We start from the raw sequence: 136,087 nt of genomic DNA, 5'->3' as shown, positions 1-136,087 counted from the left end.
GTCTGGAAAAGCTCTGGACAGAGAAGGATACTGTATGATGCCGGCCAGCAGCCAGTAGTCATGGCGACGGTGCCAGATCTCGTTTGTTTTCTTGGTAACCGTGGCGGCCCGCTCTTCGTTCTGCCACAAAGAGTGAAGCTCTGGAGGAAAAGAAAGAGAGAGAGACCATATTGATTATTGCAGGAAGTCAGCCTCTTTACAACGGTTAACTGGAATCAATCTAATGAATCTAAACACTGAAGCACTGTTGGCCCCGCCCACTCTCTCGTTATTCTCGTCCCACCTAAAGGTCGTGAACCACTGCTGAATGCTCGACCCTGAACTGGAGTCCAAAATAACCGGAGGCTATTTTTAAAGTCGAACTACCTGTGAATCCTCCGTCTGCGATGTTGAACATGAAGCGGCTCTTCGCCTTCTTCTTCTCCTCGCTGACTCCGCTGGCCGTGGCGGCGGCGGCGGCCGGCGTGGCGCCCTCCTTGCTGCTGTCGCCGTTCTGCAGTTTGGCCGTCTCCTCCGGCTTGGACGCATCCTTCTCGTCCTTGAGCTCTGCAGCGGGAGGATGAGGAGGTGAACTTCCAGAGCTCAGACTCGCAGAGAGAGGAATGACGGAGGGAGGAGTCGCTACCTTTCTTCTCCTCTGCAGGAGGAGTCGTGTCCATCTTCTCCGGCTTCTCCTCTTTCTTCTCTTCTGCAGCAGCAAGAGGAGCAAAACCATTACTCACCACATCTGTTTATTGACCTTTTAACCACTTTTTCAATCACATATTGAGGTTAAATTTCAAGATTGCAACTAAAAAGTAATGTTCTCCTGAAAAATCTTGTAATAAAAAAGTTCCACTCTGAAGGGGAAACGGATTCAAGTCGTCAACTAACCAGTCAACATTAAAACAACACTCTGTTCTTAAGAAACACCTTCAAGAAAACTAATCTCATGTTTTGTAGCAGAATAAAATAAACTCTGGTGATGCAGGAGGAATAGTGAGAGTCTGGATTTTACCTTTGACCTCCGAGTCCTCGGCTTTGACCTCTGACCCCTCGGTCTTGGCCTCTGAGGGCGACTTGGTGTCCTCTCCTCCTTCGGGACTCTTCTTGTCGCTCTCCCCCTCCTTGGCCTCCTTGTCCTCCGCCTCGCCCTCCTTCTCCTTCTCCTTCTCCTTGGCGCTCTCCGCCTCGCCGTTGCTCGGCTTGTCCGTCTCCATCGGCTCCTCGCTGCTGTTCTTCTTCTCCTGCTGCTCCGCCTCCGTCGGACTCTTCTCGTCGTCGTCCGGGATGGCGATCACCTGCGCAGGAATGGACCAGGAGATTAAAATGACCCGTTTCAACTTCTTCTCTTTCAACCCGTCTCTCTTGAACTCTTTGTATATTCACCTCGTTGTTGGCTTTGGGATCTTTCCCGTTTTTCTCCGCCTCGCTTTCCTTCTTCAGATCCTTCTCGCCATCCTTCAAGGCCTCGTCGCTCTTCGAGGCGTCATCAACTACAAAAAGATGAGTCCGTGTCTTACACACTGCAAACCAAACTGTGGTTCTTCCAACACTTTTTCACTTAATGTAAATCCTCTTCTCTGTCCTGATCTTCAACGCGGCCGGTCGTTTCCTACCTGGAGCGGGAGTGTTGGGCTGTGTGTCGGCCGGCGTGCCCGTGGACGGGGTTTTCCCCGGAGAGTCGGGCTGAGCGGCGGCGGCGGCGGCAGCGGCTCGTTTGGTCTCCTCCAGCTCGGCCATCCAGGGCATCGACCACTGACCGTTCACGTGCTCGAACTCCTGAACCTGCGGCACAACGAGACGGCGACCAGTTTAAGACACCGTCACGCGTTTCCTGGAATCGAGGCGAGGTCGGAAGCTGGCCGAGAGTTCTCTCTTTTACCTTTTTGCGAATAAGTGACATCACGCCGATGCGAGTGAGGACGTGTTGCCGTGACAACCCTTCTCTGGGGACGCCGTCGGCGAAGGTCTCGGCGCCGTCGGCTCCGGGCTCACAGAGGTGACGCATGAAGAGCGAGACGTACGCCCTGGAGAGACGAGACGACTCAGATTTTAGGTTTTTTCACAAAGCCACGATTAAACTGTGACTTTAAAAGAGTACAGTCTGTAACAGCAAATAACGGCAAAGACAAGGAGGTAGAACCTGTGATTAAATGATTAGATCGAAGAGAATTAACAGAGCTCAGAGAGAAATGGGTGAAAAATAATGAGAAGAAACAAAAGGAAAAATGTAATAAAAAGGAAAAAACAGAAGTAAGGAGGGAGAAATAAAGCAAAGAGAAGTAAATCACAGTAAAGAGAACAAGGGAGACGGTGAAATAGATAAACAGAGAGAGGGGAGGGTGTATTTGGTCCAAGCATTTATAAAAAGCTGCCACTGATTGTTCTAATATAAACCATTTTCTGTGGTTCCTACTTGAATTCCTTCTCAGATTTCCCTCGCAGGTCTCGGACCAGCCACTGGGTTGTGAAGGCGTCCTGCGGAGGCATCCCATAACGCATCACTGCGTTCAGGAAGGCCTTCCTCTGCCGAGAGTTGAAGCCCAACACCTGGGAAACAGCGGGGGAGGTCGGACGTGAGCGTTGGTACAACACAGAGACCAGAGAGAGCGAGCGTCCGGACGAGCAGCTCACCTCGATGTTTCCTCCCACCCTGGCCAGCAGGGGGGGCAGCGGCTTGTCTTTGTCATTCCTCAGGCCCTTCCTGTTCGGCCTGCGAGAGTTGGCTGCAGAGGGGAAACAGCTGTGGTCAATCTAAAACCCTCCAACTCAACACATCTGCTGCAAAAACACAGTACTGTGCCTCATGGTGAGTTTTACAGATGTGAAAGCATCAAATTTAAAGGATAAAATAACATTTACAAAACAAGAACTGAACTTTTTTTCGAGCAGAAGCTGCTTAAACCCTGCATTATCAAATCAGCTCTACACACAGTCACCAAAAAAACATTTCTTACCTTCTGTTCTCTCGTCAAAGTCCTCATCTCCCTCCTCAGACGCCACTGAATAATCTGACTGGCCGTCCGACTGGTCATCCTGCCAATCAGCTGCGAGACAAAAATGAAACAATCCTTTAAAGAACAATACCGGCACTTGGACTAATCTTTTTTTTTGAAAATGTGCATCATCTGTCTGATTTCACTAAAAGCTCACCTCGGTCTTCTTGTGAGCCGTCGTTGTAGTTGACCTGTTTGCGGATGCGTTTGCCTTTCCCCAGGTTCCGGGCCAGATCCTCCTGCTGCTGCTCGTAGTGGTGACGCAGCAGCTTTTCCCAATAGTCCGGATCCACGCTCTCCTCCTGCTTGATGATCTCCCGCTGCACCTCCTCCTCCTGAGAGAGACGGAGACGGAGGGACACGATGAGACGCCGACGTCTCGCCGAGATCCCCCTCCAGGCCGCCGGCCGCCGCCACTCACCTCCTCCTCCTCGTCCTTCACGACGTACTGGGCCACCTTGAAGGAGCTGAGGTACTCGTTCATGCTCTGCAGCTCCGTGTCGTCCGTGGCGTCCTGGTTTCTGTCCAGCAGTCGGTCGATGGCCTTGTCATCGTAGTGAATGATGCTGCTGTCCTCCTCTTTGTTCTCACCTGAAGACGCGCAAACATTAGCATCCGTCGCTCACTCCGTGCTCTTTATCTGATGTTTTCCACTTTTTAAAAATCACCTTCTCCTTCGTCTTTGAAGAGCTCCTCCGTTCCAAACTTGAGGATGTCGTCCAGCTCCTGCTTGGACATGGAGCCGGTCTTAGACCCTAAACCCGGTCGGACCACCAAGTGCGTCAGCATCATCTTCTTCTTGGCGACCTGCACAGAGAAAAGATGGCGGAGGAGACCGATCAGATCACTGTGAAACTTTCCAACCACGTTCCTTCCATTGAAAATGTCTGCTGACCTGAGTAATCCTCTCCTCCACCGAGGCTTTGGTGACGAAGCGATAGATCATCACCTTCTTGTTCTGACCGATTCGATGGGCTCTGCTGAAAGCCTGCACGAGGAGGAATAAGCTGCTTTACACGCCACGTTTTTTGACACCTTGATGCGGATAAAGATGAGCATGGAGAAGCGTCGTACCTGGATGTCGTTGTGAGGATTCCAGTCAGAGTCGTAGATGATGACGGTGTCGGCGGTGGCCAGGTTGATACCCAGACCTCCGGCCCTCGTCGACAGCAGGAAGGCGAACTGCTGAGCGCCGGGAGCTGAGGAGAAAGAAAGATCACCGAGAGTGAGCCAAAAAGGTCAGAACTTTTAACTGTACAGAACTTTCTACAGATATGAAGAAACAGATACGACAGTTTTCTTTATATCTCTAGAAAACTTGTGAACACTAAAAATTAGCAGCCATGTTGCTTCTGATGAGAATTCCAGATGGCTGGGAGGAGGTTTTATTTAAAAGCAACAAAATAACATTTCCAATAACTTCAGCTGAAGAGAAGCTGAGTAACATTAGTGACTCAGAGTGCGCCGTCAGGCGGGCATTAATTCAAAAAGTAAAGAAACCTCAAAATCTCTTAGCAACACAATCTGCTGTAAAACGATATAAATAGCAAGTGAGGTTCGATTCCTGGTCCGCATCTCTGCTCTCACCGTTGAAGCGGTCGATGGCCTCCTGCCTCATCCCTCCTGTGATTCCTCCATCGATCCTCTCATACTTGTAACCCTCATTCTCCAGGAAGTCCTCCAGCAGATCCAACATTTTGGTCATCTGCAGAAAAACAGAAACCGTTCAGTAAAAAGAAGAAAGAAAAACAAAACACACCCTCAAATCACTGTAACTCACCTGAGAGAAAATCAGCACCCTGTGTCCTCCGTCCTTCAGCTTCCTCATCATCTTCTGTAGTAACAGCAGTTTCCCAGCAGACTTTGTGAGAGCCTGTCCGTCGTACATGCCGTTGGGCATCTTCGGGGCTTCCTGTTTAGAGCAAACAGTCACATGTAAAGAGTTTGTGCATTAATACATCTTGAACGAAGATGGGAAAAAGTCAAACTAAAGTCCGGCTCTTGGGAGCGCGCCGGGTCGTACCATTGCGGCTGCGGGGAAGAGGTAGGGGTGGTTGCAGCACTTCTTCAGATCCATGACGACGTTGAGCAGTGAAACCTGGTTTCCTCCTCCTTTGGTGTTCAGAGCCTCAAAGTTTTTCGTCAGGATGAACTTGTAGTATTTCCTGTGAAGAGACGACAAACATTAAGCTTCGTCTTTCCTTTTCATGTTTTTTTTACTCAGAGTGTTGAATTGCTGCTGCTGACTAAAAACATTAAAAAAAATAAATGAAGCCCGTGGACTGACTTCTGCATGGGGCTGAGCTCCACTCGGACGATGAGCTCGGTCTTGGAGGGCATGTGCTTGAAGACGTCGGCCTTCAGCCTCCTGAGCATGTGCGGACCCAGCATGTCGTGCAGCTTCTTGATCTGATCTTCTTTCGCGATGTCGGCAAACTCCTCCAGGAAAACCTCCAGTTTGCTGCAGGCACAGACACAAACGGGTCAAACCTCATGGAAAAGCAAGGCATCGATCGGGCCGGGCTTTTTAAACAGATAAATGACAAGGAGATGGAGATTACAGATCAAGTGTAAAGTGCGTGTTGCTTCATCGGTGCAAAAACTCAGAAAAACTTTCAGCTGTAATGTGCCAATGCTTCCGCATTTTGATACAACTAAATGAAGAAGGCAGGAAGCTCCTGCAGCTTTGTGACTGGCCGCGTCGTGACGGCGGTGCGTGCACGGACTTACTTGAACCTCTCGGGAGTGAGGAAGTTGAGCAGGTGGAAAAGCTCCTCCAGGTTGTTCTGCAGAGGAGTTCCTGTCAGCAGCAGCTTGTGCTGCAGAGGGTAGTTGTTCAACACCCGGAAAAACTGCAGCGGGAGATACAGAAAGTCACATTCACAACGGTCCCAGGGCGAGTGAGCTTCTCACGATGAGGGCGTTACTTTAAAATAGAAAATATTTTGCAGCTACAGCAAAAAAGATGCATCTAGAAAAGAGATATTTGCATGTGTTTGCACCTTTGATTGGTTGTTTTTCAGCCTGTGGGCCTCGTCCACCACCAGACAGGCCCAGTCTATTGAGCCCAGGATGGCCATGTCGATGGTGATCAGCTCGTACGAGGTCAGCAGAACGTGGAACTTGATGGACGAATCTTTCTGTGGGAGGACATGAACACGACTCAAGTTTTCCGGATGTTTCATACAGTGCGACAACTCAACATAAGCTGCTTTTAAAAAGTTGCTAAAGGAAAAAGAAAAACTATAGTAGTGCAGTGAAAAAGGCTGATAAAGTTTGGCATTTCTACAGATTAAGAAAAATTAATGCCAGAAGCCCTGCGAAGAAAGCAAACATTATGATCGCTACAGTATTTAATAGAGACAGCGCTCTGTTTTTTTACAATCAGGTTTCATTAACCAGTAAAAACGCAAAACTGTTGACAATTCTGAGTAGTTCAACATTTTGGAGACGTTAAAATTTCAGTAGAATACTTATAATAATGTGGTCTGTTTATCAATAAGCATCATTTATTAACAAAGAGCGTTGATCATAGTGTGTTTTAAGTGTTTATTTGTTTTTTTTCCTCCCTCTCACCTTCATCCTGGAGGCCTTCTTCCCCCCTCGGATGGCGTTGTCCTCGAAGGAGAACTCGTTCTCCCTGATGACGGCTCTGCTGTCTTTGTCTCCCACGTACGTCACCACGTACATGTCGGGCGCCCACATCTCGAACTCGCGCTCCCAGTTGATGATGGTGGAGAGCGGGGCGCTCACCAGGAACGGCCCCTTGGAGTGACCCTGCAGGCGGAGACAGAGGCGTCAGTCTAAACACACACTGGTCACACATCTCAGGTTTACTTTGAGCAAAATAACATTTTATGTGAAAGTGCATGATCGGGCAGATTAAAGATTAAAAAAACTAAAAAAAATGAGTGGTTTAGGACTGGGGTGGTCTGGCTGTGGAAGCAGGAAGTGCACTATGGCCTCCCGCCTGTAGGTGGCAGCAGCTGCACACTCGACGGGTGTCTGAATGTTTACTCTTTGGGAACCAACTTAATGTCGTCAGATTTCACCTGACTTATACAAAATGGCTGGATGGGTCCTGACCAATGGGACTACAGATGGATGCACAGCCACACAGATGTGACAACAACCGCACTAAAATCAGCAGGTTTAATCAACTTTTACCCAAAAATTCAATTAATTCAATCAAAATTAAGCCTGTGAGAAACTTTAAAGCAGGGATTTGTCTGTTTTGAGCACTGAACTAACGTTTCCAAACAAACCGGTTCAGACAGAGTGTGTGTTTACAGTCTCTCACCTCTTTATACAGCGAGTAGAGGAAGACGGCCGTCTGCACCGTCTTTCCCAGACCCATCTCGTCGGCCAGGATGGTGTCCGTGCCCTGAGCCCAGGAGAATCGCAGCCAGTTGAGGCCCTCCAGCTGGTAGGGGTGCAGCGTCCCCCCGGTGCTGTCCAGGTAGTCCGGCTGCCGGTCGAACTTGATCGTCGGCTGCAGACAAAAATCAGAAGGTCTGTTACAAAACCCAGAGAAAAACTATTCTGACCAAATTTATGAATTGGTCAGAATAGTTTTGCTTAAGTCAGTCAGGGATTACACTTATTTACAAAACAGTTTATGCTGACTTAAATGAAGCAGCTGTAAGACGATCTGTAGCGCACTGTGCTAGAATATACATTTTGGGAAAAAAATTTGCATTTTGTACTAATTTAAAGAGAAATGTTCGATGGTTTTCCCTCTGGTGCGCGAAGAGGACGAGCCCGATGTGGACAGAAGGACGTACAGCTGGTGTCACTTTGGACGCCTGCTTTTTATAATGCCATCCGTCTTCTATTTCACTACATACACATTAAAAAACATGACGAGAAACTGTTTTCAGCACGAGGAAACGTGCTGTTTGTATATCGACCAGCTGTTTCTCCAGCTTGCTCTGACCTGTTTCACCACAAGATGGTTTATTGAGTCGCTCTGCAGCACAGCTTGAGGAATAGTTAGAATATTGGCTGCTACGTAGAGGCTTAGTAAAGCATAAACAGGTAAATAATCTGGACACAGTTTGCTCTTCAGAACTTTTAAAATGAATTAAAATGTCTTTGATTGAGAGACTGTCTATTCAGTTCTTAATTTTAAACGGAGGGAAGGTGAATGAAGCCTTAACTGGTGAAATCAAAGCAATCAGCAAGATAAATCCAGGAAAGTAAACAAAATTTACTTGAAAATAATTCGTAATCCTATCATTTTTGCTTTTTTTTTGTTGTTGTTGTTGTTTGTTGCTGCACTTCCCCTCAGAGGAAGTTTGATCTTGAGATATTTTTTACATCTGGCTCCTGAAATGTTTTGTGGACATAAAAGAAGTTGAAGAGCTTGACAATGCATCAGGATAATATGATGAATATCTTCTATGAACTACGATCAAAGAAATGGACCTGGACTTACATCTACGACCGGGTTCTCTGGAGGCCTGTCCGGCCGCTTCACCCGACCTTTCACCTTCATCTTCTTCCCGGGTCTCCCCTCCTCGCCCATCATCAGCTCCCTGAAACACACACACGGTTAAACCCGTCCCCTGCAGCTCGCTCTGGCTGTTGCGCTTGAACTTAAGCTCACCTGTGGTTCCAATACTGGAGCTTGTAGGTGTCAAACTCAGGGATGTCCATGTCCTCGGCCTCCCAGGTCGCCTGGTCGTACGCCAGCTCTCGCCACTTAATCAGGTAGTGAACGTTATTTTTTCGGTCCACACTGTAAAAAAAGGTTGTATATTTGAGGATACTTCTTATCACACTTGCACATATTTTGAATAAAAGAATTCTCATATAGTTTAAACTTGACTTCTTCTCTCTCAGCAGCGCTGTTCACTGACCTGTGGTTGAGGATGCGGTGGATCATCAGCCACTCGAACTTGATGCCAAAGCGGAGGTATTTCTCCTCCAGCTGGGCGTACATGGGGTCCTTGTTCTTCCTCTTCACGCTCTTGTCCTCTTCCCCATCTCCGAAGTCGATGGGCGGCGGCTCGTCCATGTCGTTCTTTCTCTGGTAGTTCCTGAACATCACCTGGCAGTGCAGCTCCAGCTGCGAAGAGCCGGGAGGAAAACAGAAAGACGTCATTTATGGAGAAGATACAGAAACAGAAGGTGGTTTTTTTTTTTCATGCTTCCAAAACAAATGCGTGAACCAGCTCGCGCTCACCTGGAGCTCTGTGACCCAGGAGCAGTGCCAGTAGGACATGTTGGACCATTTGGCGAAGAACTCCCTCTCGGGGCGGCCGGCCAGCGGCGCGGGATCCGGGGCGTCGGCGGGGAGGTCTGGAGGGCGGGGCACCGGCGTGGGGGGAGGGGGGTCGCCCCATCGCCACGTCAAGATCCTCTGGACCTTCCCCTTCATGGGCGGACACTGGAAGGAAGGAGCGCGGGGGTCGTTTCATTTATTCACCTTGATCACCAGTGATCATTAACTGAACGGCGGCCCACCGTGGCATCCACTCACCGTGCAGCGGGGGCAGATCCACTCTCCGTTGGGGATCTCGGGGAGCGGCGGGTTGAGGCAGTGAATGTGGTACGACGAGGGACACGAGTCGCAGCACAGCAGCTCGCCTCCGTCTTTGCAAACCCGGCAGAACTCCATGTGGTGGTCATCCTCCTCCATCTCGCCTGCCTCGCCGTTGTCCTCTTCTGCGTCGGAGGCTTCTTCTCTGGCCTCCCACTGGATGCCCTCCTTCTCCTGAGAGAGGCGGAGACGTGTTGATGACCATTTGTGACTATATTCTGAATGCGTTTCAGATGGTTTTAGACATTTTCTTGTCTAATATCATGCTTCACATTGATACACATATCTGGCTTTCAAAAGGTGCAGCTGCTTGCTTACACAGTGCGGGCAGCTCCAGGTGCCCTCCGGTGCTTTCTCCATGTCGGGGTCCAAGCAGACCATGTGGTACGCTCTGGGACAGGTGTCGCACAGAATGATCTCCCCGCCCTGCTGGCAAACCTCACAGTAGTCCTGGTGGTCCGTCTCGTAGCCGTCGCCATCTTCTGCTTCTGTCGGCGAGGAAGAGAAACAAATAGTTTCAACCAAAACGCCTCCCGACCGCTTCGCCCTCAACACCCGAGTTTGATGCCGTTATTTCTCAGAGGAAATCCCACACCATGAGTCACCCTTTCCCCTCAAATACAACAACACCAACAAGCTATTATTTAGAAAAACAAAAATCAACCATCAGATCAGAAAAAGATAAAAAAAAAAAACAGATGCAGGAATAAGTCATTGTTGCAAACAGCAATTCAAGAATCAGTAATTTTATTCAGCCTATAAAGAAAACCCTTTTCTCCTCCTCACATCTGTAGAACAGTTGTGAAAACTTCAATCTCTGAACTTGTTTCAGTCCAACAGAAAACTACAGAAAAAAAACCAACTCTTTCACTTTCTATTCTCTCAGGCAAACCAAAACAGCCGAGCGGATTTCTCCAGTGAAGACTGACCGGTTTTATCCTCCGACGAAAATCCGTGTGTGACGTTGTCGGAGCAGAGCTTCGATCTTGTGACAACAGCTACGGAGGAGGCAACAACCCCCACGAAGATGTCGTCCTACTAAATATAACACTCTCCGCTGACTCAGCCACAGTGACTAATAAGAGTGTGTTTGAGCTTCTATAGGGTTTTTTTTTTTTTGTTTACTCCCTGAACTTCATGTCTTACTGTGATATTGTGTATGTTTCCATACATCGTGCTCATGGAACATGTTTCTAATTGTATGTATTAGTGAAACTCTATTGTGGTGCTTCTTAATAGATACTTTAATGTATTTCTATTTTTTGAGCTTTCGTGTGTTTAAACGTCCGATTTGTGAATGGCATCGTATTCACTTCACATCTGTTTTTGTATTTTGCGCATTCATCCATATATTGCACAGTTGAATGCGCTTGTAGTGTAAAAAAAGTTGTATTCGTGCCTGTTTGTGTGTTTCTCTCACGGTGTCAATGCTTTGCACACTGAACGCAGTCATTAACATTCACCGCTCGACACTTAACCTGCAATCTTCAATATGTCGTGTGCATCGGTGGCTATTAACGGCTCAACAGGTGGAGCAGCGGCTCTGACTCACCGAGGAAAGCATCGCCGAATCAGGTGAAGAGGTCCAGCTCTTCTGTGCCGCACAACAAGTATGAGACGAGTTGGGAAAACTCGCACGGCTAAAGTAGTGGCAGAGTGTGGCGCTGATGTGCGGATTGTTGCGTGAACGCACACAATCAGATCTGTATTTTAGTGTGTGTGCATTAGGATCTGATGGGCCTTCTGTTTTCATAAGCTAATTTCACAGATATCCGTATAAAGCTTTAGGTTTTTCTCTCCTGGCAGCCTCATTCTGTCAGGCTGCGTGCCGTTTGGCCTCACTCTGCTGCGGTAGATATTAAGTGTTCATGCACCAGCACCGCAGTATTGCTCATTGATTTCAAACATCGCATGAAAGAAACATCACAGCATCCAAACAAGTAGACACGACTCTATGAGCAGGAGCGAAAAATCCACTTGTAGAAAGGACTGAGTCGCCGTTAAGGCCTGATTGAGAGGCTCTTCACTCTAAAGTTTAATCAAGACGCTCAATATTTTTCTTTGATGAAGTTTCGATTGAACATTTCACTGACTGTAATTGAATACTGTAGAAAAGGTTTCAATTTGAGGTTAAAACATTGAACGCTTTGTGTGAGAAATATCCAAAAAACTTGTCTGAGCTGGTGTGGAGAGCTTCTCTACCACTCATCAGGCCTCGAGTTCAAGAGAAGCAGCAGATTAAAAACAACAAAAACACCAGAAAGTACAACAAGTGCAGAAACTTTCAGCAACAACCAAAAACAGACCGCTGAAACCCCGAGGAACACTGCCTCACTTTGTTCTGCATGTTTGCACGTTGGATAAGAGGACGAGCCAATTTACCCTTCTTCTTCTTGGGTTTGTTCTTGGACGGCTTCTTTTTGCTGCGGCTGCTGCGGCTGTTGGAGCCCTCGGACACAGAGACACTGTTCATGCTGCCGTCCTCGAAGTCGCTGTCCACGTCGGGCTCGTCCTCTTCGCTCTGCGCGCACCAGAGGGAAGGTTTAGCTCAGCGTTTCACGCCTTAACACAAGTGTATTGTGCGGACAGCGAGTAAGACGGCCGTACCGATGAGCGTTTCCTTTTGCTGTTGAAGCCTCCCAGTTTGATTTTGAGAGGAGCCACTTTTTTTGTCTTGGCGTTATTCTTTTTCTCTTGTGGTTTCGGAGCTGGTTTGGGCTTCTTACGAGCGTTGGGACCTGAAAGCAGACATTAGGACATTAGATTAAAACTGAATACATGTGGAAAACTGGGAAGGCTTCGGGTTTGTGAGGCACGGCAGACGCGATAACATGTAAGTTTAGAGTTGAAATGTACCTTTGCCTTCCTTGGTCTTGGCTTTGCGGAGTGGTGGTGGTGCAGGTGCCTGCTGGGGCTCGGGTGGAGCCAGCAGAGAGGCGGCCGGCGTGACCTCCGCCACCATGTTGTCGACGGCGGCTGGCACGTTGGCCGTGGCGAGGGCGGCGTTCGCCGCGGCGGCTCCCCTCAGGGGATTGTTGGTGCTGAACTCGCGCCACTTGGCGCCCAGAACCATCATCATCTTGGACACGGCGATCTTGGGGTTCTTGGCTGCGATGAGAGGCCTGAGGAGAGAATACGAGCAGGCCGTGTTCTAATGGCGAGAGCATGAACAGGTAACCTGCGGCACCTTGTGAGAAGCCTGCCGCGACCATAATTAGCGTGTTCACGTACCTGACGAACTGGCTGAAGGCCTTGTAGTTGGTCAGGGATCGGTAGTCTTCCTCACTGAAGATGTGATCGATGTCCTCCATGCCCCAATCGTCCAGCAGCTGAGAAGACGACTTCGGCTCCTCCAGGAGAAAAACAACAATCGCCGTTAATATGGCGGCGGCAGCAGCTTGAATTGTTGATATTCGAGGTGCTAAAACACCTGAATTCACAACTCTCTGGCTAAAAATTGAGAAGAAATGTCAATAGTCAAGATGGTTTTAAAATCAAGTATTGTTGAACAATCCTTGGCTCGTACAAACAGTTCAAAACAAACAATTCATTTAAACTTATTTTCAAACTGCCGTATCTCATAAGAAGACCCCCGACTGAAACTCAACACTCTGAAATGGATGCAGTGGATAAAATATGTTTGATTGAGGACTCTCAGCGCAGCCATGAAGGGTTTTCCACTGATTTCACCCTGTTACCAGTTACTGAAGAAGGTTAAACTCTCAAATCGGACAAATTTTATATTTTTTTCCCCAGTTTGTGCAGAACAGCTTTTTGTCTTAACCCTCTGATACAGGAAGGCACAGGTTGGAGAATGATTATCCACACATTTTAAAGGAGTTAAATAATCTACAGGCCACTTTAAGCTTCCACTCAGCCGAAACAAAGTTAATCTTGTCACCAATTAACCTCAAGTGCACATTTTTGGACCTTAACCTTAAATGCATTGATATTCAGATTAATATCAACATTTATAAGGAGCTGTATCATTTGAACCTGATCTAATCTAATGAGAGGTGCACTGAAAATGATTAAAAGCGCTGAGGCATCAGTAATTCTCTGATGAATTAGAGACTTAAGTGATGAAGTGTCCCTGTGATGGACTGCCCATCTGTCCTCAGTAAACCCCGTTTCACCCACACTCCGCTTGGACGGAGATGGAGTCTGGAGAAGCTGGTCTGACATGTCAAAACAGGCAGAACTAAATATGAGGTATATTATTCTAACAATCTCCCCTCCCTCTTTTTTTTTTTTTTTGTTAGGTGAGATGTTCCTGCTGGGAGATTGAAATGTCCACACGCAGTCAGAGTGATCAACGCATCGGAGCAAATCCGTGACAATAAGAGCCAAACGGCAGAGTGCCACCGTCACCTGGAGGCATTATTTCACCTCTTCTTATTCAGTATTACTCCGCCAAACAGTGGAACAACGGCCACTCTGAAATAACTCATCCACCGAGCCACATTTGAATGGCTGAGAGCTTCGAGTGGCCACTGAAGAGGCTCTAAAATTAGCATCCAACGAGCCAGAGAATGCTTCAATAACTGATGCCGACCGCTGCGGGGAGTGACGCCGGATCGCTCAATGATGTAGCTGCTAATTCAGTGCCTGTGAGGTTGATTGGTTAGTTCACAGGAAACCCTGAAGACGGCGACTGTTAATGAAATGTCAGTGAGGAACAGCTGGTGGTCCAAGATTTTTAATGGTAAAGAATTGCCACTCTGGAACGTCTGTCTGTCAGGATTTTGGGAACACTTTTTTTTTTTTCCTGAAAGGTCAGAAATGTAAAAATAGCCAAACTAGTGAGTAATTCATCCTGAAACCTGAAGTCTGTGCTGAGACAGTAAGAAATCTGGTAATTCTCACCATTTGGAAAGTACCAAGAGATTCAGAGGCTGGTCAGCTTCTGCTTCCTTTATCATCACAATAAACTTGATATTTTTCAGTTCTGGTCAGCTCACTGGGAAGAGTTTACTTTGTAAACTACATAAAACTAAACTGTTGATCCATTCATCCAGAACGTTTTACATAACTGCAACTGCCACGTCTAAAACCTGATCTGCGAAGAACCTGGAGGCTTAATTCTCTGAATTGTCCAAGAACATTTATTTAATGGGGAATAAAAGTGATTAATGAGGAATTGCTAAAAGTCTGACATTCTGATTGCAGCCTGCTCAGTGTGAAGAAATTCACCTAGAAACAGTCTAAAAGCAATATCCTTCTTTGGTTTGCGGGCAGTGGGTATGAAGGACGTTCTATTATTAAAAAAAAAAAAAAAAATCATGGTTAAAACAACCAACTGATCTTTCATTCAAAATGATCCACAGATTAATTGACAGGAAATCTCAATGACACACAGACTGAAGGAGCTCACTTCAGATGAGCTGCAATCATTCTGGTTTTTATAAAACCATTATAATAAAAGTCTCAAAACCCCTTTGAAGGTGAGCGCAGGGTTTGGCTTGAGCCATCGCCACTGTGATAAAGACACCCGGTTTCCTGCCCCATTTCCTGCCTATTTGCCGCCCTGCCTCGCTCCTCATCTGCTTCCACAACTGGACCCGAGTCCGCTCTGCCGATGAATCAAAATGTGTTTATCTAACCAAAAAGAAAAGAGGGTCAAGTGCGCAGTGCAGTGCTGCGCCAGGCAGAGTTGCTATGGTAACAGCATATATGCCTTGCACACCCATCCCAGACACACACACACACACGCGCGCGCGCGCGCACACACACACACACACACACGCACACACACTCACACCCCCTCCTTGCATAAGTGTCATTAACTACAAGGCCCCCTATTGGCCGGCGTGCTGCGAGTCCACCAGACGCAGTTCTTTGTTTAACCATCTCTGGTATCACATCCACCAAAAAACACCAGTGCGGCACACCTGCATCCAACCCTGCGCCTGTGCAGGCTTTTCAAACAACGCTGACCCATTTACTTCAGCTTACATTTCACACCAAAAACTGATTATTACGCTTCGCTTTACAGATTTGAACCTACTTTCCTGTTCAATTATGCTGCAGTTTAAGCAGCATTCGGGGAGACGCTCGGTTAGCAGACTCCAAATTGCTGAGCGCTATAATCCGCCAACACTTTGAAGAGGAATACTATCAACCAATCTTCAGCAGTAACCGTTAGTCCCTGGTTACTATTACAAAATGAATCATTCAGGTACAGTAGCTTAAGTTTCAGCTGATTTGTTAAATTTGGTGCAAATTAAAAACTGAAGTCTGCCATCGCTCTGTTCTGCTCAATGAAAGCACTTTTAGCTTCGCCATTACTGCCGTCTCCAGCGAAGGGCAGCTCAGTGACAAAATCTCTAAACTCCTGTTCACTGGAGGACAAACCAACTCAGACAGGGAAAAAGAAAGAAGTTCCTCTGAGAGCAACATTAGCATGTATCCATAAAGGCTGGTGTCAGCATTATCAGCCTTAAATAGCATCAGCTCTTCTCCAAATGAGAATTATCTGCAGTCCGTGTTGACATTTCATCTTGACTGACAAGTGCTAACCTTTAGTAACTCACACATTACTAACCACAGACATCTGAACAACACTTTGTAGGAGCAGCTCTTCAAAATGCAAAACATTTTATCTTTTTTGCTCCAAGAAACATTATATTTCAATGTTTCTCACATGTCTCATGTCCCAAAGCTGTTTTCACATCTTTTCAACACAAGGAATTCATAGAAAGCCCTTGCATTTTCTCTCCATGCCAGTTATTTGGTAAAATAAGTTCATACAACTACAGACGGGGCTCAGACTTCTCTTCTATATTATGATAAACAAGCATATGTGGTGGTAACAGCTGGAAAACAGTCAAAGTTGTCTTCACACACTTTTGCGAGACTACAACGTAATCGCAGCCTGACAGTCATGACAACCCAAAACATCCATCCTTCGAATGCGCTGCTGCTTTACTTCTTACCGAAGAGTCGTCATCGTCGTCGTCGTCGTCCTCCTCCGGTTCGGGCTCCTTCTTTTTCGAGGAGCTCCTCTCGGCCCCGGCGCTGCTTCTCTTCTTCTCTTTCCCGCTGCTCCCCCTCTTTTTCTTCTTCCGTCCTGGAGTGTAGTCGCTTCCTTCGCTGTCGGAGCGCTGGGCATGGCCGCCGTCTTCAGCCTCTTCCACGCCGCCAATGTCCATGGGCTCTGGGGAACTGATGGCGAGCTCCTGGAACGACAAAAGCAAGAACGTTGGTCGGCAAAACAGAGGAGAAGACATTCGAGGAACAATCTGAGAAACTCGTTTTTCCTCACCTCTCTGCGTGACCGCCTCTTGCTGCCTTTGCTCTCTCGACTCTTCTTGGCCTTCTTCTTCTTCTTCACCTTCGGAGTCTCATTCTCGGAGATCTCCTCTTCCTCATCGTCTATAAATCAGATCGGCAAAGACATTTCCTGGTCACGGCACACAAACAAGAGACACTGGAAGATAACACTGCTAAATGACGAGCTGTGTATAGAGAGTGCATATCGGAGGACATGTGCATAACCAGTTAAGTGAATCATGGAGTCGGTTACTCCAGTGTTGTCCGATTCAGGCCCTGAAAGGACGTTCTGCATGATTTACATCAGTGGATCTCGGATTTGAGCTGAACTCTGGTGAACACACCTACTTTTATCAACACACAGCAGCGTGGTTTTCCAATAAATGGACATGTGTTTCTCAGAGCCACAGAAAATGAATAAATTGTCTCTTATGGATTTCTGACATCTCGCCTCGGGACGTCCCAGGCTAACGCCATCTTGATTCTGGATTTAATGGTCATTATCAGATTGGCTCTTTTTGTTTTGGGTTTAGGTTTAAGTTTCGACGGGATCATTTACCTCCTGCTAGACTGTGACCGCATTTGCTCTGGGTTAAAAGGCTTAATAGTAATTACAGCTAAGGCCCTGAGACTCATGACTAGTCCAGTATAAACTGGCTGTCTGAGGAAGTGTGTCCGTTTACAGCTTGCTCTTAGGGGGGTGATTTTGAAGAGTTTTGCTCGCGAGGTTAAAACAGTAATTTCCAGCTGATTAGTCGTTGTGATTTACTGGCCTCCTGCAGGCCTGACGGCAGGATCTGCCCGACGCCCCCCCTCCCTGCCACTCACAGCATATTAATGGAATTGACTTTGGTACAGAAGTAAATGGCAAGTCGCCATTAAGATGCACCAGGTAAGGAAGGTTTAATGTGATGAGTTTTTTAGGTCATATAGAGGAGAGTGAGCTGCGTTGGGAGTGTTGCACGCAGAGCTGATGAAACTGTACTACAGATCTACGGGCTCAGATCAGCAGGTTCGAGATGAGAAACAGATCCTGGAGCGTGGAGAAGGTAAAACTAAACAAACACTTGTAAAACTTAGGTGCTAATGTGACACTAGCATTTGTGCATCTCCAGGTAATCAGATTACATAATGATACACTGTTTAAAATATCTGTACCACTGAAATCACTGTATCAAGTCACTATAATCTAAGAAGTCAATAAATCTTTAACTTAGTGTATTAGTGATTGTTTTATTTGTAAGACAACAATATCACCTGTCAAAGCCAAATTATTTTTTCTCAACTGGGAACTTTCCTTGTTATTAGTTACTTGAACATAATTATATCAGGAAATAAAGTTTATTTTCTTTTGTTCAGATATGAGACGGTTTCTTTCAACAATGAGAAACAAATCTGTTAGCGGCCAAAAGATAATTAAGTTCTTGTCACTATTATACAAAATAGATTTAAAATCCTGATTTTACTGAAAGGATCCCATTGAGACAGCATGGTCATGAGAAACAAGGACATACAGACAAAGACTGGAGAATTTACAAGTACTTCCTTTGTAAAAGAATATTCTTGAGCTGAATATAAACTATTCCACATCGAAGTTTCCAGTTTGAAACTTCACCCAGATAAAGTTTAGATGAAATTTGAATCTGTGATTAACTAATAAGGTTAACTTTATTCCTAGCTTTTGGTACATCTTTGCTCCTTTAGCAAAATAAACTAAACCCAAAATATTGCAGTAAAGCTTTATAGCAATACATCTCACACTGGAATGGGATGCATTTGTAGGATGTGCACACTGAAAATGTCAAACAGCTTTTATCCAGCTGCCACTATCCAGACTTAGTCCCTGATTTCTTCCCTTTTCTGTCCATTAAACAAGAGACTCGTTGCTTCAACAAGAGTCTTTCAAAACATCAGCTGGACCTAAGAAAAGGGTGACACACGTATCTTCTATCATTAACCTTTAACCGGCTTTTTCAAATCAATTTCAAGTGTCAAGTGTGACAGTCACACTGCACCAGATAGCACGGGGTCGTCGTCCACGGCAGTTCAGCTTCACTAGTAACTAAAAATAAAACTTGATTCAATGAAAACTGCCAAAACTTCTGCAGAGATCAGTTAACGTTGCACCTGTAATAAAAGATCAATAACATAACTGATAAACAGTGAGAAAGAAAACCATATTCTCAATTTTCTCAAGAGGAAAACAAAGAAAAAAATCCAACTCAGTCCACATGAATTACATTCTGGGGTCAATAGTCACATCTTAAGTGATTTTGTTTGAGATTGGGGTGAAACTAAGCATTCTCAGACTTCCTGACAGAAGCTGGATACCATAATAGATGGTAATTCTACACTTTGCAGGTTTGCATTCAATAACATTCTTTATCAATGGATGAATCTGAAAAATGACAGAAATAAATTGGTGATAAAACAACTCATCAATAACAGAATTGCTTTTTACTTTCCTTCTCTCAGTCTGTGCATGTGGAGCTGCATGATTTCACGCTTTAAGATTAAAAACACTATTAGCTGACAGTTCGGCTTCTGCTGAAATTATATATCATGTGTACATCGTCACAGGCAAGATTAATGACAGACATGAAACAGCTGAATAATCAAATGCTGTTTTGGGGTCAATTTCAAAACTTGAGGCCCTTCTTTTAATTGAGATTCAAGTGGAACAGCTCAAGAGCAGAATTCTACACAGCTATATTTACATAAATCTATATGGTAAACATGTTTATTAACTTAGATTACAGGAGTGGACGAGATTTCATTCACGCAACATACAAGTCTGGAAGATTAACTTGTATTGCTCTGGGCCGAATTTCAACATTTGAGTTTGTTCTTACACTTATTACTGAGCTTATCAACAGAAGACGACAGTTTAGCATGCACAATCAATAGTCTGCAACATGAAATGTATTGATTAAAGCTATATGGGAGGTTGACTGAATAGAAAGGTTTTCTATTTTTTAAGTTAACATTTACTCAAGTTGAACCGTAAATCATGCTAAATAAACAAAGTGATGGGGTTAGTTTGTCTTGTATGAGAAATTCAATAAACTACAAGACAAGATGATGCAGACAACACATGTATTGTCTGCAGGTCAGCTGATCAGCTACAAATATTCATGCAGTAGGTTTGATTCTCGTTACATGATGGAGATGATCGAAAATAAACCGGTTGGTGATTCTGTGAGGAACATACTATTTGCTAGCAGTCTTGCTGGCCCCTTCTCTTGTGTCTGCCTGCGTCCATGTCAGTATCCAGTTGCAGTTATCTAACGCTATGAAATGTACATTAACAGAAGTGTTCAGAAGAACAATAAAGTCCATTTATTCTGACGATCACAATGGTTTCCCGCCCAAATCGACTTTTCTTTATGCAGCATCGTTCGACAAAGTAGTAAAATCGGAAGGCATTTGGGGAGTTTGACGCCTATTTAAGATCGATTTTAGCACTTGAAGCTAACTTGCAGGACTATTTGTTCTCGGGGCTTGCAGTGTGCACGCCGGCCGTGCTCGTCGGGAGAATTAAACAAACAGTAAACAAAGCGATCTTCTGCCGCACTGTCCCGCGAATCATAGCGGGACTTTTGGCGACATTAAAACGCTTAGATGTGGCAGAAGCTGAAGCTGTGATGTGCTGTTTTATTTTTTACTTTTTCCCGCACTCAAACCGGAGGCGCCGGCCATGAGGAGGCGAGTGCTCCTGAACGTCATACGCCAGCTTTCAAGCTAACTGGCTGCCTCCATCTTGTCATCGACACGTAAAAAAAATACCGGTAGCTGGCTAACGCTAGGCCCCGGGAACATGCCGGTCAGTCGGCGTGCCTACACGATAATGCCTCCTTCCGCTACTTCTACCCCTCGATTGAAAATTAAGGGTAAAATATTTGATTATTTCCACCGGTGTAGCATTAGTGAAAGCGGCTAATGTTGTTGCTAATGTTAGCTACCCGGTAGTTAGCATCGGTTAGCTTAGCATGTTGCTAACAGTACATGATTGATGTGAACGTCAAAAACATCTGCTCATGCTAGCACATAAGCAGCGTGAACGTTTAGCAATTTAGGCTAACAAATGAGCCCGGGCTTACCGTGCACCAGCCGGTCCTCCGGGGCTCCATAGTCGTCCCTGTCATCCTCGCTCGCAGACATAGCGGCCGACAGGAAAACTTTCTATTTAGTTAGCTAGCACTTTAGCTAACTAAATAAAGTTACCAGCCGGTGGTAGTGATCCAGAGTTGTGACCCAGTCTTGCTCGAATCTGTCCAGGTCGTGTTGTGTAGTTACGAGGACAAGAGGGAGGAGGGCAGGCGGCCAGGTTTGAACAAGAAGAAATAGAAAAAGAAGTGAATATCCAGCGGTGGAAGCACAAACATTCACCGCATGCGTTCCCTCCTCCTCCACCAACAATAAACCGCAAACTTTACCCGGCTTTTCCCCTCACTCCATCCCTGCTGACACGCCACCTTTAGCCCCTGTCTATCGTTAGTTTCCCCGTCCCATTAGCATGCGTGCTAGCAGGGGGGGAGCTCGGCTCAGGCTGGAGGAGAAAAGAAACTAAACAAATCTCACCCTCCTCATTTAAACCCTTTAACTTAACAAGCAACACAAAGCGGCAGCTTTTCTACACAACCTCAGCCCCGCGGAATGAAACACTAACAATAAAACTGGAGGATACTCACAACTTGAATCCAACTCAGTTTATGTTGGAGGCAGATACTTGAAGGCAGTTTCTTTTCTGTCAAGGTAAACGGCGGAATTTAAATTTTTCTAATTATTATTATTTTTTTAATATATATAATTGTGGCAGCGTGTGCGCACGACGACGCCGTCTCCTCTTTCTCTTCCTCGCACACTACACACACACGCACACACACACACACACAAAGAGATCAGGGGGCAGGCATCCCATAATAATACCCCCCCTCCTCCCTCCCTCCTCCACACATACACACACTTCGCTCACCCCTCCCCCACTCTGCATAGTTACCTTGCAACGTACAGACCATAATAGTCAACTCACCCCTCCATCCTCCCCTCCCTCTCTTACAGTCTTCCCCATTCCTCCAAACACACACACATACACACACACACACACACACACACACACCTACCTCCACCCCTCCCTTAGCAACCAGGGTTGCCATAGATACGCCTATCCCTCCTCCCACCCCCGTGCACGGCATCCCATAATAGTAATGAGCGTAGTCACTGACATCCCACAATAAGCATAACTCCAAAAAAGAGAGAGATAGGAGGAGAGAGGAGGGAGGGGGAGGAGGGGGGAGTCGTCACATGGCAACTGTGTGTGCCACATGACTGCTGCTTAACTTGAGCGTGCATGTTTGCATGTATGCGCGAGTGAGCGCCACTGTTCTCTATATGAGTCCTGTGGCTGTGAAACACCGTGCACTGGACGCACCAGCAAAAAGGCCTGAGTGTGAGTGTGTGTGTGTTTGTAAGGGGGGGGCGGCAAGGGGAGCAACTTTACAAGCACCCTGGGGTCACTGAGAGTCAAGGCGCACACCTGGTGTCACCCCCATGTGTGCCGGGATGTGAGTGTCCCGCACTTGCACCTGAGCCGAGGTGAAAATGGAGTTAAAAAAAAAAAAAAAAAAAAAAAAAAATCCAGCTCGGAGGTTGAAAAGTCAACGGGAGCGACGCCGCGGAGGTCACCGGGGTCAGGGCGGAGTGGAAACCTCCCCGTCGTCCGCAGGCTCCGTTTCTGCAAACTCACAACTAGCCGGGGCCCAGAAGTGCGAGTGGAGGCCTCCGAGCCGACAGCTGTGCCGAGCCGTCTGCACACACACACACACACACACACATACACACTCACACACACATGCACACGCTGGCTCGCTCCACAGGCTGCTTGGGAAACACACTGCAGTCAATGGTGGGAAAAACGTCTGGGTCCTAGACAGCTTTTTCCCACCATTCACTGACTGTCTGCAGCAGAGCTGCGAGGAAAAAGACCTGCAGCACGGTTCCTATCAGAGCAGCTTCTCAGGGAATCAGCTGCAGGCTGATGGGAGGTGGGAGCGGGGGGCCGGGGGGGGTCTGTGAAGGTTCGGATCAAGTTTTTGTAGAGTTGAGGATGAGTCTGCTGGAGTTACCCTCAAATCTGGAAGATGTTGTTGCCGAAAGTTTTGTAGCATCACTCCTCAATATGTTGTGTGTGTTTTGTAAACGGTACATGTGGTTCACGGTCTCGCCTCACAGCGATAAGGTCTTGGGTTCAAATCCCAGCCAGGCCTCTGTGTGTGGAAGTTTTAAGTTATCCACATGAGTGGTTTTCCTTTGGTTCTCTGGTTTCCTCCTACAATCCCATAACGAGCATGTGAAGTTTTTTGGCGACTGAATTGTCCATAGCTGGGTCGGTTCCAGTTGACACAGAGAATGGATGAACTGCATGATGTCCATGGACAGCTGTCGACATGCGAGGACAATGACATGAAAATGTAAACAAGCTTCCCCGGCCCTACAACGCTGCCCTCTTCATTGGAGCCCCACAAACTTTTTCTTCTGCATTTCACCTCCGTTTCAATCTGTCAACAACTTGTTCGGCTGTTGCACCAGCGTCGCATTGATCGCTGCATCTTTTCCTGTTGCATATTGATTGGTTGGTGAGTGTCTGGTGGGGGGAGCCGCGCATGGAAGTGAGTCCACCATGGTGGAATTTTCGGCATTATTGCAGGCTGTTGGTGGTCACAAGACTTTGACTTTCGGCAACTAATTAACTAACGGGTTTTTTTTTTTTTTACTACTGAAACATGCAAATTATGAGTTTTCGTCATCCAATAGTTTAAACTGCACATTTTTCAATGACTTTACAATAATATTGCTAAATTCTTGATGATCTATGAAGTTGCACAAGTTTCTCAAGACAAGTTAAAGGAAAAACGGCCATCTGTGGATTAGCCAGCAGCAGATTTAGCTAAAATGGACATTTAGAGAACTGAATATTAGGGTTGTGGGATCTGAGAGCTGAAGGCAGGAGAGACCATGAGCAGATCTGCAAGCCATCACAGGGGGAAAAAAAACCAGAGAGACAATCACTGATTAACCTGAACTCACTCTGGAGTGTCAAGTACAATATAATGCAAATTCCACAGTGAAAAGCCACCATGTCTAACTTTAACTAGACTCTGTAGATTGATACGTTGGTTAGGTAGTATTTAAGAAGTACACAGTGTCTTTGGATCGAAGGTCGAATGCCAAGCAGGTGCAGGAAATCTCTTTACAACAAGGAGAACATGCAAACTTCACACAGAAAAGCTCCAAACCGGAGACCAGACTGCTCACTGCTGATCTTGAATGGTGTCCAGTTTGGGTTTAGGGGTTAGAGTTGGAGAATAATTCTAAATTGCCCCTGTAAGTCCAACACCAAGCCTTTAAGCTCTGGCTTTATTTCATGAGAAAGATTTTGCAACAAATATAAATGCCATTGCATCATTTTACTTCTTGAGAAATCAAAGCCGTTTTGAAGTAATTTCTATCTGTGGAGGATTAATGAATCTCACCACATGTTTTTTATTGTCAGCATATTGTTGCAGGCTTGCAGCAGTCCATCTCCTTGGCTTTTAACCTGTTTCAAGCTGTCCCCCCCGTCTGCATCTGTCAGTTTTCACCGGAGGCCTCTTTCCCTCCTTCTTCTTTCTGACTCAGCACACCTTCATTCTGACCCGGGCTTTTCCTTTGTCCCCTATGTTTCCCTTCACTTGCTTTATTCTTTGCAAACAAAGAGCGACTTAAAAAAAAACACACAACTTCTCTGGCTTTCTTTTCCATTTCTGCGGCTTTTTTTTTTCCTTTTTTTTTTTGCTTTGCTTCCCCTCCCCCACTCGCTTCTCTTTTCTTGACTATGGACACAGTGTTCATGTGTGCATTTTGAGAGGAGGTGGAGGGAAGGGTGGGTGGGGGGTGAAGTGTGGGGGGGGGGGGGGTACATCCCATAATCACCAATCAGAAAGATACAGGGGGCAGTTGTCATAGAAACCTTCGTGCACGGCTCTGACGCCCCTCCCCCCACCGCCACACTCAGAATTGCATATCTCATAATGATAATAATATGATTTCTGAGGCAAAAAGGAAAAAAAAATGGAGGAGGGAGGGGCTATGCACAGACCATAATAGTGCTCCTGTGCCGCTGGTCGCCATGGAGATAAGCACAGAGGTGGTGGTGGTGGAATAAGAAGGGGGGGGGGGCGGGGGTGGAGGGTTACAAGCTGGGTCAGATTACCATGTAAGTCAAAATGCATACCATAATACTTTTCTTGACTGCAGCGCAGACACCAGCTCCGCTGCACCCATCCTGCCCCGCGGTCCACCACTGCGAACTCTCTCCAGATAACAAAGTGCAAATGGATTTGATCAGCCCCAACATGTCTGCCGTGCGAGATAACGCAGCAGCGGGAAGGTGACAGACGGAGGAATCAAAATAAAGAGAAAAAATGAGATTGATGCACTCGGGCTGTTTGGATGTGCCGGTGGCGGCGAGGAATTGATCGGCCAAATCACCTCTGCAGAACTCAACCTGTGTGCGGAATAATGACGGAAAACTCATCAAAAAGCACACTCTCTTATTGGCTGGTCATATTGAGAGGCGACTGATGGTCTGATGACTTTGAAATTTGTAATAAAAAAAAAAGAGTTATGTTTCAAAATCCAATGGAAGTGTGATGATGTTCTCCATAAGACAGCATTTAACAAAAAAAAGAGAGAGAGAACGTTACCAAAATAGGTTTTTAAAATATGATTACAACAGAAAGCTGCAAAATTCAAAACATGAGTAAAGCCAACAAGTCCCTCACGGTGCAAACACACCCATGAAAATGCTTCATTCAACAGTTTGTTCTGCAGGATCCTGAGGGAGTTTATTCTGGTGGGAATGAGCGATTTAATCAGGTGTCCAGTTTTCCTTCTTTTTTTCCGACTGAGAATTTATTGGAAAAATCTCTTTAAAATATGAAAAAGTGCAGAGGACGTCTAAAAACACTGATGCAACCATGAAACCTGCAGCAGTCCTCCAATAGTGCAAACGAGTCACAGAGCAGAAGGTTACAGCTATTCTGACTGAAACGTTTAACAGACACATGGTATAATGAAAGATTGTTTGGAACTATGGTGTTTCATTAGGGACTACTTTATTTATGTATTTCTTCTGGACTCTAAAGCATCAGGATGACGAACTGCATTGAAATCATCCTGCCACCTCCCTTTGGAGGCTCTTTTTTTTTTTTTTGCAATTTCTTTGAAATTTGGAGGGAATGTGGGTGCAGTCATTATTTTTTGTCTTGCACTTCTATACATTTCCGTGCTCTTTGACATGTGGGCATTAACATCCAAGCGGACGTCCATACAACATCACAGTAAATCGCCAAGTTTGTGCACTGCGAAAAGATTCTGGATTCTTAACCACCAGGGCTTTGAGGCTGTTCATGAACTTGCGTACACACCATCGGACATAGCTGACTGACATACTACAACTATAATAATAACATTCTGGGCTTTTTTTTTTCTTTCTCATGTCTCATTTTCTTTTCACAGTGCGGACTCTATTGCACATGCCTGTCTTGCTGGTCTGTCTTTTTTTGTGTTGTTATCTTAACTCTAATTTGATTTTATATCATATATCTGTCAAAATGAAGGGTCTTGTTTTTTTTTTATTAACTTGTGGTGAAAATCTTGCCTCTGTGGTGTTGAAGAGACAAATAATGATCAAATTATTTTTTTTGACATTGGACATCATTTGCCTTTTTTTTTTTTTTTTCCTACTCACCTGGTCCATGGGCCTCTCTTCCAAGTCGAAGCATGTGAGCCTAAATCCTGCTCTGACAGATCATATTACATGTTTTGGGGTATTTTTAAATCTATTCTAATCAATAAACCTCTCCCATATACTGTAAATCCTCATAAAAGTCCTCATACATAACGGACTGGGTTTGACTGCAGGATTTTGACTTTGGATCTGAAGCTCAGGAGGATAGCGTGAAGTGGTTTGGGGTGGTAAACAAGGCGAACGGCTGCATATGAGCGTGCCGACGGCTGCGCCGCTGCCTCAGTCATTTACATTACAGGGGACAGGGGGTGTATTGTGCTCTCTGCGCTGCTCAGATAGTTTGCCAGTGAAGCTTTTTTTGATGAATTCCCAGCTGCCAATCCTGGCTCGGCGGCTTTGTGCTCGCCTTCCCGCCCGGGTCTTCTTCTACGTGAGCCGCCGTGCACCTGGAGACAGATACAGTTCCTCTGATATACGTAGTCTGCGCACGTCGAGTTGGGATGTGGTGGTGGTGGTGGGGGCCAAGACACACAAAAAGCAGGCCTAGGCCAGACCATAGTACCCCCTCCCCCCACCTGACGACACAGACATCCCATAATAAGCATCCCCCCCCCTCCCCCCTCCACCTACCCACTTCCTCCTCCTCTTTTCTTCGGCGCCCGGCCTGCCACTCCATAATAATCACATGGCTAATTCGCCTTCTCTCTCACTCTGTCTCAACCCCTCTCCTCCCCCCTCCTCCTCCTCCAACACCACCGCCACCATCATCATCATCATCCTCCTCATCATCATCATCCTCATCATCACTTCCTGTCTCATAGGTTCCTCAAGCATGCAGTACAGTATGTCTCTCTGAACAACAACCACTTAAAGAGGCTCAAAATACCCAGCCTGCCTATCTGTGACGTCTTCATCGCACTTCATCAAAGCCGGGGTTTCTCTCTCTCTCGCTCTCTCTCCTCCCCCTCATCTTCCTCCCTTCCTCCCACTATATATCATCACAAATAAAAACACTTATACTTCAGTTTATTTGGTTCGAACAACAGAAGGAAAGTCCATCAAGATCAAACCGTGACTTGAAAAAAAACAGGAGTGAGTCAGTTTTGTTGGTAGGTCATTACAGGAGCCTGGAGAGGATTAGTCAGTGACTCGATTTCCATCAGCAGAACAAGTTATCTGAGGATTCTGAGAGTTAAAACAACAGGAAAAAAAAACATCCGCAGGTGCACACAGGATCATTTGTGCTGAATTAGCTCATGAGGATATTGATGTCTTGTCAGTCGATCTTGAAGACATTCGTTTCAAAGACTTGTAATTTGAATGTTTTCTTGTAAAAACGGATTGAACTGCTTAATGTCTGGGTTCAGTACAGGTACCAGTGTAATTATTCCCACTGATGTCATCTGCACATGAACCGCAAGTCGATTTTCAAAGAAATTCATTACTGTAAGAACCTTAAAAGTTAAAAACGTGACCTTGTTTCATATTGCTTGGTCTTGGTTTAGTCTAAGATTTCCTATAATTTCGTGTGCTTTTGCTTTCAAAATGTGAGTCTCTTTGTCAGTTTTCCCTCTTTATATTCCAGAAAATAAACACTTTATAATGAGTATTATATGATCACTATGCCATGCCCCCCTAACACACAAAATAATAGTGATGTCTGCCAAAGTGCTCGCGCTCCATTGGGAGCGATGCTCAGCTCACTGTCTTGGTCAAGGACACCTTGAGACATGAATGGGTAGAGATGGTGATCAAACGGACCTGGTTCCTAAGGAATTGTTTGGCTGAAAGACTCTCAGAACTCTGAACTAAATAACTGTAAAAGTATATTTTTATTGACACTTGTGGGCTCTGGCGATGATCTCCTATGCTGTGATCACTTATGTTTGACTCAATACATTAAAATATGTAAGTGACAATCTGTCACTGATCACATGTACTGGTGCACTCTTTAAATACTAGTCTTTACTTGTGATGGCAACGCTTGAGCTTGTTTTAAACAATTAAGCCAATCGTAACAGCGTACACAAAGCTGTAACAGAGTGCTGCAGTCTAATGAATGATGAATTAAGTTCTGATGAAGTTTCGTTCCATTGCGTGGAAGGAACATGCTCTATAATCTGGATGTAAATGCTTGAAAGAATCTGATGACATTCGTGCTGCTTTAAGGCTGCTACTGCATTACAGATACTTTAGAAACAGGCAAGTGTGAGGAATGTCTTTCATGTCGGTGTCAGGTGAGATGACTGAGTTCAGGATTAATGGAGTGTTACTCTTTGATCAACCTGTCATTTCGTGGCTCCGTAACTGTTCAGGCATCTTCAGCGGTCAATAGTTTCATCGGCGATGAAAGCAACAAGCTCACGGAAACGTCAGTGACTGTAACTTAGTTACCGCATTTAAGAGTCCAACGTCAGCTCGTATCCGCCGCTGCTGCCAGGTGCTTGATTTTATTGGAAGAGCTCTTACGGTACTTTGGAGAATCTCTGCTTCTTTTTTGTTTTCTAACTGGTGAGTCTATCTACACATCTGTGATTTAATGTTTTTTACACATGCTGCATTGAAAAAAAAAATGCATCCATTAATTTGGAAAGCCACCAGCTTACACCATGCCTCACGTGTGTGGCTCATCAAGTGATGATTCCAGAAAAAAACATTCACTGATTATCAAATCGCACCCGATAAGCAGAGCACATGTGCAGTAAATACGCTAAGACCCAATTATGTATTTGCGGCCGCATCTAAATGTCAAAGTCGTGGAACAAGGACGTGCAGAGCGGTACATACTGATGACTGCACAGATCAATAACAGAGAGGCTGATGGGAAGCATGGATGTGTGAAAAGTGGGCGCTGCTGAATCGGATGACAGCGACGGCGTCTACACTCCCGTGTGTAGCGTCGTCCATGGGTGGTAACTTATAGACGGAGTTCTGCTCCAGACTGGATGTTGGTCTCGCCGGTTTGTCGCAGATGCTCCCCCTCGTCCGACAGCTTGTCGCCGGCGAGGCGTCACACTGTGCAGTATATCGCGGGGCCGCGCCACATTCTCACTCTAAGCAGGGTTTCTGGGACTCCTCGAACATTTTTGTGTTTATTCCCACCATCTCGTCATGAAGCAGAAGGAATTCACTGAGCTTGTCTTCTGATTCCAAACTGTCCTGACGGAGCTGAGGGAAATTCCTGTGAGTGTCTAAATACGATAAAATTTTTTTGAAAATGGGTATCAAAGTGCAGCAGTTTGAAAAAGCCCATTATCAGGGTGTTTGTGATGCTTTTGAATTTAACAGCATTTCCCCCAACGAAGTGCACAGTTTGCGACGCAATCATTTGGATGAGCAGATATGCATTTCTTAAAGGTGGAATACAGGATTTTGATTTCCGGGTGGATCACCTCAATAATTGGTTGGTCTGTTTGTCAATCATTCTGACGAGCTGGTTTTGTAAGGCGGTTCTACGTGCTTGCGCCCAATAAGCTTCTCCCTTTTGCGCATGCGCATTCAGAGTGTTTATGTAGCCGGTGATTCTTCTTTTCGAGAAAATCCTGTATTAGACCTTTAAGGTCGATGTGAACTTTTTATCCAATAAAGGCAATTTGCAGTGCAGCCAGCAGTAAAACATGAGTAACACTCGCCAAATACAGACTGGGCCTGCACGAAGGACGAGTACGTTTTATAGTTTTACAAATGTGAATGTAACAAGGCGTCATCTGAGACAGAACTCCAGCATGGCATATTCTGTGTACATTTTCCAAAAAGAAATCATGAAAAAAAAAAGAAGAAGGAATATTTAGTGTCTTATAGTCCTGCTCATGAGACAATTCGGCTGCGAGTTGTCGCTCTTCGAAGGCCTTGAAGTTTTGCGTTGCCCGCTCATTTCCATTTAAACATCTACTTGATAAAAACATGTAAACTAAGACAGTTTGTTGTGACAGTTCTGAGAGCAGGATGTCGAGTCCCGTGCGCTCCAGCGGCTCAAAGTGAAGTTCAGCGTCAGGCTGAAGAGGCCTGAACAGACGCACGCACCGGCCGCCATTTTATCTTACCTTCTCCAAAACATATGCGTGCACCCGCTCGCTCCCTCCTCGTGCACACATTAAACGCTCGCACTTTCACGCAGACGTGCACGACCAACCCCCACCCGATCCTCGCCGCGCACACATGCAAACACCCCCCCCCTCCCTCCCCCCCTTCACTTTATACACACACACACACACACACACACCAAAATACACATATACCTCCTCTTCACACACACGTGTGTGCACCCCCCCCTTTCATAGCGCACACACTCGTGCACACACGCACACGCGCGCACACACACACCCTGTTCCCCTCCCCCTCCATACCAGTGCACGTCGTGACAAAACAAAGAACACCCCATAATAGTCAGTCGCACAGTATGCATGGTAACCAGTTATGTCAGAGATGAAGGCTACGTGTGTGTCTGGTATGTGTGTGTGTCACAGTATACATGAACACACACACACACACACACATATACAGCTGTGTGTCTGCAGATCAGTTCATAGCTAAATAAACATGGAAAATTACACACAAACATTCCACAAACCCACATATACACACCTCCCACACACACAAAATTATAGGCTAACGGGTACACACACACACACACACAGACACACACTCCAGCGAGCACGCATGAGCTGCATGTACACACCCAGACACACACACACATAAAAGTACGCTCCGTATAAATAATGATACACATGAACAAGAACATGCAGGCAGGAGGAGAACTGCACAAAGGCAGAGGCCAGATTTTAATGTGCAGACTCTGAAAACGTACAACAAAGGCGAGAAGAACGAGACACAAAGGACCGGCAACGTGGACGGGAAGAGCGCACCGCTGCAACGAAATGTCAGACATTTCATCTGAATTTATCACAAAAAGTAAAAAAGAAAAAAAAAAAAAATGGAAACACAGAAGAAAAACAACACAAACCCACAATCACAAAAAAAAGCAAAGTATTTAGAAAAACATGGACACACATCATAAAAACTCAGACACACAGAACAAAAGCACACTGGGACATAAAGAAACAACCTGAAATCCACACACCCGTCGAAAAACATACAAACCGAAAAAAAACAGGCACAGAGGTCAACACGTTTTAACATGAAAAAAAAAAATACTAAGAACACAGCAAGATGCACAATTGGCACTTTGTGTGAATTCACACACACACACACCCATGCACACACACACACATACTACAGTAATTATCTCATGAACATATCTTCATCTCAAAATTTGCTGATTTCCCCAGTCGGGGCCTCCACTTCTGTCCCTGCGGTTACTCCAGTCCCCATGGGTTAGTGTACAATCACAGTGAAGTCCCCACAAATGCAGAAGAAGAATTACACACACACACACACACACGCACACACACAAAACGCTGGCAATGAATCTCAACTGCAGAAGTGCAAGAAAAACTATAAACACAGTAATCCACACGCAATAATCCACACAGCAGCACACAGATATGGATTGAAACACAGTTGAAGACACCGTGTGGCGACAGCAGGTCATCTTCCATTTTCAGGGTTGAAGGTTTGAACCCGGAGCCTTTGGGTGATTCTGACCGATCATTTAAATGGTGTTGAAACTCAAGTGCTAAAAAGTGCTGCTTAAATTAATGATTAAACCATGACGCAGGTGTCTGTGAGCATTTTTCATCGTGCGCTCCGTAAATGTAGGTTCACATGGAATCAAGCAAAGTAGAAGTCAGAATCCCAAAACACGCCCATCTTCTCAGGACAAAAGATCACTTCAAGTGGATTCATGCTGAATCTGAAACTCCTCTGGGGTCAGACGAAGCAGCGCCTGATATTATTTTTGAACCATGTTGTGGAGACCAGAGAACAGAGGGACCGTGGAGCTTTAACTCTGGGATTCACAAACTTTTTTAATGAACTCCGTGCTGAAGAGCAGGCAAACTTTAAAAACATGTGAAGCATTTCATTTTGACCCGTTATTCACAACAGGAGGTTCGAAACGAGACATGGAGCCCATTTCAAAACTGCTGCGTTTAATCATAAGTTTTATATATGTTACATCTGAAGCGGGAGAAAAAACTGTACTCAAATATCTAAATTACTACATAGACAATTAAACAAATTTTAAATAGAGGCGACAACAAATGCATATTTTCCTTCATTCGCAACATGAAGTATTTCTTTTAAATATGAATGAATTCTATTAAAAAGTATTGCTTTCAGTAACTTCAATTACAAAAACAGAGGAAATATCAAAAACAGACCATGATCAGTGCACTGCCTAAATCACTGACAAAATATCTACATTAACAACAGCAACACACTGAAGCCAGGAGATACTTTTTCTTGTAATTCCAAAGAGTTAGTATAGTTTTTTTTTTCAGTGAATTGAAATGCTTTGAGCTTTAAACAGCTGAAACCTTCCATCAGAGGACAGACAGTTCTCTCCTCACTTCTCAGACTGTTGTTGAAAGAAGAGCTGCTGCGCAGTTCTAAACACTGTTATCCAGAAGATTAAGTCTCAATTTAAAATGAGCTAATATTGTTCACGAATTGGGGAAATGAAAATCTTTATTCCACTCTATCCACTTTTGCAGAGGTCCTATAAACACGCAGTTCTGCACCAGTCTTAATAAATCGTTTTTCTGCACGTGCAAGTAGATTATCAATAACAAAAGAGTGATGCCTGTGCTGCTCGCTGTTATGAATTGAACATCTATACGAAGGAGAGCTAAAAGGAGTTTGATGTTCACATTGTACTGTACTCGGAATGCAAACCTGCATGATTGCATTGCAAATAACGGGCAACATGCAAACTATGGTAGCAGCGTTTCTACTGAACGGTAATCGTCATGTCTGATCGGAGTCGATTGTTCTCATGTAAACAGTTGCAGACATGTTGAGAACTCCTGTCAGATAAGAGTACTAACCACTACACCACCATCCTGCCTTTTCTGACCTTTTATTGCTTTTTACTCAAACTTTAATGTACAATAATTCAGTGAAAATCTAGATATTTGAACATATCTGTCAAATGAGCAACATTTTATACTCTAAACTTTTCTTAAAGCAAATTTTACTAACATTTATATGTTAGACATGGTTCCAACCTATCTGGAAGTGGGCTTTCATTTTTATACAATCATATTGTTATTGTTGGTAAAGAGGATGAAGTGTAGAAATGGAAGAAACATTGCAGGTTTCACGTAACAGGTGGAGGAAAAATCGTTTGTTACAAATGAACCAACTCCAACTTTAACAGGGAAACAGAGATGGTTTTCTGAAGCTATAATGTGCTCTGTGTCTGTGTGTGCGTGTGTGTGTGTGCGTGCGTGCGTGCACATTACTGTTTTTTTTTCTTGACCACAATAAACAAACGTGTGATTCAGACGGACAGTAAAGAGGATTCTTACACTCCTGCTCCTCCTCATGCATTTATCTTTGTTTAGTCCAACCGTGCGTGTGCGTGTGCATGTGGACACATGTGCATGTGTGCACGTGTACATACTGCCAGAGAAGGGAAAAAAAAAAAAAAAAAGAAGAGAGGTCAGGTTTCTATCCCATGATGCAACTCTCACACTACCCTCAAACACACACACACACACATGCACTCACACACGCGCATGCACGCACGCACGCACGCACGCACGCACACACCCCTCCCTCTTTTCTGTGCTGGTTGCCCAGGGCAACGCACTTATAATGAGGTCACATGGACATCCAATAATATTCAGCAGCCGAAGTGGCGAGCGAGGCGCTTTGGGACAGACAGCCAAGTGTCAGAGGCTGAATCAGCAGCGGCAAGACAAGATGGCCGACCAGAAGAAGTGGAGCAGCCAAAGTAAAACTGAAACTTTCCTCCAGCTGGTCTCAAATCTCAAACTTTTTGAGTCGCAAACTAAAAGCAAGAGGAAAGTTACAAAAGCTTTCAAACACTGAAGATTTGACAAAACTCACAGACATCCACAAAACTACAAGAATTCTTTAAAATTATATCTACGAAAACACAAAGAATTTCATGTGTTCACACAGCAAAACACTATTCAGACCGATGTAACAACATACATGCTGCTGACCGTTTGCATCCGTCTACTGTACGATGAATTTGAGGAAAACACACAACTACATTAAAATCCATGGTACTTCATCATCAAATGATCATGTATTTAAAAAAAACTAACTCTCCAATGTCTTGTCTACGTCATGTATAATTCAGTAAATTCATGGTGTTATGTCTGTGATCATTCATCATGGTCACAATGGGAAATGCACAGTATTGTATTTTGTACACATGTTCATTTTTTTTACAATCTCATACAGGTTGCAGTGTATCAGAAACATTTTGTGTTATGCATACTGTACAATATTGATATATTGTGTGTAAAATGCCCAAAACATGCAGCATTTTGTGTATTCTCCAACACTGCAGTGTCAAAATATGAAAGACTCAGGTTTATTTGCGATAAAGGCTCAGACTGATCGTAAAGAACAAGTACAGCGAGGAAGACCTGTGGAGAATTCATATGGTGTCTGTAAAGGGCTGCACAGGAGTGCATGACTGTGCACTTTGTGTTGGTGGGAACATGCATATTGGGGCACACTTACTTATATATCACACACACACACACACACACTGCATGTGTATACATTTGTCATCTATATTAGATTACATTATGTATGTAGGTATTTATTTTGGATTCCATATTTTGATAAGATTGTGACATAGTAATAAGTTTTACTTCATTCTACCTCTTTTCAGACATGATTAATGTTAATTACATGTGTTGCGAATGTGTGTGTGAGTTTATGCTTATGTGTGTGTATAGATTACTGATAGATTAGACATGGATAAAACAGTTTGCATAATTTCTTCCTTTATTCTCTCTTTGTAGTTGTGTTTTGGACATGTCACAAATCAGCTAATAAAAACTAGGATGAGAGTATAATTTTCTGTATCATGTTATTACAACAGCCATACATGGTGTGACACGATGAGTCACGATCAGTGTTCACTAACTTTACTGAGCTGTTAAAAAAATTAACTGTACTGCTGTTGAACTTTAAAATCAGCCAGTGAATACAGTAATAAATGCTTGTTTTTAATTGTTGGAAATATACTCACAGTAAACATCAACAAGTCACAGGAATGAAAACTGATGAGCAAATGAAAGTGAACAAAATTAAGCATACTCCTTATTGGTGATGAATTAATATTTCATGTTTTCAGGAAAAGTGAACAGTGTTCTAAATTTGGTATAATTTTTCCATTTTCAAAATAGTTTTCCTAAATAACATGAAAAACATTTAAAAATTACATTAATTCAGGATGGAATCATTGAATCATTAATAAACTAAAAACTATCGTCTTCAAACTAATTTAAATGCTTTGCTATAATCTGCTATTATTCTGAACACTTCTGAGTAACTTGTGGATTTATTTAACCAGTCATTCATTTCATGGGTATTTCACACTTTCAAGGTAGTTAAAAAAAAAAAAAAAAAAGGTGTTTGTAGTTCATGAAAACTGATAGTTTTAACTTTTTTCCTCCAATTTTCTGATTAGAGAAAAAGTTTATAGGATTCAAAGCTCACTGGATGTCTGCAGGGAGGTGAGAGTTAATGAAACCTTCAGCGAAACTTTACAATGTGCTAGTTGATGCAAGTTATATTCCTTATTTACATATAGCAGCTTTGTCAGAGCATAAACATCAGTGTCTTTCTCTTTATGAAAACGTGTTGACGACACTTTCAGAAACACAACCCATGAAAGTTAACTTGCACAGTGCACGTTCACCCTTTCCTCCATTGCACTCACAATATCATTCATCATTTTTAAAAACAAATCATCGGTCAACAACAATCACTGGCCTGTTGAAAGGTGAAGATGTTTCAATATCTGTGGATTCGAATACAAAAAGACATTCTGGGGTGATTTCTGTCCAATTAACCATCACAAACCCAAATACTAATCAGAGAGAAGCAGTGAATTCTCAAACAGATGACTGACGAGAAAAACAGTGAAAAGAAATCCCAAAGATTACAGAAAACAAAAAGAGAAAATTCCAGAGTTAATCAATGAAGAATCAAGTTTTCTGAAATAACTTCAACTTCATGAAGTTCACTAAAGGTCCAAATCTGACCATTACACCAACTATTGTGAAGTCTTCTCTCATTTTCAGAACTGGACACAAATTAATCAATAAAATATTCTGAAAACTTGTTTTCACCCGGTGAATTAACTTAATGAAGTTAAACTGGAATGAAAACTAACAAGCTATTTTGGGTTAGTCTCGGGAAAAAAACTCATCAGTAAATTAGATGGAAATGTAGGCTTAAGAATCACAGCAACAACAACAGATTGGGAAAAGAATTAAAAGGGATTGTAGTACAATTTGAAGGATGACTTCAAAAACCTATGAGTGTGTGTGACAGCATGTGATCAATGAGTGAAGCGTGCCGTCAGACCGGCACAGTGGATAGCGGCTGTGCATCAGGACTCAGATCTGCAGCTTCTGAGGTGTAAATAAAGGCTCCAGTGTACATGTTGCAACAGCAGCTCTGTCCGCTCCACATCTCAAACACCAAGTAGGTTAGAAACCGTTGCAAAAGCAGGATGAGTCAAGTTTTCTTTTCTCTTCTGTGTGTGTGTGTGTGTGTGTGTGTGTGTGTGTGTGTGTGTGTTAGAATCTGGGATGACTCAAAAGAAAACCACAAACAAAAGGCAGAAGAGTTGAAGGGCGGGGAACAAGAAAAGAATGATAGTAAGACACAAGTGAGGTTATGAGGTGATTTGGGAGTGGAACCACGTTTTTATTTCCATTTTGTTTATATATTTATTTTTGTTTGTTTGTTGTGTGCTGCTCGCTGCCGTCAGTCAGACAAAGGAGCCTCCATGCTGCGACGGTCTGAAGGATCCATCTTAGTCTGCCAATCAAAATGAACCCAGGTCATTTACATACAGTATCCACTGAGAGCCAGTGAAAACCAGGGGGACCCCTCCCCCTACTGGTCACTGTAGGGAACTGCAACAACCCTGGAGAAACTGTAAGGAAGATGCTTCAGTCTTTTGTAAAAACATAAAATCAATTCCAACTGGAGAGGGGTTTTAAAATCAGATTTTAAATCATATTGACAAAAAATACTTTTTTTTATTAAAAAAAAAATCCATAGGAAGAAGTCTTGCTATTTCTGATTTCTTTTGATTAACTGTCATGACTGCACTTCCTGTTTTTCTTTTAACAACTCCCCCTAGTGCTCACTGCCGGGAACTGCAACAGAGTGGAGCCCAGGTTCAGAGCTTCAAATGTGATACACACAATTTTTCCACATATTTTGGATCAAACTATCACAAGAAAATATTAAATGACTCAAATGCAAATAATTAAAAACTTCAAGTGTGAAAAGTGGGTTATTTCATGTGCAATAACATGTTGCACTGATTTATAATTAAATGCTGCACTATATGGAATTTCCATCCACCCCAAAGACAGAGTCTTCAGTACAACATAAATGATCACGTATTAAGATAAAAACAGACTTTAAAATTGAGGAAAAGAAAATCCTGCTTAACATCCCCCCCGCAAAAAAAAGAAAGAAAAAAAAGAGACTAAAAACTAAATCAAATCAAAGGGAAACAACGTTCAAGTACAGATTTTATTATTTTCAAACACCCGCCACTTCCAACATTCATCTTTCAGTACAGAGGAGGATTTTCCACATCTGTAATTATTGCTTCAATTTACCCAGTTTTCTATGTTTCTGCCATCTGGAGCTTATTATCAGAATCTGTTAGTGAAAACCAGGCCGACGACACTCGCATCCAACTGTTGGCACTCAACCGTCAAGTAAAAATATGTAAAAAGAAAAGAAATAAAAATTCTGAGAAGTTTCAAGGCTTGCTGCTGTTATGTTTCCTGAGAAACAATAAAGAGCAAAGAAAAATATCTCTATAATACTTGTAATCATTCTTACATTATCAAAATAATCCATCATCAACAATAGAAAAGCTACAAAGTGGAAGAAAAGTGGAATTCAGTTGATTTCAGTGGGAACTGGTCTCAGCTTAAAGGTTTTCAGAGTTTTACGGGAATAGAAGTTGAGTGAAAGTTGTTTTAAATCCTCAGCATGAACAGAAAAAATAAACTGCTTGCAGTTTGTGACAGAAGGTAGTCCAAAATCTAAAACTTGATGTTTATAAAGGTGCTTCGGAAAAGATGGATTAAAGCTACAGTATTTGACATTTCTCACCAAAAGCAGCCTCCATCTCATAATTCCACTTCATGCCACAAGATGGTGTAGTGACTAACTCACTGCTGCCACCAAGTGCTCAAACACAGCACTGCTTCAAAATACATACTGTACCTTTAAGGTGTGACTTCGTTCTCATGCACTCAAACATTAATTCTTAGACTTATGTGGGACAAATAAACCGTTAAACTGAGAAGAGTTCCTCTCTAAGGCTTTCGGGAGCGCCGTCACACCAGCAAGACGAGAAGGAGAAGCAGGAGTGGAAAAATAAGGAGGTGATGTGACGCTTCAGAAGTCAAAAAGCTGCTTTGTGAACATTTAGGAAGAAATTCACATCAGATTTTTTTTTTTTTACAAGGATTGAAGTGATTTTAAGCAGTAAGGTAGCACTTATCAGAGCAGAAAGTGTTGCTTCTTAAGGCTCGACAGCTGGAAGTTTTGACTTTGATGGGGAGTGATGCACTAAAATGAAGGCGTCTTAGGTAGTTTGTGGGAACGCAGAGGTAAAACACGGAACGATGCTGATGCAGTCAGATGGATCATTAAACAAAATGGAATCACAGCTGAGGACAGAGACGAGTTCTTTTCAACGCTCAATGAATGCGAGTGAATAAATATGAAAGATCACAAGTCAACTTAACATTGCAACTCTCTTGTTCAAATTTCTCTTTTTACTTTCCAACAGCCTGGGGGGGAAGAGAACTGGCGATGACGGCTGATTGGCTGGCTCCTGTTCTCAGCTGTGATCCACACAAAGTAACATTAAGTAACCATGAAAAACACCTATGAAAGAGAGGCTGAACCAAAGCTGTGACGGCTGTGTTTGTTCTGAGGAAGCTGCTCCTCCGTTACTATCAATAAAACTATCCACAGTCTGCGTGTGCAGTTTAAGACACGTTAGTAGCAGAGCGTTTCAGGACGCCACGCACTCGCCCTGCCACGGCAGCGGAGAGAAAATGTGCAAGATGCCCGTGGAGAAAGAGACTTTTTGTGTTGCTTTTCATTCTTATTCTTAAATTGCTTCTCGAGGAAAGTCGGGTGAATCACGAAGATTGAATTATTGCTCTTTGTGACTTTGGGATAAAACTCTTTGTGGTCTGATTATTCCAAAACTGCATGGAGGCACGATAAACTACTGCATGTTGACAGGCTGAGGAGCAGAGGTCTGTCCAGCTCTAGCTCGGTTTGCTTCGAATGAAGTCGGGTTACAGTCAGATCAGCTGTTCTCATTTTAGACTGTTTAGATAATTTTTTAACTACTTAATTCACCCATTCTCTCTCTGTTATTTCTGCGATGGACGCTGCAGCTTGACATCAAGGCAGAAGTTTTTCCACTGTGATTTATCTACATAAATGACCTTTCAAGAATCCCTGTGAAAGTTGTAACATTTCACAGCAGTGTGGGAAGATTTTTAGTTCTTCCAGACTTCAAGTATAACTCGGCTGTCCTGATCCTCAAAACTATGTGACAGAAATCTGTAAAAAGCATGAATAAAGCAACGTAGGAGGTGTTGCAAGTTTGGCATTTTACTCTGTAGAAAACAGAGAGTCTCCTCGGTATAAGCTCTTTCTAATCTGTTTTACATGCATTACGGCAGTTATGGAGTCCTGGTGACTGCTTCCAAGATCCACATGTCTCTGAATGCATCTGCTCTGCTAAATTAACTGACTCCACTCTGTTTTCTCATTTTACTCGTAATGGATATTTATTGGTGAAGATTGGGCAATAAATTTACGTCTGCGTCGTTCAATTTGTGGTCGCTGCTGTCGAGGAGAAACATAAGACTTTTGTTGCATAAATTCTTTTTGAGTTATCTGTTAGCAATCCTTACTCATTCAGTGCAATTACATCTGAACTTGAACATGCTATTGGATTGCAACGTGACCTGCGGTCTGAGCAGGAAAACAAAGGCACTGGCTTTACATAACTTTCATGTTTCATGTGAAGATCCTGAGAGAAACTTTAAACTTCAGGTGAGTGGCTGCCGGCTGTGAACGTGACTCCATCCATTGTTGCGCTGGAGCTGCTTGAGATTCAGACCTCTGCTGCTCGGCCCGCTTCCTCCCATTATTAAACCCCCGTTTCCTGGTTAGTGAGTGCAGTTCAAATGTGTTAGTCATGTTACAGCGACACCTAAATATGATGGAAATGAAGCGCCCTGCCTGTCCTTTCTCTAACACCACACCCAGGATTAAGTCACTACGGCTGAAGGCACTGTTTGAACATGTGTCTAGCTCATCCTCCCTCCCTCCCTCCCTCCCCCTGTTCCCACATGGGCTCATCTCTTTCCCATCCACCTTCTCCTCATCTTGCTCTTCCTCCTGGGGTGACTATAGCAGGATGCAGCGCCTCTTGGGTTTGGTGTCTGGAGGCTCCAGAGCAGCCAGGATGGCCTCGTCAAACACGTTCTTCAGTCCTCTCTGAAGAGGCAACACAAAGAGACAACCAAGAGCTTCAGCTTAAACCTCAAACTATTCAGAAAAACTGCAAGAAATGCAAATATTACACAGACTTTTGGAGACTTGTGTCAAAAATCAAATGACTGCCTAACTCCCCGACTATCAAATTCAAGGGAAAATACAATATACTGACAATGAAGATGAAATATTGTCATCAAAACTTTAAATATATTTAAAAAAAAATTCATTATGAAAATATGGTTAAGATATGGAGAGTAACAACTTTGCAACATTAAAGATAATTTCACCTTTCTATTTCTAGCATTTCTGCTTTAACCCACTGCCATGGTGCAGTGGAGTTTGCACATGTAAACACAGGTATTTTCCACTCCCCGTGTCCCACATTGCATCATGTGGAGAGAGATGAGCGCCTGCCGTTACTTTGAAAAACAACTTTCTCACGTGTCTTCATAACTGAGCCACAGTCCGACATACAGATGAAGAGGAAGGCTGTGCGGTGACGTTTCTACACAAATGAACATGAACTCACTAAATGGATGTTTAGTGTGATTCAGGGTGTATCCCGGTACAGTCGCAGTGCAGACTACCAGTATCATCATTATCAAAGCAATCACCATCACTAATTTTCTTAAAAGACGTGCAAGTTAGAATTCATTAATATTTTTATCTTGTTCTTTCACTGTATTTTCAAACTAATGAGAAAAGTTAAATATCAATAGTTTTTTAGAATTCCTTCTGCAGTTTGTATCTGTTTTTCTTCAACATGAGGTGAAGAGGAATGACTTTAACCGGCTGAGCCTTCGTACCTGCGTGAGAGCCGAACACTCCACGTACTTGACGGCCTTGAGCTCTCGTGCCAGCTTCTCTCCGCTCTCGCAGCTCAGGGCTCGCTGTTTGTTCTTGGCCAGTTTCTCCAGGGTGTTGCTGTCGTCTCTCAGGTCCACCTGAGTCCCGACCAGCAGGAAGGGCGTCCGCGGGCAGTGGTGTGAAATCTCCGGCACCCACTGAGGAGACACCAAGGCCACATCTGAAACATCGCCTGCACCAGCCCACACCTTCATCCATTATACAGCTGGCAAGAACAGCGTGGCTTCCTAAACTTGGGATTCCAGACTTTAAAACACCAACGCAACTCAACAAACCTTCTCTCTGACGTTTTCGAAGGAGGAAGGCGAGACGACGGAGAAACAGACGAGGAAGACGTCAGTCTGAGGGTAGCTGAGGGGTCGCAGTCTGTCGTAGTCCTCCTGACCTGAAGAGGGCGACGCAAACAGTCATTATCACCAACTGCATTGTCACGGCAACATCTTAATATTACTCATCAATATATTGTTTTTCACCCAGCTGCAAATAAACACATTTACATATCTACCAAGTATCAACATCGACTACAAGGCAACATTTTAAAGATTAAAATTCATCAATTTAACTTTGTACATTGAAAACACTTCATTATTTTCTTTGTCCTCATTCATCTTTTTTTTTCACCTGCAGTGTCGAACAGTCCCAGAGTGTACGGCTCCCCGCCGATCATCACTGTCACAGCATAGTTATCAAACACCTGAAGGGGGCGAGAGAGAGTGAAGAGTGAGTAAATATTGAATATAGGAAGTAAAACTGTCTTGAGAAAAAAAAAAAAAAAAGATCTGAGATGTTATCAATAACGAAACAAGAAGCAGAAACCTCATCGTTAAGAGGTTGACGGTCAACCAGAAAATGTGACATGAGTGAAAACAAAGACCAAAGGCATCTGAAGAGCAACATTCGTTAAACAAAGCAAAATTTCCTTCCTTTACGTTAGTAATTTCTTCATATCATACCAGTAAGTCTGAAATCCTGGCTGACATTATCGTGACTTTCAGTAGAACATTTTTGATGTTCGTGACAGGAGGACTGATTAATGAGGCACTTCTCTCCGATAAACAGGATTTTGCTGAAATAGCAACTGTTAAGATAAGAGCTCACGCTACCAGAAGAACAAATCCACTCTGGAGCTGTACGACTATATTCACATTTGAGGAAGTTACAGAGCTCCTTATAAACTCACTGTAACGTCAGTTATTGTAACTGGGGTATCAAATTCAGAGAAGCTGCCCTAAAAAAAGAAAAAGAAGTAGAAGTCCGAAAGAAAATACTGTTTTTTGCAATTCGCAATACTAGAATAAATACTGCAACCTTGAAAAAGCAATTCACAGCTCAGGTACACAGACTTTGTCTCAGAGATCCCTCGTCTTTCCTGTTGCATCACTTCCAAAGCTTCAGGCTGCTGCAACAACAAGCCTCACCGCCCCGACATGCCTGTGAGTCTCAGCTCCAACTGCGAGCTGGAGCGGGGAGCGCTTTACAGCTCCAACATGTCGGCCTGCTGCCGTAGCCTGCAGACACTGTTTGGCTTTAATGAAGCTCCATATGCACAGGCAGGTTCCAGATAAACTGGAGGATGTCGCCCGCAGGAAAGGAAACTGCTTCAAAATAGTACAAGCTGGTATTGAAAGTGTGCCCTGTTCGTGATCTTTAGTTATGCAGGAAGGTTCACAGCAGGCGACTAAAAATGTTCAAACCTTGACTCTACATTTCTGCTGTGGAGGACAAGTGACCTTAAAAACTGTAAATGAGCCTTTAAGTCCAAATGACAATTTAGAATTAAACTAAAAACATCAATAATACCTTTGTAGTTCATTTGCATGATGATGCACAAGTAGCTTAAACACAGTTTGTGTCCAATTTAAAATCTATAATAATGGAAGCATCCAGTGATTTGAGGTTTCCTCTTGGTTACAAAAAGATTAATATGGTGTCAGGCGGTAAAAAGCAAACGCCCAGAATATTTTAGGGCAGATTTACACCTGCATCTTTTTGACAGGGCCAGCTCGGGTTAGCATCCAGACTCTTAGTGTTGACGTAAACCAGCCGAGCACCCCAACTCTTCTACTTTAAAGACTGAGCAGAGAGTTTTATTAAAGAGCTCGGGTCAGCATCAAGACTTTACCCGTGAGGAAGGTAGTCTGAGTATCTCGGTGTATTTACAACAGAGGAAGACCCAGTAAGGTAGCACCAAGACTTCCAGTCAATTTAGCATCCTTGTCTCTTTCACCATGATAGCAGATCAGTTTAGCATATGAACTCTCGCAACAGATTTACAGCTTATAACATGCTGGAAATGTGGAGTGGCTTCACTGACATTAGTAAAGTCTTCCCTGAAATAGAGGACATCTAAATGGCAGCAGAAGCTCCAAAACATCCAAGCACTGTTCAGAACAATGTGGAAAGTCACTCTCACCACTAACACCACCATGGATGCGGAAATCTGAACTTTGTGTAGCTTTGAGTGTCAAAATAAAAGAATTTTAAACTTTAAATAAATTCAAACAAATAAATGAATCCTTCACAATCCTTTCTGATTTCTTTTGGGAGTTTTGGGTCTTTCACACAAGAATGACAGACAATGAAGTGCTCATCAGTGTGAGATTAGACAGAAACATTGTCTTATACAGCGTGCTGGAGCACGCAGGAGGTGACGTCAACGTATTTCACAGAAGTAAGAACCACACAGATGTTTTCATTGTTCTGACACTCAAAAGCAGATGCATGTGTGCAATAATACAGTGTGTTTTGATAGAGCCTTTAAAATATGAAACATTTCTCTCAAATCCTTCTGAAGAGTTACAGTGTTGGATAACACAACAACTGAAGACGCTGCAGAGAAAAAGTCCACAGATGGGACATTGAGTTCTTAGCAGCAGCTGCGACTGAGGAATTGTTTCTGCTCGGAGACTTCCTCTCTACTCACGCCTTGCAGCAGAGTCAGCTGACAAACAGGAAGTAACAAGATGCAGAAAGTGAGGTTCAAAAGGAGGATTCAATGAATTGATTATTTTGATAAAACTGTATTAACTGGCAGAGAAAACACCAATTAGGAGAATAAACCATCTAAATACATTTACTTGACAAACAACAAAAATGTTTTCTCTCTCTAGAAACTCTGGTTATTCATCTTGCAGCTGTAAGATGGCTTGTGTCAAAGGTTTAAGATAAAGCTGTGGTGTTGACGTGGAGTAACGAGGCTGTTACTAACAATAGGATATTGCAGGGAGGAACAGGATGTTCCATACGCAATAAAAACAATAGAACAATAAGCAATAAAAAAAATTGCATAACTGTGGAGTGCCAAGTGATCAAAATGAAAGACACACCTGATGAGTTAATAGGGAAAACAGCTCAAGTATTTATTTAAGACTATGACAAATCAAGGAGGATCAAAAGATCAGATGCTCATGATAATTACAAATAAACATTAAAATCAATCATTATTTCATTTTGACAATAATATAACTTGATTTGAAAAGACAGAGCTTGATTTTTTTCCCTTTAAACTATTCCTCCAACCTTACCACTCTATAATATGATAATTTGTTAAAGGTAAAAACAAAACCAAAAAAAAAGAAAAACACTCCTGTGTTGAAGAAGAGTTGAGGACAGTTGAATAAGTTTGCACTGAATAGTATTAACTGAGTGGTGAGAGGTGACAGAGAGCTGGACCGTCAGACAGGAAGAGGAACATCGAGTTGAGTCAGCAGCGTTGCTTTTGCAACCCTCTGATCAAACCGTGCTGACAGACAGACAGAAGCCAGTAGAGAATTACTCATCAGTTTCCAGCTGCTGCTCAGCAGAGCTGCCCATCGATTAGGGCCGTTTCAGATATTTCCAGCAGGACAGCCTGTCAACAGTCAGCTGTTTTCTGACTGCTGCGCACCGAAACCTCAGAGGCCAGCAGGCTCAGTCCAGTCTGGGACACTTGGTGTCAACCGACAGGGTGTTTGCTCATCGAAGATATAAACAGATCAGCCATCATAACAATGCTTACAAAGGTGACACATCAAAATAATATTCATATGGAGGGCAGGAATCAGGTTTCCAGGCTGCTCCAGATCAGATCAAGCATGTACTTCCACCAATTTCGATGAATATGTGCTCATTACTGGTGCTTTCACCAGAGGCCAGTGATTTGAATGTGTGCCTGGCAGTGATTTAGCAATTACCTGTGGTGCACAATGCATTCTGATTTCTTTCTTTGAGGACCTGTATTGATCTTTGCACAACAGTCTTTTGAATCTGACAGCATGAGAAAGTATTGATTTGTAACGTGCATCAATGGGTCAGTTCAGCAGTTCCTCTTTCTTGGACCATCTCTGCAATGTGTGTGACTCGTTGGTTGAACGGTCAAACATCCAGCCCCTCTTCTAGTTGGCACCAGAATTATTAACCGGTTAGTTTTATCCATGTACAAAGGGCAACTTAAATGTCAGTCACCCGCCCACCGCTAGTCGACGCTACGGCGGGATCAAACAGCAGTCCCCTTCCTCACAGGGGTGCACGAGTAGAATTCTAAACCAAGAACATCTTGATAAATCAGCAGTTTGTCAGAATGTTCATTCAGAAAATTAGAATGACTTACACAAATGCCACAAGTGTGATTCCGCTGTTCATGTTTTGCTAGTTTTATTTTTTGTGAATGGATGGCGCACACTTATGACGGTTTACTCTCGTGTAATCATGTCGACTCACATGCATCATAGGCTCGGATTCAACTCAGCAAACTAAATGTCACGCCCAAAGTCTTAGAGATCCAAGTCATAAAGTGTGGGCAGCTACGAACTTGTAAGATTTCACAGAATGTAACTGGCTTGAAGAAATTAAAAAGTAACTGCATACATTGAACCTGCACCGGACGATGGCTGCTACTGCGAGCAGGGCTAGTTAGCCAAGTCCAGGCTAGTTTGACGAGTTTAAGCTCTTATTTCATTCTGGGAAAGATAACACAGATCACTATAACAAAGAATAAGCAAGAACAGCTTTCGCTTAAATCTGTGGGAGCTACAGGCTTCTGGAAGATAATGGGACATGTTTATAGAGAACAGACAACCTTCAGTGAACAAACAAAGAACTCAAGATTCGAAGATGTTCTGCCCTGTCATGTAGAAATCACATTTTGACCTTTGTTCACCTCATTTTGTGCTTCAACACAACAACTTTGGGGAGAAAACTTTCACTGCCTATCATCTCCCAGCCACTAACAGGTGCCAGACAATCCGTGTTATTCACTTCACATGCCGGTGTTTATACTGCCGTCACTGTATGGAAAAACCAAACCCTTCCGCCACACAAAGAGACGCGTTTACAGCCTGCAGGCACACATACAAAACTATATGACTGCAATCCAAAGAATCCACCCTAACAGCAAGCACCAGATAGTCCGAGGCCACGCTGGGAAAACAGCTCTGACGTATTGGCTCAACTCGCTCTTCTTCTCCAACTGCGGTTTTTGTTTGACATGTGCTTCACAGAAGGTTTAACGGGCGAGTTCGAAAGTTATCCTTCAAGTCTTTGCAGCACAAATATACAAAAATATTCAGCAGCAAATATTATGAATCAACACGGACCACTTTGTAAAATCCTGTGGTGAATATGTATGGCTATCGACTGTACTGCTTTATCCAGCAAGTTAACTTTTTTACAGAATTTCAGTTTCATTATGAGCTTGGTATCTTTAAAAACTTCATGAAATGCAAAATACATTTTCAGTTTTTTTTTTAAATATGTGTTTCTAAAAGCATATCAACTTCCTCTGCTGCGTTTTCAAACCTGACTGACAAACAACTGAGATAAACCAAAATCATTCAACTAAAAACAAACAAACTGCCAATAAAACCTCTCTCTTACATCTTTAAAAGTTAGAATCAGATAGACTTTATTAGATGGAGAATGGAGGAATTTACTCACCGTGGGGACATATTCAGAGGGAAACTTGTTGGTTGTATAAGAGATGAGCAGGCAGGTTTTTCCCACTGCACCATCACCCACCACCACGCACTTTATAGTCTGCATCTGAGGAGGAATGAAAAGGAAATACGGACAAAATGACAGAAAGTCATGTCAAGATTTGGCTGGGTAAAAAATACTGCATAGAGATCTAAACCAAACAGATCTGATCAGCTGATGAAATGATGCAGTTTTTTTCTTAAATGATTGCTTTGATCTGCCTCTATAATGTGTGATACTGTTAATTTGTTAAACAGTATTTCTGAAGCCGTGACAAGTGGCGAAACACAAAGCTTTAAATGGAAGACCTGTGAGTTCTTCTCTATTCTTCCTCTGCAGCTGCCACAGGTACCCTAAAAGCCGTGGACCACCTCTACGATTTACCCAAACATCAGAATGAAGCCAGACACCGCCACACCCACTCCAATAAGCTTTCAAAATGAAAACAATGGGCAGTTTTACAGGTCTGCTAGATTCTAGAAAGTGTTTTATTGTTTTGTTTTATTTTTTTGACAGGTGCGAATTCAATTTGGACAATCTAGGTTTCTCATGAGATATTCTCTTTGATTCTTCAAGGAAAAGGTTCACAAAAAATAAGTGTAATGACGCATTTGCACTGGATCACATTATTATTTCAGCTACGCTGATGGTGTATAGATTTACTGTTTTCTACTAAGAAAATGCCTCACAAAGTAATTGTATCCGTGGTATATTCGAAAATCTTCATTTTAATTTGCTCGACCTCAGCAGGGGAAGCCTTATGACCCCCCTGTGATTTCTGGCTGCCCCTCAAAGGCGTCCAGCAGGTTGGCTGCTAACAGGTTGAACAGCACTGTCGTGGAGACCTAAAAACATCTGCACACATTTACACTGTTTGTTTACTGAAAAACAAGACTTTCTGCAGATCAGCTAATTGAAGTCAGATAGTATCCTGCCTTTCTTTGTCCTTATCTCATGTTTTAAAGCAGCATGTGAACAATACACAGCCTGCATGAGTCAGGTGGCCGGTTGACTGGAGCCTGGCTGACTGCGAGAGCCACGGATGGAAACAGCGGCAGCGTTGTGCACCAGTGTTTACTACACACGGGCTGGTGAACCTGTGACCGCCCGGACGCCGGGTGGCTCGCATACACGGACTGCTGCTTCATTAAGGGGCAACAATGGTGAAGTGGTCTGAGCTGCAACTTCATCACTGGCTCTTTGTTTGGCAGCTGAAATCCATTGACGAGTCAGGATGAGGCGACTGGTCATCTGAGCGACTGCGATAGAGCTCCTGTCAGGAGGATTCCGGCCTCGGTGATAATTCACACACACATGCAGCCAATCCTGGAAGATTTGTGACAACTGCATCTTTTCACTGCTCTTCTGTTTCTAGTATACACTGCTATCTATATCGAGTCGGTCCTGTTTGGCAATGCACAGCTTCCAGAGATTGAGCAGATTGTAAGTTTTTTTTTTTTAACCGACTTGCCCACTAAAAGGATAATTTACTTTGAAAAACTTCATTCAGTTCAAATCAGTAGCTACAATGAAAATATGTAGTCTATTAACCGACAAATATTGAATTCAAGTCACGTCTTAAGCGAATGTTGAATATTCATAACATCCACTGTCTTCGGAAAAAAACGATTATTCTTTTCTTCCAGAAGTTTGATTACATCTTTAAACCTATGACTATTTCCTCTTGATAAAAAGCTGTTCCTGATTTAACAAAAAGAAAATTGTAACCCTTTCGGATTACAAACTTTACTCTATAAAATAATCACGAAGCTGGTGAACACTCTGCTTGTGATGAAGCTTAGTCCTTCTGTTATTTATGATGTCCAAAGGCTGAAAATGAGAAGAAAGTCCATGTTTAATTTATAAATACATCTCTCCAGAAAAAAGTTTGAAAATGTGTCTGTTTATTCTAATCTGTTGAGTTTTTTTTCTTGAAACTGAACGTTGAAGCATTCACGTAATTATATTGTTTTTGTTGGAAGACTGTCCTGTCAAAAAAGATAAACTTAATTTGTGTCTAATTTATAAGAAATTTTATGTCATTAAAGTCGTTTTTAAAAAGGACATTTTTTAAAGTGATTAGTTATGCTTGGGCAATTGCTGGCTAACGATTTCCAGAAAAGGATATTATTAGGACTTCATACTCCTATTTTCCATGAAATTTCTGACTGATATTGGTAGCTATTTAAACACTTCTCAACTACTTGTATTTTAATATAATTTGGCAATAACTGGGGGTTCACTACATCCATATTAGCATGTAAACAGTTGACCAGGATGAAACAAGAGGCGAGGCTGCATCGTACGTCTTCAGATGCCTTGTTTCACTCAGTTTTACGACATTATGAACTAATTATGAACTAATTCTTTAACCTACGATGAAAAAGAAAGCTTGATTCATTTGTTGGGAGTCAGACTTATTGCAGTCTTGAACATGGGTTTGCTGAACATGACAGATTGACAATAACTCAAATTAAACATTTACACACAAATGATAGTTTAATCGAACTGACAGTACACATGGCGGTTAGTTTAAGTTACCACATCAACATAAACACGGTTTTAACTTCTCACCAGAGCCTTAAATTTAATCCTCATATACATCAGTGCTGTTTTTCGGTTACTTCCGCATATGGAAGTAAAGCCATATCTCACAAGATAAAACCGACAAGCTCATAAAGCACATCAGAAGTACATAAAGCTATTAAACTATAGTTTTACAGCTTGTTTCGAAGTCACCGGCTGTTAATTGGTGACTAGTTTGCTGCTAGCTAGCAGCGAGCTAACATGAAGTTACATCCGCCAGACCACCACCCTAAACAAAAAACAGGCCGGTTGAAAGTAATAGCTAAATCACATGGATTGATAAAACGATGTCTTCAATCTCTATTTTTGTTTGTTCGATAAAACCTCTGTTCTATATTCGCTCTGGTTTCCGAAAACTTGATAGCTGGCACCCGGTAACTTTGGGCTCAGATTTAACAGCCGAGCTAAAGTTAGCGGAAGGAAACCATTTGTTTTGACAGCTGCCGGTGGTCACAGTTAGCTTCAGGAGGCTAATACTTAACAAATTAAACAGCGCTGAGATGTTATCTGAAGCAAGCAGCTGTTTCTGCGTGCCTATTTCAGTGTTTATCCCGTGTAAACTGCAGTTTAAGACGCTGACATCTCTTACCTCTCTGCTCACAGCCGCCCAGAGTCCTGCTAACACTGTGCGACGTTCACTGGTTTCCCGTAAACTGCGCCTCCCTTCACCGGTGCGGAAGTCGTAAATGTGGCTGCGTTGTGTTCAGGGTCCTATGGATGTATTGTTTCTAATGGATGAAAGTGTCGGTACTTTCATAAGCTTAAACTCGTCCCAGTTTATTAAAAGAAATTATATTTAAGATACAAGTGTGACCTTAATTTAATGATAACATTTTAATAAGATGCTTTAAAAGAGAGATGAAAAAAATACCAAATTGGAACAAAAATGTGTCTATTTGCAAATGCCTTATTGCCACATCATAATAATTAATTTAGAAATACGATGTTCTTTTACTTCTTTTACTCTTTGAAAATCTGAAATCTATTAAAAACAACGGAGTGGAAAAACATCTCCTCAAATATATACATAGAGCAATTTCCATTAAATCAATTCATTCATTTTTCATTCATTCATTCATTCATTCATTCATTCATTCATTCATTCATTCATTCAGTTATCGGTAATCAAGCTTAGACTTTTATTGGAGCATTTGAGCATCAATGGGTCATGCCAGTAACAGACATTTACAAAATATTAATTTATTGTAACTTCATTTTCAATCTATTTTTTTTTTATTATTAATATATGTATTTGGTCAAATCCAAATAACAGCAACAACAACACCAAGTTGTATCTCTATGTGCACTAATGAGACTGAAAGATGTTCATGTTTCCACCAGATGGAGATGAAGTACAAACTGACTGTTTTTTAAGGGCCGAAACACTGCCTCAAGGATTCTATATGATTTATGCCAAATAAGAAAATATCTAACATGAGCGTTTTATTTATAATATTTACAGCTAGTAATGGAACAGTTCTTTTAAAGATTTCACCTTGAAAAAAATCATTTAATTCAGGAATTAAAGTATGTGAAGAGTAAAATGAGGTATAAAGAGGGTCGACAGTAAAAATCAAACGGTATCATAGCACAACAATGCACTTATCAATTGACATTTTATTTCATTGTATATTTAAATTACTATACTAATGGGTAAGCACAGGATTATTCAGGATCTCTCAGCTGTATTTACTTTCATTTCATGTTTACAACGAGGGACATTTTTGTGTAGCTTCAACTGAGCTTGTGTGCTTTTCAGAAATATCTATAAATGTCTGTGTTAGCTGTCTTTTTATCTGCCCTGGTAAAAAGTGACGGGGGTACATTGCACTCACTGAGCAAGATTAGCTGTGCATCCCCACAACTTATCAGAAATGTAGGAATCTTTACTTATCACTGTGAGTTGCATGCTCTTAGTCGATGGTTTATCACTACCAAATATATGGGAAAACGTGCATCTTCCTGCTTCTGAGGCTCCTCTTGATTTGTTTCATCTTATCTCTTGTGATACATAAATCCCTGAGGAGGGTAATGTTTATAGAATCAAGACTATTTCCTTCTGTTTGTACCAAAAATCTGTACTGACATTGTAAATGAGACGTCTCATTTTGCTTCTCCTATCTCCAGGAATAAACCGCAGACTGATCCAGTCATATTATAAGAAGCTCTCAGACTGCTTTCATGCTTGAATTCAAATAACTGTTGACAAAACCTTTTCATACTGAACCGTAACACCTTGAAGTTAATTTTATCGTAAATAATGTTTCTTTTTGTGTTCTGCATGATCTGAAACTGTGTGCTGCTTCTCTTCAATCCTGATGGGACATTACAGATCAAAACTCTTTTTTTTTCTGTTTGTCCAGTGATGCCTTGGTGACCTTTCCAGGTAGTTCCTAGTCTTTTGTTGATCGGAATTGAATCCGAATCTCTGCTTTTTCATTTTAATGATGAGCCAGATGGATGACAAAAAGTTAAAAGAACATTTTTTTTTTTTTTACCATTTCAGCCTTTAGCTGCTCCCAGCCAACCAACCAACCAGCAAGCAGATGCTCTTTGATTTCACTGGACGTTTTTTTGGGTGATACCGGAGCTCCTCATTCATTTTTCAATAGAATCCTTTCTATTTTTTTTTAATCTTCTATTTTTGTAGTTGTCCTCCAACCATGCTTTTCAAATGCCTGATTAAAAATTTACTTAAGGAGTTATATTTTCAGGATTAATATTTCATGCTTGGTGCACATTGAGGAGTAACATAGGAGTAACATATACGTGTATAAAATCTAAAACGAGAGCGGCCAATGTAGAACTTAAAAATACCCTTCATGTAATGTCTTCTTCAGCAGTGGTGAGTGTGTTTGTGTTGTTTGGCCTGGTCAGCAGTGGAGCGCTGCAGGTGGAGGGGGAGCCGGCCGGGGGGAAGGCCAGTCGACCTTCAGTGGTAACGCAGCAGAAAATGAGATAATTACAATGCAAGGCACTTCTCCATTAGCCCTTCCCTCCGGACGGCCTCAGCGCCTCTCACTTCACAAGCATTCCATTGCACTTTGATCTCCGTGTTGCTCTTTTTGCTTCTCTTCTTCATTACTGCTTCATTTTCTCTCTCGCCCCCGTCTCCTCTTCTTCATTCTCTCTCTCTCTCTGTTTATGTGTCTCTATCTGTTGTTCACCCGTGGCGAACCACAGGGATAGATGTCAAGGACGTTGTGCTGCTTGTCTCTTGAAGATAATCCCATTAAATTCTGGAATTTAATTGTAGATTATCTCGCACACTACCCGCACACTCTAACACACACTCTCTCACACCCACGTATATTCACCTGCCAGTGCAAAACGAACTCTCATGCATGCACCAAACACATTAGCTGGTGAATCAAGACAATATTCAGCCATGCAGGACACTGCATCAAACACACACACACACATGCATGCTTCTTTTGCCCTGTCAATGTGTATCAGTGTCACCCTCCAGTCGCCATTAACAACTTTGTCTGTTTTTAGAGCAGCAAGGACAAAGCTCAACATAAGTCTGCAACAAACAAAGGAGCTGTAATGAAATTAGTCACTGATGCACAACATGCATGCTTGAATTTATCTGGAAACCTAAATTTGACAGCCATTGGCAAATCAAAATACTCCGCAGAACACTGAGAACAGGTAGGCCATAATCTCAGTGCAGCTTCCTCACAGTAATGGATATCAGAAGAATTTAAAACCAGTTGTTCCCGGCATTATTTTCTTGGAATAACACATATTTCCCCATTCTCATCTCTGCCTTGCCAAAGCATTTCAGTGAGGCCAAATGCTGATGTACACACACACATTTATCAACAAGTGCAGGAGCCTTCCGAACGAAAGCAAAGGACAATTAACAAGGTGTCCCCTGGAGTGTTAAAAAAATCTTATTACAGTTTTCTTTCAGTAGTGGAAATCTAATTTGGAGACCTCAGAGCAGAAAAAAGCCTGGAGCCCTCTCTGTGATCTCTGGAGACCTCCAGGTTGGGAACCACCACTCAAAGCAATGTAAGTTATTGTGCATTCAAGTTTCATCTTTTCACTGGGGGAAACAAACCAAACTACAAATCAAAGGGAGCCATTAAGGACAACGCTTCCTCTGGGGCCGTATTGTTTACATTGCCTGCTGTGGGGTTTAAACATCAGACCCCAGTTTTTTGCTCCAAGTCAGCCTGAAACAAAGTGTTCACCCCGTAAAACCCAACCATTCAGTCCCAAAAAGTGCGGTAGATTGACACTGACGAGAACTGCAGATCCTCACACACCCTTGTGCATCATCGTGTCTGAGTGTGTTGGAGAAGGATGGATTATGTAACTGTATATACATCGACTGAGCTGAACCCCACTGCAGCACTGGAGAAACACAGGGAGACACGGAGCACGGGCACGCCACAGAGAACGAGAGAACCAGTCCTCCCTCTTTCTATTTTTACCTCCTCCGTCAGGCGACGAGTCTCTGCACCCCATCCTTATCCCTTCATCCCACCCCTTCGACCATCTCCTCCTTTTTAATTAACCCTCCTCTTCCTCTCTCCATCTCCCTCTGAGTCATCTCCCCTCCCCCCCATCATCACACATCTCCTCTTCTACCTCCCCTCCTGTTTTCCTCTCCCTCTCTCATCGCTCTGCCTCTCCTCCAGTATTTTCTCGGTCACAGTGGAAGGCTGAACGCACACACACACGCGCGCGCAGAGGCGGCAGGTAAAGGGCTCTCTCTTATTATTCTTATCTATTTCTGTCGGGGGGGGGGTTCACCATTGTTTTTTGATTCTGTTATTGTTTGCTGGATGGTGCATTTAGAAAGGATGCAGGTGGATGCTGCTTGTGTGTGTGTGTGTGTGTGTGTGTGTGTGTGTGTGTGTGTGTGTGTGAGAGAGAGAGAGAGAGAGAGAGAGTGTGTGTGAGAGAGAGAGATTTGCTGTTTTAGATATGTGTGTCTGTGTCATGCAATTTATTAAGAAAATGCCATGCGTGTCTTGATGTTCGTATGGAAATATGCATGTCTGGCAGTGATGGAAAATATGCGTGAACATGACTGTCCAAAATGTGTATCTGGGTCTGTATAATTGTGTGCAGGTGTGAAGGGGAAGGAAGTGTGCTTGTGTGTGTGTGTGAGTTTTGAATGATTTGTGTGAACACTGGTCACAGAAGCGTCATCAAACGTACTAATAAATGTGTCTCTGTTGGGTTGATGTAGTTGGAGGGGGTAGTGGAAAAATGTGAGTGTGACAGATAATGCCCTAGGTGTTTGTGTGTAACTGTGTGTGTGCATGAGCGAGAGAGAGAGAGAGAGAGAGAGAGAGAGAGAGAGAGAGAGAGAGAGAGATGTTCAGTTGGAATATGGAAGCACAGGAAAATGTATGTCTGCGATCTTGCTGCATCCCTTTCTCCTGTTTCTTGTAAAATGACAGTGTATGATTGTATGTGTGTGTGTGTGTGTGTGTGTGTAAGAGAGAAGAGATCCTGCAGTCAGTACTGTGGAGTCCTTGGTATGTGAAGTGCTTTTGATGATGAGGCAGCAGTGTGTGTAAATGTGGTCCATGCTCGCTGCTCCTTTAGATGCTCTGACAGCAGATTTATAAGATGAATGTAATTCATTAAAGTGACATGCACAGCCTTTAATTGGTTTTATTTATTCTCTGAAAGTGTAGATACGTTTTATGCTACATTTTAAGAAGCCGAGCGGCGACAGTCTTTGGCATGAGTTATGAGTGGCTCGTGTCTTTTTCAAACTGTTCAGGGAGCTCCTCTCTCCTCATCATCAGGGCTGATGCTGACCTCTAGTGGTCAAAGCAATGATGAAGGCTGCAATGCAGGGATGCAGTTGACATGTTGGTTGATTTGGGGTTTTGTCAGTTCAAGACATCTGTGGCTCACAATCTCCTCCCCATGAAGACATGTCATGTTGCTTTCAAGAAAGGTTGCAGATGAAACCTTTGTCTCCAATTTCTGAGTTACTATAACATTGCAGTGAAGTTCAGTGCTGGTGGATGGACACACCCTCTCTGATTCAAGCAATCTCAGAGCAGACAAAGACTCACATTCGTGATCTGTTGATCAGTTTGGGTGTGTACCCCCAGGTTGTTAACCTCTGCCGTGGACGACCTGCAGCGGCTGTTATGAAAACAGCAGCAGTAGACATTTGACATTTTTTGACATTTTCACTTTGTGCAACAAATCTCATTCAACCTCGGATATGAAGCCATGTCTCATCCTAGTTCTGCTGGCCTGGATCCGTGTCATTTATCATGGTAGCAACTGTTGCTTGGACCTAAGTAATCCAATTTAAAGCATGTCATGTAAACAGTTTCATCTCATCAAATTGGATCTATCTGACTGAAAAAACAATCAAACTGGAAGACTGATGTAACCCTGCGCACGATCTGATCAGGTCCATGGTAACGTCACGTCAGGTTGCTTCCGACAAAGTTTGTCCGCATGTCTATAACATAATGTCATGTATGTAACAATTAACAGAGCGCAGTTGGTCTATTCTTTAGTCAATGCTGCTGCATCACGCAGAAAATATACTTTCCGCTGTCTCTTTCTGATCAGACTCGATAAGGACACATTTTCTTCTGTCTTTCATTTCAAAACGAAAATCAACAGGTTTGACGAGATATTGATTGTAACCAATTGCGTATTAAGAAGGTGGAGGCTCTTACCTCAAATATAGGACCGAAAAAAGCCCACTGATTTCTGTCTTGACAATTCACATTAATACATGGAGTGAAAGCTGCAAAGTCCTGAGAAAATAATAAAATGTGCTGTCCTTGTGAATGGCTAACATGAGTCAGCCCAACTCCTTTTAAAGAGAAAGTGAGAACCTTGCTTGTCAATATCTCACCATCGACGTGACATGAAAACTGTATTGACTCCTCTTACTATTTACGGCATTTGAATCAGCTCTTTGAAGCATAAATATATCTGTAAGCATTAGATGAATAACAAGCCTTAAGCACTAAAGAACACATAACATCACAGTCAATATCAACTGAAGGAAATAAATGAAATAGACTCGATTCACCTCGAGTTCATCTTTAATCATCATGCCTTGTGTTTACATTTCTCTGCTCTGTAAACGTGTCTAGAAACGTCTATGTTGTAATTGGCACTTCATAAATAAAGCTGAATTGAACTGAATTGAATTTCTTGTCAATAGTTAAATTTTTTAGTGCACTTAGGCCTGAACAACTAAAATGCCAGGAAATGGTCACTTCTCCCACCTATTCATCCATCTTATTCTTTATTCACCTTGAACCCACCACCGCAGTGTGTGTGGGACTTGAGAGTCTCTAGTTACTATTAGGCAAAACTGGAGCACCCACAAAAGAAACATGAGTTGTCAGATCTGAGAGACAAAAGTGACTTAAAACCAAAAACTAAAATTTAAAATATGCTCATAGATAACAGCTTGAAATGTATAATGAAGCCGATACCACTGCACAAACCAGCACCCCAATTATTAAGCATACCATATCAAGATCATTTTCCCCTTCTGTCACTGCAAATGGAAATTTTAGGCCAGAATTTTACCAGTCAAATCAGATGCACTGTTCAAAATCAAAATTCAGTGCTGACAGTGGTGCTCGCAGAAATGACCAGGTGGTTACAATCTTCATTCTTGTAAGATAAGAGTGATCTACATTCAAAATATGTCTGTTGGATCTTTCCCAACAGACTAAAACGATTCTCTGCGGGTCCATTTAAAGAGTCGTCCAACCTTGACGAAAGAGAATACAGCTCTGTAAAGCCAGGACCGAACATGGTGATACCTGCTGTGGGGCACGAATGAAAACCACTTTGTGCCTCCACCAGTTCTCGCCTGCGTGTGAACATATTGAAGAAACATTTCTTTATCAAACAGAGTTGCTCACATTTTATACTTGCTCTGATTTCTTGCAAAACGGCCATAAGAATGTGCTTATGAGTGTATTTAATGGCTGTCATGTGTTATTCGGCAATCGTTAAAAGCTTTACTGTACGTGTGTGTGTGTGTGTGTGTGTGTGTGTGTGTGTGTGTATTACTGTAGCGATTTGATTTTTTGGAAAGTGGCTGCATGTTTACGTGTATATTGAATATCCAGTACGAGTGATGCGATGCTTGATTGTGTGAGTGTGTGTTTAATATCTACATCTCTGGCACTGTGTGCGGTGTGGGTGGACGCTAAGTGCTGCGATAATTGCAAGCCGATGCTGCATGCGTGTGAATGTGGACATGTTATTAGCGCTACATATGCACGTGTGAGACGGCCTCACTTTCAGTGTGGATGCCATACGAGCCACGCCGGGCCTTCTGTTCCCCTGGTCTTCGTCCTGCCTCCTCCCTCTCTGTTTCATCTCTCCATTTTTTCCTCTATTCTCCTGCCAAGCAGGGCCATTTAATTATTTATTTCTTCCATTCTCGCTTCATCTCTCCATCTCTCTCAGCCTGCCTCCCAGTTTCCACTCGCTCTCCGTTTCGTCCTTCATCGCTCTCCCTCTCTCCCTCTCTCTCTCCTTCCTCCTGGAAATTCATTATATCTGTCTGTCTACTTATCAGATACTTATTTCCACTGCCATCAGGCATTTCACATATTTCTGTATCCTTCACCATTTCAATATCACATGTGAACTATTTTTAGTTGAAGGATTCTTTTCATTTTCTCCTGAAAGCAGATGAAAGTGTGTGACCCTGCTCTGGATACAGGAGCCACAGAAGAGGACTGGACTCATCCCAGCCTCACCGCGTCTCTCCAAAACAAGCCGTCAGCAAAATTACAATTCCTCACAACATGACGGAGCTTGAAGAAGCTGCTTACGACTGGCACAACAACTTCAAATGCTCATGCACTTACATGGCTTTGTCAGCTGTGGGTAAAGTTATGAACTAAAATGCTCTAAATGGTTTCTCCACTGTGATTCCAATGAATTCAGATCAAAGCAGTTCCTGATGGACTTATCTGACCCACAAGACAGACATTGCACCGTGAATAAGTGAAATGACTTGCAAAGAAATTGAAAATCACGACAAATTAAAGCCCCTTGTCAAAGTAGAGAGGTAGAAGTAATTTAGTTACACACAAGTTACTGCAAATGAAACTTAATTTTATTGACGAAGCTGTGGGAAGCAGTCCGGTGACTGATTCACTCATCAAGTTCAGCTATAGATCAGTTAGTGGGAGAAAGACGCTCCAAAGGCGTCTTCAAAGAACCACATTGATGAACCAATGATGGAGCATCTGATATAATGTACCAACAGGCAGACAAATAGTCTGGCTGATGCTAATGCTGCTGGAGATGATGATAATACTCAGTTCATGTAAGAAATCGGGGTAAAAGTAGTGGGACTGCAGTAACACTTCATATTCACAGCACTGGCAGTGACCAATATCCCGCAATGTATGAAAAAAAACATTTGTTTTGACTTTTACATAGGATAAAAAATATTGATAATTTATTTTTCTTTATTACTCATAATTCTTTTCTTATTTTCCTACATGAACCAGAGTTTCAATAAATGACAGATATTCAGGTTAATCTTCAGTCTATATATCCAGTTTTGAAATTTAGGGCAAAAATTAAGACAGATTGTAATTGACATGTCTTGCTTGTTCATGGCAGGAATGGGCGACTGATTATGGTGTGGAGCACAAACATTTTACTGTCTCTACCAATAGATGAAATTGCAAGGAGTTATGTACTGCTGTGAGAAAACTGTAGCTACTTATGAGAGCTCATTGAATGACTAAATAAAGTTCAGTTACGGTACTTAAACACCATTCATTAAGTGATTTGCACCTTAAAATGTGTTTAGTTCTGCATTAATTGAGATATAATTACCACTGATAATAACTGACCTTCTTTCCTGACTCAGTGTTTTTGGAAATGCGGCCCATGTTGTACGGCTTCTTTCTCCTTTTCACATCACTTCCTTTGTGTTCAGTATCATATATTTTTCTTGACATAAGTCGTGTCCTCATTTCTTTCCTTCTATTTTCTCTCAAGGCTTTTATTCCCTCTCTCTCTCTCTCTCTCTCTGTGTCTCTCCCTCTCTCTCTCACTGGGTGGTGTATTTTCTGCTGAGCACTGCAGTCTCTGGTAGGTGTGGTGTGGTGCGCTCATGGGTGTCCTCCCTCTCCCTGCTGCTGCTGTAGAGCTTACGTAACATGCAGCACAAACAGACAGGGATGGAGGAAAACAGTGAGAGAGGAGGGAGAACCACGAACGGAGATGAGAAATAATCTCATTGGGGTGCAGACAGATCAAGAAGACGGAGCGTGTGTTTTCAGTTATCAGATGATGAGTGCAGATAAATGTGGGAAACACTTTCCTGGAGTGGCATGTCTGTGAGTGACAATCAAATGAAATGACGTCTCATTTAATGAGATAAATGGAAAATCTTCTGCGGATGTCGCAAGATCTACATAATAGCAAACTCGTGCAAGTCCAGAGAAACTTTCCAAACAAAACAACACCTGATTAAAACAGACTAAACCAAAAATATTAATGGGACAGAAACTGAGAATTGCACCAGTCTCTGTTGCACTGCTCCACCCTTTGGGAGGTGTGTAGGAAGCTGCAGCACCGCAGGGTGGGGCTTCAACACAGCACCCAAAAAGAGATAATGAAAAAGGAAAACTATAAAACCAGTAAAAAATGCCCACCTAAGCATCAGTCGCCCATTTTCCTCCTCACTGAGTGGATGCTGGCAGCGAGTCAGCCACCTTGTTGCTGAGCACCGTTTACATTTCACACATTACTTGCCGATGCTTTTATACCCTCGCGACTGGCAACGAGTGAAAGAAATGAGTCAGCATAAATTTGCAGGTTGTCATTGTTGTGATCAAACAACAGTGAACGGGAAGTGAGGGTCAAAGCTGCTGTGAAAACCGGTGGAAGTATTCCAGTGTCGCCCAGGAGACTTGCGTCGCTCCACGATACAGAAAAGAGCCGCAGGACAGGAGGATGCAATGTGACTTCATGTCAGGTTGAAAGTGGCATGTTCCTGATGAAGACAAGAAGACTGGAGCAGAAGAGAACACACAGAGAGTTTAAATAAAACAGAGGCTAAGCTTTAGTCCAGGATGCTAATGCTAATCACACCTGCTGTGAATCCAGGTTAATTCTAGTGCTACATACAGTCGAACATGTTTCATATTAGTGTCAGATCAGGATCACTGAGGCGCTCCTCCTCCAGTCAACAGGAGTTAAGTCAAACAGACGCAGCTGCTTTTCACTGCTTTTCAGATTTGGATAATGTTAATAGAATACAGATGGCTCCATTTCACAGGGAGAGACAGCAGCTCTGCAGCTCGCCAGAGGAAGCTTCTGCTTCAACAGAACATGTTTGCATGGATCCCAGAGGGGAATGACGATGGAAATGACAACAACGCAGCATAAATTATATAAATTCTGATGTAAACAATGTCTAAATATTCATGGATATGAATATGCTTGTATTTATAATCTGGTATTACACTAACAACAGAGCACAAGATGAGGATCCTGCACAAGATAATGTTAATGTCATTGAATGCAGTGTTTTCAGTAAATATTAATAGTTTTAATGCAGGGAAGAACAAAATAAAGTGAAGCAAATTCATGAGAGAAGAGGATGATACTCCATATGTAGCCATATTTTCCAACCTGGGGATGAGAGACACTCTGTTTGTGCTGTAGGTCTTTATGACAATGAACTCTGAGACATAATTGGATTTATTACCAGGCGTGTTTACACTTACACTGAGTATGCCTCGGAGCAGTGGTGCACGAGGATTGCAAATCTGAGATAATTCTTAACTTCCCTTTACAAGATCCTTCTGCCAGTCACACAATGCTGAGACATCAGAGGAGCAGCCGTGAACTCTGCCTTTCTGATTGTGAAGTATCAGCAGCACTTAAGCCACTCTGTGACGGTGAATCTGCATCAGCAGCTGTATGTGGCTCCTGGACTCACATGAGTGCGACACTACTCCTGAATATATCATAAATACATTCCTTTAATGAGCAATGACATCTAGATTATAAAGCAGTGGAATCATTACGTGGCCTGTGAATCACACCCAGCACACAAAAAGGTCTTATCTTGACTATAGGACGACGTTAAAGTGTGAAAATTAACAAACATGTACACAAAAAAGGCCCTGCTGGAAAAGTATTAAGAAAAAGTACAAGATTAATGAACATCACAACAGCCGGATAGGCCTGGACAAACCTACTTTTGAAAAAAAAAACCAAAGGAATAAATAAATATTCACAAATTGCACTCTTGTTTGTTGTTGATCCTAAAATTAGGGAGCATCACTGGTTGAAAAGTATTTTTTTAAGGATGAACTCCTACTTCTTTGCCCTAAAACAAATGAAGGACACTCTGAGTTGTCATTAATGGGTTATTAAGCAACCTACTATTGATCTGACCCACTTAGGATCAAAGGAAACTGTACATGGCAACTAAAAAGTGAAATACTCCTTTAATAGAGAATCTTCCTCCCACCAATCGATGCATTATCAACTGAGCTCATTGATCAGGTACCTGTCACAGAAATACACACACATCATTAGATCAAATAAAGAATTAAAACAGTTATCGTTCCACTAACTTCTTCCCACTAATTCATTTTCTGTGCAGTTTCTTTCGACCTTGGATCAGTTTTTTCTTTTCCTCCAACCGCTTAAAGAAGAAAATAGTCACCCTGATCAAGTATTGATATGAGTGTGTGACTATGTTTATCGGACTATTAGACCCTCTTAAATACTCCAGATTGGTACATTAGATGTTAACATATTTATCTGTCTGTATTCATTCCAGACTGCTTTGATAAAGGGACTCTTGGACAGATAGGAGTGTAAGAGGAGAGGACACACTCCCTCTGAGCCTCCATCGTTCTGTCAGCGCCTCGAGGACGGAGCGCCTCAGTGCCAACATATCTGCAAGCTAGCAACGAGCCACATTTAGCTCCCAGATCGATGAAGTATTTATGTTTTATGCAGAGATGAGGACGACATCAAAGGCCTTTTCTGACACATCGTTGCAGTTTTGCTGGAGTCTGACTTGAATACCAATGAGGGAGAGAGGAAGCTTTTACTGAGGAAAGAGCAGAAATAATGGGAGTGGCAGGGAGGTCCTGGTGTTTTGCTCCTGAATTTCAGTCTCTATTTTTCATCAAACTTAAAATTCCACCTGTTCAAATACTGTAAAAAGGCTCATTTGCAGTAGAGATGAGATTTCTGACAAAAATAAAATCTTAGATTTATGTGACAAGGCCCATTGAATCCAGAGGAAGGTTGAATACTCCAGTAGAACACTTGAAGAGGCAACACAGCAGTGACAATATCTCTTTTTTGAGGTTTCAGGTTTTTGCATGTTCATTTCTCAAGTTTCCTGCTATACTTCAAGAACTTGGTGAACTGGTGACTCTGAATTGGCGTGAGTGTGTCTGGTCGTCTGCATTTGCTAACAGTCATGCATGATCGGACCCGGAGCTGGATAAAGCTGCAAAAAAAGACAGCTGGTTTGAGGTCTAAACTCCAGAGCAGTACAAATATAAAGGTCACAAAAGAGGCTTAAAATGAGTCAGCGAAGCACAAAAGTGACAGAAAGTTGTCAATGTTGCACTATTTGGTATTTTTTTAATCAAACATTGAAAAAAAAATTGTTCATCTGAAATTGAAACAACTGCAAAGGGGAGCAAATGTAGAGCAACATCCAGAAATACACATTTCTTCCATTAGCACTGTACGACCTCTCTCTCTCTCTCTCTCTCTCTCTCTCTCTCTCTCTCTCTCTCTCTCTCTCTCTCTCTCTCTCTCTCTCTCTCTCTCTCTCTCTCTCTCTCCCTCTCTCTCTCAACTAGTCTACACATAAATATGTAATATCGACGTGGGCGACTGTGGCTCAGTTGGTTGAGTGTGTTGTTTTCCAGTCCAAAGGTTGGTCCATCTCACTCTTGAGGTGTCCTTGGGCAAGGCATTGAACCCCAACATTACTCACAGCCGAGACGGAGCACCTCGCATGGCGGCTTGGCCATTGTTACACGTGTTCGTCATCAGGTTTATTCTGTCTGCATATGTCACTGCATTCATATGGCTGTTTAGCTTTCTCATTAAAAGAAGCTAATGCTGTCTGAAATTAAATGACAACAGACAAAAGCAAACCATTTCTTAAATAGAATATTAGTTTCTAAAATCATCACTAAAAAAAGCACACTAAAATCATCATTGATCAGAACGTGCAGCAATTACTTTACAAAATACTTAGAATAAAAAGTAAATAGCTACTTGACAAAGCCACCTGGTTGTAATGTGAAGGGCTGAATAATGTGACCTTAGTGTTGCCGTTAGTTACTTGAAAGAAGATGCTCTGAAATTTGTGTCTGAACATCTTCCTGAAATTTATCGTGTCTTTAATAGCTTCACATTAGACTCAATTTTAAACTTATTTCTTCATTTAATCAATCTCAAGTTCTTTAAAATGACAGGAAATGTTCATCATCATCATCATCCTCCTCCTCCTCCTCCTTCTGGTTAATTCACGGTGCGCTCCAGACTCAGTCCGCCCGATGTGATTGGTGATTGAGTGCAGATATGCAGACGCCACGTCTTCCACCCTCATCCATATTTTACCTCTCTTATTCGCTGATGCTTTTCTGCTGCATCGTGTGTGTAAAAGTGTGTGTGAGAACACAGTCCTCTGTGGCGAGCTTTGATTCTCACAGTGATGCTGCAGTGAGGCTGTTTGTTGACTCCCCTGACGGGTCCTTGCGTGTGTGTTTGGTGTAAAAATAGTTCTCTTTACCCATGAGGGTTCGCAGTTCTTCCCTTCCCGCCTCATTTTTATTTGGTCTGACTTGATATGTGACTCCGGAACGGTTTCTTTGAGGTGAAGCAGTTCATCCGGGCCTGTTTTTCTCGTTTTCTGCCTCTCAGCATGTCGATCGTCAGCATCGTTGCCAGGGAGATCTTGGACTCCCGGGGAAACCCCACGGTGGAAGTGGACCTTCACACAGAAAAAGGTGACCACTGTGAAGCCCGTCTGATTAAACTGAACCGGCTTTATACTCAACAGCGGGATGTCGGCTAACATTAAAATGTTCCCAGAGAACCCTCAAGAGGTGGAAAAACACCTCAACTCAACTCTAACTCAAGAGTTCAGCTAATGAATTCAACTTGACCTTTGTCCACATCGAACATTTATAAAGCAGAAAGGAAAAGAGGGAAAGTTCCAGAAGTCTTAACTTCTTGAGACTGTAAATCTGAGTTTGAGCTCTGATGTTCCAGTCGTTTCCAAACTTGGGAAAAGGCGACTGTAATGTTCTGGTTAATCACAACACTGCAAGTCAAAAAACAGTCTCATAGTAAAAGAATAAATGAATATTATTTGTTCATGTGTCTCGATGCACCTTTATTTACTTTAAGACAAGTTTTCTAGACTGTTTTATTTAAATTAGATAAAAAACCCTGAAGATTTTGAGCTGTTGCAGTAGTAACTATGTGAATTATTCTGTGTGCTTTGCTCAGGTCTGTTCAGGGCTGCGGTGCCCAGCGGAGCGTCCACGGGCATCTATGAGGCTCTGGAGCTCCGGGATGGGGACAAGAGTCGCTACAAGGGCAAAGGTACGAAAACTCATCACCTGAACATGCATACTGTAATGAATCATTCACAACTTATGGAATGCAACGATAAAGTTACTGATATTAATTAACTGGTAACAACTGCTGTAAATAAAGACAGAAGAGTTGTAGTCAGGAAAATCCGAATTCCCAATGCAAAGCACCTGAAACACATTTAGAAAAGCTAAAAATCAGAGCTGTCCAGTTGATCTAGTAAATCATTTCATGTAGAATAAGACAACCTGGTTTTTTGGTAAAGAAACATTTGCACATCTTTGCCTCCCTCACTCAGTTGGGCCTCTTAATTAAGTACACAGAATTATTTTTTGACCTGATTTTTAGACAAAAGATTATTTTCTGAACTGACTTTTTTTCCATCACAGTGAACCTTTACTTTTATATCTTCCACAGCTGGTACGCACTCCTGATCTATTTTCTGTCTTTTTGTTCCTCAGGTGTTTTAAAGGCAGTCGGGCACATCAATGACACTCTGGGTCCGGCTCTTATAGCTTCTGTAAGTCATCAAAACCTTTATATAAAAGAAGTTTTGCAGAAAAGTTCATATAGATCATCTGAAATATTACATTTTGCACTCTGCAGTGCAAAGTCAGTCAGTGTGCTTAATTTGAAAGTTATTACAAATCGCATCACTTTTCTGTGTGAAGTTTACTGTGGTTCACTGGTTCGAGTGGGTCGTCCTGCATCCCCCGATGCCCCATCTGGCTCTGTCCAGATGTTGAAGCGTCCTTGGCAAAGACATTAAAAACTCAAGATGTTCTGAAGGTCGAGGTCCTTGCATGGCAGCCGTCACCACTGGTGTGTAAAAGTGTGTATGACTGGGTGAAAGGAACCGACAGCATACAGTGCTTTGAGGCAACTGAAGTTGAGAATATGCTATAAAAGTGACGTCTGTTTACATTTCGCCAAAAAACAAACAAAACAATCTTCTGCGGGGTTCCTCAGGGCACCAATCTTGAACCGCTTGTGATGAAAATATACATGATCTACCTTCAATCTCTCTACAAACATGTCCAATAAACAGCCTTGTACGCTCAGCGATACGTTTGGACGCATCCTCAGATAAGCTGTGAGAAAAAGATCAAATCCCCTCAGCTGCCAGTTACAGGGGAGGAAAGTGAGCAGGCGTGTGAAGATGATAATGTGTGAGGAAAAAAAAAAGTGTGAATACGATGGGACATGAATGAGGTGTGTGTGTGTAAGACTGGCATGATTCAGCTCTCTGAAGCAATGGATTGTGGGATATTTTCATGAGAGGAGGATATTTCACATCGGGATGACTCTTTGCTGTCAGTCAGGGAGCAAGAAGCAAGCGACGTGTGTGGCTGTGAGGAGTTTTCACTGTGAGGAGCGTGTTTAAGAAGCCAGAAACAAGCAGACGTTTGAAAAGTCTGTGAAAAAAAAAATGACGAAAAAAGTAGCAAAAGTGGCAAAATCAAATGTTCTGTTGAAGGAGTTTTAAAGAGCTAAATAAATGAATAAAAGAAGAAAAGATAAACTATGTTACAAAAGAAAATTTTAGAGGTAATGTTTAGTGATTAGTGATATTGACAAAATCCTTAGAATTAACGTCTCGATTTAAAAAGAAAATGTGCATTTTGTACATCCACATGAAGGAAATCTTTTAGTGATACACTGATAGAACATCGCTGATACAACACAGAGTAAAGCAGGTTCAGCAGGTTTTGCTCATGCAGCATTTTACAATTTTTTATGACTTGTGCTTTCATTTAATAAGAAACTGTTTTTTTCCACACTTTTCCCCCCAAAGAGATGATGATACATGACAATAATATAAATACTGTTATGATAACATCACAGTTTATTTAGAAACAGACACACATAATGACAAAATTATTAATACTTTGGCATTGAAATGCACCAAATCTCCATCAAATATTACAAATTACCTGAGAAATTGTCCTGAGGGAGTCGCTTATCTCTAAAATCGCTTACTGAATGTGTTTTCCCAGATTTTTACATTTGGGAGATTAAAATGTGTCAATTTTATTTTAATGTAACATTTCATGAACAAACTCAATATGACAGTTTTGATGATTGTTTGATGTATTATTATAGAATTTAACAAGTCAAAGTCAAAATATACACAATATCTGAATGTACTTTTAGTAAGAATGATTGTTTTGAAATTGCAATGGAGAATTTTGATTAAACGGGTTGAATCATCAAAAGCAACCACTGTGATTGAAGAGTTATGAACAGAAGAAGTTGAATAACAGTCTCATATTTTATAGGCTTGCTGTACCTGATCTGAGAATATTTAATAAATCAATGTCTCCACCTTCTGCACTCATCTGCAGGGCATCAGCGTCGTGGAGCAGGAGCAGCTGGACAACATGATGATCGAGATGGATGGCACAGAAAACAAATGTGAGTCTCGGCATGGCGGGAAGGCGCCGTCATGACTAACACCGCTTCATCCGAGTCTCGCCGGTCAGCTGGATATTTCTCAGCATTCCTGCCGCTCTGTGTTTTCTTGTGGGAAGCATTTGAGAAACATTTTGCACCGAAGCCACAAAGCGCTTTACAGAGCAACAACAGGCATAAATACAGACGGGAACAAGACAGAGCAAATAGATTGCTGTTCCCAACAGGCTTTGGCAAACTTGCCTTGGCAGTAAATTAGTTGTTCCTTTATTTAAATCCTCCGCCACATAAGATTATTTGTACGCAGCCCTGAAAGTAATGGAATTAATTTCTTTCAGTGCAGAAAACCTGTCGTCCTAAACTGCTGCTGACCTCATTGGAAAATGATTAGAATTAACTTACTGTGCAAAAACACAGGCGGTTATAACCAGAGAGTTTCAGGCAAGCAAAAAATGTATCAAAAAAAGCACAGAAAGAAGTGCTAAAGAGCTGGAGAACAACATTAATGCCAAAAATTTTTCTCAAGTTTGATCGGAGGCAATGAAAGACTTAAAAAGTGAGTAGTATATTCAGAGGAGCACTTTAATAAAAGCATTTAAGTTAATATTAGTGGCTCAGTAACATGGCTGGGGATTGAAAGAACGCTTTAGGCAGAGTGTGTACGAAGTAAAGTCACCAATATGTGAGAAACTACTCCTCACAGCCATCAAACTGCTTCCAACACATGTATCTCAAAGTAAAATCATTGTACGCTGATGATACCACCTTCTACGATTTCTTATATCATCCAACTATTCAGAGAATCAAGGGAAATCTTTTCAATTCTGGTGGTCTTAGGCTCTGAGACACCAATGCATTAACATGATTCTGTATACAAAGTTCGCTTTACACATCACAAATTGAAGTTGTGATGTGTTTTGTGACTTGGTGACCAACAGTATCATTGTTTAGTGTCCAAAATTTTGTTGATGTATTTTGTAATATTTTCAGGTTATTTTTCACTAAAACTCTTTGTCCTCTGTCAAACAGCTCAGTTCGGAGCCAACGCCATCCTGGGAGTATCTCTGGCCATCTGTAAGGCCGGCGCAGTGGAGAAAGACGTCCCCCTGTACCGCCACATAGCCGACCTGGCCGGAAACACGGAGCTGGTGCTGCCAGTTCCCGTAAGGCTCAAACACATCACGTTGCATTCCCAGTGCTGTGGAAACACAGGAACAGTTGTTTTTGCCCTTTTCTTCTTTTTTTTCATACCTTTGTTCAAGACACAGTGAAAGGTCAATAGTTCATCTAAACAACAATGAAAAACTAATGCGGTGTTCATGGTGTGACAGCATTTGTAGCTGTGACTGGAATGGGAACGTATTCTTCCTCAGATCAGGGTTAATCAAATACAAAGTTCACAAAGATTTTTTGTACTTTAGCGGAGTTATTTTCATCTCTCTCTCAGGCTTTTAATGTGATCAATGGAGGATCTCATGCAGGAAACAAACTGGCCATGCAGGAGTTCATGGTTCTGCCAGTCGGAGCCGAGTCTTTCAAGTAAGAATTTGCCACGCATTCACAGAAAAAAACAAAAATGCATCCATTAGTAGTCTTCTCTTATCAAGACAGTTCACTGACACACACAGTTTGAACTCATTGTTTAATTGTTATTATTGAGCACATTTAAAAAGATGAATTTCTACTATTTCTATAGTTGTTTTGATGCATTTTCTCTTTTCCGTCTCTAATATTCTTCGTTCTGTGCCCCCTTCCTCTGCCCGTCATTGCTCTGTTCTTTCAGGGAGGCGTTGAGGATAGGAGCAGAGCTCTACCACACGCTGAAGGGGGTGATTCAGGAGAAATACGGCCAAGATGCCACCAACGTGGGCGACGAGGGAGGATTTGCTCCCAACATCCTGGAGAACAGCGAGGGTGAGTGCTTTTTATTCAAGAAGAAAATGCCAACCCCTCAGATTCCGCCTAACTGTTAAATATCACCAGCGACCACCCCCGACCTTCTTCAGGTCCCTGAGCATGCTGGTAAATCATGTAGAGAAAGAACTGCTACATGGCCATGGGAGGAAAAAAAACAGCTTTGTTCTTTTGGGAGAGGCAATAAAATTTGACATTTACTGTAGAACATGACATTTATAAAGTGCAAAATCAAATGCTTACCTTTCCTAAATGTGAAGTACATTACCTCAGTTTTTAACAATAAAAACTAAAGTTTTCTGTCTGGCTTCAAAATCCATCAAATCAGATTCTGTCTGGAGCCGAGAGTTGTTCAAACCTTCTTGATCTTTCTTCTGTTCCTCCCCTCAGCTCTGGACCTGCTGCAGACGGCCATCGAGAAGGCCGGTTTCACGGATAAGGTGGTTGTTGGGATGGACGTGGCCGCCTCGGAGTTTTACCGCGAGGGGAAATACGACCTGGACTTCAAATCGCCGCCGGATTCCTCCAGACACATCTCTGCCGAGGAGCTGGCCGACATCTACCAGGGCTTCGTCAACAACTACCCAGGTGGAGCTTTTTTGGTAGTTTCAGCATCATCTGGGTAAATGCAGCTCCTTGCAGGCGATGTTATCATTTGGTTTATAGCAAAAAATATCAAACTGCAATATGTTTCTTGATATTCTGATTGTTTATGGCTCTAAAGGGGATTTTTGTAGGGAAGTTATTATGAAAATATGGTGCCAAATGCCTCAAACTGAGCTCAGAGCAAACTAAACCACATCAACGGAGACAACTCAACTAATCATCAGACACTTCAGTTCAGTGTCTTATCTGCATATTTTGATTCTTTAATGCCAATCTGTGCCTGTCCTTGGATCTCCGATCTTCTTCAGTGGTGTCCATCGAAGACCCGTTCGACCAGGACGACTGGGAGGCCTGGTCCCTTCTGACGGCCCAGGTGGGGATCCAGGTGGTCGGGGACGACCTGACGGTGACCAACCCCAAGAGGATAGAGAAGGCGGCCGAGGAGCGAGCCTGTAACTGTCTGCTGCTCAAAGTCAACCAGATCGGATCCGTCACCGAGGCCATACAGGCGTACGTACGCTTTAGCTTTTTTGGGTTTTCGAGGGTTAGAACTGTTCCCAGCTGAATTCAGAGAATCCCTGGACAGATTATCAGTCCATCACAGGACGAATACAGAGAGATGTTGCAAGGTGTCAAAGGAGAACCCAAACCATCATTTAAGAAAGTAGATGGCGGCGAGAACGAAACGTAGCTACTCAATGAACTACGGTGAACCGAGAAGCACGGAGATACAGCAGTAGAAGCAACAAGACAGACTGAAAGCTTAAATACACACACTGGGAGGCAGGGCCGACGAGACACCGGCGGAAACACTTGAGGTGATAATCAGAGAGGCAGCGCACCGGGGCGGAGTCACAAGGGATGGAGGAAGAGGAAGTGCACAAGCACCATTACACCAGACGTGTGATTAAGTGCTATGAGGAGAGGAGAGGGTCCACAAGAGGAGTGGAGTCTCAAGACATCCAAGACAAGAAGGGAAACCTGGGGAAAAAAAACACTTTTCAAGAAAGAAACAGGAAACCAGAGTCATGACAGACAGACAACACACTCACATGCATACCTACAGGCACTGAATTAGCCTCAGCTGTCTATTTCTGGACTGCATGACAGTCATAGAGAAAGCTTGGACTCAAACTGTGGATTCAAAAGGGTGAGGCAAAAGCGAGACCGAAAATGAGCAGGAGTTCAAAAAACGAGAGCAACACATGAGGGGGAAGAACACGAGGACTCTGGATGTCAGAGCACAAAGCAGCTACGGCGATCTGACGACGAACAGGGGAAGAGCTGGGTTTGAGGAGAGGAAGACACAGGTGCGGCACAGGGGACGACAGTTTGGGTAATTGATCACAGACAGGCAATCACACACACACACACAACTTTCACAGAGGAGGGAAGCCACACACCCAACAAACAGACAAGCACTTCCGCACACACACACAACATAAGGTGTTATTACAAGAATGCAGAGATCAAAGAAGGGTCAAGAAAAAAAAATACAGGGAATAATGTAAATAAGTGTATGTTAAAAGTGACGTAAGAGAAAAAAGAAAGAGAAAGAAAAACATAAAATCCATTTGTTAAAAGATATTAAAACAATATGAATTAAAAAAATTGGATAAACTTTTAAGAATAGATGCGAGTGATAATAAAAACCAGATACCTCATATTAAGATACAACAAAGTAGTTGTGAGAAAGATGACAATACGTGAGCATTTCACAGGATTTTCTTGACTTAAAGGAGGAACTTTCCACAGCTCTCAACTCTTTTCTAGCCTCATCAGGTGGATCCGTCACCTTGAGACCTCGTGCTGACCTTACTGAGGCATCCATCTTGGCTGAGATACACACAAACGCACACACACGCACACTCGCCCACCATGTTATCACCTGTCAGCTTGTTGACCTTGCACCAGAGACGACATTTACAGAAGATAAGTGAACGACGGAGAGTGACAGCAGGTTTTCAGCATTGAGATCAGCTGTCAGTCAGACGTCTGTCTTGGACTTTTGTGTTCATGTATCTCATATCAGAGGATATCTTGCTGAGGAGGGTGTGTTCTTCACTCCCGGATCTGTGGAAGCCATCAATCTTCCACCCAACCAAACATCACTGGAGGTTATGAAGCCATCAATCATGCCGGTGAGGCAGGGTTACAGCAGGAGGAGGAGGAGGAGGAGACAGGGTGAGGAAGATTAAACGGTAGAAACAGAGCTGATGATATTACTGCTGATTTATTGCATCGGTCACATGAAAAGCCTCCCGTGTCGTTAATCTGATAAATTGGCTTCGTTTTATTGCTCTGACGGCCAAATCGCGAAAACCCAGCGGCACCAACTTCACTTACATCCTCATTTTAATGTTGCTGACAGGTTAACATGTCAGATACGTCGAAGCAACAAATAAATCAGAACCAGATTAATTAACCTGCGCGTGTTAATATATGCATCGTGTTCTCTCGTGAGACGATGATTCGGTGCCACGACCTTGACTCCCACTTAACTTCCTGTGACTTCTGCACTCTGTAGTCTGCAAGCTTTAACTTTAGCATCGGCATTACTATTTCACTAAGCTCCTGTTTATTCCTGTTAGCAATCAGCATTTTTTTTCTGCTTCTCCCTGCAGATGTACTATAGCTTCAAATTAATATCGCCATAATAATGAACTTGTGCAATCATTGTAGATTAAGTATGCAGCAGGAGCTTCCAGGACAGCAGAGAGAGGCCGCCGGACCGCGTTGGAGCACAACCATGACCCCGACGTTTACTCAGCTCTACGTCATCAACGCCGCTGCTTCTGAATTCAGCAGCACTTTCTGTCTGATCGCATTCCTGTGCCAGCAGGGCTGATCTGCCTGCTCTGTGGGGGTCACCACAATGGCTGACTCACTCACTCAGTGCAGCTGAAGTTGCATCAGTTTGAGGGAGGAAGATGCTCTCAAATCTGTTAGTGCTGATTTCTGAGCGACGAAAAAAGCTGAGATAAACGACAAACATGCAGACAACTTTTATAAACGCAAGCTTATTCAAGGATGATAGTAACAGTCAGCAAGATAATTTAAGTTAAAGTTTATTTATTTCTGCAGTGGTTAATCAGACTTGTGTTAAAGGAAATGCTGCATAGATAATATAAAGACACGATGTGCAACTAATAAAACCAAGAGGAACAGTACAAATGGAACAGTAAAAGCTTGAATATCCATTAAATGTTATTCATAGTCACACGTTTTTCCTGAAGACTGAAGAAGTTTAGGATTATCAAGACGGGGGTGTCGAGAAATAATAACTTAGTGCTGAGACTAGTGGTGTTACTGCCACCAGTTACTTTATTAACTTATTTTTTCTTTTTCTGACTCTGATGAGCTATCAAGTTAAGAAAGTGAGGAGAGTGTTTATTCAGCGTCTGTTCTGGATCTGCAGGTGTAAACTGGCTCAGGCCAACGGCTGGGGTGTGATGGTCAGCCATCGCTCAGGAGAGACAGAGGACACCTTCATCGCCGACCTGGTGGTGGGACTGTGCACCGGACAGGTAAACACACCCCGAGCTGACATGAGCAATCAGCACCAGCTTTAAATACGCCATTGATTTCCCTTTCTGAAAGCTGTTAAAAACTAACATGGCCCAGTCATTTTTCTCAATTCATCCCTTTTCAACATATTTTTATTTTTTGAATGACATTTAATAATGCTGATTGAAAGTTTTTAGAAGGGATAAGTACGGGTCTGTTTTAAAAGTGTTTCAATGAGTGCCCATCAATATACTGTATCATATATTTTCTGAGTCATCTTCAGGACTTGGGGTCTCCGTGTCTCTCTGTGCAGATTAAGACCGGCGCCCCCTGCAGATCTGAGCGGCTGGCCAAGTACAACCAGCTGATGAGGTCAGTTTGCTGCTGCTTGATCCTCCTCACACCGTCACAGCTCCAAGAGACGCACACTTCAGCTCTTCAGAGAGGCTTCACAAACACTTCACAGTGGACCTTTTATTGATTTATTCAGCTTTTTGTTTTCATCTTGTTCTGTTTATGCTTCTGGTCGACTCATCTGACTCTTGTGTCCAGTCTTTCAAGAAGAGAGAATTGCAAAGGAGACACTGACTGCAACTTTTTAATGAAACTAACAACAAATTTGCCCACTGTGGAACAATTAGAAGACATAGTGCTCTAAAGAAAGAACTCACAGGGGTGAAGGGGGTCAGAACCTCCATCAGTGTACAGATTCTAGAGAGAATTTTCTCTTTATTGTATCAAAATTAAGGATTTCGACGTTTGTACCACTCTGAGAATAAGAAGGAAAGAGATGACTCCGGGATGTTGTTACATTGAAACTTGATGTTTCATCCTGTCAAAGGTTTCACTTCACAATTTTTATCAAAGAAACTTCAAGTTTTATTACTATTATTTGACTAGTGTGGCTCAAATATTATCAAAGTGTGGATCACAAGGAACTGTTCAGGACAGCAAAAGTATTTCTTTTATAAATGCACTCTGGCTCCTTTTGGCAGCGTTTTCAGATCCAACATTTTCTTTCCAGTAGCAGAGAATCTGACATCAGCGCTGCAGCAACACGTCTCCTCTCCTGCTCCGTCCTGGCGTTTAGCATCACAGAGCTAATTGATGTGACAGGCGACAGCAGTGCTGGTGTCACCCCATGTGTCCGAGCCAGTCAGCAGCCACCGGGGAGGGGGAGGATGAGGGGGAGGAAGAGGCCGGCTAAGCAGCGTAATCCCATCGGTTTGCCGAGGGGGGGGGTGGGAGAGGTGGAGGGTGCAGGGACTTACAGGAGCAACAACAGGCGATAAACGCTAATCAGTTTGAGGTTGGCATGCATGCACACGTGCAACCTGGAAGAAAACATGAGTCACTGCAGGAGGCCTCATGCAGCAGCGGGGCACAGAGAAGACTTGATGGCTAAAAATGGTTGAAAACTATGGTAGTAAACTAAGTCAAGACTGTTTTTTCCAAAGAACCTTCACTAACAAACACACATCTACACCATAAGTGACGCGTTCCATCATTTTCATGAATGCATCCGTCGCTCTGTACTTTGATTCACAGGTGTTAAATCTTGATGAATCTGCTCCACATATTGAGCAGTTTTTTTATCTGCAGAGCTCCATGATGGCTCGCCCATCAGACTGAAGCAGGGGTAAAACATGCAGGACTAAAACTTCAACCTAGAGACATCCTCACTGATCTCACTTATTACAGATGAAGAGAACTAAATATCTATGAAAAAGACAACAGATACTGCCATCAGGAGTGAAGATAATTCAAATAAACCAAAAGAAAGGAGATGATCCCAGATCTTGGTGAACTTTGTTGAGTTTTCTCTGTAAAAGTGCCGAAATGACTGTGTTGTATTTGTGACCCCAATTTGCAGCTCCATCACAGTGCGGAATCTGGAAAATCTCTTCTTTTTTTTCAGACCTGCTGATTTATTATCTCACAAAAATGTTGCTTTACAGCTGTATTAAAATTGTCTGTGTTTTTCTCTCGTTGCTTCTTTGCAGGATTGAGGAAGAGTTGGGTGACCAGGCTCGCTTTGCAGGGCATAACTTCAGGAACCCCAGCGCCCTGTGAAACTGACCTGACAAACGAATGATGCACTAACACACACACACACACACACACACACACACAAAATCACACAAGGAGTGAGCCATGTTCAAAGAAAGTTCACACATACTCATGAAAAACACTCACAAACAAAAGAGCCAAGCAAAAAAAAAAAAAAAAAAAAGAGAGAAGAAAAAGAAAGAAAGAATAAATAAATCAATAAGAATAATTTAATAAATAACTTATGCACTGGATTTTAAGGTAGGGAGAAGATACCGTATGCATTACACACTCACACAAAGATTTAATAACTAAGCCGATGCAACACGCGCTAATGCACATGCAGGGGAAATACCATAAAAATCTAATATTTATAAGCCAGACATGCACTGTTACTGTAGTTTTAAAGGATTAGTTTGTGTACAGCCAGAGGTCGGAGCTGCAAAAATAATATAAAAAAAAGACTAATAATGTAAAAATAAAAAAGAGAGTGAAAGACAATACTCGTAGAGATATATTAGACTAATGTAGAGTGATGCACGCAACTGAAAGAGATGAACCTGCAGCACCAAAAGAGGACGATGCACTGGCAGAAAGCAGCAGCTTCAGGGACTGAGTGACAAACAATAGAAACACACACTGTAACACCTGGACACTCACAACACTCAGCTGTGTCACACCACTCTCACCTGGACACTCCAGCACCTGCACTCCTCCTCCTGCTCCTCACCTCTCACTTCTCTTCTCGTCCTGTGTCTGTTTCTCAGTTTTCGGGTTGCTCCTTCCCCCCCCCCCCCCCTTTTGCCCGGATATGTGGTTGGTTCAGATTATTTGTCCTTCATGCTTGAACTCCCTCTTCTGTCTTTAAGAACCAAAAAAAAAAAAAAAAAAAAGGTTTTAAAAAGATCTACTAAACCTTTGTTCCTTCGTTTCCTTCTGAATGTCCATAGAATAGCTGTGTTGAAAAAAAAAGAAAAGATGAAAGTGATTTAAAAATAATAAAAGATTAACAGAATGCTTGTCATTGAAAATAATGTGAACATATGTGAAATAAAAAAGATGGTAATTTACATTTTCAGTCACAGTTCAGTGTCCTTTGTCTTTTTGTGTCTGTGTTGCTTCTCAAAATTTCAGCGTAACCACTGAAACAGTAAAGAAAATTAGTTTCACATGGTGATACGTCATAAACTGGCTCATTTTCCAAAGATTCAGGCTTTTCTTTCCTTTTTTATTTAACCTTCTATTTCAGTTGAGAAACTGTAAGAACTAGTGAATAGAGTAGTGGTAACTACAAGGTCAGCGATCGTCGCAGCTTTTCTAGAGATATGTGGGGCAGAACGGAGACTGACATTAGACATCTCGGCTCTTGTGCCCTGTGCATTTTCTTTGATCATGCATGAGCAAGTTCAGAATGTATCCAGGGATCATTGCAGACTGAAGTGTGCTAGAAGAGATGCAAAGAGTCAGAAAATGCAGAGTTTTACCTGTAGTTTCTGACCTCCCAAAGAATTTAGATGAGTGATTAAATTGTATAAAATCTTTAAAATACTCTCATTACTTTGCTGGATGAAACAGTGTTCTCAGTGGGTGGCACATGCAGAAAGAGTCTTTCTGCTTAGTCGATAAACTCCACAAAATTAGTTCAAATCTCCCTAAATGACAGAAATTGGTCTGAAGTGAGCTGAACTTTAAGGCACAGCAGTAAATTGATTACAATTTGTGAAACAACAGGGATTATTCTGTGGAGTGACACGGGGGGGGGGTTAGTGGTACTCAGTCACACAAAGGAACTACAATCGATCAATTCCTTGGGAGATTTCTGCTTCACAGCCTTGAAAACACAAAGTGCTCAGGGGAACTTTCTGGCACAGTGATAAATTAGTTTAAGTACAGAGATTATTTCACTGGTGAAGTGGAAGATTAGTGGTGAGCACTATGACTTCCCAGCTAGAGGAGCTGGATTTGGATTTTTCTTTTTTTCATATTTTAAAACTTTGTGGCTCAGAGTTAAAAGGGGTTAAGATTTGAATTAAATACAGAGATTTTTAAGTTAAATGGCAGTGGCTAAGTGATTAACACTCCCATTAAACGGCACAATACGGGCAGCACATGAACTTTCTCCCAGTGAAACGACATGTTTGTTTAAACGTCTGTTTCTCTGTGCGCTCTGTGATGCACTGATGATCAAGAGTGTTTCCTGTAGAAAATATATGAAGCAAACAAGACTGATGGAGTGACAAATTGAGAAAAATACAATAAAGTGTTTCCACTTTTTTTATTTTATGGCAGGGTTTGTTGCCCTGATCTCTTTACCAGTGCAGAAAACACATTTCAGCAACTGTGAAAATACGCTAATCTTGAGTGCATAGTAGTGACGACTAGAGATGAAAGCCCCTGACAGCACTGCATACTGAATACATTCTGTCTGTAACTTTAACAGGTTTAGAAGTAACAGCGTTTTTTGTTTTTCTAGTTCAGACTGACGACTGATCCTCTTCTGGAAACAGAAACCGCTTCAACTCACAGACAGATATCAACATAGACAACAACGTAATCTCACCGTCAATAAATATAGCAATATTTTAGATTTACAAGCTTCTTAGGTGTCCACAAATAATTTGATAACAATAATCAACACTGTTGTCCTGAGGGATAAAAGGAGAAGTGACAAGTGTTAATAACAAGAACAACTAAATTCCCCAAAATGACAGCACAGAACAAAGTAGTACAGACAGGTTTTGCATATTAAATGCCTGGAGGTGGAACAGTCAGCCCAGCGTACAGACACACAGTGAAAATCTAAAGTGTTTTGACATTTTTAAAGGTCCTAAGAGAGATTTTCTCCGAGCGTCTCTCAGGCTCGTGCATTGATGATGTCCACAAACTCCGGTTTGAGGGAGGCTCCGCCCACCAGGAAGCCGTCCACGTCGTCCTGAGACGCCAGCTCTCTGCAGTTTGCACCTGTGACCGAGCCTGCAGCAGAAACCAGGAGGGAGATTACAGTAAAGACATGAAGAAGAGTGGCCACAGGTCAGACTGAGATGCTTTATGACCGCTACCTCACAGACATGGGCGTTAAAACAAGACAGATAAGGACAGACTGGATATGAATTGCAAATTCTCTATTATACATGTAGCAGTAAGTAAGCGTGACCCTGTAAGTCCTTCATACATGTGTGTGTTTGTATACAAAGAGGGGAGGGGGGAAGAAAAGACAGTACCGGTATTGAAAGAACATCAGAACTGACCTCCGTAGATGATGCGGACTGAATCGGCCACCTCGTCGGAGATGTTCGCCCGGAGCCACGCCCTCAACTTCTCATGGACCTCCTGAGCCTGCGACCGCACACGTTTGACATCGCTTAAGATGCACATTTTTACAAACCATGACAAAACTAAACAATAAACTTGATTTTAACTAATATGGAATGACAGCCTGAATGTTTTTACATGTCCTGTTTAGATGAAACCTCCATTCACTCGCTGGATGTACCGCACTGTGGAGCTACCTGCTCAGGTGTGGCCGTCTTCCCTGTGCCGATGGCCCAAACGGGTTCATACGCAAGCACCACGTTCCCCCAGTCCTTCACGTTCTCTGTAACACAGCGTCAGCCCTCAGTCAACATGGAGTCTCTCGCAGAGCAGCTGAACAGAAGGATTTAGTATTTATGAGGTTTTAGAGTAAGAACAATATCCTAGAAAGAACAGCGGATCTTAAAAAAGAGGAATTCGGGCGTCGATCGGCTCTTTCATCGGGGCTTTGGAGAGGAGCTCGCTGTGCTTCTCAGAAAACAGAAAACTCCTGAGCAGCGGGAACCACTGACCCATTTACATTTTAAATCAGAATGCAGCCTACTTCCAGCTCAGAAGGAGAACGTGTGAGGAAGAGGTGTAACCAAGGCAACGATCATCAATCAGTGCTCTGATTGACTGACTGGATGCATGAAATTCTGCTTTTCTTTGTGTCTGTTTTGAGAAAACTTTGGTGTACCTGCAATGACCTGCGTCTGAGTGTAGACCACTTCTTCCGTGGTGCCCCCCTCTCGTTCCTCCAGCTTCTCCCCGATGCAGGCGATCACGCCCAGGCCGCTCTCCAGGGCGTGAGCCACCTGACAACGAGAATCACAGATCTAACCGCAGCTGCACGCCACACCTGGGAAACATCTGCACATCTTCTTGAAGTGTGTAAAACATCTGCACGCCATGTGTTTCTCTAGCGGATCTAAAGGCCTTGGATTGCGTAGGACATCTTCACATGCCGTGTTTCAGGGAAATCTGAGCAGGGTTTGTCTTTTCTCCGGCTCTGGGGGACGCGTCATCAGAAATCCAAACTCTCACCTTCTGACCGATCAACTCGTCACTTTCTCCAAACACGTGGCGGCGCTCCGAGTGGCCCAGGATCACCCAGTCCACTCCACAGTCCTTAATCATGGCCGGGCTGCAGAGAGAGGAAACGTGTTGGACGCACGGCAGGAACGACCCTGAGAACATCCTGTGTGGATCTGCGATCAAACCCGTCGAGGTTATGATTCTTCACACTAAGCTGAATTTATAAAAGGAAAACTGAGCCTCAAAAATCACCACAAAAACATGTGATATAAGATATCTACATCTAAAGGAATATTTCATGGAAAATGCAATGTTTGATATCGGATACTTCAAAATTATTGAGTTTATTCCACATCAGCATTTTAGAGGTGCACTCGTGAATAAGATTAATATCTTAAAACTATGAAAACCACCTCAGCTTAAAAATTTCACAACAAGTTACAGAGTAGATTAACATTAATATTGTTGAAAAACGATGGAGCAAGTCAAAGCTGGTCAGCTAAAAAAAACCCTGAAATCTGCTGATCTGACATTGAATGACCCAGAATCGTGCATGAATGATCAAGCATCGCAAAAAGTAGAGGCCTGATTAAGCATTCAGCTCCAGTTCAGTGAATAACAGCAGCACAGCACCGATGAATAATGTATCTGAGTGCTTCCAGATACCTGATCTCCCCTGTGAACGCTCCCTTGGCCACCTTGTAGCAGTTCTGGGCTGCGACCCCGATCTTGGGGTCCAGACTGGAGCGGGCAAAGTCCAGGTAGATGGCGGGAGCGCCACACACCACCTCTGGAAGTAAAGACTTCATCGTGACAAGATGCAAATAACCCATTGGAGCACATGTCCAGGTTAGAAACAACACAGTATTGAGGAGTGAAATGTCAATTCAAACCACACCGCTGTGAACTGTTTACTGTGATTACCTGGGATTAGAGTGGAATCCAAACAAATATGTAGATTTAATTAAGAAATATTTAGAAAATTAAATTACAGATTTTATTCTGAACTAAAGACTGAAACTTGTGGTTTTATTTACTTCGCTTTTTATGATGAGACTGAGGCTTTTTATGCAACCATCCTGATCACGTGACCCTCAATGTCACCATGTCGTCCATCTATAGGAGTCAGCCCTACAGCAGCATCACTCCCCCCCCCCCCCCCCCTTCCCGGCACACAGATCCGGACTCACCGGTGTCCTCGTGCAGGCTGGCGGTGTTCAGGGTGCTGATCAGTTCTCCCAGACTCTCCTTGTTCCCGTTCATCTTCCAGTTTCCTCCCACGAAGAACCTGCGGAGCGCCATGTCGGAGCGGAGGAGGAGCAGCAGCGGAGGAGGAGGAGGAGGAGGAGGAGGAGCGGTCCGGCCGGGGCAGGTGCAGTCCGGTCCAGTCCAGTCCAAATATGAACAGACGCTCTTCTTCTTCTGGCGTGGGATTATGGAGGAGGCTCCACAGCTTTGTGGGGATTTACTGCCACCTGCTGTCAACATGCTGCACTTCCTGATGGATGAACCATCTTCAAGGGTGTCTAACATGAGGCACGATGGCCACAATCCGGCCCCTTGGGTCATCTGTTGTTTAAGTTTCAGATGAGTTCAGAGAACCACTGAGGGAGAATTTTTAATTTGTAGAGTCTGTTGCAAAGTAACAGCTCTTTCTTATACTTCAAAACTTCTTTTTTCTTTTTTCTGATAAGTCTAGTCAAGGTCAAAAGAATCAGTGCCAGCAAAATAGTTTGAGCACCAAAGCCATACCATGAGAGAGAAAGAGCAAGAATTTCTGAATGAGAAAAACAGAGTGGTAAATGAGATTTCAGACCACACTAAGTTTTAGGTTGTTTAGATTTTCAAAAAATGGATTGAATGTGAAATCATATGAATTGGAGTTATTATGTTCTCATTTTACCGGTCCATCGCAGTTGAGATCAATATGTGATATGTTTAACACCTCTGATCTTTACCACTCGTCCATGCATCCATCATTTATGCTACTCTGGAATTTCATCAATTCTTTTTGAACTATGGCAGGAATTTGGAGCAGATTTGGAAAACTATACCAGAAAGTAAAACATGCGAACTTCAAAAACAGAGGCAAAATTATCCGATCTTCATGTAAATATTCATTATTTATTTTGTTTCCATTACTCATACAATATATTTATTTCTAGACTGTGTATTTCAAAAAAAATAATTAGTTTTTTTTGTAACATATTGCATTTTAGCATCATTCGCTATGGAAAATATATATGAAAAATATCATTCTGTGAAAAAAGCCTGACAACCACTGGAATTTTCCTGTTGTAAAATGGACTAAGCACATACTTTACTTGGAATTCAACTCATATTCTGAAGAAACTGCTGCGCATTCATGCAATTGAAGGTGCATCCTGCAAAGATATCATTTAACACATTGAACTTTCACATTTTGTGTTATTAGAAAGTAAACACACTTTGCGTTTTGATCATTTTGAAAGCATAATGCATTCATAGCACTGGTAATCAGCCTGCAGTCACACTTTTGCACACACACACACACACACACACACACACACGGACTCCAACATGGTTTCAATGCAGAATTCTATGTTTATTAGAAAGATTTTCAACAAACATGTCGTCTTTTTACAGAGTAACTGCACAAGTGTAAAAGTCCTACAAAATGAAACTGATCCCAGGGGAATAAAATAAAGTTCACAGGTCTTTACAGAGTGTTTCACGTCATTTGTTTGGGTACAATTGTCACATTTTCTCGGTGGGAAAAGGGAACAACAGCAGCTACCCCGGAAAAGATCACATCCTGCAGGGTGTTGGCAGCGACGGACCCGAAACGGCAGCTCGACCGTGCACGTGGACTCTGGATATGTGCAGCCAAAAAAAAAAAAAAAAAAGAAAAAAAAAAAGAAAAAAAATAGAGGAACGAAAACACGCTGTACACACACTCCCCTTTCTAACTGCATGAACTATAAAATACAAATGAATTTACACATCAGTCTTTTATCTAAGTTAAGTGCAGGCTCGTTTACAAGTCAGAGATCTCACAAAAAAAATAAATCTGTTATTCTATCTTTTTATTTTCAATATTCACGTGTTCTTTCTTTTATAGTCCAAAATCTATTTGTGTTTATTTGACATTTTCAATAGGAGCTCTTCTTTTCTGCTCAGTAATCCTTTTGATTTAGGTGCTATTTTTTTGGTCTTTTACAGTATTTAACTCGTCCTCCCACGTTTCTCTGTATGTACGGCAGGATGCATCGCGCACGGTTTACCTGATGCCATTTACACAACGTGACTCATTCACAACCTCTCATTAGCTTTTTTTTTTTTATTTTGTTGCATACATGAACCAGGAAGAAGCAGAGAAGGAGGGAGGGAAAAAGAAGGGAAACGGCAGAGCTCTGCTGACAAATCTCATTCAGCCTCACTCCTCTGTCCTCTCCTGCTACCCATCTCCACCCTTTCCTCTTCCTCTCCTTCTCCTCATCATCTTCTTCTTCTTCTTCTTCTTCTCCTCCCTGTGTGTCCCTCAGTTCCACAGTTTGAGGAAGCTGTCCCAGGATCCTGTGCAGACGCCCATACCGTCGCCGGGGACGCCAGTGCAGCTCACCCTGTTGTCATGGCCGGACAACACACCTGGAGGAGGAGGAGGAGGAAGAAAAAGGTTCATTTTGCTGATTATGACTGACTGATTCTGAAGAAGTGAGTTCGATTTTAACGCAGGACGACTCACCAACTTTCTCTCCCTTCAGCGAGTCCCAGATGTGGCAGTTGAAGTCGTCGTAGCCGGCGAAGATAAGGCGGCCCGAGCTGGACAGAGCCAGAGACGTGACGCCGGCGTTCAAGCTGGTGTCCTGGTAGGTGACCACCTCCTGGTCGGCACGCAGGTCGTACATCTTGCAGGAGCAGTCGTCGGAGCCCGTGATCACGGCGTTACCACTAGGGAAGAACTGCAAGAGGAGAAATGTTGAGTGAGAACCCAGGAAAGAACTGCAGGTGTTCAGCATTGTAGTTGTGCTAACAGAGATGTGTGTGTGTGTGTGTGTGTGTGTGTGCGGTTCGAGCCCCTCACAGCGATGGCGTTGATGTCGCTGGTGTGTCCGCTGAAGGTCTGCTTGCAGTCGCCCGATCTCAGGTCCCACAGCTTGGCCAGAGAGTCGCAGGCTCCAGAGATGAAGGTGTTGGTGTCGGGGGAGAGGGCCAGCGACATGCAGTCTCCAATGTGGTTGGTGTAGATGATCTTCTGCTTACCGGTCTCCAGGTCCCACAGACAGCTGTGGAGGAAGAGGAGGAGGAGGAGGAAGAAGGTTACAGCGGTCTGAACAACACTCTTGCAGACTTGTCTCCGTACCCAGACCGTGGTCTGTGAAACCCACCAGGTAGTGTCTCCGGAGGCCGTCAGGATCTCGGTGTCGCTGAGGAAACGGCAGCAGGACAGGTAACCTGTGTGAGAGCCACAGTTTGAGCAGCTGCTTTCTTACTGGACGTCAGCGTTCAGGGCGGTGGGGGGGAAACGTGGCCCCTCCTCACCTGTGTGTGCGTCCAGCTCCCTCAGGGTCTTGGGGCTGGCAGCCTTGATGTTGTAGACTGTGCAGATGTTGTCCAGACCACCGCTGGCCACCAGGTTACCAGAGGGGGCGAAGGCGACGCTCATCACCCAGGCAGACTTTAGAGGTACAGCAATCAGCTGCAGGGAGGGGGGGGTGGAGAGGATGGTTAGTGGATACATCATGAATATTGTTTATGATTTAATATGTTGCAATATGTTGGGGGGGCTCTTCATCCATGACTCTGAGAACCTCTGCTGTTCAATAAATTTCAAGCATCTCTGCAGTTCAAAACATGAAAATACAAGAGTTACAAGGGCCTGAAATTCAAGCCAATGAATATGGATGGATAAGAAATGAACTACTTCAGCCAATCACTCTCTCAATTCAGCTTCACATAAATTCAAACCTAATAAAATATCATTTAAAACAATCTAATAATCTAAAAATATATATATTCTCAATTCAGCTTTACATAAATTCAAACCTACTAAAATATCATTTAAAACAATCTAATAATCTAAAAATATATATATATATTATCATGAATGTCACTAAAAGTAAACATTGCAGGGCCAACATCAGTAACATAACAGCCTAATATGTTACAAAAACCCACAGTTTATGTCACCTGATTATTGTTTTAATGCAGATTTAACACTCACTGGTTCATCTGAGGGATTTATCTACCTCAATTTTGCATTCATGCATCCAATGTAAGTGATTTATATTAAAACTGAATGTGCAGGTCTAAGCATTAGTCTTAACTACTTATTTTAAAAGCATGCTGTCATAAATATGCATTAAAAGCTAATTTCATACACATGGTAATTGGAGACTGTGATCCTACCTTGTTTCCTGTGAAGGTGTCCCACACCAGCAGTTTGCCGTCCTGTGATGCGCTGACCATTTGCCTGTCAAGACGCAATAAGATTGATGAGTGCTGACATTAATTTCTTTTTATATCAAGGGCGAAAACACGTACATGCTGCTTGTGAATGTGCATCAAATATCAAATATTGGCTCAAAATCAACTGTAGATAAAAAAGCATGTTTTTGTATCTCTGCTCAGTGAGATACATTTCAGCTTTCAACTATACATAAATAACATTAACATGCTGCACAGTGGAGAATACAACTGAATAACGCAAAAAATAAAAAGTAAGTGCAGTGTAAACAACATTTTCAGGTGGATAAATGACAGAAAGCTCGGTTTTAAAGCTTGATAGCTGCGTTTTTACTGAGGTGAGGTGAGTCCCTCCTCCTCCTCCTCCTCCTCCTCCTCCTCCTCGTGCTCACCTGGAGTCAGCTGACCAGTGCATGGCATAGATTTTGGCCAGGTGACCTTTCAGTGTCTTCCTGAGCTTCAGCTGGACGCGGCCCACTGCGGACGCGCCCCCTGCCGCCCCCGGCATGGTGCTGTCGTTCACAGCCTTACGGGCCGCCTGGTGGACACAGGTGGAATTACACAGTACAGAGGAGTCAAGATGCAATTTGTCTGAAAATAGTTTTTCTTCTTTTTTTTTTTTTTTTTTGGGGGGGGGGGGTTCACTAAATAGCAAGTACAAACAGCCATCATTTGATTGACAAAGATAAATTGAATATAATTATTCACAGTTGGAAATGTATCTATTTCTAAGCTGTAAATGGAATATTGTTTGCTGATTAGGTGGAATTTGAAACGAAGACAAATTCCACCTAATGCTTCTACTCCTCAGAGCACTGAAGGATGGTGAAACACTTAAAAAAACATTATTAAAAATTATATTGATATAATCCTTAAAGAAATATGCCGCATAAGTAATACATAAAGATGTTTTAATTCGTTTTCAAATGAGGAACTATCACAACAGATACCTAAAAAGCACAGCAAATAAAAACAATTGTGCAAAATTTATTAGGAAGTTTTCAAAATTAATTAAATGATCAAAGTGCGCGACCACATGGGCAAACAGACCATGATATGGCACATTTAATACAAATTAATTGATTAATGAATTGATTCATTTATTAAAAATGAAGTGGAAAGGCCAGACCACAATTTACAAAAATAGAGAAAAAATAACTAACCTGAAATCATTTTATTATTATGAATCATGATCTTATACTGCACTCATTTTCTGAACATTTATAATGAAATATGTAAATTATGAGTCCAGTAGCAAACAGAAAATCCCGCTGTAAAAAATCCTCATGCTGTTTGCTGTCCTCCTTTTTTAAATATTTGATTCAAATACATATTTCACGGTGTGCACATTCAGTTCCCCCCTCATTTTTTCAAAAGAGGCTAAAGATTATGTGAATGCGATACCTCTGTGTGAATATGTTTGAAAATAGAAATGAATAAAAGTATGCTTGGTGCTGTGAGTGCAGCTGAAGGAAAGTTTCTGTGAGCGAAAACGTTCAGTTTGAGAGAATTTCAAATTCTAATGAAATATAATTAGTTATCAATAAGATTCTGTCTTTTTTTTTTAAAAAATCTGTGTATTTGCGAATTTTTGAAGTTGAAAATCATGGTCAAAACTGGGTACATGCTGAAAACAAGAATAAGTATCAATAAAAATAATATAAAACTAATAAAAATCATGAGTCAGTAAAAGCCATAGAACAGAAGTGAGATTTAAAAGAGAGTTAATTTACAGATATGTGGATTGGAGAGGAAGTCTGAGATCAGATGTTTTCTGTGTAATGCTGATGAGTTTTCTGATTGTGCACAGAAAAATGAATGAAAGCCAAACTGTTAAAATGTAAAACCAGGAAGTTTTGACATGTTTTTCACCCTCACCTCAATCTGTGCACGGAGGCCGTCGCACTCCTTTTTCAGTGCATCCATTTCAGCTTTCTCAGCTGCCATGGCGACGTTTGCAAGGGGATCTTATCAAGAAAAAGGCGAAACTGTGGCAGGGAAAGAGAGGAAAACAAAGAGCGGGGAAAGAGGAAAACGCATCATTAATCAAGTGTAGGTGTTCCAGAATACAAACATTTTCATCTGTGTGGGATCAGAAATATTCACACAGAGTAGCATCTTCACGGAAGAGAGCAGCTGCTGGAAGGCCTCAGTCTGACCCTGAGAGTTTGACCCCGCGGGGATCCAGTGACCTGCCTGGAAATCACTCCGTGACCTTGATATGGCCACACCGCCGCCTTCAGATCACTGTTGCATCACTAAGTCTGGAGTGAAGATTAGACACGTAGCTGACCGCTGTAAAGTCCTCCAGATGGATGGATGGAAGAATCTTTTTACCATTACACTACAGATAACTTTAGAGACAGGTAACTACCAAAATAACTATAGAGTCTACCAATATACTCCTTTATATTTGTGTTGTGAAGTATTTTCTCTGGTTTATATTTCAGTTTCATCTCACTTCATTCGTACAGAGAATAGATGAGTGACTGACAAACCTGAGCACTGACAGCAGTTCATGTAATGAGGGACATCATTTTACTTTCCGTTCTTTATTGGACCCAAATTTGATTTAAAATTACTTTGAGCACCTATGCTTGTTCATAAGTTTATCAGATAACACAGAGTCAAACGATGACTCATTTCAAATACTGAACAATATCACAAAACCAGTATTTATCATCACACTACACTTTTCTGCAGAGCTTTCACTTTTTATCATAACTACAATTTTATCATCTCCAATATAACTTTTTTTTGATTTACTGTAAAATTGAAGTCCAGACAGGACTTACAGCAGATGAACAGATCTATAGTGACAGTTTCTAGACATACAGATGGAAATAATTCAGATTATAAAGCAGAGGCGGGGCAAGAAATACAAGCAAATGTATGAAAAGCAAATAAGCTTCACTCAAGATATACAAATACAGTTTATGAAGATATTTCATGGGCTGATGTGGCTTCACCAGTGTGTCAAAAATTGATCCAAATTCTCAACAGAGTTCACTTCTTTAGTTCACTTAATGCTGTTAATACTTGTTTTGCTTTCGGTTTCATCAACAAGGCCGGAATGTGAACTTTAAGGATTTTGTGGCCTTGTTTGCACTGTCAGATTCCGAGTGGTACGTTAAATCTCCAGATTACTTTTAATTCCTCTGAATCTCCTCGGACGGTACAAACACATAAACAGTTCAATAACATCCAAGTTTTTCATCACAGTTTTCCCTCAAATTCAGGAGAGAAAAATCCCTTAAATTTTCCATTCACTGCTTCTGCAGCAGTTTTGTGGTTTGTTTTTGTTGCCAAACTTTGATATAATTTTCATTTCAGCGGCGCTCTGCGTGCCGCACTGTAATGCAGGAGCCTAATTCTCTGTAATAGGATACTGACGTCTGACTAATTGACGCCAGCTACCTAAGTGCACGATTCTGCACATTGCCAAGACATCAGTCTTTCAGACCCGCACTTTCAAAAACAAGACAAAAGTCACCAATAATGATCATTTTAAATGTATTCAGGCCAGGAAAATAAAAATCTATTAATAAGTATCCTATTTTGAGTGCTTTGCATATCAGCACTTTGCAAATGTGCGGCTTTCTCAGTCGGAGACAGACAGGAAGTTTAAAATGAGTCACACATCGAGCAAAAAGTACCAGTGTTCACTGGTTCCTGCTTCCAAAGTGGAAATGTTCTGTTTTTTGTTTTTTTTCTTTCTCAATATAGCGACGGGAATCAAACTATTTAAGCTTTGCAGCCTCACAAGAAGCATGCGCATCTTTCCCTTTCTGATATTATACGGATCGTTTTTCAGTCTACTGCAGGACAGCTTCCAGAACTCATTCTGCACATTCAAGATTTCTACAGTAACTTGGGAAAGGTTTTATGAGTTCAAAAATAAAAAGCAGAATGACTGCAAAATGTTACAAAAAAAAAAAACAAAACTACAACACACAATGGGTTTTGTGTTTGACCTATCGTCACACATTGATTTGCTGCTTTTTCAATGTCAATATTCGGCTTTTTTCAACATCTGCAAGTTTCAGAGTACTCTCAGCAGTTTCAGCATCATCTGGAGAACTTTTTATGCCATTCAGTCGGTGAAAAACCTGCATTTGCCTGCTAGAATTGACAAAGAGCGGGGGATAGTGGTGGCTGGAGGTGACGAGGTGGGTTTTCGGGGTGGTTTACCACTGGGTTTAAATCCCGGCAGGAGATCTTAAGGGGAGCTTTACAGGTCAAATCTCCTGTCATCCGATTACCGACTGCTCTTTACCTCAGGATCAGCCAGCGAGGGAGCGAGGGAGCAAGGCTCGGTGTGGACAGATGAAGAAGTGGAGGTTGATTAAAAGTCAAAACCAGAAAACAGCTCCTCCTCTGCTGCCTTTCTCTCTCATGTCAGGCACATCGATGCTCCGATACAAATATATTTCCTGAAGATCTCATGTGAGACAATTTACCCAGAGTCTGAAACATGCAAGCATTTCTTTCTTTTGTAGCAAAGAGGCCAAACTTTGCAAAAAGCAGCTCTCGTGGGGCCGAAACTGGAAAGAGGAACTTGCAGGGCCAGATGATGTTTGGCTTTGTGTGATCAGATCAGACTGCAGCTTATTGCAGTCACATCTCAGGCAGCAATCCTCTTTGCAGCTTCCCCACAACCTAAAGATCACCTTCAAAGGGTTTAAAGAATCACCGCAGCCGACAGGTTTCCGCCGATTCTGCAAGAAAATCAAAGAGTGGAGCGACTGTCTCACTGGTTTTTATGAAAGTATAAAAGCTGAGAAGTGATCACCTCTTACAGTTACAAAATACACCTGCATGTTGCACCAATGTGCAAAAAAAAAAAAGTAAAATCCTCCGTTAATGTACAAGAATTTCATCCACTTCAGCCAGAAGTCCACCTGCTGTTCGCTGAACTCAACCCATGAAAATCCTCAATTCTTCACAAAGTCAGAGGATGCAGCCTCGCACCAAATCCATATTTTCTCCATCAGTGGAGGAAGCACCTGGGAATTCCAAAAGAGAGGCGTTAAAGGGGGAGCTCACCTGCTCCCTGTGGTTCTCCTGCAGCCGTGCAGCTCCTGGTCCCTCCGGCTCGAGCTGCTCTACGCTCCACAGTCACACCTGCTCTCTGGCTCCTCGGACGCTCTCCCACCGGCAGACTGCTGGCAGCTTTACTTGAGGAAAAACTCTCTCTTTCCCTGTCCCTTCCTCCACGCTGAAGAACAGATGAGGATTGGAGGGGATGAAGGAGATAAGGGATGAAGGGATAAAGCTCAAAGATGGAAATAGAGAGAGGTAGAGAGAGAGGTAAAGAGAGCGAGAGAGGGAGGAGAGAGAGAGAGAGTAGTGAGAAGGAGAGGTGGAGGCAGGTAAACCGATTGGAGGAAGGAAATCAGGTTATGAGGTCAAAAGACAAGAGGAGGAGAACAAATGAAAGAAAAAGTCAGGAGGAGAAAGGAAACAGATGGAAAGGAAATGTGAGAACATGAGAGAGGAGAGAAAAGATTGGGGAACAACACCTGTTGCAGAGAACTGAATTATATTATGTTTTTTTGACCATCATTTAAAAAAAGTAGAAATTCAACAACTTAAGCACATCAAATCATTCGTTTTGCTTTATTCACAGATGGATGTCATTGTTTTGGTTTGAGAGCTCGTACATGATCCTGATGCACGATGAAAACATGGAAGCGACATGATGTTCAGGCCTCCTGTGTGAGGAAGCAGGAGTCAGGATGGGCGACACGGGGCTGGTCTGAGGCGGAGATCGACGAGGGCGAATTGGTTTGTCATAGCTAATGAGCTGAGCCCGCTTAATCGGGGTCTAATGGGATATCCGGGGACGGCCAATCTCATTAGGGAATTAGAGCAGGTCAGGCTAAACGTGCGTCACACCTGACACACACACACACACACACACACACACATCGGAGGGGAGGGACCAACGGTAGATCAAGAGTCAAGACAAATTTTTAGGAGAAACTGCTGCTTGTTTTCCATAATGTCACACCTGAAAAACTGGTATTTTGGGGCAAAACTACAAAACATCTGAACTTTTAAATTCCTTTTGTTCCTTGGTATGACTTGAAAATGAGATTTTATTCATATAGCGCCAATTACAACGTAGGATCTAAATGTTATCAAGTGGGAGAAACCTCCAGGGCAACCGTTTATAGAGGTGAAAAGCAAGTTAGTCAACAAGATAGTCAACAAATCGACACGTTGCAGGCCGACGAGGATCAGCAACTTTTAGCTCCACAGTCTGAGATCCCTGGAGGGAGGTAGAGGGAGATTACAGAGAGGAGAAAACGCTGACTGCAGGAGGAAGACACAGAAAATGTATGTGAGGCAATGCAATGGTGAAATTTAAACATATGGAGAGAAGTTTCGTACGCTGAACTCTTTCAGGTTCAGGTTGTGTCGCCTTTGGTTTATAGTTCTGGGTATGAATAACAGAGTTATTTGGTCAAACAATGAAGTTTTTAGGTGTTTTTTCGGGGAGGTCATTATCATCTTCTGAGTGAAATGCAGACACAGACAAAACCACAGTGCTTGTTTTCTTCTTTCTTTTTTTGTCTGATTTTGACAATCTCACATCAAGCACAGACTGGATTGACTCTGGTTGACGAGTGGTGTAAACCTTGTCCGACTCTAATTTTTACAAAATACCACGAAAGAGAAGCAGGAGCTTGTCTCGTTGGGAGACAATCTAGCTTCTTTGACATCCAGTAATGTGTGGCTTCATACTGGATCTCCATCGTCTTTTTCTTCTTTCCAGGAATAGAACGGGGAGTGTAGATGAACTCCACCGGGATCAAACTGTGGCTGACGTCAAGTGACACTGGTCATTCAGTGAGAAGGAGGGAAGCATTGTGAGGTGTCAGCAAATTGAAAAGATATTACACTGAATGCTCCACAAAAGTTGTGTAGGTAATTTTTAAACCCCAAACAAAAAAGGTCTAATAGCAGCAGCCAGTTAAGATTGAACATTGTATGAAGATTTAATTTAATTTAATTTAATTTAATTTAATTTAATTATACTGTAAACACTCAGAAACATAAAGAAGAATTTTCTTAAAAATAAATAATGTAGATATGTGGCTCAGGAAGAACTGGCGGGGCAAGTTAAAAATATTGAAATATGAATGAAAAACAAAATATATCTGAAAATGAAAGTCACAAAAGGTCTCATAATGTGTTTTTTTCATCAAACAGTTTTGCACCTCTTCATTATTTAATGTTCAAGTGACTTTTATTGATACTGCCATCTTCAGCCACAGTCATACCATCCAATATTTAGAGGGCCGGACCAAGCAAAACGTTTAACACACACCTGTTTTTGACATTTGAATGTGCATGAAAATGCTGAGAATGCATTTAGTCAATTGGAGTCAAGCATCAGAATTTAATCAACATTTTCATTGGAATATGAAAAGAAAATCTATTTTTATGCAGTCAGTCTGGCGCTGTGATATCTTACTTTCTCGTGTCTGTAAAATGAAAACCCCTGTGGTATTTTTAGCTTTGATGACGACGTCTCACTGTTTGTGTCTCCTCTGGACACTTTGAAGGGGAAAATTAAAATCATTAGCGGAGATTAATTATCTCTTCCTGACATCGCTCCAGTTGGCTGTTTCTTTGAGTTTAAGATGCTGGCCTGTCCCTCCGCTCAGGCTCAGTTAAAGCAGCCTCTGGGCTTTACTGTAAGCCTCCAGTCGCTCCGCCATTGGTTCAGTGTCCAGGTAATCCAGCGCTTGCCTGGATGGATGGCGGGTGCCCGCTGAGTCCGACGGTAAATGTTTGATGGTTTTGCTCTAATGGGGGCTTTCAGACTAAGCTTGGCCTTCAGGCCGTGTCCTGTTTTTAGTAATGGATGCGGCAGGTTTCGGCTTAGGTGTGGCGATGTGGTGACATCAGTGTTACGTAGCTGAGGTGAGACGTGGGTTCATCAAAAAGTCAAACACACACGGTTTCATTTCCATTTCGAACCTTGTATCAAAGACGGCGAGTTTAGCTCTCATGCACTGCAGAGACGAAGTTACTCTGAAAGACACACCTTCTGTCCCCATTGACACTGACTGCAACGTTTTGTAAGTGTCCCAATTACAACAGGTTGTACTCAGGACATGCTCGAACAAGACTCTTGCTGTAACATGTTAAGTTTCATAAAGTTACTGAACTACTGTTATGTCAGGTCAGCTGAAGTCCTACTGCATGTAGCATTAGCATGAGCCTGTCCACGCCAGAGCCGATGCACGAGGAGCTTTGAATAAGCATTAGCTTACCTGTGAAGATAAGCTTTGGTGTTGTTTGCATGTTCATCTCTTTTGCTGTTGCTTCTTTCTGTACTCATCAGCTATAAATAAATCAGTTTCTGACATCCAGACTGACTACATCTTGAATTTTCTGCGTGAATCAGTGATCATACTGACCCGAACGGTGCTAGCAGCTCAGCTAACGTATCGACTGCAGACTTTCATTGTTGTTGGGAGTTTTAGCTTCAATGAAGGTTTATCTTGGTGTTTTAGCAGCTTCCTGAGATCTGTTGAAGAGTTTTCTGCTTGTGGGGACGTCTCTTTTCTGCTCTTGTGATCTCTATGACGATATAATTGGGTGAATTTGGTGTGTTAAAGCTACGCTCAGGTACTTCTGCTGGGTCTATTTGATCAGCGCTATAACTCAGATTAGCATGAATCATTTTCTCTGTTATGCTGCTGCAGGTTTAGTCTACTGGAAAACCCAGATATGTCCTCATTGTTGAATTTCTAGGTACAGTGTCTCCCTGGCTCTCTGGGTAAGTCTCCACCTGTAATCTGGGCTAATGAGCTGTGACAGAAGAGGGCTAGCTGACTTCCTGGTAACCAGCTCTGTGGTAACGAGCTCAGCCGTGAAGCAGGAGAGCAAACTCTCTACTCCACAAACGCTCTCCACCTTTGGCCCGGGCGCTCAGGGACTCGCTTAGCCTACTTCCAGTCCACTTGGACAGGAAGCGGCCCAGATGACACCGGAGGCAGGGTGTGTGCTTTAGTTCACAGAGGGCAGCGGAGATTTGACTAATGTGTTTTACTAATATATGGTGAGGAGGAAGGGAGGAAAATAGTTTTGGTCTAGAAAAAAAATCTAGGCCTCATAAAATAGCTTGAATGACAGATTTCAAACTAACTTTGTAGCTACGCATTTGTTAATTTTGAGTCAATGCACCAATGGAAGCAGAAAAAAAAGGTCTTCAAACTGGAAAAATAAAAAGATTTCAGTCATGCTTTTTTCCATCCCCATTTCACAGATGTCAATCATTATTCATCAATTTCATCTCCTAAAACATTAAAATTAAACTTTCATTTTATAGGCATTAGGAACTTTTGGGTATGTAATGACCTACATATTTTTTTTTATCAATTTGTATAGAAAGTTTTCTCTTTTAAGAAAAAAAAGTCAATTATTGATTCATTCAGCTGTGTGCAAATGTATGTCTGTTGTTGCCACCTGCTGGGCAACATCAACAGTGCTGAAAGGCCGCAGTCTGGACCACAGCTGATGAGAGGAGAAGCTTCCTGTAGCCTGGATCAGATATGAACAGCAAGTTTTGTTTGTTGGTACTAAATTAGAAAAAAAACAAAAAAAACCAAACAAACAAAAACAAATTAAAACTATTGCTTTGTCTTGATTACATCATGTTAGTTTCATAGCCATGTAATGAACTGTAATGAGACATACTGTACATGTTCTTCATGTGTTCTGGGATCAGTTTTTCATAAATAAGCAAAAGTACAAAAGCACAAATAGAAAACAGAAGGGAACAATACATGAAGATGATCACAAACTACACAATATTTATGTTTTAATGTACTTAATTAAACTCTTGTACAGTATTTAAAAATCAAATCGTTGTCACATTCAAGCTGTATTGCATGATATTCTGGCCACTTGGGCGCAGCACTTTCCCTCTTTTGCAAACACATTCTCCAGATCAGCATTTTCCCATTTACTTAATTGCTGACTAACATCAGCACTGTGGAATAAATTTAGGTGTAAATATTTCATGGTGGAAAAAGAAAAACAGAACACATCAAGATCAGAAATAATCAATGTATTGTATATTTACAAGATCGGTAGGATGCAGGTCGAAGTCATTGCACGAGTTTGATTCAAGTTTTTTTTTAATTTAGTGGTTGAAAATTCTACAATTTGAAAGTGCTGGAACTGTTTTTATGAGGCAAAACAGGACTTTCTTCTTCTGAGGTTGTCAACATTAGAACCGCACGAGTCAAACATGTTTCGACAGATAAACCTGGGAAACTATCCAGAGCTTTTTTTCCCCCTTTTTTTTTAAAGGCACATGCGTTTGTGTGCTGGTGAGAGCGACTGTGTTTGTTTTCATTGTGAGGTTTTTGCAAGTGAGGGGTCGGCTGGGAGGTCTGCAGCCTTTCTCAGAGGCAACAGAAGGATTCTGCATGGAAAGCAAGTTCTACAGAACTGCCCTCGTCAATGATCTTAGTTCAGCTAGATTTGAGATCATTTTGACGTCCTCTCGAAAGGTGGGAAGCACTTTTTTAAGGCACCGATACAAAAATCCAACAGAGAGGAGGTGGACACACTGAGTCACATCTCACTGGAAAACCTAATTTTGTGCTGTTACTGTTGTGTCTTATTTTTCTTATATTTTTGAGTGAAAACACTGAGAGCTCAGCAGCCTTGCTCACTTCGTTATAAATGTTTAGTTTCAGTATCACAATTACAAATAATGTAACTCCATTCTTGTTTCACTGAACTGCTGTTCACCAGATGGGGAGCGCCTCATTATTCCTGAGAAAACTCCAACACAATGACAAATCAGCTTTTTGAAGAAGCGAATAGCGACTGTAATTAAATGCCAAATGTTAGGAATCTGCACAGGGATGAGGCTTCGGGAGGATGGTATTTCCAACTTTTAGCGTTGTAACACATCGCCACATTATATTGTGAGACGCTGCAGCTGTGCATCATCACATTTTTTCATCAAATTATTTTTGCGTTGCAACTTGATGCAAAGTTCAAGTCATTAAATCAAATCAATTCGCAGAACGTCACTGCAAATGAATCACATTAATGGTTAACTTTCATGTCACAATGTGACTGATTGATGATTTCTTTTTTGGCGGCATTGTGTTCTCATACACTATGAACTGCAAAGACGTCGGCGACTCACAGATCTGCTCTGTGTACATCCGACGTTTTCATCGCTGTTGATGAAGTTCAGTCTCTGATGGAAGAGGCGGTGCCGGGCCGGGCCTCTCAGCCTCTCAGTGAGGGATGCCAGTGCTGGCTCCAGGTCCCATGTACTTCTCGCAGATGAAGGGCAGGTACATGGTGCAGGGGGCGTCGTACCAGCTCCGCGTCGCCACTCGCTCCAACACGTTGGTCTTCACTATGTAGCCGCAGTCCTCGTCGATGTGGTTGTTGGGCTCACCCTCTTCCCAGAAACTACGGATCAGGGGAAAAAGGAAACCCTTTGGCTGACAGTTGATCATAATATATCCAAAAGAAGTGAACAAAGAAGAAATGAAACCACTATGAAATTGGAAAAGTTATACCATCTTCATACTGATATATGAATTGGGTAAAAGAGCTAAAATCAGTAATATCTTAACGCAGAGCAATACTGAAGAACCTATCTCTTTTTTTTTTTTATTTTTTTTTTTCAAAATTTCACACATTTTTAAAACGGAAACAGTAACAACAAAGAACCAGAGGTGTACACAACAATACAGGAGATCATACAAATTCGTGTCTCTTAGGTAAAATATACATTAACCATTTTGTCCATACTTTATCAAACGTATTCAACTGGAGTTTCTTATGAAACGTTATTCGTTCCATTACAGATATTGAATAGATAACATCATGCCAGTCATTCAGGTCGCGGCAAACACAATTTAGCCATTTCTCAGTGATTGCTTTTCGAGCTGCCAAACTCAGTATGCCAAACAGATGTCTCGTCTCCTTTTGTATATCAGCGGAATGTAAACATCCAAATAGTAACTCATCCCAATGTAGTGAGTGTAAGTTTAATATGGATTTTATCTCTATTTGAACCAACTTCCAAAAACTTTGTATTATTGGACAAGACCAGAACAAATGGTGTTGTTTTACATCATGTGCACCACAATGTCTCCAACAGCTGGAAGAACCTGAAAAGTGAGCAGTTTGTGCTGGAGTTGTAAAATATCTACAAAGGCTCTTCCAACCAAAGCCTCTCCATAGATTAGAACTAGTAATTTTCCATTGAAAGGCACAATGATTTAACCAAATCTCGTCCTATATTTGCACAGTTGCTTCCTTTTCCCATTTTTGCTTTAAATAATTTGTATTTGACTTAGTTAGCTTTTGGAAACCTTTATACAATCTTGAAATCAATTTAAGACCTGAATCTGCTATGTAAGTGTTTGTAAAAATCTTTAGAATTGGTATTTCAAAAACCTTCTTATTTTTTGGCATAAAAGTATGTATATGGTGACGTATTTGTGAAAACCTAAAGAAATCACTCTTATGCAATTGCTGGTCTCTCTTAAGTGATTGAAAATCTTTAATTGTCCTATTATAGAAATAGGTGCAGTAAGATGATAAACCTTGGTTTGTCCAACTTTTGAAACTCGCATCTGTTTTGCTCGGTATAAAATCGCTATCATGATAGGGCCCACGTAATACTTTTATCTCAGACTGTAAATGATTTTTATTTATGTAATTTAAACAAAGTTTTAAAGATAAATTGATCCACTGATTTTTTTTTTTTTGCATTTGCTCCTTAATAAGCTTTTTATCTCCCAGTCTTGCTTGAATCGGGTAGAAGAACCTATCTTTATACTATTTTAATTTGTTATGGTCAGTTTGTCTCCATAACCATTTAAAAATTCTACAACTGATCCAAAATCCTGCAGAGAAAACCAACAGGAAGCAGCGGCCATGATCAGATTCCTCCCATTTCAGCTTCATTTCACTTGTTCCATCTTATCATATTATCTTATCATCAAAAGTATGCTCTCAACTTACAGATCTAATGGCCAGGTCCAAGGTGTAATTCTATACTGATATTAGGAAAAATTCATAGAAAATGGCAAAGTGCTTACACAGTGCAACATTTTGTGACCAACAAACAACACTGTGAATATAATTATACGTAAGTCAATGCAGCCAAACGAAATTGAAGCCATTCTCCTGCAGAAACGGACAGGCTTGCGTTACGAAAGAGCAGACGCTGTGAAAGATGATTAAATAGCACTGACGTCTAATCCTGCAGAAAGATTGAAGCAGAGCAGAAACAGGCCCAAGTGAGCACATCATGCATCGACCAGTCTTACCAGGAAAAGAGGAAACAGGAGGAAAAAAAGGGGAATGACACAAGATTAGTCACTGGCAAATATTCTCAAAATGAGGAAGAGAAATCAGATGGTTATTAGCCAATGTGCAGAGTTGACCAAAGACAGGAAGCAAAAATAATGATCAGAGTACCTCAAGTGAGGATTGCAGAAGAGACAAACTAGAGAACAGAGAAGGCCTGACGATGCATTTACAGAAAACGTTGTGTTTCCACGGTTTCCTCTGTGCCTCTCACATGTTTTCCACCAGAGGTCAAAGTGCATGTGCAGCTGCTCAAAGCCTCTGTTTGCTGGCTGTCTCACATTTAATTCATCATGATTCACAGTTTTAAATGGTGTATGTGACAAAAACTATTCAGGGTTGCAAATACATCATCAATACTTTAGAGAAAAAGTTTTGGCTGATTGCAAAGAGAAAGAGAGAGAGAGAGACAGAGACAGAGAGAGACAGAGATTTCACTTCTGTTTTTATCCGAGAGAGAATTAACTTCAACAATTGTGACTTTGATGTTACAATAAGATTTTACTAATATACATGGTCTGTATCAAGTGGCTAATTTTGGCTGACTAAAACTTTCAACATTTGCTCCCTCGCTGACGTGCATCAGAAGTGTTAGCAGATCAAACTGATTACTGTTCAGATCACTCACGAAGTCGATTAAGAGTCATTCAGCCGTGGCAGAGCGCGAGTGGGTTAGATAGGAGTTTTAAAAGTTTGCAGCGGGAGAGATGTCGTCCCATAAAACCAATGAGCTTCAGCAGGACTTTCATCTTGAAAATGAAAACAAGATAAGGCTGTGACAGACACGTTAAAGCAAAACATTTGGATATTAAGTTTTATTTTAATCAATATAATATGACAAACTGTTTTATTGGAGTTTCTTAATATTGTCGATCATCAGGCTGCAAGCTGAGCTACAATTGTGATCCGCATTGATTTGTCACCCACAATTCTTTTCTGACTGTCATTTTTTAAAGTCAGCTTTAGGAAAATCCAAGATCCTCAGAAAAACTCAAGTCTTGTTCGAAGTAAACTCCAGTAGAATAGAAACAATTTGACCCTCGCATTATATCTATCACTTCTCCTCATTCCCTCTTTTCTGCTGCTGGCTGCACCTTTGCTCCAGTTCAGTTTGTTTATATTAATGGAGTCGATGCTAAGCAGGGGCTGGAGTCCAACCAGTAGAAAACGTCCCTTTCCTGGAGCCAGAGCATGTTTCAACTGCTGATTAACTGCATTTAAAACCATTCAGGCAAAACAGATTGTTCATAATTAAAATCTGATTTTAAAATTGTTGTTTACGTGTGAAATTTTTTTCAGATTTGTGACATATTTGAAAGAAATGACTCAGTCACTGCAAAGTTTTTCTGGTTAATTCTGTCACACTGAGGTACATGTACATACATGTACCGCTGCTTTGCCTCATGCAGCACTCTTCAGTCTGCACTGATTCCTGGACACTCTTACCAGCAGCACAAGAGCCAATTTACTCAAGAAACAATTTTCAATGTCATTCAAATAAATCTCTCTTTTGTTGCCTTCCTGGCTGCCATGCAACAAAACTCCTGACCAACAAAAGAGTCTCTAATTCTCATAAAATCCTGCCAAATCATCAAACACTGGGACTGTTTTAGCTGGTTTCTTTGTATGAGCAGGTTGTGAAGAGGTAAAGTAAAGATAGAGGCAAACCTACCCCCCGACCAGCGGCGTGCCATCGACCCATTTCCACTCATCCTCCACTTGTCCGTCAGTGAGACCAAACCAGTAGGAATTCCAGTGTCCTCTGGGGAGCAGGTCCCACAGAAACGTCTGAGAAAGAAGGAAAACATGCTAGCAAGGACATTCAGAGCGGGTTCGGTTTTTTGACATCTTGCACTCAGGTGATGCCCGGGAGGGCCGGTCACCCTCTACCTGCTCCTCGGGTGTGTGGATGATGGCCAGGTAAGCCCCCTTGCTCTCGCAGAAGGACTTGCTCTCCGGCCAGTCCCGAGTGGTCCTGGAGATGAAGTAGCAGCTGCTGTTGAAGAGGTGCCAGTCGTTGGGGCAGACGATGGGGGCCGATGTCGACTTTGGCGTGGTCACAACAGGGGCTGATTGGCAAATCAGCAAAAACGAAAGAAAACAGACGAGTTTATTCATTTGAAGAAAAGGTCCTGTAAATTCTGCTCGTGCTTTGAGTATTTGACTGTCATCCCACGCAAAATATTCGCTCAGGGCCTGTTAGGGCATGTTCTGGATGTACCTTTGGTGACAGCCAGTCTGGCCTGCAGCTCGTCCTTCTCTCTCTGTAGCTCTTTATTTGCTTTCTGCAGCTCTTCTTTCTCTCTCTGCAGCCCTTCCTTTGCTTTCTGCAGCTCTTCCTTCTCTCTCTGTAGCTCTTTATTTGCTTTCTGCAGCTCTTCTTTCTCTCTCTGCAGCCCTTCCTTTGCTTTCTGCAGCTCTTCTTTCGCTCTCTGCTGCTCCTCCTTCTCTCCCTGCAGCTGTTTCTTCTCCTGCTGCAGTTTGCTGATGGAGTCCACCAGCTCCGACACGTTGACCCCCTGCTTCTGCTTCTGCGCTTCTGCGACGGCGTCACCGCCACCCTGAGCTCTGTTTTTATCTGAGGGATGGAAACAACGATGCACTCATTATTCCAGACTTAATCCGCTGTTCCTGCAGGAAGAAAATCATTGGAATAACATGAGGAATCATAGACATAATTTCTCTAGTTTATTAAAGAAACCTTGGTGAGGTTTGACAGATATAATGATCACATAACTACACTAGACACAACTTTAAGGAAGTATTATTGCTTCACAGAAACTGCAAAATGTTACATTTCAGCTGAACTAAACCAAATGCTTCAAAATGCAGCGTATTTATCAATATGTACAAACTCAAAGCAGCAGGAGGTGCGTGAAACATGTTCAAAATTATTAAAAAACATACATTATGTGCAAATAAAACACTTCATAATAGAATCACTGAAAAAAAATATTAATACCTGCAAGATTTTGCAATTTTAAGATTGATTAGTTTGAGACATATCAAACTGATGGTACAGAATGATAACACAGATGTTTATAGCTCATAGATATTCAATAAACATCAGTTTACTTTTATAATAGCATTGTGCTGCATGTTGGTCGTCGTTCTCAGCCGCTTTACTGTTTCTCAATGTCATTCGTTCATAGACCAGATGTAATAACACTGAGATTGTGAAACGTCTCCTCCTGCTAACTGATTTAACTCCAGTTTAAACAGTGAATCAGTCATCAGGCTGACTCACACAGTGCTGACAGAAACACTACCATAATACAGCTGCATGAACATTATTATTACAGGAGCAAATCAAGTTCAACAATTCAATGGAATTCAGAGGTTTCTTACACGGCTACTTTTGAGTAGTAAGACGCCGACTCACTGTGTGAAGCCATGGATATGATGGCGATCAGCAGGATGGCGCTCAGTACAGCCAGGCAGATGGTGGCGAGGCGAAAGGTCCCGAAGCCTCTGAGTCTGGGGGCCACGCTGCTGGGAAACACCAGGTGAGCTGGAGGTGACAGGAGGCTGAGATCACCCAGAAACTCACAGCACCGAGCAATTTAGAGTCACTCTCCATCACTTATTCAGAACTTTTTATGACTCCTTCCAGTCATTCCTCTATACATCCTAAAAATGCTCCAAACCCACAGTGACACAACAATGATATAAAGCGCACAGGCAGTCAAAACAGTACTGTCTAATGTCATACAAACAGTACTGCCCTACTGTTTTTGAAAACTGAAGCATGAATGTGTATCAGTGCATTATTTTGAAAACAAATTAGAAGAAATATAAAATGAAGACTGAAAGAAAAGTCTCTTTGCAAGAAAAAACCTTGAGGTAGTATCTTTTTTAATGTTGGTAGCAAATGAAATATCTATGGCCACTGATAAAACAAAGAAGAAGACACAATTATTATAAATAAAATACATTAATTATCGAAAAAATATTGGAATCACATACATTTATGCTGATAGTGGGTGGTTTTGCTGTTTAGGGTGTGTGTGTGTGTGTGTGTGTGTGTGTGTGTGTGTGTGTGTGTGTGTGTGTGTGTGTGTGTGTGTGTGTGTGTGTGTGTGTGTGAGTGTGTGTGTGTGTGTATCGCCGTCTCCTGGTCCAATCCACTGAACGCGGGACAGACTGAAGGTGTGGAAGTGGCGCCTCTTACCTGCGGGCCCCGCCTCGGACCTGCGGCTCAGCTGATCATAGCTGCCCTCGAAGTCTATCAGTTTGGAGTACATCCCCTCACACTGCGGGGGGCCGCCGGGAGTCGACATCACTCCGAAGGGGAGACCGTTCAGAAAGAGTTGGGAAAGAGTGAAGCAGTGATCTGAGGTCTACCCCAGGGTGTCTCTCCCATTATAAAGACTGTGTGGGTCCCGAGCGGCAAGCTGCGCAGTCTCTGTCTGCCCCTGCTGTCCAGTAGAAGTAATCCATTCTGAGCACACAGATTAATATAATATAATATAATATAATATAATATAATATAATATAATATAATATAATATAATATAATATAATATAATATAATATAATATAATATAACAAACAAAAGCATTATGCATTTATACAACAATATAAGCAAACTTTTGACAAAGCAGACATGTTGTAAACGGAAAATGGTTATTAAAGCGATTTTTTTTTTTTTAGCCAGTTACAGCATAACCAGCGAGTTTTTATTTATGCACACTATGATTATGCAAAAATTGGACAATAAAGTTAGTGAATATTGTTAAAGTATATATATATTTTTTCAGAATTGTAATTCATTAATGGTCTTTTCAACTCAGCCAACGTTGCATAAAATCCAAGGAAACTGCTGTAATTCGTAAGATTAATAGTTTTCTATTTTCAAAAATATATCAGCATGTCTATATATCAGCTGGCATCTAGGATGCGAAATTAACTTTAATGTTCTTCGCGGTTTCCTGTAGTTTTCCGGTACAGTTTCCGGTTATGTCCTGGTGTTTTGGATTAACTGGTTTCCCTGTTAGCTGATGATAGACTTCCTTTACCAGTCCTTCCTCCTGCTCCTAATAACGATAACAGATAATTAAAGCTCAACAGAAGCCCGGAGCCGTCATGGACACTGGGATTTAACTGCATTTGCAATAAAGTTTCAAGACACATTCATGTCCCATTTAACAACACCTGCTGTGCTACTAGCAGCAGAGGCTGGCGCTAAAGGAAGTTAGTCACCACTTAATAGGGAGACCAACCAATCCGAAACACTTAAAGCGGCTACACTCAGAGTTCTCCTCCACACTGTAAACATCACCTTAACTACCCAGGTTTGGACTCGGTAGTGTGCAGATTCTAACGAAAAGTCAGTCTCGGAAGGAAGACGTTAGCAGCCGGTCCTGTCACCGCTACAGGTCACCGCCCAGCGCTGATTTAACGGATAATTTAGTTAGCTCGTTAGCTAGCATGCCGCTGCCTCCTCAGGTCAGAAAAGTCCTCCTGGATTAATTTATTCTCGCCATGACTGAGTTAAGATGTCGCAAATCGGACAATCTGGAACGAGATAATGAAGAAGAAGAGGAACAGAAAGAGCAGCTCACGAGCCGTATGTTTGAGCTAAGTTAGCAGAAATGTCGGTTTTTGTCAGAGCTGTGAGAGATGGGCTGATTGTGGGTTTCCTGTAACATCTGTGCAGGCGTTGATGAGCTGAATGGATCCAGCGGTGGAGCAGAGGAGAGCCTGCAGCAGAAAGATGAGGCTGAAGTCAAAGATCAAGATCACGACGCGGACACGCCGCAGTCCTCTGTCAGAACATCCAAGAACTTATCTGCACGTAGGTGAAAAACTACAACTCATCACTGCACTTCACACACTGAGTCAATGCTTTTCAATGGAAGCCTGGTTGAGATGGAAAACTTATTGTAATAATCTGAATGAAATATCAGATTGTGATCATACAAAACAGGAATTCACTGATTTTTGAACTTTTGAATAAAAAGTTTCTCATATTCCATGGGCCAGAGGTTGATTTGTCCTTGTTTCCTTATCAAAAAAGAAAACAAATTGTTTGACGGAAATCTAATCTAGTCTTTCATGAGGCATATTCCCTTATTTAACACTTTGTAATGCTCTATGTAATTGTACTGCCTAAGTTTCATCCATGCACACAGTGCATTCTTTGATATGTCTACACAGTGCCTGATAAACAAGGGATGTGCCAGACCAAGGACAAGCTGGTTACTCCTTGCACCTGCAGACTGCAGGAATACACACACACACACACACACACACACACACACACACACACACACACACACACACACACACACACACACACAGTTGTTTTGACACTTATCCAGGCTGACCTTGGAATTCTCTCTCTCGAGCACTCTTTGCAGCACAGACTCTGCAGACACTTCTCTATTGTAGTAAAACCTATGCCAAAGTCATCTATCTCAATATCCTGTCTTTTCTTGTTCATTTCACTCCGATGACAATTGTTACAGTAGTTATTTTTTTTTAAGCATCTTTCCATTTAATTGCAAAAGCCATCTGTAAAAACTGATGAATTTGTCTGTAAAATTGTGCACAGTCTTGGTCAACATGTTAACCTGAACAAGTGTGACATGTGTGTCATTGTGCTCATGTTTGTGCTCCTCAGCAGGTTTCCTGCAGCGTCTGGTGAGGGTGTTTTTTGGATGTCTTGCAGCAGTTGCATGTGGCATGCTGTATGCCGTGTATCTGTCCACATATCATGACAGGAAGTTCTGGTTTTCAACACGGCAGGTGGGTGACCCCGTTATCTTTTAGTCTTTTTATGTTTTGCGTTTCCTCTTTTATCACTGTGTATCATCAGCTGTAAACGTTTCCTCTGTGTACGTCTCAGGAGCTGGAGCGTGAAATCACCTTCCAGGGAGGCAGCGGGTTCTATTATTACTACTACACACACATGTTGACAGCGCCGTCTTTCGAAAGAGGTTCATATCTACTCCGGGATGTTTTCAAATAGTAAGCACCAGAAAGCAGGCGGTAACCCTGAACTGAGTCTTATTGTGTTTTCCAGGGCTTTACGAGCTGATGGTGGATAACCGCACTGTTTCAGGCCAGACAATCAACGCCGTGGAGCGTTTATCTCTCTATCCAGAGCTCATCACAAGCTTCATATACAGAGTCACAAACAGTCAGGTGAGGATTTCTTCACTTCCTGAATTCATTGTTTCACTGTCAGAAATTGACAAACATGGTTTGTGGGCCAAAACTGGCCCAGAAGAGGGTCCATTTAGGCCACTGCGATGAAACTGAAAACTCTAAAGGCTGCAAAGTAAACGTCAATTACAGATGAGTGTTGGCTGAGGATCAAGTGTTTTAGTAGGACTAACTGCCTTGACACAACACTGACACTCATGCTGAGAGGTCCGTGATGCAGCAGAGGAAACTTCCTCTCTGCTAGTGATGTCGCTTCAAAACCAAAATGTGAGGGTGAGTTTAAAAAAAAAAAAATATTCATGTTGGAGGCTGCAAAAGTCTGTTTTTTGGCATTTCGCTGTATTTTGTTCATGTTTTTCTGAGCATGTACCTCTTTGCACTAAAACAAAGGGAGAATAAAAAGTTGCCTAAAAAGATTCAGTAGAAGTTTTTTTATGCAGTAATTTCACTGGTTTGAGCAAAATCGGTTATATTCCCAAACTGTGGTGCAATGAGGTAAGTCTCAAATAAAATTAATTTATAAAATCTATAACATTGAATGTTTCCTTCACACATTTACCCGCTGAATATTGCTATAGATTAAAGCTCATGTCCAGAGTTTCCAATGTATGTATCATTTTTTAACAGAGCTTAAATGTGTTAGTCTGGTTCGATACTATAATATTAGCATAAAGCAATATAAAAATTTATTTATGAGCTCCGCCTTCGTCTCATATACCCCCATGTTATCCCAAAAAGCGCCGGTCAGCGTCAGCCAATAGATTTCGAGCTTCCGCCTTGTCGTGCCATCAATCAACATGTGCACGCAGCCAGAGAGCACGCGCGCTCGCCCTGGCAGAGGTGAGTTAGCTACGCAGCAGCCGCCGCGCTTACCTCGGATATATCCACTGTCTGCTGAACATCCACCGTAAACAGCTAAACATGTAGGATGCTGTAGGACTCAGAGGCTCTCATTTTCACCCGACAGATAATGCGCGTGCATTATTAAAGGGGCGTGGCTTGGTCGCTCATGAAAGCAGAGGGAGGGCGGAACCTCGAGACATTGGATTAAAAAAAACCTCTCTCTTTCAAAACTCCAGACTCGAGCTTTAATGTTTAGCTTCAAAAAAAGCAAAGACATCAGTCTGGAGAGACAGATTGATGCCCAAGTGGCAAAATCTTTTTGTTATTCTACAACTACCAACCACAAAGAATAGTCAAAACACTCAAAGTCAGAAAAAAATCGAGTCTCATTTTCAAAGAGAGTCCTGACCATGAATGGCAGCAGTGTATGGACTTTGTTTTTTTTTTTAAACTGTCCTTCCCTCTCTTGGTACAGGATTTGGTGGAACCCATCTACTTCTACATCGGCGCCGTCTTTGGGCTGCAGGCGGTCTACGTCACGGCCCTGTTTGTGTGCAGCTGGGTGATGAGCGGCACCTGGGTGGCAGGCATGTTGGCTGTGGCCTGGTATGTCATCAACAGGTAAGAATATCCTCCTCAAACTCACCTTCAACACACTCACGTTTGATAGTAATTCGGCAACATTTAGCGTTTGCTTTCGTCCATTATTGGTTTTTAGTCTTACGTAATGCAGTTTCATTGTGACTTTCCGTCTGTAATCTTTTCTCTGCAGACCAGACACTACCAAAGTGGACCACGCGATCCCTCTGCGGGACAACTGGGCTCTGCCTTATTTTTCTTGTCAGGTTGCAGCTTTGACTGGATTCCTGAGCAACAACATCAGCTCTGCCACAGAGGTGAGACACACCGAAGAGACACGTAACCCCGACTCTGTGGTTTTCCACATGAGACACTTTTGATAAACAGACCTGTACCGTCTGTATCTCTCCCCTCTCCCTGTAGATGTTCTGCTATCTCACCATGAGTGCCGCGACCTTCACCTTCCTCCTGATCTGGGAACACAGTCACTATGTGCTCTTCATCCAAGGCCTCTGTCTGTTTCTGCTCGACTCTTTTGACCTGATGCCTCCTCGAAAGGTAACGCTCACCATTTCTGTTCTATTCAATACGCCAGGAGAAACGCCTTGAGATGTAGCTTCTCTTTGTACCAGTTTGAAGTTTCGCCTGCATCTTGAAATTACTTGTTGAAATTCAGTCTTGAATAAGAGAAAAACTTTCACCAATGTGGTGCTGTTTGACTTTGACTCAGGACAAGCTGCAGCTGTTAAATCACATTTCTACTTAATTGTAGGAGCAGTTATTTAAAGAAATGATTTCACCTTTGTTTTTTTTGTTTGTTTTTTTTCCCTCTCTTCGTTTCTGGAACCGACAGATGGCCGACATCCACAAGGTGTACCTCAGCTCCTTGTTCCTGGCCTACTTGTTTCAGTTTCAGAACACGGACCTGCTCAGCTCGCCGCTGCTCAGCCTTCTGATTGGCTCAGTGCTCGCGAGGTACTTCCAGGTAGAGTTAGCCTCTCCCTCGTACCTGAGCTCAGTCAAACCGTCGTCGTAGCAATCGTTCGTCTTCAGTATTGTTTTTTTGACACGTGTAACATTTCTGTAAATATTGCATGGAGTAACAGCAGTAAACTCTGTATTTTGTGTTCAGCAAAAGATGAAGATGGGTCCTCTTGTGGCTCGAGTGATGAAGCTCTTCTTACATTTCCACCTGGTGTTTACCACCGGGATCACCTTCAGCTACTTAGTTAAGGTAAATCCAAAGAAACTAACATTATTTTCTGTATTGGTTCTGAACACACCGGACTGAAAGGAGTTGTTGTTTATTTTCCAGAAACTTCTACCTGTCAGTGAAAGCGACTTCATATTGAAGTTCCTTGAAGTTAAATTTGGCCTCAACACAACAACGTGAGTTCAGAGATGTTCTGTTTTGGCATTAAAGGTCTTTGTTTCCAGGCGGTGTAATTGAACCAAATGTGATCTAACAGAAAATGTTCTCCTCGATTTTGTTTCAGCGATTTTGTCCCAAACTTCCTCTTGTGCCAAGAAAGTTTGCAGAGTCCGAGCCAGGACGTTTTTCTACGGCTGACGCAGGCTTCAGTCCTTCCTTTTTACTTCCTGGTGCTCTCGGTGTGCCTGCTGTCCACCGTGCAGACCATCTACCTGCGGCTCAGGTCAGACGCTCCTATTAACCCTACAGTCTAATTAGCTTCAGGCAAACTGGGTTTCTTCTTATTTTATGTCTTGTTTACCAAAGAATAAGATTCTTACAGTCTCTATTTTCAGCATTAAAACTACATTTCCACCTCCCTCCTCTTCAGTGGTCACCCAAAGAAAACCAACCACGTGCTGGAGGACGGGCGGATAGGAGAGCAGCCCGAGGTCGTCTACCACGTTTTTCACACCCTGTTTTTCGGAGGCCTCGCTCTGCTGTTCGACGGGTATGCCGTCATCTTTTAAGACCTTTTTTTGGACTGAATGTTTGTAGTTTGGCTTAACTGGATATCGCTTGTATTTGGTTTCTCCTGCAGGATGAAGTATTTATGGACGCCGTATGTGTGCATGTTTACAGCGTTCGGCGTGTGTTCGCCTGACCTCTGGTTGACCGTCTTCAAGTGGCTCAAGCTCAAGTCCATCCACCCAGTGGTGTTGGTGAGTAGATTATCAAGAGCAACACCCCGACGACCAGATTGCATGTTGTTTACGTTTATCTGTCACTCCTCAGTCTCTCATCCTGAGCACGGCTGTTCCCACCATCATTTGCTTCAGTTTATGGAGAGAGGTGAGAATTCCAGTTATTTTTTTTTATTTTATTTCGAAGCTCTCCATGACAGACCCGCATTATATCTCTGTCCACTGCTTTCTGCTTTCCCCGCAGTACTGCCCACACGTCATCGCAGAGCTGACCGACCTGCAGGAGTTCTACGACCCGGACACCGTCGAGCTGCTCAGCTGGATCAAGTGAGTAGCTCATGGTAGCATCAGTGTGATCATGCTTTGTCAAATTTATTTCTTGAAAACACGCTAAAAGAGTGTTTTCTGACCTCCCTCCAGGTCCCAGGCTCCGGTGGCGGCCGTGTTCGCTGGCAGTCCTCAGCTGCTGGGGACAGTGAAGCTGTGTTCAGGCGCAGCCGTTACCAGTTTGCCTCTTTACTCAGACGTCAACCTGCTGAAGAGGACCGAAGACGTGAGTGTGGTGCAAATTTTCTTTTTAGACGTATGAAAAGAAACAAAAACAAAATCAAGCACCTGATGCCTGAAATGATAGGCAAGTTAATAAAATCATCCTCTAAATCGATTTGAGCATTCAGTCTGCTCTTGCTGTGGGAGAGAGATGTTTTACCAAAAGCAGCGGATTCTTTCTGTCATGCTCCTGCAGAGTTACCAGGTCTACGCCATGAGATCTGCGGAGGACGTCTACAAGCTGCTGACCGCTCAAAAAACAAACTACGTCATCATCGAGGAGTCGATTTGTAACGAGCTCACTGTCAACAAGGGCTGTCGGATCAAAGACCTGCTCGACATCTCCAACGGACACGTGAGTGTATATGTGCCCAGCTCATAGAAATAAAGGTTTGATCAGGATAATATTTACAAACTGACATTTTTCTCTTTTCCTGGTCAGGTTGTGTACGACAAAGGAGAGATTTACTCCTTCTCCAAGCACGGACGCTTTTGCCACGAGATAAAATTGAACTACTCGCCGTACACAAACTACTTCACCCGCGTCTTCTGGAACCGCTCGTACCACGTCTACAAAGTGAACTCGGTCATCTCATTTCAGTACTGACAGCTGCTCGGCCCAGCCCAGCCCCACCCTCCTGTTACACTTCCTATCTCCCGCACACTTTGTTTTTTCTTTAGAATAAATGTCTGATCACTGCTGTTTGGATGCACTGGTGTCAATGATGAAGCTGCTCAACCAGAAGGACAACAGTCGGCCCAACACGCCGCTGCGGTGGACACACTCTCCGACATGTGGGGATATGCCACGTTAGTTACTGTAGTTTTGAAGCCATGTGTTAATGTTACTGTTGTCTGTTCAAGTATGAAGGAGCCAATCAGAGATTTTGAGAATCCTTTAAGATACTTGGATTATTTATGGTTTTTAAAAGCTTCACTCCTTTAAAAATGATACCTCTCCTCTTAAAGCTCTATCATAAACACCATATAACCATGCAGTAATCATTTAACAATGTAGTGATGTTATGTAATCATGAAACACCAAAATCAACGCTGTGTCGTTGATCCAGCTGCCACATTTTGGATGCTGGCCTTCTGCCAACTTATGCCACACACACACACACACCAACTACTGTACTCTGAAAATGAGTGCAGGAACTCCGCAGGTTCTGAGAACATAAGGATATAATATTTCCATGTCTATGCCTAGAGTCTAGAGTCAAAGGGCTGAACAAGAATTGCTGGTCATATTCACATCAGCAACGGTTTCTCCTGAGATCTGTGTTTTAGTTCATGTTGGTATGTTACCATCAGTGTCAAACTTAAAATTCAAGTACAGGTTCACAGAGCCTTTGATGTCATGTCAGAGCCTATGGTGCGAATCATAGCTTATCTTAATCCGTTTCTTTGGATTTTAGGTCACTGGTTGTCATAATCATGTTTAGCATATTACTTAAATAAAGACATACAGCACAGACGAACCTGACCTTCAAAAAGTGGAATACGTCTGAAAATTGCAATGTCGTGAATGTCATTTCTTGTTTTTGGTCATTAACTATTTGTTTCCTCACGAAATTCTCATGCATGTAATTTTTTTTCGTCTCCATATGTCTTTCCCACTCTGTTCAGCCAAAATGACACCAACAGAAATGAGATATTGGTGTTTGTGAACTGTTTTCAGCAGTGTCTATTCTGCTCATGCCACACATTTTAATGGCTGTGTAGACTGGTTCCAGAGTTCATTATTATATGTTCTCCTTGTCTGGATGCCTTACTTTGAGAGGTCAAGAGTTCCCACGTCTTTTTGTTTCCCAGTTACATCTCAAACAGTTTCCTGTCAGTCTATTGATTGTTAGTATTTAGTGATGAAGTCCTCCTGGTGCTATCATGCAACCATCACTCTGGAAAGAAAGCCACATGGTGCGTTTTACTGAAGTACTGTTGGAAATTAAAACTATGTTTTAGTTCATGACATAACAGTAAAATCTATGAACTTCTTTGCGTGTGTACTGTACTTTTTTTTTCTGGTGTTCAACATTAAAAGAGAAGTACACCTAGGGAATTTATCTACAAATATGTTTCAAGAAAAAAAACATTTCACAATCTTCTCAAAACGATTGAGACAAAAAAGTCAAAAATCAGGTCAACTAGAGTTGGTCATATGTCTTAATAGCCTCACTCTTTAGAAATAAAGGTATTTCTTTGTGTCAAACTAAATCCGAAAAGGGCCAGCACCCTACATGTTTTTGCTCTCTTCCTGCTGCAGGCACCTCAATCTCATGTTGATGTCCTCAGGCTTGAAGAAAAGCCCAATTATTGCAATCAGCTGAGGTACAACTAAAGAGAGATCTAAAACATGTAGGGTCACCAGCCCGAGGACTGGAGTTTGACATGTTTATGTTGAAAGAAAAATGATTCTACGAATAACCTTTTGCTGCTTAGGGTTTGCTAACCCTTATTTTTTTTATCACATTCATCATCCTGAAATGATTAATAAATGAGTGTATATTATAACAGCCATGGTGCTGCGTTCAAAAAATATTGGAATCAGAAAAATCTTTACAACCATTCTAATATTTAACCTTGTCATTTTCTCAAAAGTTGCTCTGTCATAGTGATAACTGTGTCCTCGCGTTATGTGAATAAGATGCTTATTATTTAAGAATTTAAAAAGTGAAACAATGGGAAAAGCTAAAAAAAAACGTTCATGAAGCGTTTGTTGGGTCAAATTTACTATTTTTAATCAAGTAACATGAACGCTGCATAAAGTATGCGCAAACATGGCGCATGGAGTGTCATCTCGATCACGGAGCGGAACCGGAATGACGGAGAAAGCCAAGAGGAGGCGCAGAAATGTGAGAATGGCTCCAAGAAGCTGTCTGAGCTGCCTCTTCTGATGTTTTATTTTTTAATTTTTTAACCTTTGTGTCCTCTTTTACCTCACTATAACGTGTTAAGGTGAGACATTCGTGCTTACGTGAAGCGGGGCTACGACGAACTTTAGCTAGTTAGCTTCAATTTAAACTACTGTCCCTAAACACAACAGAGAATGGGTGAGCTAGGGTGCGTTTGATTTCTATACAGTGGCAGCGCGACCTGATTGATTTCTCTACACTTAACCATCCCGAACGAGCTAACTTGTAGTTCCCGCCCATTTGGGACGACCGATTGTATTTCTTAAACATACTTTCTCACGTCACAGTTCTCGAGACGCTGCTAATATTTAGCTCCATTCATAGAAGATGTGTTTCTTTTCTGGTTCGAATGTCAGGAATGATCAACTCTAAAAACCTTGGCAGTAGCAAAGAATTTGACAAGAACTGGAAAATTGTTGAGAATTTAGCCTGAATATTTTACGTTTGTAGTACATCCATATGTTTATTTTTGTCTATTGTTTTTAAAAATTCTACACATGTACATTTATAAACTAAAAAAAAGACGATCACGTATGTTTAACATATTGTTATGATTTCTACCTTACAGACCTGGAAAATACAACTATTCCATTTGATTCCCTGCTTCCCTGCTTGTAAATAAAGCAACACCATAACATCAATATTCTATAAAAAAGACCAGATTGTCAAAGTTCCCAAGGTGACAGTGATGCATTTAGCCAAAATTAACATGTAATTTAATTTACCAGTCCAAGCAACAGTATTGTTCATTGAAAAGCTACAGAAGGTGAGTAATACTGAAACCAGGTGTCAATTTTGAGTAAGATATAAACAACAAAAGGTTATTGAGATGGCATTATTGCATGCTGTTGTTTATTGAAGCAAATTAAAATTGTGTCTTGCATATTTGTTTGCAGTACAGGAGGATGAGTGCCGAAGCAGCAGACCGGGTGGCTGCTGCCATCGGCAGTCGGCCAGGCACTCCTCTGCAGACATCCTGGTTCGAGTTCCTCTTGGATGTCAGTTTACTAGAGAAGCACCTTCAGAAATCAAACCCAGGTCAGCTTTTACTGATTCTAATGTATCCTGTCGATTGACCTGTGCTGGATTCGTCTTATTTTTATTAGGTGTGAAGGATAGACGAACACAATTTAAAATCTGTTTCATTTCTTTACAGATCCGACACCAGTGCAGCTGATCATTCAATTTCTGGAGCAGGCTTCGAAGCCCTCTGTGAACGAGCAGAATCAGGTGCAGCCTCCAGTAGACAACCGCAGGAATCGTACCCTGAAACTTCTCGCTCTCAAAGTCGCTGCACACATGAAGTGGGATCTGGATTTGCTTGAGAAAGGGTGAGAGGAAGACCATTCATAAGTCATTATACAGTTCTGTATTGGTAAAAGTGAATGCAGCCCTTAAATATTAGCTGGGCTTTAACGCATACTGATTATGTTTCTTGTATGTGTAAACCCATGAACAGCTTTACAAAATGTCTTTGAACTGCACATTGACATATATAATTGAATAATTTCTTTTGTATTTTCCAGTTTGACCATTCCAGTATTAAATATGTTACTGAATGAGCTCCTGTGTGTGAGCAAAGTGCCACCAGGGGTGAAACATGTGGACCTGGACCTGTCCACCCTGCCTCCGACTACTGCCATGGCTGTCATCATCTACAACCGCTGGTGAGGAAAGAATCAAAGAGGGCAAATAAAACCAGTTTAACACTTTATTACATTATCACATTGCCTGAGTCACAAACTCTGACTGTAGATGAACCGCAATTCTTGAAGCTGATACAGTTAATGTAAGTGGTACTAGCTGCTTTGATATCTGCTGTATTTTTAAACCATCCTGACTATTTTTATGCAGAAATTTGTTGTAAACATTTAAATAATATCATTTGGTGGTACTTTGTGTGATATGATACTTTCAGACCCTGAAGGAATGTGTTTTGAATACGTTTTGCTGAATAAATAACTTTGCATTTTGTTCATTTTCATTCAAGGGCCATTAGGACCATCGTGCTGAGCAGCTTTCCAGAGAAACAGACCAAACCAGGACCTCATCAGATGAACATGTAAAAGCTTCCCCTTCTTTAATTTTAGCACAGTTTTCACTATTTTTAGATTCAAGACAAAATACTGAAGTACTATAAAGAAAGTAAAGCTTTCTTTCAATGCATATTAATATGAACGTCAATGTAGTTGCACAACTTTGACCTTTTACAGTGATTATAACTTTATAAATGTCTATTCATAGATTAATAGAAGTACAGAAATTAATTGAATATAAATTAAAAGAGAAGCACATTTCCATTTATATTAGAGAAACACATGATTACTGATAAGGTATTATAATATTGACATAAAAATGAATACAAAGTTTTAAATAATCCCAGTATGCCTGTATAATTCACTTGAAATACAATTATTATTAAACTATTATACAAAAAAACAGATGACTACAATCGAATAAAAAAAAACCTACGCACAAATAGCCAAAATAAAACACTTTTGGGTGTTTGTGGCTGTTCTGGCTGAAGTTTTTTTTTATTTCTAAATTGCCTCAATACTTAAATACTTGTACACATGTCAGGATCAGTGTTCAGAGACACAAAGCGCTCTTTCCATTCTTTGCTTGTTGACCCAGAGATTGAGTGTGTTCCTCTCTTGTGACTCGATGTAGGTTGAATATTGTGCAGCAGGAGAAAGAAATGACAGAAAACATCCTCACTGTGGTAAGTGAACATGTTTTGATGCAGATATATTTTATCACATTCACCTTTAGTGTAGTTTTTACTGAACATGATCTCCACAACTTTGTTATTTTTGCCTCCGTATTTTTGCTGCAGCTTAAAGAGCAAGCCAACGATTCCATCAGTGTCCTGGAAGGAGCTCTGCGGCTGAAGAAAGACTTCTACGTCCACACGCTGAGGACTCTGGACCTGCTGGCCTCCGACGCTGCCGCTAACGGAGAAACCGAGTCCTCCACTGCGGGGCTTCGTATCAGTGCCGACGAGTTACACTGTCAGGTCGGACGAGATTTTTTGTCGTCTTTCCTGTTTGCAGGATTGTTATTTTGGTTGTGGGTTATTGTAAATGCAATGGTTTGTTCCACTGCAGGTGCATTATGACTTGGGAGGTATTTTCTTCCAGCAAGGCTGCACAGACCAGACAGCCTATGAGAAAGCCCGGGACCACTTCAGGCAGACCAATGAACTCTTAAAGAAGGTAAGCCTTCTTACACAGTTGAATTCTGGTTTTCTGATGAGTTAAAGGCTCAAGTTTCCCTTTCTATCTTCAAGCTGGACTCAACTGTCCACGTTCACCTGGATGAGAAGCGTCTGGCTGGTTACTGGAACGCCTGCAAAGCTTTGACCGGAGACTGCGGCTCCTCCGACCCTCAGACGACCCCCTACGACCACATCAACAGCCTGATCCGGGCGTACAACTATCAGGTCGGAACAAACACAACGAAGACTTCGCATTCAAAACTCTAGAAATGTCACGAGCAGAGCAGAGCAGAGAGAAATAAGAAGTCCCAGAGCCTTTTGAGGCTGAATAGAGACTTTTTAACACAAATGACAACACTGAGATATTGCCTATGAATCATTGTTACATTATTTTTTTGTTTGTTATTCCAACAAGTCTCTAACTGGACCTCTCCTACAGGCCGTCATCGAAGCTTTCATCAAAGACAATGTGTCCCGGAGTTTGCCAAATCACTTCAGACGCTCTGTTCTCAGGGAGTTCATGTACAAAGTTCAACAAGGGTGAGGCCACAGCAGCAGCAGCAACATCTTAGTTCAGCTTTTAGTTATAAAAATGTGTCATAATCTTCATGAGCACAAGATTTTTCTTTACTGCTGTTACAATTCCATAAATCACCTCATTCTGTAGCTTCATATTCTTTGCCTGTAGTTTATGTCTATAACTAGTCTGGGAATTACGGCTGAGAGAGCCATGGACGCCTCATCCTGGCAGCGCTGTATTTGTAAGAAGTTGAATAGTTTTGAGAAGAATGTGTGCAAAAGAGTAGCAGTTAACTTGTGTTGCTAAGTTAAGTTGACGCTGTTTGTGCAGGGAATCGAGCCTCGACGAGGTTTGTCACAAACTGTGTGTTTGTAACGCCATCCGGGACGCTCTGGAAGGAGAAGTCCTCGGCGTGCGTTTCCAGCAGCTGCTTCTAAAACCCAGTAAACGAATGGTGGACTTCATTTTAGAGGTGAGGAAGCTTTAAATATTAACAGTAAAGAGTCAGGATTTCTGTCATTTCTCAAATTTGGGAATAAAAGACAAGTCCGAATAACTGATATTCCTTCTTCTGCAGGTGTGCACCCGATCACTGGAAAAAGATCGACCTGCTGAGACGTCCAGGAGAAACATGGCCATCTTTATGAAGTGAGTGCTGCAAGAGAAAGAGTTGCATTCAGCAGTTATCTGTTATTAAACTCGGTAATCGCATGTTTCAGTGTGAGTTTGATGCAGTTTCCATCTTTTCCCCAAATGTCTGGTGGAGCAGGACTCTGTGTGAGAGCTTGGAGGACCTGTCTCTGGTCTTCGTGGTGTCGTCACATAAACTCTTCATGGAGCTGCTGAAAGAAGAGGAGCGGAAGTTGCTGGTGGAGCAGATGAGGAAGAGGTCGGCCACCGTCAACCTCAGCGCCAAGCCCCTGCCTTCTTTTTACGACATTCCAGGTAGGAGCAGAGTTTTCTCTCACGCCTCACGTTCGTCTGGGCGCAGCGTCCTCAGCGGGTTCTGGTCTCCGTCCCTCCTCAGCCTCGGCCAGTGTGAACATCGGGCAGCTGGAGCAGCAACTCATCCTCTTGCTGGAGCCACGGCGGATCAGACAGATCCTCATTGAACTGCACGGCATGGCCGAACGACCCTTCTGGAGGGTCAACAGCAAGGTCAGAGGTCGCGGGAATCACACGATTGTCGACATCCAGGGTTGTATTTTACATGAGTAGTTTAGATCTCTGCTTATGAAAGACTTATGTAGATGAGATTCTTGATTAACTGTTCCAGTTTTAGGTTTGTTATCACTTAAAATGCAAAAGAAAACCTGCATAAATGTATAAACTGCATTGCATCTTGTGCTTCCAGTGGGAGGTTCCTCCAGACTACATCAATGTGATTCTTGGCATCAAAGACAACCTGACTAAAGACCTGGTTTACATCCTCATGGCTAAAGGACTCCACTGCATATCGATAAAGGTGTGGTGTGTGTTCATCAGGGCGAGCATCGGTTTGTGAGTAGAAAGGTTAAACGTGCACGGTGTCTCGCTCCCGCCTTCAGGACTTCGCACACGCCCGGCAGCTTTTCTCGGCCTGCCTGGAGCTCGTCACCGAGTTCTCCCCGAAGCTCCGGCAGGTGATGCTGAACGAGATGCTGCTGCTGGAAGTGCGAGCGCACGAGAGCATGGCAGCCGAGGGCAGCAAGGAGCGGCCGCCCCCGGACCTGGTCAGCAGGGTCAGAGGTTACCTGGAGATGAGGATTCACGGTGAGCAACCGGAGCTGTCGCTTCCAAAAAGCACTTCGTCTCTGAAGGCTGAAATGATCAAAAAGAGACCTGAAATTTTTCACTTGAAAAATTTAACGGGAAAGAATGTACCTCTCAGATTTTTTCGTTTTTAGCTTGAACGTTGCCTTCACAGAAACATTTTAAACAGAGGAAAAAAAATATAGAAAATGCTGCAACAAGACAAAATCTAGTCACCACAGTGTTCAAAGGAACCTTCCCAGCTTTTTGCTCAAAGTGCAATATAAATCACAACCACCACACACTAGAAGTCCTCTTTTTTTGAGTCCAAACACAGAAAACAAATGTATTTGATAATCACATTGTGGTGTGTGTGTCCAGATCTGCCCCTGCGCCAGGTGGTGGGAGAGGAGTGTGTGGCCTTCATGCTCAACTGGAGGGAGAACGACTACCTGACCCTGCAGGTTCCTCCGTCACTGGTCATGAACAACCCCTACATCAAGGTAACGCCTCTTTTTTTTTTTTCACATTCAATAATACTGTTGATAAATATAACAAACGCTTCAGTCAAAGTCATACATACAAAGGCCGCCACTTACAATCCAAGTGTCTGTTTGAAGCCGTTCAGATGTCGTGCCGTTGTCTCTTCCCGGCAGCTCGGCCAGCTTCTGGCCTCCACCTGTAAAGAGCTTCCAGGTCCGAAAGAGAGCCGGCGCACCGCCAAAGAGCTGTGGGACGTGGTGGTCCAAATCTGCAGCGTCTCCATCCAGCACAAGAGGAACAGCGACGGCCGGGTGGGCCTCATAAAGCACAGAGAGTCGTCCATGGGCATCCTCCACCGGTAAGACACACACACGTCTGCTCCATTGGTTAATATGGAGAATAACTGTCATTGATTGTTTCTTCATTTCTTCTTTAGGAGTAAATTCATCACCTTCGTTAAGAAACTCAGAGTGAGTATCAAACCTGAAAGAAGCTGAACAGCAGCAGCATCGAATGTCATGGGTTTGATCTGGTGTCTTGCAGGAGCCGCTGGTCCTGACGACCCTGATCTCTCTGTTTGTGAGGCTCCACAGCATCGTGCGGGTACCGCTCCATCTTTAATTCTTCAATTTTTAATGGCTGGATTGGTCTTATTGTAGAAACAGTGATGAGACAGTGGCGGATTCAGTGTAATTCTGAGTGTTTCCGTTGGAGTCAGTTAATGTAGAGGTAATGGAGGCGGTGCGGCTGCAGCGGCTCATCAGCGAAGAGCTCTGAGCTCCACCGTCACCATATTGAGCAGATGTAGAAGGAATTGTTGAATTCAGGGTTGTTTTTTTTCCCCCCTCTTCAGGATGACATTGTTAATGAAGTGACGGCAGAACACCTCTCCATCTGGCCGTCCTCGCTTCCAAAGTAAGCACTCCTTTTCATTTTCAGCAATTCAACACAACATTGAGTTTTTTTCCGCATGATGAAACATGACCAAACCAAAAAAGGACATTTATACAACCAAAATTTAAATCAGAGGTTGGCCTCCAGTTAAATGTCCACCGACAGGATGTCATGATTAGCCTACAAATTCACCTTTATTTTGTCTTTTTGGTTAAATCTGAATTTGAGTAAAGATATGTTTGAGCTCAGCTGAATTTTGCAGTATCCACTGCACCCAAAGCTTAAAACACATCTCCACCTTCATTCTGTGTGTGTGTGTGTGTGTGTGTGTGTGTGTGTGTGTGTGTGTGGCAGCATTCAGGCGGTGGATGTGGAAGCCGTGGCTGTAACTGTCAAAGAGCTGGTGTCCTACGCTCTCACTCTGAACCCAAACAACCAGTCGTGGCTCATCACTCAGGCCGACATCTACTTTGGTGAGCAGCACTGAACTCGTTGAAGTCCATTTAAAGGAGTTCTCCGGTTCTCCGTTAACGAGGCGTCCTGTTTTCCTCCCTCCGCAGTGACCAATCAGTACTCTGCTGCGCTCAACCTGTACCTGCAGGCCGGAGCCGTGTGCTCAGACTTCTTCACTAAAGCCGTTTCCCCTGATGTCTACACAGACCAGGTAACAACTCTCCACTCTGCCGCTGAAACAGAACAGATATTGTTGTAAACCAATTCACAAGATCAGGTGTGCTCTTATTTTTAGTGAATGAAATGAATGAAATTAACTACAAACTGTATATATTGCATACAAGCACATAGTAACACCACAAACAATGTTTATTTGAATATTTAATAATGGAAATGTTGACATTTCACTAATATTACATATCAATTCCTTCCCAAACCGATGATCTAAGTCATTTTTTCAGCAAAACCTTCTCTTTTTGCCCGTCCTTATTAAATAGCTGAACAGATTAAAACATTTTACTAACAGTACACCTGCATCACGACTGACTCGGGCCTTTTGTTTTGGCCTACATCACATCATCATGATTTTATTAGACATCTTTTATATTTAGTTCTGTTTAAACTTGGTCTCAACTTTTTCTCTTTATTTTACTAAAATGTTGCAAATAAACGTCTTATTTAAGAAATCTTGTAATGCATTATGTCCAGATTCCACAATATTGTGCTATTCCTCTCATCATGTGTTTGTGTTCCAGTTCGTGTTCTAATTCTTTGCTGTTGATCACAGGTGCTCAAGAGGATGATCAAGTGTTGTTCAATGATGAACTGCCACACACAGGTCAGAGGTCAAACCACACTCATGCTGACTGATTTCATACAGATTGAACAGCTGGATGAGAAATATCTGCGTTCGACTCCCTCCAGGTTGCAGTTCTGTGTCAGTTTCTGCGAGAGGTGGACTACATGACGGCGTTTAAAGCTCTCCAGGAGCCCAACAGGTAACAAGCAGCACCACGCATCCGGTCACGTGACCACCTGCGGAGACGTTTCCTAACGTGTGTGATGTTTTTAATGTATCGCAGTCACGATGCCATGGACTCTTTCTACGACTACATCTGGGACGTCACCATCCTGGAGTATCTCACTCGTATCCTTCATGACGTGAATGAGATCCATCGCTTCAAAGAAACTGTTCTTTTTAAATAAAAGCCCAAATAACTGCATTATATTAATACATGGTTTCTGTTTGTTATATAAAATTCCAGCCTGAACAACAACCTGACAATGCTGATATTTGCTGTGACGCTTTAATAAGTGGCTACAGGAAGGTTGAAGCTCATCGTAGCGTCAGCGGGCGATAAGCAGATCACCATCGTTATGTCTTAAGTGGTTACTTCTATTTTGCCTTTCTTCCCCCTGGTTGCTGGGTGAAAATCATAATCTTTAAGTAAATCTGGATCTCTGCAGTCTGTTTCCCCCTTGACTGTGCTCAGATATTCACCACAAACGAGGCGAGACCGAGAAGAGGCAGATAGCGGTAAGTCTGCAGAACACTTCAGAGCAGCGAGTTTGATTTAAAACCTGCTTCTACACACACACTTTACTTTTCGTACTGTTCAAGAAATCCCTCAACATAAACAACCAAAAGCCTTTAGAAATTGTTAAATGAAACTGATATCAGGCTGAATGTGTGAACTTTCAGATCAAAGCGATCGGCCAGACGGAGCTGAACACCAGCAACCCGGAGGAGGTGCTGCAGCTGGCTGCACAGAAGAGAAAGAAGAGATTCCTGCAGGCCATGGCCAAACTTTATTTCTAATAGTGACACAAACATCAACACGGCGTCGTAGGAATGTACATTTTGTGTTAGAAAATAAACTCCAAAATAAATAGTTGGTCATTTGTGCTTGAAATCATTTGGAAGGAGTTCAAGATGCCCTGAGTAACACAAACAGTACATGTTAGGAAACAGATGAACTGAAGAGGATGTTTCTGTTCAGCAGGGTTTTAAATAGAAGTGCAAACCCAGCGTTCAGTTTCCAGGTCGTCAAGTAAAGCAGGGGGAGTAAACACTGCACTGTTTTTCTTCTGGCCTTGATTTCATCTCTCGCTTCAGGCCATTTTTTTTTTTTTTAAATACTTGAAAGAATTGCACGTCACATTTCCTAGAAATGACTTCCATTTTACAGTAAAATTCAACACATTCATCATCTCTTAATAAAACAAACTAGTAAAAAGTTAAAACCTTTACAAAAAGAGCTTTGGCAGAGATTTAAAACAATCAGATGTTAAAAACTGAGTTGCTCCTGAATATCTCAACCTTCCTGTGACCAAGAGTCTTCCTCAAAGAGAGCGGAACCCTGTCTTTAGTTCAGTGTGAAGATGTCGGAGCCGCTGGGGTTGTAGTACGGTGTTTGACTGGCTTCATCCTAAAAAAAAAAAAAAAAACACAGAAGGTCCAGAAATGAATGAATGATCTGTTTTACTGTGGAGCTGCTCCTGCTAGACTTCAGCTTTCAGATCTGTGTGAATGGCATCCAGGCATCCACACGTCGGCTCTCCTAACACTCACCAGCATCGTCAGATAGTCGGTGTGTGTCTGGATGGTGTGTCCGTCTTCTATTTTCTTTCCCGCAAAGTCTTTCAGTGTTTCTTTGCCAAAGCGACTCGCCGACTGAGCAAAAGGAGCCATCCAGGTGACGCACGGCTGGATGACGTGTTTCGGAAGACCTGAAGAGGATTAAAAAAAAGAAAAAAAAAAGCATATTTAAAACCAATTGATGTGGATTCAAAGATGAATGTGCGTGGTACACAAACAGCTAGAAGACACCTAATCCCAGATTTTGTGTCGTGACACCAACTCTCACCTGTCACTGCTTCAACTCTCTCTTGAGGAACGAAATAGCACAAGACTGAAGCAGCTAAGACTTCATATCTGAAGTCCAGAGCGTTAATACTCAGCATGCACAGATCTAAAAGCTAAAGACAAACACAATTTGACATGAGTCAAGAGTGAGACCAACATAAAAAATTAAATCATGAAATAAAGAAGGACGAAGGAGGGTGGGGGATGATTTTAAAAGTGGACACCTACACGCGTCATCTGCAGATAAAAATCCAGGGGGAACTGTCGCTCCAGCAGATCTGAACCGTTGCTATTCGCTGACAATTGGAAGAATAAATTCATCCAGGACAGCGGCGTTTCAGGGGTGAGCTGCCAACGCAAATGCTGGGAAAGAAAAACTTCACCATTAGAGGGTCCGTTGTGTACGTAGGAAAGAGTGAAGACGCCACAGAGGAGGCGCGTCGTACCTTCAAAACGGCCAGCTCCATCTGAATAATGTGCTTTTCACTGTAGGTATCTGCAGTCACGTACACCATCTGCCGGAGCCTGGGAGGATGAGACTCCTGCGCAGAAAGTAACATGGTTCAAGTCCAGTGTGGTTTGCATGTTCTCCCTGTGAGGGGTGTGTTTTCCCCTGAACACCCTTCTCACCTCCATCTTGGCTGCTATAAAGAGGCAGGTGATGCCGATCAGCTGCAGTACGTCCTTCTGAACGTTACTCTGCGTCATCATGAACCGGTCGAAGTAGTCCTGAGCCAGGTAGAAGGTCTGCCGATGGAGAGTGTAAGCTTCACACACCTGGAACCCAGCAGCAAACACACTGATGAGACCAACCGTAACTTTACATCGAAAGGCGTTTCAAACTGCAATTTCCCCTGTCAAACAGGCTGTAAAAAGTAAATAAACCACCCTGAAATAAATGAAAATTCGAATTCAAATGAAGTTCATAGATTAGCATCAAAAACAGCACTTCAATAAAGCATTCAGCCACATACTGTATTGATTACAAGAAAGATTATTACCTCAATTAGCCAGTTGAGGAGGATCGATCTCATCGCTGGAGCCACGTTGGGGTGCTTCTTCAGGAAGTTCGCACTGTGCTTGTAATTCAAATCGTGGCCAAACATCTGCAGTCGAACTTGGTCTGAATCTCTCCATCTGATGACAAACAAAGGAAATCAACCAGGTTCCAGACGTCACGAGACCCCGGACACGGTAGAACCACAGCCGATCAAACACTCACCTGGGAAGCAGCAGGAACGGCTTCAGCTCTCCTGAAATGACCACGGGATGGCCGATCATGCCACAGTCCATTTTCTCCAGACTCTCGGCGACGTCGCAGTGCTGAGTGGTGACCACGGCTTCAAGAACCAGCTGGCTCTGTTATCAAAGCAGCAAATTCACTCAGACTGTTTAATCCAACAAACGAGTTGTGTTTTTTTCCTGATTTTACCTTCTCAGTCTGCAGCTTCGACAGGCACGGAGGAGTTTTCCTCTTATTTTGCTGCAAAAAAATAAAGTGATTCATGTCATACAAAAGGAGCACACAAACAACCGACAGCAAACGCAAAGCTCAGATGTATATTCTGCAATAATGATCATCTTAATTACAAAAGTAGAGGTGAGAGTATCTGCATAAATGGTATATTAATCTTTTAAATGAAATGTAAATGAATTTTTGCCGTGTGAAAACAAAGCCACATTTTGTGATCACGCTGCTTTTTATGATTGCAATTTCAGAGGTGTTCAAATGAAAACTGGGATGTCAGACAAGAGAGAGGCAGTCCTCGCTTCACACTGATAAAGATAGGGCCTCTGTATGTGTGCATCTTCAATAAGGATATCCAGAGTTCTGCAATCAGTGTTTAAATCTCACCATCGCCATTGTGCCGTGACTCTCCGACGCTTGCTTGGATTTCTTGTGTCTGCGACCTCTGAAAAAACATTAGATTAAGAACAGAGTCTACAACAAAGGTTTCGAACCAACAGGAGACAGCCTCACCTTTTCTTCATGGCTGTGACTGCTTTTACCTGTAAAAGAGGAAACTAATTAGTTTATGAATGGAAAAGTAAGAAGCTGTCAGGCTTTCTAAAACTCCTGCTGCTGCTGTGATGATGGCGATTTAGGATTATTCATCATGAAACTGTTCTTTCGACCACGATCTGCAGCCACATTCTGCTCCAGCTAAAAGCTGCTGCTCAGATCACTACACATCTCCTCAGAGGACATTTACAGTTTTGATTTGCATGAACCAGAATGGCTGAAACACTCAGAAGAGTTGCAGAAACCTCAGAAAGAAGAAGTGAGTTCCTCCATGCTGCACGGATCATAACAAAGACCTACGGGGGGGACATCTTGTTTCAAGTAGAACCGATCGAATCTTATCGATCTAGTACAAAACGACACATTTCCGACAAATAGTGAAAGCTAACATCATCATTGAGGAGGTATTGTTGATATTTCCAGTCTTTAATACAGGACTGAAGCATTAACTTTACACCACACAGGCCGCTGAAGCTCAAAACTTCCAGGTTTTCTTCGTGAATCCTCTAAACACGGACCTTATTTCTCTAATTAACTTCTATATATATCAGTTTACAACACTTGTAAGTTTTGCAATGCAGGAAATTGAAGTGGACTACCGAGCGTTCACACAAAGCAAAAGCTCGAAACGCGATTCCAAGCTAACTGAAGCAGCGCAGGGAGGACACAAAGGACGTTCACAAGCGGTAATACAGCATAAACATGTCGCATATTGAGTTAAATTAGGTAGTTTTGTGCTCATATATGCAGCTCACCTTCCCCTCAGTTCAGCCGGAGCACAAATGAATCTGCAGCTGCTCTCATTTCGCGCCGACCAGCCTCCGCCGCTCACTGCGCATGTCAATAAATACCGCCAGCTGCAAAACTTCAGTTTTTAACTCATTTCAGGGACTCTTTCGAGTTTACGACGACTTACAGCAACCCGGAGCGTTACAAGATCCGAATTACGATTTGATCAAAGGTAAAATAATCATTTTCTGCCTGCATTAAACGTTTTTTTTCGAGGCACTGAAAAGTTTTTATGTTCTCCTTCTGACTAATGGTGGGCGGGGCTAGGAGTCAGGGCAGCCAATGGGAGAGCAAAGTCAAAGAGCGCGTGCTTTCAGAACAGGATGTAAACAAATCTTTTTTTTTCCGCAAAACTTTATTTAAAATCTACAGTGACGTTACAAGACAAACTACAGCGCCGTCAGCGGTGCCGACTCACAATGATAGAATAGAATTAAAGTTTTGTGCTGAAATTTGGTGTAACACTTTCAAGAGCTCTCTACAGTATATTCATTATTCGAAACAGAGCAGTTAGGGTGGGTTATAGGGATCACACAGTCATTTTTTTCTTCACTGAAAACTGCTAAAGTTCACCTATTGAATAGAATGTAAAACAGTACAAATCATGTTCAAAATAAAAAGTAATCAAGGAAATATTCAGGGTATGTTTGATCAGGGAGAAGGAAACTAGAATTTATTGATTGTTTTATTTTGAAAATATAAAAGTAAGAACTACAAGGAAAAGTTTCTGGGTTTCTGTTTATTTGGAGAAAGTTCAGAACTTTCTAAATGATGAATTGAAACAATATTGAAATGTAGAGCAGTTTAAGAATAAAACTTACAAGATCATCTTTAAAGGTAAGCGGATGCAGGTGCATGAGTACCTCTGAAAGTTGACATAGTTTCTCGGTTTTTTTTTCTTTGCTTATTTATTTACTCAGGTTCTCTTCATTAATATTTGTTTTATTATATTTTTGATGTTTTTGCAAATATTGTAATTATTAAAATTATTATTATCATAACTATTAACTGGAAGCAGGTAGATTAATTCTGATGACTCATGCAGGTTGAAGGGATGGGACTGGATAAGTTTCAAATTCTCCCACTCTATTTTGAATATGTAAATGACACTTATTTGATTCTCTGGTTGTTGTTGTTGTTGTTGTTGTTGTTGTTTTCTCTCTGTTCTTTTGATGTTTGTGTGTGCTAATGTCTTTAGTTTGTACTACGTTTAATTGTTCATCTTAAAATAAAAAGAAAAGAAGAAGAAAATATATATATACAAAAATTTAAGCATTCTCTTTCTAAGAAAACACTACAATTCAAATAGGTACAATACAATTTGCCTTTTTTGCTTAGCTTTCAGGTAGGTAAGTAGGTAAGGCTGTATTGAGCTGAATTATACTGTATATTTTTGTATTAAAATATTCATGTCCATCATCCATATCCTGCTCAGTATGACATTCTTACTTACATCAGTGGATCCAGTTTTGACATGATCACAATTACCCTTTTTAACTTACAAAATAATATAGGAGATCAGTAACGCAGTCACTGTTTGCAATGAACACTTTAATGTTTTATTCATATATTCAAAAAAAAATCCTTGTCTGTTTCGAAACTGTTTAGTGTTGTTGACCTTTGACTTTTTCGATGATAGTTGGTCATTTATATTGAGAACCTGTTGATGTACTATCCTTGAAAATGGTGTCTGTGGAAATTTCTCAACCTCAAACTCTATAATGACATCAAAACTTCAACTCTTTCATCGATGCATCACAGACGACCTCCTTGTGAAGATTAGTTTACGCTCAGAGACAAAGCCAAATTTCACTTCCTTTTACGATACCCCAGACGGGAAGTTCTGCCAGTTCAAATCAGATAATCGAGTGAGAAACGGCACACTGCAGTCAGAGTCAGTGAGGTGGTGCTTCAGGTAGAATCAGGGACATTTCAACAACATGAAGCTGCTGAAATATATTTTCGCTTTCCTACCAAGCTTTCTTTGTCAAGGTAACAGTTTCAGATTTATACATTTACAAACCTTATCTTTCACTTGATTAAATTCCAAGGAATTATGACATGTTCTCATCTGAAATGCCAAAAACATTAAAAAAATTTAAGTATTGCTTGTAAAATAAGTGACTTTGCTGTAATATCAGTAGTATAGAAAAGCAATGTTAACTTTCTTATAGTTGTAGGTAATATTTCATATTTTACAGTTTTACATAGCTTATTATGAGGAAAAAAGTTATTGTGTATATAAGATAAAAATGTTCATACACCAGATTTAAACTTTTTGTTCTTCATACGCTTCTCAAAATATCGAAAGAGAATGTAAAAAAAAATTAATTATTCAAGAATGAAAGTTGTACACTGACAATAGCGTAGAATAATTTTTTGGGTACAGCTTTTAACATTTCATTAAGATTTGAAAAAAAAAAAAATCTTTGCCTATTTTTTGCACTTCTGATGTATGAAGCATGCTGCTGATCCCCACATAGGAGGTTTGGTGATCATGTGTTTTGGATGTTTTCACTGGAAGCAACTTAAGCTGGTTTCATAGGTTGGCAAAGTCAGTTGAATTTAATGAAGCAATGGAATTAGATTGGACATATGTGTATATTGTACAAGTGTGAGGTTTCTTTTCGGGGTAACCCACTTAAACCACAACAGTGACTCTTGGTCAAGTTGTTACATTGTGTGGTTTCATGCGGTGTTTTAGAAAGACCAATCAGCTAAAAGCACTTAAAAAAAACTTTTCTTTTCCCCTTTTTCATTTTAGCTGTTGAACCCTCACTGACTCCAACGTCTCCGACCGAGAAACCACTGAGAGCAGAGGAAAATATGACAACGCTCCATGAGAAGACACAGTGTAAGTGGGATGTTTGCAGACAGTTAGAGCTTGTTGTCTTTCAGTGATGTTTTTTTTTTGTCCAGAATGAAACTGCAGTGTGTGCAGAGAGGCTGCATGTGAAGCTCTCTCTCCCACTCTGACAGGATGTGTGTGGGGGGTGGGGGTGAATCTCCTTGTTGCACATCTTGTTAAATTTTGCAGGTGCAGATCAAGATGCGAGAAAGAAAAACTCTCCCTTTCCCACAGACCCTGCATTGCTCTACAAATCTTCTGTCAGTTTTATCTTTTTTTTTTTTATGTTTGTTATATCCTAAACAATGATTAGCTCAGAAACAATGGGTTTCGAAACACTCATCTTCAGAAACATTAAGATGACTTCTTAAACTGAAACTAAACTCAAATAAGTAAAAGGGAAATTTTAAACAATATATGAAATAAAATAGATGTGGACACAAGCGTTAGGATAAAAAGAGAAAACTGTAATGTTACATGATAGTATTCTTACGTGTGGTGTATTGTTGATATTAGAGACACAACAGGAAATGATCAGATGCGAGAGAAAGGGCTGCAAGGTTTACCTGCACATCAAATGTGTGGTAACCACAATTTAGGCTTGACGTGATGTAAAACATTTTCAGTTAGACACAAGTGAGTTTTTGTTTGCACAAGGACAAACTGAGATGTCGTTTATGGTGTTATTCTTGATTGATCGCCTTGAAAACACAATCTGAAAAACACTATTTATTTGCCCATATTGAGCATACTTCCTGCAGGCTCTTATTAAATGAGGCCTTCTGTGTTTTCTGTCCTCAGGCGGCCTTTACATCCACCACCTTGCTGGTAAATGCAATTGGACCGTCAGGATGTCAGGAAACGGGAGCGGCGACGTGGTGCCGCTGACGGCAGACTACGCAGATTCGCTGGTCAAACATATCTGTCAGGATACAGGCTGCGGCAATTTCTACACCGTGGAAAACAGCAGCTTAATTCAGAACGCCACCTGCTTCCATAGCTGTGCATATGCAGACCAACGCTTACAGAACTGCTCTGAGAGTGAGAGCAGCAACTGCACAGTGATTGGAGCAGTGGTTTGTGGTAAGGACTGCCTCAAAGGTCGTGTGCCACATACTCAAGAATCAATCAATCGGAGTTCAGTATTGCAACACCTCCTCAAAATGGAAGAACTACAGCTAAAACAAGCGTCGCAGCATATTTATGTGGTTCACATACTGAAATTCACACAGAAACAGGACACATCTGACAACCGTCAAGGGAGCGAACAACCTGACATCCGGACACATGAGGGAGTACAAAACTGAGAACTATCACAGTGTGACAAGCAAGTTACAGGTCAGGGAACAGACTGTGGTGTCCTACATCTAGCAATCTAAACGGACACTTTGTAACCTGCTTTTGAGATAGTTCCATCTTCTGTGTAGCTTCAGCTGTATTTGGCATGGACACCTTTAAAAACCTGTCTTCTTCATTGACAAGTTTTTTTCTTATAATTTAGTGTTTGTAACAGGAGTTTTCATCAGGTGGAAGGATGAATCCCCCTTAAAGATCTTAAACCACACTCACACTGCATATGCAAGGGGATTTCAAGAAACTCTGACAGGTAGAGGTTAAAAGACTCCCCAAATGTTAAAACCTTGCATCCAGCTGAAGTGCAAGTGGTTTAGGCTTCGGCTTATTGAACTGCCAGTGCTTTGACTTCCATGTGACTGTTTAAAGAAACAGTCAAATATCAGGAGTGTTCTTCCTGCAGACCCGTCCCTTCACATGGTAGCTTTACTATTGCAAAGTTTTTCTCACCAGAGGTAACAGAGAGAGAAGGGAAGGGAGTCGCAATGCAATACTTTAATTTCACACCTTAAGATCTTTAAAGGAATTTAAAATTTGTCGTGGGCAGATTCATGATTGCACAGTGTTGTTGTCGTCAGAAAACCAGGCCGTGCGACTGTCTGGCGGTCCGGACCGATGTGCTGGACGGGTGGAGTTGTTGAGAGATGGACGATGGGGCACGGTGTGCGATGACCAGTGGGACCTGACGGACGCTGGAGTGGTGTGTGAACAGCTGGGCTGTGGCTACGCCCTCAATGTGACCGGTCAGGGTGGGGCCTTTCCAGCCGGCAGGGGACCCGTCTACCGGGACGAGCTGAACTGTACCGGACAGGAGAAGAACCTGTGGGCCTGCCCGGCTTCGCAGGACGAGTCGGACTGCGGACACAAGGAGGACGCCGGCGTCGTCTGCTCAGGTCACATCTGAAGTCTGGCTTTCATCCTGTAACAGCTGACAGCAGATTAGAAAATCACAGATGAATGGCCGTGGTTAGGTTGTATCAGACCTTTTCAGTTAAAGGTGCTGTAGGCAGGATTTTGCTAGTCAATGCTAATTTTTCTGTGTTTTCTTTGGATTAAATGTTAGAGTATCCATTGACAATCCTTTAGGAGTGTAGCATAACTGCACTACCGTGAGGGCGCAGCGTTTCCATCTGTCTCTGTTCTGAGCTGAAAAGGAATCTCGACAGCTCCAGGTATCTTTGACCAATCAGAAGAGCCCATGAGGCTCTAACCGTGATTGGTCGAGGGGCGTTCGTCACACGTTCTTGTGGGAGGGGCTTAACTTGCGTAAGGGCGTGATGTCAGAGAAAACAGGACAGGATTGGCTGTGCTGGGTTTCAAATCGTCATCTTAGATGGGTCAAATCGCCATCTTGCTTAGGTAACCCTAACCAAGATGGCGGAGATGCGGAATCCTGCCTACAGCACCTTTAAGTTTTTTGCTATTTTCTGTTAGTTGTTTTAGCAATTTTAGCATTTTAGAATCTGTTTTTGAAAATCTGATCAACAGTTTTTGGGGTTTTAGCCGATTCAAGCATTTTCATACTTTTAGAGTTATTTCTTTTTAATGTGCTATTTTCTGTCCACATATCTCACAAAGAAGTAAACCAACGTTATTGCCAGTAAAAACAAAAGTCTTTGTGCTTGCTGAACGAAAGACTTTTCTGAATTCTGACTAATCCTGCTCCCTTAATGTACACAAGGATTCACCAAGACTTGTCATTGCAGAGATGAGAGCCGTCAGGCTGACCGGGGGTTTGGACCGCTGCTCTGGGAAAGTGGAAATCCATCGTAACGGCACCTGGGGGACTGTTTGTGACAACTGCTGGAACGCCGACATGGCCACCGCGGTCTGCTCCATGCTGCAGTGTGGTCCGGGGTTGCAGCAGTTCTCTCGGTTTCTCCCCCCTCTGGAACTCAACAAGGAGTCGCTGTATTATTACGACTGTGACCCGAAACCCCAGAGTCTGTGGCAGTGCTCGGAAATCATCAACAGCCCTTTTTTGTGCACGACTTCGAAGGCCTCTGGAGTCATCTGTCAAGGTGCCGGTGTCAGCTTTTGGTACTTGTGGTGCTTCTTGAAGTATTTGTCTTTGTAAATATTGCAGTGTTTTCTCTCTGTGCTGAATGTACAGGCTCTCTGGGGTTTCCAAATGCTACAGCCACCACACCCACTGCTACAGAAGTCACCAACTGGACAACTGGTAAATATCTCACCTTCTATTAACGGTGCCCAGTCTTGTAACATAACTATGTTTGGCAACAACACTAATAATGTATTTTATCATTAGACTGATCCATATTGCCCTTCTCTCTCCATCCCAGTGGAAGTTTCTGCTGCTGAAGAAATGTCTCTGCTCTCTCTGGAGCTTCTGATCGCCATCACTGTGTCGCTGCTGCTGCTCGTGCTGCTCATCACAAACACAGTGCTCTGCTGCCACTACAGACGACGACACGGTTCGTTATTTAATCCGCAACAAACAGATGTCAGTAAATAATCGGCTTTGGGATAAATGAAGATTTTAAATCACGAGAAGAGTCAGGTCCCAGCAGTCTGATTGAGGTGGTGAATCTCATGACTGATAAACTTTCAGATGTTTTTCCCGTTCTGGGGTATTACTGTAAGTTGCTGTTGGTAGCATGGTTTGAGCTTGGGAATCTTCCTTCATGTTCTCCCTGTGTGTGTGTGTGTGTGTGTGTGTGTGTGTGTGTGTGTGTGTGTGTGTGTGTGTGTGTGTGTGTGTGTGTGTTTGGATGGTTTTACAGCTTTCCTACTCCAGCAAACTCGTCCCAATGGAAAATCGTCCTTTGGCAGCCATCAGAACCATCACAGTGATACTGTGGACCTCGTCAAAGTCACTACCAACGCACATCAGGCGGATGGTGAGTGACTGAACGTTAATAATCTGTATTCTTTTTCTACATCCTGCTCATATATGCACTTATATCCATGCACAGGCTTGAGAATGTTGCAGTGTTTTGCAGTATGTAGTCACCTCATGGAGTCATTTAATTTTGTTGTGTTTGTCTCAAAAAGGCCCCTCTAACCCCCGGTATCTTTGGACCCAGCTTAGTAGTGTTGACAGCACGTCAGTAGATACAGACTATGAGCAGTACGACCCCAGCAGTGGTCCGTCTGTCTCTTTATCAACGTTTCGGAGTGAGCCACGTTCCTTCTTTCTCTGTTTTGTTTCTCACTCGCTGTGTGTTCCCTTGTCTGGGTTTCTGCAGTTTGCAGCTGCAGTTGCTTTGCAGTGTGAGTGTGTGTTTGTGCAGTGTGCATGTGCAGTGTTTGCAGATCAATGCACTTTGCACCAGTTGCTTGCAGGATGCTTTGCAATGAAGACTCTTCCCAGGGGAGCTTTTAGCTGAATATTTCACCGGATAAATCTGTGATATATATATATATATATATATATATATATATATATATATATATATATATACATATATATATATGGCTGTATGTCTTTTACCTGGTTCTGTTCAGCACTTTGTGATTTTATCTGTAAAAAAGCACTTTTTAAATTAACTTTACTTGCTTGCGATTAAACCGTTGCATGGTGTGAATCTTGTGTGCAGACTCACAGCGGTACAGAACAGACAACGCTTACAGTGTGCCTTCTGCTCTCAACTGCCTCTCTGAGGAAGGTGAGAGTTTGTTCGTGATCTGCACATGGCTCAGAAATGTCCAAAGGGTGGATACAGTTTGGAGTATTAAGTCAGAATCATAATTATGGATGTTTGTTTTCCTAGAGAGACTCAAAATCAACAGAATTTGTTAATTTTATCTATAAGACAAAAGAAGATTGTCTTGGCCAATAAAAATTAAACCTAAAATCATTTTAAAGCAAACATTTTATATATTTTACAGGTCAGTTTATGATTTTTATTCAAGTATTAATCTTCCGTGCAGTTTCATCACATGTTTAGTTTTTCCACATTCCTCTGTTTCATCTTTCAGACTACGAGCCTCCAAACGAAGAAGCTTCAGCCTCCGCATGCTATGATGGCGGCGCCGCCCCTTCCCAACATGTCAGACAGTCGATGGTATCAGCGGACTCATTTGAAACCTCCAGCACCTCCTCAGGGGAATGCTATGAAAACGTGACCATCAGCCACTCACAGAACGAAGGTCAGTCTGGACAACCAGCAGACCTGCAGAGTTCAAGTAAATCACACAGATCTGGTGTTACATGACAGGAAAACGTACACTGGTGCTTTACAGCTGCTGATTGACATCATCTCATTATCAGATGATGAAGATGAGGACCACGACTATTCCCCCGTGAGCCCTGAATGAAGCTCTTCCTCTGAGGATGACCACAGCTTCACAGTGAACAGATGGAGTCACTCTCTGTTTCTCATGTTTCACAACAGATCGCACATGAAAAAGATGAGTGAAAGGAAGTCATGTTGTATCAGAAATCCTAAAATTTGTGCTTTTTCTGGTTCTGAATGCTTTGAGATCCTTCATAGGACATGGGATATCGGATTGTTAGAGTTCTGACCCAAAACAAACACTGTGAAAAAGTTACAGGAATATTTTGCAAATCCAAATTTTGGATCTCAAATTCTGTAAAACCAAATTCTTTGTCCACGCAATTTTTGTCAATAAACTATTTGTATTTGATGCATATTTTTCCTCCATACCAGTTGTTCAGATCTTCCACCAGATGGCGCTGAAACCCTGGGAGTCTTGAGTCAGAGTGTTGAGCAGTCCATGGTGTTGACATGTCCTGTCATGTAAAACTCAGAAAGAAAAAAAACAAAAAGTTGAAGCATAAAATGCTTTGCAGCAGTCATATTTTTCTTCCCGTTACACTTGACGACAGATACTTATCTGTGCTG

At 42.4% G+C, this 136,087-nt stretch overlaps 10 protein-coding genes across 14 annotated transcripts in view; 4 read left to right on the top strand and 6 right to left on the bottom strand.

Moving 5' to 3' along the window:
• chd4a (chromodomain helicase DNA binding protein 4a) overlaps window positions 1-21,693 on the bottom strand; it is a 23,240-nt gene extending 1,547 nt beyond the window's left edge. The window contains exons 1-37 of the mRNA XM_030120428.1: window positions 21,486-21,693; window positions 20,895-21,064; window positions 16,787-16,896; window positions 16,458-16,700; window positions 12,754-12,872; window positions 12,379-12,644; window positions 12,130-12,260; window positions 11,905-12,043; window positions 9,841-10,010; window positions 9,463-9,696; window positions 9,166-9,369; window positions 8,840-9,048; window positions 8,587-8,718; window positions 8,416-8,515; window positions 7,279-7,470; window positions 6,555-6,755; window positions 5,981-6,118; window positions 5,709-5,830; window positions 5,266-5,439; window positions 5,002-5,143; window positions 4,759-4,890; window positions 4,566-4,683; window positions 4,053-4,177; window positions 3,874-3,966; window positions 3,647-3,785; window positions 3,400-3,569; window positions 3,136-3,313; window positions 2,940-3,029; window positions 2,617-2,708; window positions 2,399-2,532; window positions 1,865-2,009; window positions 1,599-1,767; window positions 1,369-1,475; window positions 998-1,280; window positions 626-688; window positions 367-546; window positions 32-140 (exon numbers count right to left, since the gene is read on the bottom strand). Coding sequence (XP_029976288.1) covers window positions 32-140; window positions 367-546; window positions 626-688; window positions 998-1,280; window positions 1,369-1,475; window positions 1,599-1,767; window positions 1,865-2,009; window positions 2,399-2,532; window positions 2,617-2,708; window positions 2,940-3,029; window positions 3,136-3,313; window positions 3,400-3,569; window positions 3,647-3,785; window positions 3,874-3,966; window positions 4,053-4,177; window positions 4,566-4,683; window positions 4,759-4,890; window positions 5,002-5,143; window positions 5,266-5,439; window positions 5,709-5,830; window positions 5,981-6,118; window positions 6,555-6,755; window positions 7,279-7,470; window positions 8,416-8,515; window positions 8,587-8,718; window positions 8,840-9,048; window positions 9,166-9,369; window positions 9,463-9,696; window positions 9,841-10,010; window positions 11,905-12,043; window positions 12,130-12,260; window positions 12,379-12,644; window positions 12,754-12,872; window positions 16,458-16,700; window positions 16,787-16,896; window positions 20,895-20,955 — 5,414 coding nt within the window. The 5' untranslated portion in view covers window positions 20,956-21,064; window positions 21,486-21,693. The remainder of the gene's footprint in view (window positions 1-31; window positions 141-366; window positions 547-625; window positions 689-997; window positions 1,281-1,368; window positions 1,476-1,598; window positions 1,768-1,864; window positions 2,010-2,398; window positions 2,533-2,616; window positions 2,709-2,939; window positions 3,030-3,135; window positions 3,314-3,399; window positions 3,570-3,646; window positions 3,786-3,873; window positions 3,967-4,052; window positions 4,178-4,565; window positions 4,684-4,758; window positions 4,891-5,001; window positions 5,144-5,265; window positions 5,440-5,708; window positions 5,831-5,980; window positions 6,119-6,554; window positions 6,756-7,278; window positions 7,471-8,415; window positions 8,516-8,586; window positions 8,719-8,839; window positions 9,049-9,165; window positions 9,370-9,462; window positions 9,697-9,840; window positions 10,011-11,904; window positions 12,044-12,129; window positions 12,261-12,378; window positions 12,645-12,753; window positions 12,873-16,457; window positions 16,701-16,786; window positions 16,897-20,894; window positions 21,065-21,485) is intronic.
• Window positions 21,694-38,240: 16,547 nt separating this feature from the next.
• On the bottom strand, window positions 38,241-51,353 carry LOC115409952 (cell division control protein 42 homolog). Its single transcript, XM_030121312.1, has 6 exons — window positions 51,264-51,353; window positions 48,050-48,154; window positions 42,758-42,830; window positions 42,412-42,521; window positions 42,076-42,273; window positions 38,241-41,269 (listed from the first exon to the last, which is right to left on the bottom strand). The coding sequence occupies exons 2-6, from the start codon at window positions 48,152-48,154 to the stop codon at window positions 41,180-41,182; spliced, it is 576 nt and encodes a 191-aa protein (XP_029977172.1). The 5' UTR covers window positions 51,264-51,353; the 3' UTR covers window positions 38,241-41,179.
• A 3,985-nt stretch (window positions 51,354-55,338) lies between these two features.
• On the top strand, window positions 55,339-77,820 carry LOC115409948 (gamma-enolase-like). Its single transcript, XM_030121307.1, has 13 exons — window positions 55,339-55,387; window positions 65,594-65,679; window positions 66,185-66,280; window positions 66,733-66,791; window positions 68,617-68,686; window positions 69,713-69,846; window positions 70,131-70,222; window positions 70,467-70,597; window positions 70,988-71,185; window positions 71,512-71,713; window positions 74,622-74,730; window positions 75,024-75,082; window positions 76,714-77,820. The coding sequence occupies exons 2-13, from the start codon at window positions 65,595-65,597 to the stop codon at window positions 76,781-76,783; spliced, it is 1,305 nt and encodes a 434-aa protein (XP_029977167.1). The 5' UTR covers window positions 55,339-55,387; window position 65,594; the 3' UTR covers window positions 76,784-77,820.
• A 1,524-nt stretch (window positions 77,821-79,344) lies between these two features.
• On the bottom strand, window positions 79,345-82,461 carry tpi1a (triosephosphate isomerase 1a). The gene is made up of 7 exons (XM_030121310.1): window positions 82,279-82,461; window positions 81,755-81,878; window positions 81,098-81,197; window positions 80,751-80,868; window positions 80,269-80,354; window positions 80,008-80,095; window positions 79,345-79,732 (listed from the first exon to the last, which is right to left on the bottom strand). The coding sequence occupies exons 1-7, from the start codon at window positions 82,388-82,390 to the stop codon at window positions 79,614-79,616; spliced, it is 747 nt and encodes a 248-aa protein (XP_029977170.1). The 5' UTR covers window positions 82,391-82,461; the 3' UTR covers window positions 79,345-79,613.
• Window positions 82,462-83,655: 1,194 nt separating this feature from the next.
• gnb3b (guanine nucleotide binding protein (G protein), beta polypeptide 3b) lies at window positions 83,656-91,983 on the bottom strand. The gene is made up of 9 exons (XM_030121309.1): window positions 91,580-91,983; window positions 88,412-88,521; window positions 86,926-87,071; window positions 86,477-86,540; window positions 85,610-85,766; window positions 85,456-85,522; window positions 85,152-85,353; window positions 84,813-85,029; window positions 83,656-84,715 (listed from the first exon to the last, which is right to left on the bottom strand). The coding sequence occupies exons 2-9, from the start codon at window positions 88,478-88,480 to the stop codon at window positions 84,609-84,611; spliced, it is 1,029 nt and encodes a 342-aa protein (XP_029977169.1). The 5' UTR covers window positions 88,481-88,521; window positions 91,580-91,983; the 3' UTR covers window positions 83,656-84,608.
• Window positions 91,984-96,608: 4,625 nt separating this feature from the next.
• On the bottom strand, window positions 96,609-104,255 carry LOC115409949 (C-type lectin domain family 4 member M-like). Its single transcript, XM_030121308.1, has 6 exons — window positions 104,082-104,255; window positions 103,293-103,421; window positions 102,132-102,488; window positions 101,801-101,979; window positions 101,583-101,698; window positions 96,609-97,996 (listed from the first exon to the last, which is right to left on the bottom strand). The coding sequence occupies exons 1-6, from the start codon at window positions 104,188-104,190 to the stop codon at window positions 97,816-97,818; spliced, it is 1,071 nt and encodes a 356-aa protein (XP_029977168.1). The 5' UTR covers window positions 104,191-104,255; the 3' UTR covers window positions 96,609-97,815.
• Window positions 104,256-105,150: 895 nt separating this feature from the next.
• Window positions 105,151-111,868, top strand: LOC115409945 (probable C-mannosyltransferase DPY19L4). 2 transcript variants are annotated; one of them, XM_030121304.1, is made up of 19 exons: window positions 105,151-105,479; window positions 105,570-105,707; window positions 106,539-106,660; window positions 106,761-106,851; window positions 106,938-107,059; window positions 108,399-108,544; window positions 108,696-108,819; window positions 108,926-109,060; window positions 109,356-109,487; window positions 109,635-109,736; window positions 109,818-109,891; window positions 109,999-110,157; window positions 110,305-110,424; window positions 110,515-110,635; window positions 110,709-110,765; window positions 110,862-110,944; window positions 111,038-111,170; window positions 111,363-111,521; window positions 111,609-111,868. In XM_030121304.1, the coding sequence occupies exons 1-19, from the start codon at window positions 105,395-105,397 to the stop codon at window positions 111,771-111,773; spliced, it is 2,268 nt and encodes a 755-aa protein (XP_029977164.1). In that variant the 5' UTR covers window positions 105,151-105,394; the 3' UTR covers window positions 111,774-111,868. The 2 variants fall into 2 exon arrangements, with proteins under 2 accessions (XP_029977164.1, XP_029977162.1); XM_030121302.1 differs by having other exon boundaries at window positions 106,536-106,660.
• A 2,112-nt stretch (window positions 111,869-113,980) lies between these two features.
• ints8 (integrator complex subunit 8) lies at window positions 113,981-123,442 on the top strand. Of its 3 annotated transcripts, XM_030121083.1 has the most exons (29): window positions 113,991-114,124; window positions 114,650-114,847; window positions 114,978-115,119; window positions 115,238-115,412; window positions 115,608-115,748; window positions 116,072-116,143; window positions 116,752-116,803; window positions 116,918-117,097; window positions 117,189-117,296; window positions 117,371-117,523; window positions 117,738-117,838; window positions 118,149-118,290; window positions 118,396-118,466; window positions 118,588-118,763; window positions 118,846-118,976; window positions 119,173-119,283; window positions 119,366-119,570; window positions 119,931-120,052; window positions 120,206-120,390; window positions 120,469-120,502; window positions 120,576-120,635; window positions 120,886-120,947; window positions 121,281-121,399; window positions 121,487-121,590; window positions 122,167-122,217; window positions 122,304-122,377; window positions 122,462-122,526; window positions 122,873-122,916; window positions 123,082-123,198. In XM_030121083.1, exons 3-29 carry the CDS (start codon window positions 114,987-114,989, stop codon window positions 123,196-123,198), a joined length of 2,988 nt encoding a protein of 995 aa, XP_029976943.1. In that variant the 5' UTR covers window positions 113,991-114,124; window positions 114,650-114,847; window positions 114,978-114,986. The 3 variants fall into 3 exon arrangements, with proteins under 3 accessions (XP_029976941.1, XP_029976943.1, XP_029976942.1); XM_030121081.1 differs by lacking the exon at window positions 114,650-114,847 and having other exon boundaries at window positions 113,981-114,021; window positions 123,082-123,442; XM_030121082.1 differs by lacking the exon at window positions 114,650-114,847.
• A 57-nt stretch (window positions 123,443-123,499) lies between these two features.
• LOC115409807 (G1/S-specific cyclin-E2-like) lies at window positions 123,500-127,174 on the bottom strand. The gene is made up of 12 exons (XM_030121084.1): window positions 127,024-127,174; window positions 126,227-126,255; window positions 126,101-126,158; window positions 125,678-125,728; window positions 125,468-125,604; window positions 125,247-125,382; window positions 124,876-125,022; window positions 124,692-124,787; window positions 124,474-124,608; window positions 124,247-124,358; window positions 123,952-124,109; window positions 123,500-123,808 (listed from the first exon to the last, which is right to left on the bottom strand). The coding sequence occupies exons 2-12, from the start codon at window positions 126,235-126,237 to the stop codon at window positions 123,746-123,748; spliced, it is 1,104 nt and encodes a 367-aa protein (XP_029976944.1). The 5' UTR covers window positions 126,238-126,255; window positions 127,024-127,174; the 3' UTR covers window positions 123,500-123,745.
• Window positions 127,175-128,925: 1,751 nt separating this feature from the next.
• On the top strand, window positions 128,926-135,873 carry LOC115408960 (deleted in malignant brain tumors 1 protein-like). Of its 2 annotated transcripts, XM_030119895.1 has the most exons (12): window positions 128,926-129,049; window positions 129,822-129,911; window positions 130,707-130,988; window positions 131,837-132,151; window positions 132,965-133,279; window positions 133,372-133,440; window positions 133,562-133,693; window positions 134,003-134,119; window positions 134,274-134,396; window positions 134,819-134,887; window positions 135,201-135,371; window positions 135,493-135,873. In XM_030119895.1, the coding sequence occupies exons 1-12, from the start codon at window positions 128,998-129,000 to the stop codon at window positions 135,537-135,539; spliced, it is 1,782 nt and encodes a 593-aa protein (XP_029975755.1). In that variant the 5' UTR covers window positions 128,926-128,997; the 3' UTR covers window positions 135,540-135,873. The 2 variants fall into 2 exon arrangements, with proteins under 2 accessions (XP_029975755.1, XP_029975754.1); XM_030119894.1 differs by lacking the exon at window positions 134,274-134,396.
• Window positions 135,874-136,087: the final 214 nt, after the last annotated feature.

Source organism: Salarias fasciatus, chromosome 22, assembly GCF_902148845.1.
Source record: "Salarias fasciatus chromosome 22, fSalaFa1.1, whole genome shotgun sequence".
NCBI classification, from domain to species: domain Eukaryota; kingdom Metazoa; phylum Chordata; class Actinopteri; order Blenniiformes; family Blenniidae; genus Salarias; species Salarias fasciatus.
This window is presented reverse-complemented; position numbering and strand designations above follow the sequence as displayed.

Excerpts from the sequence above, each read along its gene's own strand:
- LOC115408960 (XM_030119895.1), top strand. The coding sequence starts at position 128,998 with ATGAAGCTGCTGAAATATATTTTCGCTTTCCTACCAAGCTTTCTTTGT. Across the intron at positions 132,152-132,964 it reads CGCCGGCGTCGTCTGCTCAG|AGATGAGAGCCGTCAGGCTG; the intron begins GTCACATCTGAA and ends TTGTCATTGCAG. Across the intron at positions 133,694-134,002 it reads CCACTACAGACGACGACACG|CTTTCCTACTCCAGCAAACT; the intron begins GTTCGTTATTTA and ends ATGGTTTTACAG.
- ints8 (XM_030121081.1), top strand. The coding sequence starts at position 113,989 with ATGACGGAGAAAGCCAAGAGGAGGCGCAGAAAT. Across the intron at positions 117,297-117,370 it reads CCAATGAACTCTTAAAGAAG|CTGGACTCAACTGTCCACGT; the intron begins GTAAGCCTTCTT and ends TCTATCTTCAAG. Across the intron at positions 120,636-120,885 it reads GGCTCCACAGCATCGTGCGG|GATGACATTGTTAATGAAGT; the intron begins GTACCGCTCCAT and ends CCCCCTCTTCAG.
- LOC115409948 (XM_030121307.1), top strand. The coding sequence starts at position 65,595 with ATGTCGATCGTCAGCATCGTTGCCAGGGAGATCTTGGACTCCCGGGGA. Across the intron at positions 70,223-70,466 it reads GTCGGAGCCGAGTCTTTCAA|GGAGGCGTTGAGGATAGGAG; the intron begins GTAAGAATTTGC and ends CTGTTCTTTCAG. Across the intron at positions 75,083-76,713 it reads AAGTACAACCAGCTGATGAG|GATTGAGGAAGAGTTGGGTG; the intron begins GTCAGTTTGCTG and ends GCTTCTTTGCAG.
- LOC115409949 (XM_030121308.1), bottom strand. The coding sequence starts at position 104,190 with ATGTCGACTCCCGGCGGCCCCCCGCAGTGTGAGGGGATGTACTCCAAA. Across the intron at positions 102,489-103,292 it reads CATATCCATGGCTTCACACA|ATAAAAACAGAGCTCAGGGT; the intron begins GTGAGTCGGCGT and ends TCCATCCCTCAG. Across the intron at positions 97,997-101,582 it reads GGCACGCCGCTGGTCGGGGG|TTTCTGGGAAGAGGGTGAGC; the intron begins GTAGGTTTGCCT and ends CCTGATCCGTAG.
- LOC115409807 (XM_030121084.1), bottom strand. Across the intron at positions 125,605-125,677 it reads CGAAGCTGCAGACTGAGAAG|AGCCAGCTGGTTCTTGAAGC; the intron begins GTAAAATCAGGA and ends CTTTGATAACAG. Across the intron at positions 124,110-124,246 it reads GAGAGTTGAAGCAGTGACAG|GTCTTCCGAAACACGTCATC; the intron begins GTGAGAGTTGGT and ends AATCCTCTTCAG.
- LOC115409952 (XM_030121312.1), bottom strand. The coding sequence starts at position 48,154 with ATGCAGACTATAAAGTGCGTGGTGGTGGGTGATGGTGCAGTGGGAAAA. Across the intron at positions 42,831-48,049 it reads CCTCTGAATATGTCCCCACG|GTGTTTGATAACTATGCTGT; the intron begins GTGAGTAAATTC and ends CGCCCCCTTCAG. Across the intron at positions 41,270-42,075 it reads AGTGTTCGGCTCTCACGCAG|AGAGGACTGAAGAACGTGTT; the intron begins GTACGAAGGCTC and ends TTGCCTCTTCAG.
- LOC115409945 (XM_030121302.1), top strand. The coding sequence starts at position 105,395 with ATGACTGAGTTAAGATGTCGCAAATCGGACAATCTGGAACGAGATAAT. Across the intron at positions 105,708-106,535 it reads ATCCAAGAACTTATCTGCAC|CAGGTTTCCTGCAGCGTCTG; the intron begins GTAGGTGAAAAA and ends TGTGCTCCTCAG. Across the intron at positions 110,945-111,037 it reads GAGCTGCTCAGCTGGATCAA|GTCCCAGGCTCCGGTGGCGG; the intron begins GTGAGTAGCTCA and ends ACCTCCCTCCAG.
- gnb3b (XM_030121309.1), bottom strand. The coding sequence starts at position 88,480 with ATGGCAGCTGAGAAAGCTGAAATGGATGCACTGAAAAAGGAGTGCGAC. Across the intron at positions 87,072-88,411 it reads GCCTCCGTGCACAGATTGAG|GCGGCCCGTAAGGCTGTGAA; the intron begins GTGAGGGTGAAA and ends TGTGTCCACCAG. Across the intron at positions 85,767-86,476 it reads ACACCTTCACAGGAAACAAG|CTGATTGCTGTACCTCTAAA; the intron begins GTAGGATCACAG and ends CCCTCCCTGCAG.
- tpi1a (XM_030121310.1), bottom strand. The coding sequence starts at position 82,390 with ATGGCGCTCCGCAGGTTCTTCGTGGGAGGAAACTGGAAGATGAACGGG. Across the intron at positions 81,879-82,278 it reads CAGCCTGCACGAGGACACCG|AGGTGGTGTGTGGCGCTCCC; the intron begins GTGAGTCCGGAT and ends CTTTACTTCCAG. Across the intron at positions 79,733-80,007 it reads AGTCCGCATCATCTACGGAG|GCTCGGTCACAGGTGCAAAC; the intron begins GTCAGTTCTGAT and ends TTTCTGCTGCAG.